The 144,179-nt window shown below is 38.5% G+C and overlaps 2 protein-coding genes and 1 long non-coding RNA gene across 6 annotated transcripts; 1 reads left to right on the top strand and 2 right to left on the bottom strand.

The window, feature by feature from the left end:
• Positions 1-31,091: 31,091 nt before the first annotated feature.
• On the bottom strand, positions 31,092-52,690 carry C2H5orf47 (chromosome 2 C5orf47 homolog). Of its 2 annotated transcripts, none has more exons than XM_057541237.1 (5): positions 52,396-52,687; positions 40,141-40,226; positions 38,276-38,375; positions 36,769-36,807; positions 31,092-31,174 (listed from the first exon to the last, which is right to left on the bottom strand). In XM_057541237.1, the coding sequence occupies exons 1-4, from the start codon at positions 52,685-52,687 to the stop codon at positions 36,788-36,790; spliced, it is 498 nt and encodes a 165-aa protein (XP_057397220.1). In that variant the 3' UTR covers positions 31,092-31,174; positions 36,769-36,787. The 2 variants fall into 2 exon arrangements, with proteins under 2 accessions (XP_057397220.1, XP_057397221.1); XM_057541238.1 differs by lacking the exon at positions 31,092-31,174 and adding an exon at positions 33,834-33,931 and having other exon boundaries at positions 52,396-52,690.
• A 352-nt stretch (positions 52,691-53,042) lies between these two features.
• LOC103008491 (uncharacterized) lies at positions 53,043-58,806 on the top strand. The gene is made up of 3 exons (XR_451763.2): positions 53,043-54,165; positions 55,523-55,617; positions 58,429-58,806. It is a non-coding gene; the product is annotated as an uncharacterized LOC103008491 (long non-coding RNA).
• Positions 58,807-71,828: 13,022 nt separating this feature from the next.
• Positions 71,829-135,886, bottom strand: CPEB4 (cytoplasmic polyadenylation element binding protein 4). 3 transcript variants are annotated; one of them, XM_007190319.2, is made up of 10 exons: positions 133,381-135,886; positions 116,291-116,372; positions 97,883-97,933; positions 88,866-88,889; positions 86,951-87,124; positions 82,437-82,526; positions 81,946-82,064; positions 80,451-80,565; positions 78,719-78,900; positions 71,829-76,250 (listed from the first exon to the last, which is right to left on the bottom strand). In XM_007190319.2, the coding sequence occupies exons 1-10, from the start codon at positions 134,503-134,505 to the stop codon at positions 76,023-76,025; spliced, it is 2,190 nt and encodes a 729-aa protein (XP_007190381.1). In that variant the 5' UTR covers positions 134,506-135,886; the 3' UTR covers positions 71,829-76,022. The 3 variants fall into 3 exon arrangements, with proteins under 3 accessions (XP_007190381.1, XP_007190382.1, XP_007190383.1); XM_007190320.2 differs by lacking the exon at positions 88,866-88,889; XM_007190321.2 differs by lacking the exons at positions 88,866-88,889; positions 97,883-97,933.
• Between the last annotated feature and the right edge of the window lie 8,293 nt (positions 135,887-144,179).

The following is a 144,179-nucleotide window of genomic DNA, read 5'->3' as shown; positions in this document are numbered from 1 at the left end:
TCTCTATCAAATCTAAATGAGATGCTTGATGGGTAGAGTAATCTTGGTTGTAGGTTCTTCCCTTTCATCACTTTAAATATATTGTGCAATTCCCTTCTGGCTTGCAGAGTTTCTGCTGAGAAATCAGCTGTTAACCTTATGGGAGTTTCTTTGTATGTTATTTGTCATTTTTCCCTTGTTGCTTTTAACAATTTTTCTTTACCTTCTATTTTTGTCAGTTTGATTACTATGTGTCTTGGCGTGTTTCTCTTTGGGTTTATCCTGCCTGGGACTCTCTGTGCTTCCTGGACTTGGGTGGCTATTTCCTTTCCCGTGTTAGGAAAGTTTTCAACTACAATCTCTTTAAGTATTTTCTCGGGTCTTTCTCTCTCTCTCTCTTCTTCTCGGACTCCTATAATGCAAATGTTAGTGCGTTTAATGTTGTCCCAGAGGTCTCTAATGCTGTGTTCATTTCTTTTCATTCTTTTTTCTTTGTTCTGTTCCACAGCAGCGAATTCCACCATTCTGTCTTCCAGGTCACTTATCCGTTCTTCTGCCTCAGTTATTCTGCTATTGATTCCTTCTAGTGTATTTTTCACTTCAGTTATTGTATTGTTCATCTCTGTTTGTTTGTTCTTTAATTCTTCTAGGTATTTGTTCTTTAATTCTTCTAGGTCTTTGTTAAACATTTTCTTGCATCTTCTCGATCTTTGCCTCCATTCTTTTTATGAGGTCCTGGATCATCTTCACTATCATTATTCTGAATTATTTTTCTGGAAGGTTGCCTATCTCCACTTCATTTAGTTGTTTTTCTGGGGTTTTATCTTGTTCCTTCATCTGGTACATAGTCCTCTGCCTTTTCATTTTGTCTATCTTTCTGTTGATGTGGTTTTTGTTCCACAGGCTGCAGGATTGTAGTTCTTCTTGCTTCTGCTGTTTGCCCTCTGGTGGATGAGGCTATCTAAGAGGCTTATGCAAGCTTCCTGATGGGAGGGACTGGTGGTGGGTAGAGCTGGGTGTTACTCTGGTGGGCAGTGCTCAGTAAAACTTTAATCCACTTGTTTGCTGATGAGTGGGGCTGAGTTCCCTTCCTGTTGGTTGTTACCCAGCACTGAAGGCTATAGGCTCTTTGGTGGTGCTAATGGTGGACTCTGGGAGGGCTCACGCCAAGGAGTACTTCCCAGAACTTCTGCTGTAAGTGTCCTTGTCTCTGCAGTGAACCATAGCCACCCCTCGCCTCTGCAGTAGAGTAGGTCTGGTTCAGTCTCCTATGGGGTCACTGCTCCTTCCCCCCGGGTCCTGATGTGCACACTACTTTGCCTGTGCCCTCCAAGAGTGGAGTCTATGTTTCCCCCAGTCCTGTCAAAGTCCTGCAGTCAAACCCCACTAGCCTTCATAGTCTGATTCTCTGGGAATTCTTCCTCCTGTTGCTGGACCCCCAGGTTTGGAAGCCTGACATGGGGCTCAGAACCTTCACTCCAGTGGGTGGACTTCTGTGGTATAATTGTTCTCCAGTTTGTCAGTCACCCACCCAGAGTTTATGGGATTTGATTTTATTGTGATTGCACCCCTCATACCATCTCATTGTGGCTTCTCCTTTGTTTTTGGATGTGGGGTATTTTTTTTTGGTGAGTTCCAGTGTCTTCCTGTCAATGATTGTTCAGCAGTTAGTTGTGATTCCAGTGCTCTCGCAAGAGTGAGTGAGCACATGTCCTTCTACTCCGCCACCTTGAACCAACCTCCCCACCATAGATTATTGTTTTAATTAAGTTTTATTGTCAATATTCATTTAGATTTACCCAGATGTTTATCCTTTATATCACTTTTTATTGCTGTCTGCATTTTGCACTTCCATCTAGGATCATTTTTATTACAAAATTTATTCTAAACGAGAATAGTCTTTAGTATTTACTTTAGTGTAGCTTTATTGTAATAAGATCCCTCATTTTTGCTTGACATTGGCTTTCTATTAAAAAGGATATTTTTGCTCGGTATAATGTTCTTAGTTGGCAGTTGATTTTATTTTTCAGCACTTTAAAAGGTGGTATCATATTGTTTTCATTTTTCTTGAAAAAGCAACTATCTTATTTTTTCTCCTTTGAAGATAATATTTCTTTTTTACTTTGTATCCTTTTAATATTTCTCATGGCTTAATTTTCAGAAGTTTTATTATGATGTACCAAAATGCGTTTTTAATTTATCTTGAATAGGGTTCATTGTACTTCTTGAGTCTGTGGTTTGATGTCTTTTGTCAGATTAGACAAATTTTCTTACCTCATTTTTTAAATAGATTTTATTTTTTTAGAGCAGAAAAACTGAATGGAAGGTACAGAGATTTGCCATGTGTCCTCTGCCCCTACACATTCATAACCTCCCCCATTCTTAACGTCCCCCACTTGAGTGGCACATTTGTTACAGTTGATGAATCTACATTGACACATCATTATCACCCAGAGTCCATGGTTTACATTAAGTTTCACTCTTGGTGTTGTACCTTCTATGGGTTTGCACAAATTTATAATGATATGCATCTACCACTAGACTATCATACAGAGTAGTTTCAGTGCCCTAAAAATTCTCTTTACTCCACCTATTCACCACCCTCCCCCCTAATCTTTGGCAACCACTCCGTCCATAGTTTTGCCTTTTCCCTAATGTCATAATTAGAATCCTACTGTATGTAGTCTCTTCAGATTGACTTCTTTCACTTAGTAATATGCATTTAAGTTTCCTCCATGTTTTTTTATGTCTTGATGGCTCATCTCTTTTCAGTGTGAATAATATTCCATTGTCTGCATGTACCACAGTTTATCCATTCACCTACTGAAGGACATGTTTGTTGCTTTCAAGTTTTCGCAGTTACAAATAAAGCTGCTATAAACATCTGTTTGCAGGTTTTGGTGTAGACATAAGTTCTCAATTAATTTGGGTAAATACCAAGGAGTTCGATTGCTGGATCAAATGATAAAAGTATGTTTACTTTTGTAAGAAATGGCCAAACTTCTTCCAAAGTGTCTGTACCATTTTGCATTCATATCAGCAATGAATGAGCGCTCCTGTTGCTCCACATTCTCATCAGCATTTGGTGCTGTCATATGCTTATTTGCCATCCATATATCTTGTTTGTGGAGGTGTCAGTTAAGGTCTTTGGCCCATTTTTTAATTGGGTTTTTTATTATTGTTTAATTTTAAGAATTCTTTGTATATTTTGGTTAACAGTCCTTGATTAGATACAACTTTTGCAAATATTTACTCCTAGTCTGTGACTTGTTTTTTCATTCTCTTGACAGTGTCTTCTGCAGAGCAGAAATTTTAATTTTGATGTAGTCCAGCTTATTACTTCTTTCTTCCATGAGCCATTTGTTTGCTGCTGTATCTTAAATGTCAACACCAAACTCAAGGTCATCTAGAATTTCCCCTATGTTATCTTCTAGGAGCTGTATATTTTGGCACTTTACATTTGGGTCTTTGGTCCATTTTGAAGTAATTTTTGTGACGGGTATAGGATCTGTGTCTAGATTCTTTTTCTTTTTTTCTTTTTTTGCATATGGATGCCCAATTGTTCCAGCATCATTTGTTGAAAGTACCCTTTTCTCCATTTTATTGCCTTTGCTCCTTTATCAAAAATCAGTTGTCTATATTTATGTAGGCCCTATTTCAGGGTTCTCTATTCTGCTACATTATTCTACTTGTCTATTCTTTCACCAATATCACACTGTCTTGATTACTGCAGCTTTACAGTAAGTCTTAAAGTCAGGTAGTTTCTGTCCTACAACTTTGTTCTTCTTCTGTATTGTGTTGGCTATTCTGGGTCTTTTGCCTCTCCACATAAACTTTAGAATCAGTTTGTTGATACCCATAAAATAACTTTTTCTGGGATTTCTATTGAGATTGCATTGAATCTATAGATCAAGTTAAGAAGAACCCACATCTTGACAAAATTGATTTGTTCTACCCATGAACATGGAAGGTTTCTCCATTTATTTAGTTCTTTGATTTCTTTCATCAGATTGTTGTTTTAATCAGATTTTTGTTATTTTCCTCATATAGATCTTGTACATATTTTGTTACACTTATACCTAAACATTTCATATTTTAGTGATACTGTAAATGGTATTGTGTTTTTAATTTCAAATTCTACTTGTTCATTGCTGGTATATAGGAAAGCAATTGACTTTTGCATATTAAATTTGTTTTCTGCAAGCCTAGATGTAATTGAGTATTAATTCCAAGAATTTTCTTGTTGATTCTTTTGGATTTTTTACATAGACAATCATATCATCTACAAACAACAACAGTTTTAATTTTTCCTTCCCTATCTTGTATACCATTCATTTCCTTTTCTTGTCTTAATGTATTATCTGGTACTCCCAGTATGATGTCAAAAAGCAGTGGTGAGAGGGGACATCCTTGCCTTGTTCCTGATCTTTGTAGGCAAGCTTCCAGTTTCTTACCATTAAGTATGATGTTAGCTGTAATTTTTTGCAGATAATCTTAATCAAGTTGAGGAAGTTCCCCTCTATTCCTAGCTTGCTGAGATCTTTTATCATAAATAGATGTTTGATCTTATCTAATGCTTTTTTTGCACCTATTGAAATGAACGTGTGATTTTTCCTTCTTCAGCCTATTGAGGTAATGGATTACATTAATTGATCTTCAAATGTTGAACCAGCCTTGCATACCTTGGATAAATCCCACTTGGTTGGGTGTATAATTCTTTTTATACATTATGGGATACAATTTGCTAATATTTTATTGAGGATTTTTGCATTTATGTTCAATAAAAGATATTGGTTTGTGGTTTTCTCTTTTTGGTAGTGTCTTTGTCTGGTTTTGGCGTTAGGATGATGCTAGACTAGGACTAGGATAATGAGTTTGGTAGTTTTTCCTCTGCTTCTATCTTCTGAAAGAGATTGTAGAGAATGGTATCATTTTTTCCTTAAGTATTTGGTAGAATTCACTGGTGAACCCATGTGGGCCTGGTGCTTTCTGTTATGGAAGGTTATTGATTATTGATTCAGGTTCTTTAATAGATATAAGCCTATTTTTTCTGTGTCTTTCAAGGAACTGGTCCATTTCATCTAGGTTATCAAATACGTGAGCAAAGAGTTGCTCATAGTATTCCTTTATAATCCTATTAATATCCATGAGATTGGCAGTGATGTACCCTCTTTTATTTCTGATATTAGTAATTTATTTCTTCCCTCTTTTTTTTTCTTTGTTACCTTGGTAAGAAGCTTATTAATTTTATTGATATTTTCAAAGAATCATCTTTCGGTTTCATTGATTTTCTCTGTTGATTTCCTGTTACTTTATTTCATCAGATATTTATTAGCCCCACTTTATCCTCTTTCTCTGGCTTGCTAATTACATATGTTTTAGATTTTGTCCAACATCTCTTATGGTATTTTCTGCATTGTCCATCTGTTTTTATTTTTCCTCTACATACTTTAAATATTTTCTATCTTCCACTTGACTAATCTTTTCATCTGTGTAATCTTTATGGGTTTTATTTTCTGTTTAATTTATCCAATTTACTGTTAAATCATCTACTGAGTTCTTGATTTTAGTTATTAAATTTTTTCTAAATAGTTTTTGTTGTTTTTTTAATCAAATTCAGGTCTTTGGTGACACTCTGCATCTTGTCATTTTTTGATGCTATTACTCACATATGTTTTTAAATCCATGGTTGATAACTTTAGTATCTGTATCTCATGTGAATCTCTATTATGTCTTTTTCTCTCCTGGCTTTTACTAATTAGACTCTGGCATACCTATTAATTTTTTATTGAATGTCTTACATTGTATATGAAAAAAATTATAGAGGAACTAGATACTATTTTCTTCTAATAAAGTTAAATTACTTTAATTCTCACAGGGAGTTAAATAGGAGCAATTCACCTTGGTCCACTTAGGGATTGAGATAGAGGCTGAGTTTCAGTTCTTGTAAGGTCTGGTCTATTTGAGGTTTCAACAGTCCCTTGGGGGTTTCAAACAGAAGCCTAGGTCATTTACCAAGATCCTCCTCCAAGGCAGACGTTGAACTCCAATTGTTGTCTCTTGTGGCACCAGGAGGCTTCAAATGTTCTGTTTAAGTTTCTTAACCTCTTCATATCCACTTTACATTTGGGCCATCAGTCTCAAGTACAGATTAGGAATCAGAAAACATCTTGAGGAAAAAAAATGGTAGGGAAGTTTGGGCTGACTGCTTAGCAGTTCCCTTTTCTCTGGGAACATGTCCCCTTCCAGTCCAGGATATCTTGGTAGCAATGAACCCCAATGTTTGATTTCCCAGTCCCAAGAGACGGCTGAAAGCTCTTGGCCACTGCTTTCTTCTCAGCTTCTAGGTCTGCCATCAAGAATTGGCAGTGTGAAGGAGGAAAGCAGTAGAGAATCTGAGACTTGCCCCAATCCATTATTAACTTCTCTCCAGAACCATAGCTCTTCAATTCCTTGCTTCATTGGTCCCTCTCTCAAACAGCTATTTTGGGCTTTGTTTTGTTTTGTTTTTAATTAATAGGATTTGTTTTTAAAAGCAGTTTTAGGTTTACAGAAAAATTGAGTGGAAAGTACAGAGTTTTCATATATCCTCTCTCCTGCCACCCCCCACCCCACACATGCACACACAGCAAAACACATACACAATTTCTCCTATTTTTAACATCTGACATTAGTGTGGTACCTTTGTTACAATTGATGAGCCAATATTTATACATTATTATTAACTAGAATCCATTGTTTACATTAGGGTTTACTTTGTGTTGTACATTCTATGAGTTTTGGCAAATGTATAATGTATCCACTAGTACAAGTATGTAATATACTCATTATTACAGTATCATACAGAAGAGTTCCACTACCTTAAAAATCCCTTGTGGCGTATGGAGGTTCCTTAAAAAACTACAAATAGAACTACCATACGACCCAGCAATCCCACTACTGGGCATATACCCTGAGAAAACCATAGGTCAAAAAGAGTCATGTACCAAAATGTTCATTGCAGCTCTATTTACAGTAGCCAGGACATGGAAGCAACCTAAATGTCCATCGACAGATGAATGGATAAAGAAGATGTGGCACATATATACAATGGAATATTACTCAGCCATCAAAAGAAATGAAATGGAGGTATTTGTAATGAGGTGGATGGAGTTAGAGTCTGTCATACAGAGTGAAGTAAGTCAGAAAGAGAAAAACAAATACAGTATGCTAACACATATATACGGAATCTAAGGGAAAAAAAAAAAAAAGGCCATGAAGAACCTAGTGGCAAGACGGGAATAAAGACACAGACCTACTAGAGAATGGACTTGAGGATATGGGGAGGGGGTGGGGTGAGATGTGACAGGGTAAGAGAGTGTCATGGACATATATACACTACCAAATGTAAAATAGATAACTAGTGGGAAGCAGCCGCATAGCACAGGGAGATCAGCTCGGTGCTTTGTGACCACCTAGAGGGGTGGGATGGGGAGGGTGGGAGGGAGGGAGATGCTAGAGGGAAGAGAAATGGGAACATATTGTATATGTATAACTGATTCACTTTGTTATAAAGCAGAAGCTAACACACTATTGTAAGGCAATTATACTTCAATAAAGATGTTAAAAAAAAATCCCTTGTGGCAACCACAGATTATAAATTCCACTTTTTCAAAATGACATAAAGTTGGAATCTTACAGTATGTTGCCCTTTCAGATTGGCTCCTTTCACTTAGCAATATACAGTTGAAGTTCCTCATGTCTTTTCATGATTTGACTGGTCATTTTTTACCACTGAATAGTATTCCATTGTCTGGATGTTCCACAGTTTATTTATCCAGTCACCTATTGAAAGACATCTTGGTTGCTTCCAAGTTTTGGCAATTATGAATAAAGCTACTTTAAACATGTATGTGCAGGGTTTTATGTAAACATAGTTTTCAATTCATTTGGATAAATACCAAAAACAGTACTATTGGATAGAACAGGAAGAGTATGTTTACTTTTGAAAGAAACTGCCAAACCATCTTCCAAAGTGTTTGAACTATTTTTCATTCCCACCAGCAATGAATGAGAGTCCCTGTTGCTCCACATTCTCACCAGCATTTGGTGCTGTCAGTGTTTTGAATTTTAACCAATCTAATAGGTATGTAGTGGTATCTCATTACTGTTTCAAACAGCTGGTTTTATTTTAAGCAAAATTTTAGTTGTTCTCAGCTGAAATATTGCTAAGATAATCTTCTCTTTCATACGAAAGAACAACATGAGACTTGTTCTCTCAGGTCCTAAGTTCAAAACTTCCAAAGAAGGACTCTGGTAGGCACAATTGAATCCAGTGCCCATTTCTGACAAGAGAAATGAGATCTGAAGATGACCCCCTACTCAAACCAGATGGTTGATGGGGACAAAGCCATTTCTTGGAAGAAAGGAAGGGTGTATTCAAAAAGTTGGAAGGAGTGTTGAGCACTCCAAAAAAAAAAAAAACAAAACAGATGTGTGTATACCACAATCCCCTGATGAACAGTTTAGTTTATCAACTTTACTTTTAAATTAATAATACACACTTAAGGTAGTGTATAGGCACTGGCTTGGATGAAACAAAGAAATAGTTATTCTTTTGAGCATTACCTGATAATTCCAGGTGACTGTTACCATATATTACTTTTAAAGAGTATGTTTAAATTACCCATGTTTTTAGCATAATATCATATGTCTTGTTTTCCCTTATAAATTTTTAAATTGCTATTTATTATTTCCATGAGTTTGTAACTATTTTCCTTCATAATTGTGAGTATAGTGTGAGAATTAAGGACATAGTCTTAGCAGCCAGACTATCTGGGGTCAAATCTCAGCTCTGTCACTTGCTAGATTTCTGATTTGGGGTAAAAGTTACTTAACCTCTGTGTGCCTCAATGTCCTCATTATAAATTGAGAGTATTAGTAATACTTCATAGGCTCATTATAAGGATTAGATGAGTATATATATATATATATATATATATATATATATATATATATTGCTTAGAACAACATCTATAAGTGAAAAATAAATATTTACTCTTATTATTCAATTATTAGATAAGCATTTTTTATAACTAGCTCAGGTTTTTTTTTAAATTTTATAACTTTTTAATTTATTTTTTAAATTATTTTCTTATTCTTCACTCCCTTGTTTGTATCCCATTTTTCTCTTTTGAACTTCCTGGAACAAATACCTAGTTTATTGATTTACTTTCTTCCTGTTTTATAATGAAAGAAATTAATGCTATTACTTTAATATATCTCTGATTAGTGCTGCTTTTTTATTACCCTCCTTCAAATACTGTATAACTGAAGATTTGCTTCTCTGACTCAAGAGTCATTCAGTAAAATAATTTTGTTTCATTTTAATTCCTAAATGCTTGGTTTTCATTGTTACTAATTTACATCTCTTGACACTAGTTTCTGGTTTCATTGCATGTAGTCCAAGAGTGTTTTCTGTTTATTTTCTGCTTTGGGGAATGTAGTAAATTTTCATTGTAGCCTAACATATGAACTATTTCTGTTAAAATTCTCTTAGCATAAGGAAAGAAGTCATATTCTATATAAATACAGATTTTTATACATAACTATTAAATTAAGTCTGTTCCTTAAGTTATTTAAATCTTCTATACCTTCACTGATTTTTTTTAAACATCTTTATTGAAGTATAATTGCTTCACAATGGTGTGTTAGTTTCTGCTTTATAACAAAGTGAATCAGCTACACATACACACACGTTCCCATATCTCCTCCCTCCTGCATCTCCCTCCCTCCCACCCTCCCCATCCCACCCCCCCAGGCGGTCACAAAGCACTGAGCTGATCTCCCTGTTCTTCATTGATTTTTTACTTGCTTGATCTGTCAAGAAATGAGAGAGGGGTGTTGCTGTTTTCCATTATTGTTGTGATGTTTCTCCTTGCATTAAAGCTACATTATTTGGCACATAGTTTCATGATGCCACATCTTCTTATGAGTTTTGCTTATAGATGTAAAATAACCTATTAGTCCTATTTAATATTTCATGATTTGGATCCCTATCTATGTAAAATATAATTGCAAACCCTTCCTTCTGTGGTTTGTATTTTTCTCTTACTAGTTTTTTATAATTGAACTTTATTTCTTGACTAGGTCACGTTAAGTAAACTTTTAAAAATATATTTATTTATTTATTTATTTATTTTATTTTATTTGGCTGCATTGGGTCCAAATTGCAGCACACAGGACCCTCGCTGTAGCATGCGAGATCTTTCGTTGTGGCGTTCAGACTCCTTGCTAGAGCTACAGTGGGTGGGCTTCTCTCTAGTTGTGGCTCAGACTCCAGAGCACATGGGCTCAGTAGTTGTGGCACACAGGCTCTCCAGTTGTGGCACGCAGGCTCTAGAGCATTCAGGCTTAGTTGCCCTAAGGCATGTGGGATCTTAGTTTCCTGACCAAGGGTGTTGGTCAGGAAACTAAAAGCACTAATAGCACTTTAGGGGCTTCCCTGGTGGCGCAGTGGTTAAGAATCTGCCTGCCAATGCAGGGGACACGGGTTACAGCCCTGATCCGGGAAGATCCCACATGCCGCAGAGCGACTAAGCCCGTGGGCCACAACTACTGAGCCCGCATGCCACAACTACTGAAGCCTGCGTGCCTAGAGCCTGTGCTCCACAACAAGAGAAGCCACCGCAATGAGAAGCCCGCACACCGCAACAAAGAGTAGCCCCTGCTCTCCACAACTAGAGAAAGCCCACGTGCAGCAAGAGACCCAATACAGCCATAAATTAATTAATTAATTAATTAAAAAAAAAAAAACTTTAGATGTCTCATTATAAATCTTGTTTTGGGGCTTCCCTGGTGGTGCAGTGGTTGAGAATCTGCCTGCCAATGCAGGGGACACGGGTTCGAGCCCTGGTCTGGGAAGATCCCACATGCCACGGAGCAACTGGGCCCGTGAGCCACAACTACTGAGCCTGCGCGTCTGGAGCCTGTGCTCCGCAACAAGAGAGGCCTCGATGGTGAGAGGCCCGCGCACCGCGATGAAGAGTGGCCCCCACTTGCCGCAACTGGGGAAAGCCCTCGCACAGAAACTAAGACCCAACACAGCCATAAATAAATAAATATATAAATAAATAAACCCAAAGTTAAAAAAAAAAAAAACTTGTTTAGTTGTCAGTTTAAGAATTTATTCCAAATTTAATGGTATGATAGGAATATAAGCTTTTTAGAAATCCGTCCTAAGACTCTCCCAGAGGCAAGCATAAAAGGAAGCTATGCTCATATTATTGCTAGGAGCTCTATATTTAAATTTCTAATAACAGCAGTCAGAAAGCTATGAAAAGCTTGAGATTCTCTTTCTTCTTAAAAAGGGAAGGGGACACTGCCTACTTTTGATTTAAAGGGAAAAAGGACAATAGAGAAGCAGAAAGGCAAGTGGCAGAAAATCCAGTGCAAATGTCTCCTCTGGTTGGCTAGAAATAGATGAAGAAGGAGACACTGTAAAGGAGGCAAGCCCTGGGGGTGAAAATTGACATCAGCTTAATACAGGATGGCTTACAAAGAACCATTCCAATTAAGGGCTGGGGATTCACTTAGAAAGAAATAAGCTGATAAGAATAAAGGCTTTTTGAGAAGTTTTTGAATTTTACCTGGAAATGTATGGTTTAAAAGGCATTCCAAGGGACTCTCTTCCTGTTAAATGATCGATCCACTCCTCTGTCTCGTCTAACAAAATGCTTCCCAGTCTATGCTGTAAAATAAGTCTCAACTGAGTGAAAAGTTCTGCTGTGGGACAGGTTTCTCCAAAAGCCAATTTTGAGAGTTTGAATGCAGAAAGTTTATTCAGGAGTGCTCTCAGGATAAAGAAGGGAAGGGAAGGAAGCAGAATTGGTTAGAGGGAGAACTTGAATGGTGATACAGTCTCAACAAAGCCCTCAGACAATCTCACAAGTACCTATAAAGCTGGGATGGCCCTTCATAGTTGCCCTGAGTTGAGATGCAAGTGAACGCCCTTCCCAAGAGGGCAAGACCTTGGCCAAAGTGTCACTCTTCAGCCAAGGGCAATTCCTGGAGGGGGTTAATAGCTAAGGCTGTCAGCCAACAGCCAAGGGACAAAAGACTTTCCATCCTGAAGGGGGCTCTATCTGGGAGCACAGCATCCACCACAAGCTCTATCCTAGGCTGCCCTCATGTCATACTCCTTCACTTGGCAATCACACCCTGAGACTTCAAATACCATTCATATATAAATAACTCCTAAATTCCAACAGATAGATTTCTTCTAGACTCCAGACCCCTATATACAACTCTTTCCTTGACATCTTCATTTGGATGGTTCATAGGCACCTGAATCTCAACATGTCCAAAACTGAACTCCTGGTCTCTCTCTCTCAAAACTGCTCCTCCTCCTGTGTTGTCTTTCAGTGAATTGCCCCATCATCCATCCATTGCTCCAATCAGAAAACTGAGAGGGACCCTTGACGTCTTCCTAACTCCTACATCCAATCACCAAGTCCTGATAATTCTCCCTCTCAAGTATCTCTCACACCAGTCCACCCCTCCCTATGTCCATGACTCCCCCTAACTGCACTCTATTTCCCTACCTAACAAGTCTCCTGACAACTGTGCTTTCCTCCCCACCAATCTATTCTTTAGACGATAGTCCAAGTAATTTCTATAAAATAAAATTCTGGTAGTGTTATTTCCTTGTTTAGAACTCTTGAGGCTTTTCTTCTTTATTTTTAAAAGATAAAGACCAGGAGGGATCTTCAAGATGGCAGAAGAGTAAGATGTGGAGATCACCTTCCTCCCCACAAATACATTAAAAATACATCTACATGTGGAACAACTCCTACAGAACACCTACTGAACGCTGGCAGAAGACCTCAGACTTCCCAAAAGGCAAGAAAATCCCCATGTACCTGGGTAGGGCAAAAGAAAAAAGAAAAAACAGAGACAAAAGGGACAGGACCTGCACCACTGGGAGGGAGCTGTGAAGGAGGAAAAGTTTCCACACACTAGGAAGCCCCTTCACTGGTGGAGACAGGGTATGGTTGCGGGAGCTTTGGAGCCACGGAGGAGAGCGCAGCCACAGGGGTGCAGAGGGCAAAGCGGAGAGATACGCACACAGAGGATCAGTGCCGACCAGCACTCACCAGCCCGAGAGGCTTGTCTGCTCACCCGCCGGGGCGGGCGGGGGCTGGGAGCTGAGGCTCGGGCTTCGGAGGTCAGATTCCAGGGATTCTAGCCTGAAGGGGGCTAGTGCGCCACAGCTAGCTGGGAGAGAGTCCAGGGAAAAGTCTGGACCTGCCTAAGAGGCAAGAGACCATTGTTTTGGGGTGCGCAAGGAGAGGGGATTCAGAGCACCGCCTAAACGAGCTCCAGAGATGGGCACGAGCTGCGGCAATCAGCTCAGACCCCAGAGACGGGAATGAAACGCCAACGCTGTTGCTGCAGCCACCAAGAATGCTGTGTGCAAGCACAGGTCACTATCCACACCACACACACACACACACCCCACCCCACCCCCACCCCTGGGGAGCCTGTGCAGCCCGCCACTGCCAGGGTCCGATGATCCAGGGACAATTTCCCCGGGAGAACACACGACGCGTCTCAGGCTATTTCAACGTCATGCTGGCCTCTGCCACCACAGGCTCACCCCGCATTCCAATTATAACTACCATACCCTTTCCTGCCCCAGCCTGAATGAGCAAGAGTCCCCTAGTTAGCCGCTGCTTTAATCCCCTCCTCTCTGGGTGGGGAACAGATGCCTGATGGTGACCTACATGCAGAGGCGGGGCCAAATCCAAAGCTGAACCCCAGGAGCTGTGCAAACAAAGAAGAGAAAGGGAAATCTCTCTCAGCAGCCTCAGGAGCAGCAGATTAAATCTCCACAATCAACTTGATGTACCCTGCATCTGTGGAATACCTGAATAGACAACGAATCATCCCAAAATTGAGGTGTTGGACTTTGGGAGCAAATGTAGACCTGGGGTTTGCTTTCTGCAACTAATTTTTTTCTGGTTTTATGTTTATCTTAGTTTAGTTTTTAGAGCTTGTTATCATTGGTGGATTTGTTTATTGATTTGGTTGCTCTCTTCCGTTTTTTATTATTTTATTTTTTAATTATTAAAAATATTTTTTTCTTTCTTTTCTTCTCCATTTTCTTCTGAGCCGTGGGGTTGACAAGGTCTTGGTGCTCCAGCCTGGGGTCAAGCCTGAGCCTCTGATGTGGGAGAGCCAAGTTCAGGATATTGGACCACCAGAAACCTCCCAGCCCCACATAATATCAATCGGCAAGAGCTCTCCCAGAGATCTCCATCTCAACACTAAGATCTCCATCTCAACACCATCTCACAACTCCACCCAACGGCCAGCAAACTCCATTGCTGGATGCCCAATGCCAAACAAATTGCAAGACAGGAACACAACCCCACCTATTAGCAGAGAAGTTGCCTAAAATCATACTAAGTTCACAGACACCGCAAAACACACCACCAGACGTGGCCCTACCCACCAGAAAGACAAGATCCAGCCCAACCCACCAGAACACATGCACCAGTCCCCTCCACCAGGAAGCCTACACAAGCCACTGAACCAACATCACGTACTGGGGATAGACACCAAAAACAACATGAACTACAAACCTGCAGCCTGCAAAAAGGAGACCCCAAACACAGTAATTAAAAAAAAAATGAGAATACAGAGAAATATGCAGCAGATGAAGGAGCAAGGTAAAAACCTACCAGACCAAACAAATGAAGAGGAAATATGCAGTCTACCTGAAAAAGAATTCAGAGTAATGATAGTAAAGATGATCCAAAATCTTGGACATAGAATGGAGAAAATACAAGAAACGTTTAACAAGGACCTAGAAGAACTAAAGAGCGAACAAACAATGATGAACACAAAACAAATGAAGTTAAAACTTCTCTAGAAGGAATCAATAGCAGAATAACTGAGGCAGAAGAATGGAAAAGAGACCTGGAAGATAAAATAGTGGAAATAACTACTGCAGAGCAGAATAAAGAAAAATAATGAAAAGAATTGAGGACAGTCTCAGACATCTCTGGGACAACATTAAACCTACCAACATTCGAATTATAGGGGTCCCAGAAGAAGAAGAGAAAAAGAAAGGGACTGAGAAAATATTTGAAGAGATTATAGTTGAAAATTTCCCTAACACGGGAAAGGAAATAGTCAATCAAGTCCAGGAAGTGAAGAAAGTCCCATACAGGATAAATCCAAGGAGAAACACACCAGGACACATATTAATCTAACTATCAAAAATTAAATACAAAGAAAGAATATTAAAAGCAGCAAGGGAAAAGCAACAAATAACATACAAGGGAATCCCCATAAGGTTAACAGCTGATCTTTCAGCAGAAACTCTGCAAGCCAGAAGGAACTGGCAGGACGTATTTAAAGTGATGAAAGGGAAAAACCTACAACCAAGATTACTCTACCCAGCAAGGATCTCACTCAGATTTGAGAGAGAAATTAAAACCTTTACATTCAAGCAAAAGTTAAGAGAATTCAGCACCACCAAACCAGCTTTACAACAAATGCTAAAGGAACTTCTCTAGGCAGGAAACACAGGAGAAGGAAAAGACCAACAAAACCAAACCCAAAACAATTAAGAAAATGGTAATAGGAACATGCATATTGATAATTACCTTAAATTTAAATGGATTAAATGCTCCAACTAAAAGACACAGACTGGCTGAATGGATACAAAAACAAGACCCGTATATATGCTGTCTATAAGAGACCCATTTCAGACCTAGGAACACATACAGACTGAAAGTGAGGGGGTGGAAAAAGATATTCCATGCAAATGAAAATCAAAAGAAAGCTAGAGTAGCAATTCTCACAAAATAGACTTTAAAATAAAAACTATTACAAGAGACAAAAAAGGACACTACATAATGATCAAGGGATCAATCCAAGAAGAAGATATAACAATTCTAAATATTTATGCACCAACATAGGAGCACCTCAATATATAAGGTAAATGCTAACAGCCATAAAAGGGGAAATTGACAGTAACACAATAATAGTAGGGGACTGTAACACCCCACTTTCACCAATGGACAGATCATACAAAATGAAAATAAATATGGAAACACAAGCTTTAAATGACACAATAGACAAGATAGATTTAACTGATATTTATAGGGCATTCCATCCAAAAACAACAAAATACACTTTATTCTCAAGTGCTCATGGAATATTCTCCAGGATAGATCGTATCTTGTGTCACAAATCAAGCCTTGGTAAATTTAACAAAATTGAAATTATATCAAGTATGATTTCTGACCATAACACTATGAGACTAGATATCAATTACAGGAAAAAGAACTGTAAAAAATACAAACATATGGAGGCTAAACAATATGCTACTAAATAACCAGGAGATCACTGAAGAAATCAGAGAGGAAATCAAAAAATACCTAGAAACAAATGTCAATGAAAACACGATGACCCAAAACATATGGGATGCAGCAAAAGCAGTTCTAAGAGGGAAGTTTATAGCAATACAATCCTACCTCAAGAAACGAGAAAAATCTCAAATAAAACACCTAACCTTACACCTAAAGCAATTAGAGAAAGAAGAACAAAAAAAAAAAAAACCCCGAAAATTAGCAGAAGGAAAGAAATCATAAAGATCACATCAGAAATAAATGAAAAAGAAATGAAGGAAACAATAACAAAGATCAATAAAACTAAACTCTGGTTCTTTGAGAAGATAAACAAAATTGATAAACCATTAGCCAGACTCATCAAGAAAAAGAGGGAGAGGACTCAAATCAATAAAATTAGAAATGAAAAAGGAGAAGTAACAACTGACACTGAAGAAATACAAAGGATCATGAGAGATTACTACAAGCAACTATATGCCAATAAAATGGACAACATGGAAGAAATGGACAAATTCTTAGAAATGCACAACCTTCTGAGACTGAACCAGGAAGAAATAGAAAATAATAAACTGACAATCACAAGCACTGAAATTGAAACTGTGATTAAAAATCTTCCAACAAACAAAAGCCCAGGACCCGATGGCTTCACAGGCGAATTCTATCAAACATTCAGACAAGAGCTAACACCTATCCTTCTCAAAATCTTCCAAAATATAGCATAGGGAAGAACACTCCCAAACTCATTCTACGAGGCCACCATCACCCTGATACCAAAACCAGACAAAGTTGTCACAAAGAAAGAAAACTACAGACCAATATCACTGATGAACATAGATGTAAAAATCTTCAACAAAATACTAGCAAACAGAACTCAACAGCACATTAAAAGGATCATACACCATGATCAAGTGGGGTTTATCCCAGGAATGCAAGGATTCTTCCACATACACAAATCAATCAATGTGATACACCATATTAACAAATTGAAGGATAACAAACATACAATAATCTCAATAGATGCAGAAAAATCTTTCAACAAAATTCAACACCCATTTATGATAAAAACCCTCCCAAAAGTAGGCATAGAGAGAACTTACTTCAATATAATGAAGGCCATATATGACAAACCCACAGCTAACATTGTTATAAATGGTGAAAAACTGAAACCATTTACTCTAAGATCAGGAACAAGACAAGGTTGCCCACTCTCACCACTAATATTCAACATAGTTTTGGATGTTTTAGCCACAGCAATCAGAGAAGAAAAAGAAATAAAAGGAATCCAAATCGGAAAAGAAGAAGTAAAACTGTCACTGTTTGCAGATGACATGATAGAATACATAGAGAATCCTAAAGATGCCACCAGAAAAATTTTAGAGCTAATCAATGAATTTGGTAAAGTAGCAGGATACAAAATTAATGCACAAAAATCTCTTGCATTCCTATACACTGATGATTAAAAATATGAAAGAGAAATTAAAGAAACACTCCCATTTAGCACTGCAACAAAAAGAATAAAATACCTAGGAATAAACCTACCTAAGGAGACAAAAGACCTGTATGCAGAAAACTATAAGACACTGATGAAAGAAATTAAAGATGATACAAAACAGATGGAGAGATATACCATGTTCTTGGATTAGAAGAATCAACATTGTGAAAATGACTATACTACCCAAAGAAATCCACAGATTCAGTGCAATCCCTATCAAAGTACCAATGGCATTTTTCACAGAACTAGAACAAAAAATTTCACAATTTTTATGGAAACACAAAAGACCCCAGGTAGCCAAAACAATCTTGAGAAAGAAAAACGGAGCCGGAGGAATCAAGCTCCCTGATTTCAGACTATGTTACAAAGCTACAGTAATCAAGACAGTATGGTACTGGCACAAAGACAGAAATATAGATCAATGGAACAGGATAGAAAGCCCACAGATAAACCCACGCACATATGGTCACCTTATCTTTGATAAAGGAGGCAAGAATATATGGTGGAGAAAAGACAGCCTCTTCAATAAGTGGTTCTGGGAAAACTGGACAGCTACATGTAAAAAAATGAAATTAGAACACTCCCTAACACCATACACAAAAATAAACTCAAAATGGATTAAAGACCTAAATGTGAGGCCAGACACTATAAAAGTCTTCAAGGAAAACATAAGCAGAACATTCTATAACATAAATCACAGCAAGATCTTTTTTGATCCACCTCCTAGAGAAATGGAAATAAAAACAAAAATAAACAAATGGGACCTAATGAAACTTAAAAGCTTTTGCACAGCAAAGGAAACCATAAACAAGACAAAAAGACAACCCTCAGAATGGGAGAAAATATTTGCAAACGTAGCAACTGACAAAGGATTAATCTCCAATATATACAAGCAGGTCATGCGGCTCAATGTCAAAAAAACAAACAACCAAATCCACAAATGGGCAGAAGCCCTAAATAGACGTTTCTCCAAAGAAGATATACAGATTGCCAACAAACACATGAAAGGATGCTCAATATCACTAATCATTAGAGAAATGCAAATCAAAACTGCAATCAGGTATCACCTCACACCAGTCAGAATGGCCACCATCAGAAAAATCTATAAACAATAAATGCTGGAGAGGGTGTGGAGAAAAGCGAACCTTCTTGCACTGTTGGTGGGAATGTAAATTGATACAGCCACTATGGAGAACAGTATGGAGGTTCCTTAAAAAACTAAAAATACAACTACCATATGACCCAGCAATCCCACTACTGGGCATATACCCTGAGAAAACCATAATTCAAAAGCAGTCATGTACCACAATGCTCATCACAGCTCTATTTACAATAGCCAGGACATGGAAGCAACCTAAGTGTCCATCGAGAGATGAATGGATAAAGAAGATGTGGCACATATATACAATGGAATATTACTCAGCCATAAAAAGAAATGAAATTGAGTTATTTGTAGTGAGGTGGTTGGACCTAGAGTCTGTCATACAGAGTGAAGTAAGTCAGAAAGAGAAAAACAAATACCATATGCTAACACATATATATGGAATCTAATAAAAAAAAAAGTTCTGAAGAACCTAGGGGCAGCACAGGAATAAAGACGCAGATGTAGAGAATGGACTTGAGGACACAGGGAGAGGGAAGGGTAAGCTAGGACGAAGTGAGAGAGTAGCATTGACATATATACACTGCCAAATGTAAAATAGATAGCTAATGGGAAGCAGCCACGTAGCACAGGGAGATCAGTGACCACCTAGAGGGGTGGGATAGGGAGGGTGGGAAGGAGGCTTAAGAGGGAGGGGATATATGTATACATATAGCTGATTCGCTTTGTCTTACAACAGAAACTAACACACAATTGTAAAGCAATTTTACTCCAATAAAGATGTTAAAAAAAAAAAAAAGATAAGGCCAACATCTCAAACCTAGCCTGTAAGGCTCTTTATGATTTCTCCTCTGACTGCTCCACAAGCTTCATCTGCTGTCACTCTTCCCCTTGCAACTACATTTCAGGTTTCCTCACCTTCCAAACACACACTTCTTCCCAACCCAGGTGACTTTCCATGTGATGTTTCCTTTATGATTCCCTCTTGAGGACGTGCTCTTTCCCACTCCTTTAATTAATGTCTTGTGACTCTTCAGAGTCATTTAAATATTACTTCGTCAGACAAGTCTCCTCTGAGACTCCAGACTATATTCAGCTTCTCTTGTACTCCCTTAGTACTCTGTTCCTCTATGCTGAAATAACTGTTCTTAAACAAGTTCTTAAATTATATGATTATCTATGTAACTGTGGTATAGTGAGAGTAGGGATTGAGTTCTTGCAACCTAAATATCAACAATCAGGGGGTGAATGGGTGAATTTTCGTTCATCCCATATGGTGAGATATTAGTCACTCTTTAAAAATGATGTAATAGAATATTGAATAACATGGGAAATGTTTATAATGTTGAGTAAAAAGAGGAATCAAAATTGTATAGACATTATCTCAACTATGTGAAAATATAAAGACTGAATACCAACTACTAAAAAGAAAAAATAATTATGTAACGTGATAGAGGTGCTAATTATTGCTACTATGGCAATCATATTACAATATATAAATGTATCAAGTTAACATGCTGTACACCTTAAATTTACACAGTGTCATACGTCAAATATATTTCAATTAAAAAAGGACTGTAAGAAATAAAAATGCTTATAGGCTTTTTTTCTGGATGATTTTATGGGTGATTTCATTCTTTTCCTAATACTTTTTGCTCATCTCCCCAAAGCATATTATTTATTTTTAAATCAATAGAAAAAAAATGAATAATTTCCTCCTAGAGAAAAAAACTACCGAGTTCTAGAAAACATAAACATTTTTTAGAACAGTGAATTTACAGAGAGACTAGTAAGTCAACATGGTGAAATCAACTAGTTGAATATAAGTTTACTGGGTGTTATGGAAGACCTATGGAAAATTCCTTTTATTCCTCTCTGATACACCAGAGAGAATTAATGGATTATAAATATCTATGTTTTTCTTCCAACTTTATTGAGATATATTTGACAAATAAACCATGTATGTATTTAAGGTGTACAATGTAATGTGTTACTATATGTATCCATTGTGAAATGATTACCATAATCAAGCTAATTAACACATGCATCACCTCATATATCACCTTTCCATATATCACCTTTCCATTATCACCTTTCCATATCACCTTTCCATTTGTGTGTGTGTGTGTGTGGTGAGGACATTTAGGATTTACTCCCTTAGCAAATTCAAGAATACAATACAGTATTATTGACTGTAGTCACCATGCTGTACACTAGATCTCCAAAATGCATTCATCCTGAATAACTGAACTTTGTACCCTTGGACCAACATATCCCTGTTTTTCCCTCTTGCCTCAGTCCCTGGCAACTACCATTCTACCCCTGCTTCTATGAGTTTGACTCTTTTAGGGTCACATATAAGTGAGATCAGACAGTATTTATCTTTCTGTGCCTGGTCTACTCACTTAGACACTTCTCTTTTTTTTTTTTTTTTTTTTTTTTTTTTTTTTTTTTTTAATGAGGATCTTGAATCAGATGCGTATGTTTGATTGATTGATTGATTGATTGATTTTGGCTGTGTTGGGTCTTCGTTTCTGTGCGAGGGCTTTCTCCAGTTGTGGCAAGCGGGGGCCACTCTTCATCGCGATGCGCGGGCCTCTCTCCTTGCGGAGCACAGGCTCCAGACGCGCAGGCTCAGCAGCTGTGGCTCACGGGCCCAGCCGCTCCGCGGCATGTGGGATCTTCCCAGGCCAGGGCTCGAACCCGTGTCCCCTGCATTAGCAGGCAGACCCCCAACCACTGCGCCACCAGGGAAGCCCGACACTTCTCTTTTTTAAAAGACATATATATATATATATATATATATATATATATATATATATATATATATATACACACACACAGACATATATGTATATATATCTGCAGTGAACATGGAAATGCAGATATCACTTCAAGATACTGATTTCATTTCCTTTGGATATATACCTAGAAATGGTATTGCTGGATCATATGGTAGTTCTATTTTTTATTTTTTTAGGTACCTCCATACTGTTTTCCATAGTGGTTGGACCCATTTACATTCCCATCAACCGTGCACAAGTGTTCCTAATTCTCCACTCACTTACCAATACTTTTCATCTTTTGTCTTTTTTTTTTTTTTATCTTTTGTCTTTTTGATAATAGCCATCCTAACAGGTGTGAAGTGATATCTCATTGTGGTTTTGATTTGTATTTCCTTGATGCTTAGTGATGTTTAGCATTTTTTCATATACCTGCTGTTCTTAAAGTGCAACCAGAATATGAGTGTTACTTCCCAGAAAATGGACTGTGTATCTCCACCAAGAAGTGAGAGCTTATAATATTTGCAAATTCCCTGTGAAAATTCCCTTTTTGTAGAGAAATTTTACTTCCTTGACTTTTTATGTTTATGTTAAAGAATGGGAGAAAAACTGCCCCCCACTGACTCATATAAGGTAAGAAAGGCCTGTCTCCTTTCAGTTCATTCTCAAAACAGTTGCCAAAGTAGTTCTGTTAAATGTTAGTCAGTTCATGTCAATCCCCTGCTCAAAACCTTCCAGTAGTTGTCCATCTAAGGAAAGTCCTCAAAATAGGACACCTCACTCTCTACCTTCTCACCTCATCTACTATTCTATCTGTCTTACTCCACCTGAGCTCTTCCTTCTTTTTTTTCTTTCCTGTTCTCCAGCCTCAGGATATTGGCCTCTACGCAGAATGTTCCTATGCTCTTTCTGCACATCTGGCTTCCAAACTTCAGGTTTTTATCTAAATGTCACCTTCTATGTGAGGCCTTCTCTTCACCTCCCTACTTAACACTGTATCCCTTGACATACCTGCATCTCCTTTATTTTTCTCCATAGTATTTTTTTTTATCATATTTCATTCACTTCTGTTGCCCCAGGCCTAGAACAGAATCAGGAGCATGATATAGACTCAATAAATATTACATAAATAAATGAGTGAGTAAATGAATGAATGTCCCACTGGAACCTGACTCACATAACTTAGGGCTGGATGTCACCACTCCTCCACAAGCTCTACCCTAGACCATTATATAATTGAAGACTCCCAACTTCAGGCAGGAGTGGGTAGCACATGTTTGGTAACTACCTAGTATTACCTTTTGTTGAGATAATTTCAGTTTTCAGTTGGTCTCTTTGTCTCTTGATGTCCGGAAGATTCCATTTCATGGTGATATTTTAAAAAGAAAATAAAAGTTCAGGCTCAGAGAGGATATTTCCTCTCTGAGATATACCAACTTACATAATTCATAGATTAAAATACTGGGACGAATGGAGTCACCCATAGTCAACTAGGCTATTTCCAGCTATTTGAAATATTTCTCTAAACTTCCCCAGATTCCTGAAATAATAAGGTACCATAAGGACACATTAGGGTCACGGAAAGACCAACATGAGAACTGACAACTAAATGGAGTCATTTGAGATCACATTGGAGCATGTCCTGAAATCTGAAAAAACTCCCTCATACTCAGATTCTTAGAAAGTAGAGAATAGGGTAAATGAGGATATTTCATGTCAGGTCTTTCAACTAGGAGTCTATATATTAATTTGATTTTATACTGTAACTTTTCTAGGAATATAAAATGTTTTTATACATGCAATCAGATTTCTAAAAGCATAGGAATCAGAGGTCTCTTTTAGGGTTATTATCATTTATTATCAATAGAAGTAAACAAATTAAGCAAGTGGTAAATGAGTTTATCATGCTCATGAGGAAAAGTGGGATAATCTGGGCTCAAACTGTGTTATTCCCAGGAATGTGGATATTTCCTCACACTTTACTTGACTTTTAGAAAGTTCTGAATAAAACAAATGAACCATGATGACAGTCAACAATATGCATAAATTTTACCAATGTAATATTAAAAAGTAGTATTAATGTAATATTAAAAATCTAAAAAGATTATATGTAACCTAATGTCCTTATTAGAAAATTATCATGCAGCTCAATAACAAAAAAACAAACAACCCAATCCACAAATGGGCAGAAGACCTAAATAGACATTTCTCCAAAGAAGATATACAGATTGCCAACAGACACATGAAAGAATGCTCAACATCATTAATCATTAGAGAAATGCAAATCAAAACTACAATGAGATATCATCTCACACCGGTCAGAATGGCCATCATCAAAAAATCTAGAAACAATAAATGCTGGAGAGGGTGTGGAGGAAAGGGAACACTCTTGCACTGTTGGTGGGAATGTAAATTGATACAGCCACTATGGAGAACAGTATGGAGGTTCCTTAAAAAACTAAAAATAGAACTACCATACGACCCAGCAATCCCACTACTGGGCATATACCCTGAGAAAACCATAATTCAAAAAGAGTCATGTACCAAAATGTTCATTGCAGCTCTATTTACAATAGCCAGGACATGGAAGCAACCTAAGTGTCCATCATCAGATGAATGGATAAAGAAGATGTGGCACATATATACAATGGAATATTACTCCGCCATAAAAGGAAATGAAATGGAGGTATTTGTAGTGAGGTGGCTGGACCTAGAGTCTGTCATACAGAGTGAAGTAAGTCAGAAAGAGAAAAACAAATACCATATGCTAACACATATATATGGAATCTAAAAAACAACAACAAAAAAAGGTCATGAAAAACCTAGCAGCAAGATGGGAATAAAGACGCAGACCTACTAGAGAATGGACTTGAGGATACGGGGAGGGGGAGGGGTGAGATGTGACAGGGTGAGAGAGTGGCATGGACATATATACACTACCAAATGTAAAATAGATAGCTAGTGGGAAGCAGCCGCATAGCACAGGGAGATCAGCTGGTGCTTTGTGACCACCTAGAGGGGTGGGATAGGGAGATGCAAGAGGGAAGAGATATGGGAACATATGTATAACTGATTCACTTTGTTATAAAGCAGAAACTAACACACCATTGTAAAACAATTATACTCCAATAAAGATGTTTAAAAAAAAAAAAGAAAATTAAACACCTAGATTTATAATGAAGTTTTAAAAAGACATATAATTGCAATAAAACTATATAAAAAGCAAAATAAAGAAATCATATACATGGATTCAGTATGATAGTTATCTTGAGTAGAAAAAGCAAGAAGAATGGGTTGGGAGGTATTGGGCAATATGATTAGTATGTTATTTTCAAGATATTATTTTGAGAGTAGGTTCACAATTGCTTCTTGCATTATTAAAAATAATTAAATTTATATAAATAAATAACAATTAAATATAATTAATATAATTAATTTAAAACTATAATTATATAAAATATATAAATGTATAATTATATAAATTATATGAATATATAAAATTATATCTATATAATATATAATTATATAAAATATAAATTAAATATAATTAATATTATAGTTAAATATAATTAAATATAACTATTAAAAATAACTAAATAAAAACAGACCATGCACTGATCAATTAGAATGCCATGAACCAAGGATTAGTGATTAATCCAATCTCTATTCTTGAGATCCATAAATTTGACAGGGGAGAGACAAAGTAGCTATAATGACATGACAGCATGAAATTAATCATAATCAATTAAGAGTAAATGGACCAGGGCTTCCCTGGTGGCGCAGTGGTTAGAAATCCGCCTGCCAATGCAGGGGACACGGGTTCGTGCCCCGGTCCGGGAAGATCCCACATGCCGCAGAGCGGCTAGGCCCGTGAGCCACAACTACTGAGCCTGCGCGTCTGGAGCCTGTGCTCCGCAACGGGAGAGGCCGCGACAGTGAGAGGCCCGCGCACCGCAATGAAGAGTGGGCCCCGCTTGCCGCAACTGGAGAAAGCCCTTGCACAGAAACTAAGACCCAACACATCCAGAAATAAATAAATAAATAAATTTATTAAAAAAAAAAAAAGAGTAAATGGACCAAATTTCTGAATTCAGCTTAGTATGTGCCAAACTGGAAAGAGCATCACTCCCACCCTAACAAAAAGAAAGCTGGATATCTGCAAAGTCACAGTTTTTCTTTAATCCATCAGATTGCTGAGGGAGCAGTGCAAACAATTTACTTGAAATTTAAGGAAAGACAGGCACCTCCAAGAAGAAACAAGGTGCTAGCATTTGCTTACCTAGGGTAAATGCCAGACATTGTACAAGTTGGTAAGAACAATTCAGTTTAAAATTTTGATGGATTGCTAAAAGCTTAATGTGAGCCAGTGTGAAAGTATAGAATAAATCCCCTGGAACCACAGACATGAGAATTTTCACCTATTCACAAGTCTTCTGCACATATCTTCCCAGGTGCTCACAAGAAAGACCTCAGACAGAACAGAGACCCCAGACAGCCTCCCTTATAGTGTAGAACTTGGATAGGAAAATAGCAGCACTGAAAGAAAGGCACAAAATCCTGTTCAGATCTTTCTTCCCTATCTCCCCTAAAAGCAAAAGAATTAAGTACTGATGATGTATCCAAAAATTAAGAGACACATGAGGAAGCAAGGACAAAAATTCAACACACAAAGCAAGCCAAAAAAAAGATTCATATGTGATGTTGATGTTGGAGTTAACAGACAGGGAATTTAAAATAAGTCTGATAAATATAACAAAGTCTCTAGTGGAAAAGATTGCCAATATGCATTGGCCAGATAAGGAATTTCATCAGAAAAATAAAAACTTCAAGTTTTTATTTCCATTTTCAAGTGGAAATGCTAGGAATAAAAAAATGCTGGAATTAAAAATTTGTAATGCTAGTAATGTAATGTAATGCTAGTAACAGAGATGAAGAATGCCTTCTGAAGGCTCATCAGCAGACTTGACACAGTGGTGGAAAGAATCAATGAACGTGAAAATAAATCAATAGAAATTGCCCAAACTGAAAAACAAAGATACAAAAGAATGAAAAAAAAATAGAACAGAGCATCCACAAGCTGTGAGACAATATCAAATGTCTAATATGTATAATTTGGATATCAAAAGAAGAAAGAAAGAATGGAATGGAAGAAATATTGAAGAGATAATGGCCAGAGTTGCCCAAAAGTAGTAACACCAAAAGAAATATCCAAAAAGAGGACACCAAGAAGGATAAAGAGAAAAAACAAACTACCACAACCTAGACACATCATATTCAAACCACTGAAAACCAAAAATAGAAGGAAACTCTTGATGGCAGCCAGAGATAAAAGAAACTTTACACACAAAGGAACAAAGACAGAAAAACAGCAGATTTCTCATCAGAAACTATGCAATCTAGAAAGTAATGGAGTGTCATCCATAAAATGCTTAAAAAGAAAAGTTAGCCCAGAGTTCTAAACAGGGAAAATATTCTCCAAAAATGAAAACAAAATAAAGAATTTTTTCAGAAAAACAAAAAATAAGAGTAATCATTACCATCAGACATGCACTACAAGAAGTGTTAAAGGAAGTTCTTCAGTCAGGATGAAAGCAGACAGAAATTTGAATAAAGATAAATAAATGAAAATCACTAGAAATGGCATGAGTGTAAATATATACTTCACATTTTCATTATTTTTAATTGCTCTAAAAGATTATTTGAAGGTAGGCTGAATAATTTAAGATGTATATTGAAAACCCTAAAGAGACCACTAAATCTTCTTAAGAGTTAATAAATAAAAAGCTGTGGTAGGTACACTTCTAAGGTGGTCACTAATGATCTCCACGTTTGGTATTCACATCCTCATGTAATTGCTTCCCCTTGAATACAGAAGAAACATAGTGACTTGCTTCAAACTAATATAACTTGATAAAAGTGATGGCAATACTTTCACTATTTTGAAGAGGCCCACATGGCAAAGAACTGAGGGTGGCCATAAGCTAACAGCTAGGAAACAAATGCTGTCAATAACCAATGAGTGAACTTGGAAGTAGGTCTTTCTCCAGTTGAGCCTTCAGATAAGACCACACATGCTGAGCTGATACTTTGCAGCCTTGAGAGAGACCATGAAGTGGAGCATTCAGTATAGCTGTGCCTGTATTCCTGGTTCATAGAAATTGTGAGATAATAAATGTGTGTCTTTTTAAGCCACTAAATTTGTGGATAATTTGCTGTGAAGCAACAAACACACAGAATGGATGCTTTCTGGTGAGTGTTAGTATGTAATACAAAAATCTTCATACTTTGTGCCCCTTCCCATATGTCTAACCATAAGCCTCTATCCCAGACCTTCTTGTCTCCAATCTTCCAGTCTTTCCTAAGAGGCCCCAGATCAGAGGGCCAGGCCCTTGCTTACAGCCCAGGAATTCATATAGATTCTCACTGTGAGTCACTTCTATAATAAGTGGATGATCAGGTGTGCTGCTTTCAACTCTGCTCTTTTCCCTTTCCAGTATCTTTCAGGGCCACTCTGGAACATGACTGTCATGCTGCCACCATATATATTGGCTTGCATCCATGATCAAGCCAATCCATCCAAAAACCAGAGCTCAGACTTTTCCTGCTCTTTCAACTGGTTGTATGAGACTGCCCATAAGTGCAAGCAGGGTGAGGGTAGCTAGTACAAATGATGCAGGTGATCTACCTGTTCATGTGGCTTATTTGTGTTCTCTAGTCCTGCTTAATCTTCCTTCCCAGATGTGCTATTTCCATTTTATGATAGTCTGCTGCAGGTACTCCAATTTCTTGACTAGATGGGTTCAACAGAATTCTTTTCATAAAGTGAAGTTTCAGATTCACAGTCACTTGGTACCTCATGACCAAGCAATCTGTCTCTACCAGAGCCCCAAAACATGTTGGAGCTGTTTTTCAAAAGGCATTTTATTTCTTGATGTAGACATAAATTTATAATTCTACTATGATTTATAATTCTATTATGGAGACTGTGTTAAGCTTCTCATAAGCTTCACACTACATCTTTTCCCACTACTGATATCTCCAACACCATAGGGTCTTCCAAATCTTATGCCAGGCAGCAGGACTGCTTACACCACAGCCTGGACCTATTGCAGATCTCTTTCCTGCACTGGGTCCCACTCAAAGGTGGCAACCTTCTATGTCACCTAATAAATGGACCAGTTCAATATTCCTAGGTGAGAAATGTATTCTTTTCTAGAATCAGAGATGTCCACCATGCATGTGCTTCAATTTCTGTGGTAAGGGAATCAGGATGCATGCTTTTTTTTTTTTTTTTTTTTTTTTTTACTTTGGAGGGGATATCCTGGCATATTCCTGACCACTGGACCCTAAAAACATCACTGAAGTTTTCTTCATTGGAATCCTAAAATTTCACTAAAAATTCAAGCAGGTCTTTGAAACTTTGCAGTTTATCTCTCACACCCTCTGGAGCACATGTGCATTATCGAGGCTTTCAGAGTACTAGCCATCTCTTGTTTGACTTACCTGATCAGCATTATTAATGTAATGGATCACTGTGATGTTCTGTGGGATGACCAAGCAGGCCAGATCTCTTTGGAATACACTATGATGAAAGGCAGGAGACTTAACATAGCCCTAAGGCAAAACTAAATGAACACTATCTTCCCTGCGTGAATGCAACTGTCTCTGACCTCTGATTGGGATGGAAAAGATTGCATTTGCCACATCAGTGGCTACACATCATGTTCCTGCTCTACCAATGATATTTGTCTAGCACAGAAGCTGCAAACAGGGCTACTGGTAAAGTCTGCTGTAGTCTACGATCATTCTCCGGGATCCATCTAGTTTCCTCAGGGATAAGAGTGGTATATTTAACAGAGGTATGATAGGAATCACCATCCTTGCATCCTTTAGATCTTTAATGGTGGTGCTAATCTCTGCCACTCTCCCCTCATCCCACAGAATGTGATCTTGTTTTTTTTAATTTAATATCTTGGTTGGGAAAAGGGGGAAGTTTCAGACATTTCCACCTGTCCTTCCCCACTATGAGAACCCTTACCCCAAATGACAAGTATCCAATGTGGAAATTACTCCAACTACCAGTTATATACCAGGTATATTCCTGGGGACTATGGAAATGACCACTGAGTAGTTTGTAGATCCAGTGGGCCCACTGTGAGCCAGACTTTAACCAGGATTCCATTTATCACCTGGTCCCAAGATGCCCCCACTCTAATTGGAGTGCCTTGAAGATGCTTTGGGGCTCCAGATATCCAAGTAAACTCAGAACCTGTGTCCAAGAATCCTGAGTATTCCCCTTTTCCCATGTATCCCAAGAAAGTTCCTCCATGTCTATGAATTCTTTATTATCTATAGTCTTACGTTTCAGCCCCTTTGATCAAGCACCTCAAAATCCAATCTCTGGGGTATGCTCCTTTCTCATGACACTGCATGCTAGCTAATTCTTAAGAGTTCTTTCTGTGTATAATCTCTTTCCTGCCTTATCTGGCCTAGCACTTTTCCAGTTGGGTTACCCTAGGATTTAACCTTAGTTATGGCCTAGTAGCTAGGAGAGGCGATAAGGGCAGCTCCTGAGGAGGGCACCTATTGCCTTGAAGGGGAGGGGCTTCTGCAACACCTTCCAGCACAGGGGAAGGGTGGACTACCTTGCAAATTCCTAGGGTTCAGGGGAACCTGCAGAGCCAACACCTTCAGGGAAATCTATCCAGATAGTGCCATTACACATTCCAGGGCCTCAGATTTCCCCAACCTGTGCCTTGACTTTGTCATAGCAGACCTGCCTTAACTGATCATTTATTCATCTCTGGAGCTCTTCAACTTTAGCTCTTAGACCCTCTAACTGCCACTTAACAAGGTCCGCTCTTCCACTGCAACAGATGAAGACCTTTCAATAAACTACCAGAGACACACTCTGGTCCTCACATTTATTCTTTAACTGCTTGTTAATGGGCATACAGTTTCTTACTATCCTCTCTGTAGAGTGTTAATACAACATAGCTGTAACCAGACAACTAAACTATGTTTGAAGGCATTACTTGCCCCATATCTTTCAAATGCTTGGATCATCATACCTGTAAAGATATTCCACTCCACTGTGAAGTTTTTCCAAGTGACCTCAGTTGAGATCTTTAAGATTAGGACCACCACCGTGTGCCAGGGACTATCCACATTGCACATACCACTCAAAAAGCGTCTTGTTGCCATCCGGATGGTGAATACACCATCCCAGTGCCCCATCTTGCTGCTTACTTTATCAGACCACTCCTGACATCACTTGCATTAATTTGAGTCCTCTCAGAAACAGATGCCAAGGTGGAATTAGATGTGCAAGTACTTACTGGAGAAACGTCTGTGAGGGAAAAGAGACAGAGCCAGGGGAGCCTAGGAGAGCCATCCCAGCATGACGAAGGACTGATCTCTGCAGGGGAGAGAGAGAAGGAAAGATGGTTGGGTAGGAAAAGTCTTAGACTCTCTCTCTCGGCTGTGGTTCTAAGAAAGTTTCAGCAAAGCAAATGGGGAGTCTTTGAGGCTCATCTCACAGAAATGTATCTGCCTTAATATCCCTGCCATGCTTAATCAGTGGCTATGAGCAACTAGTTGGGAAGCAGGGCCTCATACAAATGTAATAGTCAATGCACAATGCAGTACAGGTGGGCCATCAGTCAATTATGTCCCCCGTGGTAGGAAATCTGAGAAGCGTATTTACATAGCTGCCATAGATATATGGTCCCTGACTTAGGAACTTGTGATGCTACTCCAGTGGCATACCACTTCCCAGCCAAGCATTCTCCCTTTAATTAATGATGTACTAGTGTGTTTCCACCTCCACTCCCACAGGGCTGGCTCCCAAATTCAAGACTGGTCTCTCATCATTGTATTATAAGCCGACTCTCAAAGACTCCTAGGTTACCCAAAACTTTCCCCAAATTTTAACCTTTCTTCAGCTTATACTAGATGGGAAAATATGTTGAATATTAGTTAGCTCCTTTGCTAAAAGATCCCATTCGTTTTTCCTAATAATTCCAAAGCTCACCTATAATCTTCCAGATGACTGGAATAAATGGCTGAATAACACTTTGAAGTACTGACATGTTTCTCCTCTATTCTGTACTCACCCAAATGCTTAATTTGAACCACTAAAATATCTTTCCTCCCCACCCTGCACAGTTAAGCATGAAACACTCACTGCAGACTCCAAAACAGAAGTTGCAAATACTAGACTATTGGGCGAAAATAAAATGCCTTTGGTCTAAGCAGAAGAAAGGAAGAGTCAGGTATACATTTGGCAAGTGAGTGCGCCTACTCCTGGAGACCAGACAAAAGATACTCTGCGCTGGAGATGAAGAGAAGGCAGGACCTCAGAGTAGTGTGAGGTCATTTAATGTAGGCATCATTAACCCCTTCTGGAATTACAGACCAAAAATAAATCACAACATCATAGGTGATATTCAGTGATGTGTCAGCAAAGAAAAGCTTTGTTATATTTATTATATCCTATTTAACAGAACAGAGATTTAATATATTTACCAGAAATTATTAAATGAAAATTTAAAGATTTAGAGGAAACATCTAGAACATTCATTTTAGTAAGAGTCTTCATTACTCCACAGTTCTAGAACAGTGAGACAAAGCTTGTATCCAGCATTAGACTCATTTTTAAAATCTAATAAATATTGACACACTTGATAAATTAAAACAGACTACTTCACTATGTCAAGTACTATAACTCACATAAATATAAACTTACATTGAAGCGAACCTAACATCCTCATTCATGTTCATCACAACACTTTATGCAGCATAAATTGCAGTGTAAACAAGTAAATGTCTCATTTTACAATGATTTAAATTGTATAAGCTAAACTTTGAAGCTTTACCCAAGAATTTAGCAGCCTGAAAATTTGCCCAGTGCATTCCAAAGAAGTTGCATGACCCTCGCTGCCAGGGGACCTTTGGACACTGCATGGCAAGCAGGGCCCATTCACTCAGGCAATGTGTCCTTCAACTGGAAACAGATGGATTTGGTAAACAGTCACAAGAACATGTTACCACAAACCCTATTCTGTTCTAGGCTCATGAAGTAGTTAACTTATAACTAGAAGAAGAAACAAAATTATGAATTATTTTACAATCCTTACATCTTGTACCATTTCATGAGAATTCTGTATTATTGCCACTCTGTAATGCCATTGTAAGAGAAACGAGGAGGCTCACCTTCTCAGTACCCTCAAAAATAATGGATGTCACTGTTATCATCCTGGATAAAAAAGGAGGACCTTTACCTCAAGGAAAGAAGCAAGGAGTGCACGTGGAGCTTGATTAAGGGAAAACCTTTTGTCTCCTCCCTCCCACACTTTCAGTTCCAGCCTTTGATACAATTTAGGGAGAGAGACTGCATCAGCAAAAAGCAGAAGAACTTATGGAGGTACTAGATGATTACTGCTAATATTGAGGAGAAAATAAAGGAACTTCACTGAAAAACACTTCTAAATTATTTTCAGAGTTCTGAATCTCGCATTTACTGATATAAAAATAATGTATCTAATTAAAGGCCTGGAAAGGAGAATGTCTCCTCTGATCTTTATCCAGAAATTTCCCTAAAATACTCCACATTATAATATAGACTGCATAAATTTACTAACTTTCCCTAGGATAAAAAGATGGCTTAAATAACTATTAAACACCCAAAATAATTGTTGCTATGTAAATGGTAGGTCTTTATCATAATTGAGAAATTTAGAAAAAGTGAGGAAGCCAAAAATAATTTAAATGAATCCAAATTTAACTTAAAACAATTAAATCTATATGAAGGGATGAATAAAGCAGTGGATGCAGACTCATTAATAAAAGGGAAAAGTTGGCAATTTTAAATGCATGCAATTATACTGATATGCTAATTTAAATTTTATGTAAAATATTAATTTGAATGAGTATGGAATAAGTATTCATTCTAAAAATAACACTTGTAAGCATATAATAACAATATTTAACTAAAATTTTTATTAATTTGCAAAGAAACACTACTAATTGATAAAGAACATAGTTTTTTCTATTCAACTATTAAAGTTCCAACAAAACACATCAAAATTAACATATAATTATGATTCAATTTAAAGTTCCATCTTTAAACTCTTCATAATCTTCTTTGGTAAACAGATCCAAAAATAGGTTAACCCTAAATAAAAGATGACAAAATTGAATCTTGTCAATACAAAATGTCATAATCAGTAGTCACTGAAAAATTTTAACATTTCTAAAACTGCAAAGCAACAGTTAGCCACTCTGCCTTTACTGTTTTGATTTTTACTTTCTCTAGTTGACCATAAAAAGCTTCTGATGGACTCAGTGTGTAACTCATATTTTCTTCTCCACTCCAACTCCTGCCAATACCCTTGGTGACTTCAACAGCCCCAATTACAAGAACTGTGCCACAAGAAAGACTATATCACAGGCCTTCACCTCCAGGCCGCTTCAGCCACTCACAAGCAAAGTCATTGCTTAGATGGTCACTGTCATCACTTGGAACTTCTACTTTACTTCTAAGTGCCGGAACTCCTAAAATGTTCCCAGCTGATATACATATACTTCTATACCCCTACTTTTTTGTACCCCTATACTCTCACTGAACAAGTTCACTGTCCTCCTTTAAACTGTTGATCCCTTGATCTCCCACAAGCTTCATTTGTATCCCCCCAAACCCACAATCATTTCTCTCATTACTCCTAATTAAGCCCCTAGAATCCCTCTTCGAGGGACTGAGACTTCCTCTTCATCCTAGACGTTGCCTGACATTCTGTTCTCAGTCCTCTCCTCTCCCTCCACCCCCGCATTGAGGTTTCATCTGCATCTACTGCTAGAACTACATATGACCTTTAAGCAGTATAGATATCACACTGGATCTGATATGACACTTCCAATTGCTTACAATTTTCAGCTGAATACCTATTGTCTAAAATTGTACGTGCCAAAATAAAACTCAGTAGCTTCACAAAACCAGTTCTTTCTCTTGACTTCCTTATTTCTTATCTGCTCATTCTCAAACCTTAGTATCATCTCTCATATTGCCCTATATCTAGTCATTTGTATCCTCTCCACTCTCATTAAGTGCATTTCACTTTTCCCTTGGACTGCTGTTGCAATCCCTAGATTTTCTTGTTCACCTCTTGTCTTGCCTCTATTCCAAACCTTTTTATAAAATGACACTGGATTCTTTCTAAAATGCAGATCTGATCAACCCACTGCTTTAAAATGTTCTATACTGATGATATAAAAGATATTTGTGTAGTTTCTAATTATCTTTCCATAAAATACTTATTAATTACAAAAGGAAAAATAGTAACTATATACAGTGGAGAAATGGACATCTTAACCAATAGATCAAAGTTAACATCCTCAATAAGGGATAAATGAAAATCACATGACTCCAGACATGATGTTCTGAGAAGGAAGTAACATTACTTATATAATGTTCCAGCCAAAAATGCAAAATATGAATCAAATCATGGGAGGTATCAGCAAGTCCAGAGGGATAGTCTGAAAAATAATTGGCCTGCATTCTTCAAAAATGTCAATGTCATAAAAGACAAAGAAAGGTTGAAGAACTGTTACAGATTAAAGAAGACTAAAGAGACATGACAATTAAATATGATACATGACACTGGACCAGACCTGCTATCAGGAAATAAATCCCATTAAAGACATTATTGGCACAAGAAAAAACAGGAATATAAACTATAGATTACATAAAAGTTTTATACCAATGTTAAATTTCCTGAATTTGATAACTGTAGTGTAGTTATAAAAAAGATATCCTGGTTCTTAGGATATACACACTAAAGTATTAAGGGGCAATACTTGATACACATAACACACAGAGAAAGAGAGAGAGGGAGTAGGATAATGATAAAGCAGAGTGGCAAGATGTAAAAATCGGTGAACCCAGGTAACGGGTATTCTGGAGGTCTTTGTATTCTTCTTGTGATTTTTATGTACATTTGAAATCATTTGGAATAAAGGGTTAAGAAAATGTTCCATGTTTCTTCATTGCCTACTAAACTGAGTACATATCCTTGGCCAAGTATCCATGTGAGACCATTTGAAATACGGTCTCAGTACATTGTATACCTTTCTTCACTATGACTACCTTAAACAAGTTTTAATCAAGCTGTATATTCCTAAACATTTTCTGTGACTCCATGAATTTTCTCATGTCCATGTCTTAAAGTATACTCCCTTCCCCCACATTCCCACTTATAAAAGTCTAATTTCTCTTTTCCAAAGCCCATCTTACTTACCTTTTCTACTACTTTCCAAACCCCACCAAACTGGGTGTAACCTATTCCTAAGAATTGAATGAGCCCAGATGATGAGTAAATCAGGGCACAATTGAAAAAAAAAAAGTGGGGGGATGACATGCTCAGTTTAAACCATGTGGCATTTAAAAGTAACTGTAGAACAGCCTAAAGAAATTCAGAGGCACATGACCAGAGGTCAGAAGTAGGATAGAGATTTAAGGGTCATACACCCAGAAAGAGTAACTGAAGTTATAAAATGGGTGAGTTATCTCAGAATAAATATGTAAAGAGACAGCAGGACCAACAATTACTCCTAGGGAAGCATTTGTTATTAGATGGTAGCAAAAGGGACAAATAAAAAATACATAGAAAATATGGTCAGAAAGGTAGAAAGAGAACCATGACATAGTCTTCAGGATAATAAGAAGAAAAATTTGAACAAGTAGTAGTAAAACAATATTAAATGTGGCAGCATGTTCAAAAAGAAAAGAGAACTAAGCAGAGATATGAAAAAGAAAAAACACAAAGCTTGGACCATAGAGAGAGTAGTTTCAATAGCATTGTGAATATGAGGTCCAAATGAAGCTTATTAAATTTCAACAAATATTTCAACAGGCTAGAATTAGCAATGGGTATACACTAAAGGTTGGAGATGGTAGGATGTAAAGGGGAAGGAAAAAGTCTGTACCTTTTAATTGTTATCTAAGTGGATTCTTACCAGAAGATGACAAGAAGATTCATCTTGTGTAATTTGAATCTAGGAACAACATAAAATATAAAGAAAATTCAAGTTGGTCTCTGGCATTGGCTTTCCCATTAATAAATATATAATAAGGAACAAGAATTATAGTACATTTTTAAAATATAATTATTAGTTTCTATAATCAGTTTTAAAATTGTAATAAAAATAATGAATTACAAGGATACCTTTCATTTATAAGAGGCTATTTCTGGAAAACACAGCACATTATTTTAAATTGCTAAATAATCCTTACAAGATCACCTGATATTTAATAGAAGGCCTATTGCTGAGGCACAAAAGAACCCGACAAGTTCAAGGTAATGGCCAGAGCAAAATTAGATGTGATCTAGTATGTTTATTAGAGTAATTGGATCTGGATTAACACTCAGAACAATGTCCAGGGTTTTTGCACATTTCTCTGCCTGTTCAAACATCTTTGTCACCTAAGAAACCACTGACAACTTTTTTCCTCTTAATGCCCTCTGCCTCATTCTCCTTCTTAATTGGATAAGAAAAATAAAAGAGTATCACTAATGTGAACATTAGTTCATATGCCATTATTGCAAACAATTTATGCTATTATGGATGCAATATTACAATAACAGTAATGAGTTTCCAGTGTTACACTGCTTACAAAATGGCATTGTTTTAATTATCTTACAAAAATATTCTTCACAAAATCAAATTCTGCAGATTTACTGACTGTCAAAATAAAAGTTGTCCTTGAGTGACTGTACTAAAAACTTATAGAAGCATTCAGCATGGTAATATATGTATTAGGACATGCATGTAAAGTAAAGAAAATGCCTTATGATTTAGCAATTCATGTTAATAAATTTTATCCAACTTAATTGTTTGAGAATCCAGAACTTCCAATTACTTTAATAAAATACTAGATCACATCTAATTTTGCTCTGGCCACAATATCAACTCACTGATGCAGCTTAAAACATGGTTTAATTTACGAATTGTTTTCCAGGAATGAAATAATGACATCAAGGCCATAACTCAAGGGCAGATTTTGCTAAATGCATTAAATTGGACTGAAGCATCATGAAAAGGAAGTGACTGTATGAAGCAAAACAGAATTTATACTTTTATAATACAATTAAAATGTTTTTCTTCATCAATATGGATGAGTTTTGTAATCTGTATTAAAAATTTGGCATTTAAAACAAAAGTTGGCATTAAAATTCAAATTTAATAGACAAGCGTGTTCCCTTGGCTCAGTCAGTTCCAGTAAACATTCACCTTCTGCACTCTTCCACTCACACATACACCTGTGGTCTACTCTACACTTAATGCTTTACAACGCTTTGACTTTTCATTACAATGAACAGTGATAATACGGTAGCCTTTTTTCTATAGCTCTATACATTGAATGTGACAATTCGGAAAACTACTGGTCTAATGAAATCCAAAGGTAACTAAACTATTAGAGAAGCCAGTTCTCTTTAATACAATGAAAATTGTGTTAACTTACTTTCACTAGGTAATTGTTGGCATTTCAGCCTAAGTCTGTATTTTTCATTTTCTTCAAGCATTTTAGAAATGACTTTGTACACTCCATTCCATACTGAAACCTTAAAAAGGTAAGCACAGTTAAGGAACACTGGGCAGAGAATCTGGACTATATTGTGATGTAGGCAATTGGGAGTAAGCCAACTGTGTTGCATGCCAGTTTGATATTATCATTATAAAGCAATATTATACTTAGAGATCTAAAAATTAAACATGATTGTTTTCCCATATTCAGTGAATTCTCTGATATCTTTTCCCAACTTCCTAGCATTTCCTCTCTGCAGTATTTAAATTAACTGTCCTGGACGAAGGCAATGTCTTTCAAAGGCAATATCTAGTAAGTCCTATGGTTTCAACATACTCAATTTTGTTTTGAAAAGTAGTAAAAATAGTGAATTTCTATTCCTATGTCTATGTCTAAACCACTGGACAATGATATGATTCTTAATGTATTTTATTCTAGTTAATAATTAAACATTTCTCCTAGGACATACCAAAGCAAACTTACTAGAGAACATGAATATACTAGAATAGGAAGAATGGAGACTATAGAAGCAAACAGATAGATCTAGGCTCAAATTCTGGCTTCACCACTTAACCAGTTGCTTGACATTGGGCAAGTGTTTTAATCTCATCTAGGAATAACTTCAAATATTGGATTATTAGAATTAATGAAAAATATAGGTAAAGCACTTACCCCAGTGTCTGGCACAAAGTAGTTACAGGTAAATATTGGCTATTGCCCAAGAGGAATTGGCTCTTAGAAGAAAAATTTCTTAGTATAGTGGGAAGATTAAATGCTCACTCAAAATACACTTGCTGCAAGGATTAGTCACTTTGAATGCTATTTTATACTATACATGTATTAGAAATCAAACTCAAAGCTCAGAAATAATATAATTTTATGTGTCATTATCAACTAACAATTTCTTTAAACGGAAGTGTAAAATATATAGTGGTAAACAAAGATTAGTAGAGTAACTGATCTTGAATATGTTTAATTAATTTTATTTATTTATTTATTTTTGGCTGAGTTGGGTCTTCATTGCTGCGCGCGGTCTTTCTCTAATTGCCGCGAGTGGGGGCTACTCTTTGTTGCGGTGCGCAGGCTTCTCATTGCGGTGGCTTCTCTTGTTGCAAAGCATGGGCTCTAGGCACACGGGCTTCAGTAGCTGTGGCTCGCGGGCTCTAGAGCGCAGGCTCAGTAGTTGTGACGCACGGGCTTAGTTGCTCCGCGGCATGTGGGATCTTCCTGGACCAGGGCTGGAACCCGTGTCCCCTGCATTGCAGGCGGATTCTTAGCCACTGAGCCACCAGGGAAATCCCTTGAATATGTTTAAAACACTCAAAGTTACCATGACATTTGGACAGCCAGACATGAAAATGGTTCAGCATAAAGTTTCATGCTTGTCAGCTTTCCTGCTAGAAACTTGTACACCCCTTGCCTTTAAAAGAGCAATGTGACACCAATATAGATACCTTTTTCTTTTCTGTGAAATCCATGATTTTCTTATGTAACACTATCTGAGTTTGTTATATTCTATGGAACATATATTTTCATGCTTTGAAAAAGCTCACAGTCAGCTACATTTTGATTAAAATGTGTTTTATATCTTCAAACACTGGAAGGACTATTCTTTATGGTTAATAAATATTTCCAAACCTAGTTTCATTACTGCTAAATTAATTCTATTTTCTCATCTCAGTAAATTAAATTTTTCAAAAGATGGCACTATTTTTAATGTCTTGAGTATCTTCACACGTTTGTATTTAGACAGGTTAATCTAAAATTCAAAATATCACTCATTCCCCTTTACAATAATATACATTTTTCTTTTTCTTCATTATTTTGGAAGCTTCATTCAAAGGTATGGGGAAGTCAAACTTTTTAGCTAAATTCTTCTGGGTCAAACCTAATTAAAAAAAAAAAAAAAAAAAAGAGCCACAAGGTAAAATATCAAGGTCAGCACAGACTTTAAAGGATTCACTATCCTGAGAATTGACAATTATAAATGTCTCTTGAGCTCTCTTTGGGGATTTTTACACTTGTTGGTATATTTCAGATCACTAGATAATACCAGTTTACCAATTAGCTAATACTATATTGGAAAAAAATAAAACAAGAAAACTAAGGATAAACTACCTTGGCGGTGCCTAGGAGATCTCCCTTTTCTGATTTGAAAGGTGAGCCCCCAAAAGGTCAGCAACAGATCTTGTTCTTTACCCCTCCCAGTCTTTGCACATGCTACACACCTGCCAGGCAAATGTCTACCTGCTCTTCAAGACTCAGCCCACACATCACCTCCTCTCTACAGCCTTCCCTCAATCACCCACAGCCCCACAAACAGCACTGGTTCCAGGAACAGGTTCCAGGGACACTTTGTTCACAGAACTCAGCACACTTTTATAGCATGTGTTTATACTGTTTCTTCCACTAGGCTGTGACCTCCTGGAGGGGCAGTGTCACTGTGTGCCTTATTCATCTTTCTATCTATGCTACCAGACACAGAGTAGGTACTAATAAAGGTTTGTCAGAGTGATAAGCTTCCTGACTCTACTCACTAAACCATGCTGCCTTCCCAAATATTAACTGTGAGAAGAAAACCTAAGGGATTGTGTGTCCAAAGACAAACCCGTACAACAATGAGCATGTGTTCCCTGAAAGCCTTTATATTTGGTCTCCTTTCGTCTCTAACACTCCATACGTACCCCAACCCTTCCCCACCTCATTCCTGCCCTACCACCACTCTATACCTGGCTTTCTTCTACTCCTCTAATATTTAGCTTTCCAGGGGTGAAGGGCCTTCTCTGATTTCACAAAGCACCCTATGCTCAGTTATCACAGGAATTATCACATTGTTTACTTGAGGAATATGTTCTATTCTTCATTAGAGGTCCAGTACTGTATAAATTAGATACACAGTAAATATGCTGTTTGCTGAGTGAAATAGAGTATGTTCTAAAACGGCATGTCCCTATTTAAAGTGATGAAGCAGAAAAAGCTACAACCAAGATTACTCTACCCAGCAAGGATCTCATTCAGATTTGATGGAGAAATTAAAATCTTTACAGACAAGCAAAAGCTAAGAGAATTCAGCACCACCAAACCAGCTTTACAACAAATGCTAAAGGAACTTCTCTAGGCAGGAAACACAAGAGAAGGAATAGACCTACAATAACAAACCCAAAACAATTAAGAAAATGGTAATAGGAACATACATATCAATAACTACTTTAAATGTAAATGGATTAAATGCTCCCACCAAAAGACACAGACTGGCTGAATGGATACAAAAACAAGACCCATATATATGCTGTCTACAAGAGACCCACAGCAGACCTAGGGACACATACAGACTGAAAGTGAGGGGATGGAAAAAGATATTCCATGAAAATGGAAATCAAAAGAAAGTTGGAGTAGCAATTCTCGTATCAGACAAAATAGACTTTAAAACAAAGACTATTACAAGAGACAAAGAAGGACACTACATAATGATCAAGGGATCAATCCAAGAAGAAGATATAACATTGTAAATATTTATGCACCCAACATAGGAGCACCTCAATACATAAGGCAAATACTAACAGCCATAAAAGGGGAAATCGACAGTAACACAATCATAGTAGGGGACTTTAACACCCCACTTTCACCAATGGACAGATCATCCAAAATGAAAATAAATAAGGAAACACAAGTTTTAAATGATACATTAAACAAGATGGACTTAATTGATATTTATAGGACATTCCATCCAAAAACAACAGAATACACTTTCTTCTCAAGTGCTCATGGAACATTCTCCAGGATAGATCATATCTTGGGTCACAAATCAAGCCTTGGTAAATTTAAGAAAACTGAAATCGTATCAAGTATCTTTCCCGACCACAATGCTATGAGACTAGATATCAGTTACAGGAAAAAATCTGTAAAAAATACAAACACATGGAGGCTAAATCATACACTACTTAATAACCAAGAGATCACTGAAGAAATCAAAGAGGAAATCAAAAAATACCTAGAAACAAATGTCAATGAAAACACGACGACCCAAAACCTATGGGATGCAGCAAAAGCAGTTCTAAGAGGGAAGCTTATAGCAGTACAATCCTACCTTAAGAAATAAGAAACATCTCAAATAAACAACCTAACCTTACACCTAAAGCAATTAGAGAAAGAAGAACAAAAAAACCCCAAATTAGCAGAAGGAAAGAAATCATAAAGATCAGATCAGAAATAAATGAAAAAGAAATGAAGGAAATGATAGCAAAGATCAATAAAACTAAAAGCTGGTTCTTTGAGAAGATAAACTAAATTGATAAACCATTAGCCAGACTCATCAAGAAAAAAAAGGAGAAGACTCAAATCAATAGAATTAGAAATGAAAAAGGAGAAGTAACAACTGACACTGCAAAACTACAAAGGATCATGAGAGATTACTACAAGCAGCTATATGCCAATAAAATGGACAACCTGGAAGAAATGGACAAATTCTTAGAAATGCACAACCTTCTGAGACTGAACCAGGAAGAAACAGAAAATATGAACAGACCAATCACAAGCACTGAAATTGAAACTGTGATTAAAAATCTTCCAACAAACAAAAGCCAAGGACCACATGGCTTCACAGGTGAATTCTATCAAACATTTAGAGAAGAGCTAACACCTATCCTTCTCAAACTCTTCCAAAATATAGCAGAGGGAGGAACACTCCCAAACTCATTCTACGAGGCCACCATCACCCTGATACCAAAACCAGACAAAGATGTCACAAAGAAAGAAAACTACAGGCCAATATCACTGATGAACATAGATGCAAAAATCCTCCACAAAATACTAGCAAACAGAATCCAACAGCACATTAAAAGGATCATACACCATGATCAACTGGGGTTTATCCCAGAAATGCAAGGATTCTTCAATATACGCAAATCAGTCAACGTGATACACATTAACAAATTGAAGGAGAAAAACCATATTATCATCTCAATAGATGCAGAGAAAGCTTTCGACAAAATTCAACACCCATTTATGATAAAAGCCCTGCAGAAAGTAGGCACAGAGGGAACTTACCTCAACATAATAAAGGCCATATACGACAAACCCTCAGCCAACATCATTCTCAATGGTGAAAAACTGAAACCATTTCCACTAAGATCAGGAACAAGACAAGGTTGCCCACTCTCACCACTGTTATTCAACATAGTTTTGGAAGTGTTAGCCACAGCAATCAGAGAAGAAAAAGAAATAAAAGGAACACAAATCAGAAAAGAAGAAGTAAAGCTATCACTATTTGCAGATGACATGATACTATACATAGAGAATCCTAAAGATGCTACCAGAAAACTACTAGAGCTAATCAGTGAATTTGGTAAAGTAGCAGGATACAAAATTAATGCACAGAAATCTCTTGCATTCCTATACACTAACAATGAAAGATCTGAAAGTGAAATTAAGAAAACACTCCCATTTACCATTGCAACAAAAAGAATAAAATATCTAGGAATAAACCTACCTAAGGAGACAAAAGACCTGTATGCAGAAAATTATAAGACACTGATGAAAGAAATTAAAGATGATACAAACAGATGGAGAGATATACCATGTTTTTGGATTGGAAGAATCAACATTGTGAAAATGACTCTACTACCCAAAGCAATCTACAGATTCAACGCAACCCCTGTCAAACTACCACTGGCATTTTTCACAGAACTAGAACAAAAAATTTCACAATTTGTATGGAAACACAAAAGACCCCGAATAGCCAAAGCAATCTTGAGAAAGAAAAACGGAGCTGGAGGAATCAGGCTCCCTGACTTCAGACTATACTACAAAGCTACAGTAATCAAGACAGTATGGTACTGGCACAAAAGCAGAAATATAGATCAATGGAACAGGGTAGAAAGCCCAGAGATAAACCAACACACATATGGTCACCTTATCTTTGATAAAGGAGGCAAGAATATACAATGGAGAAAAGACAGCCTCTTCAATAAGTGGTGCTGGGAAAACTGGACAGCTACATGTAAACGAATGAAATTAGAACACTCCCTAATGCCATACACAAAAATAAACTCAAAATGGATTAAAGACCTAAATGTTAAGGCCAGACACTATCAAACTCTTAGAGGAAAACATAGGCAGAACACTCTATGACATAAATCACAGCAAGATCTTTTTTGATCCACCTCCTAGAGAAATGGAAATAAAAACAAAAATAAACAAATGGGACCTAATGAAACTTAAAAGCTTTTGCACAGCAAAGGAAACCATAAACAAGATGAAAAGACAACCCTCAGAATGGGAGAAAATATGTGCAAATGAAGCAACTGACAAAGGATTAATCTCCAAAATTTACAAGCAGCTCATGCAGCTCAATATCAAAAAAACAAACAACCCAATCCAACAATGGGCAGAAGACCTAAATAGACATTTCTCCAAAGAAGATATACAGATTACCAACAAACACATTAAAGAATGCTCAACATCTTTAATCATTAGAGAAATGCAAATCAAAACTACAATGAGATATCTCACACCAGTCAGAATGGCCATCATCAAAAAACCTACAAACAATAAATGCTGGAGAGGGTGTGGAGAAAAGGGAACCCTCTTGCACTGTTGGTGGGAATGTAAATTGATACAGCCACTCTGGAGAACAGTATGGAGGTTCCTTAAAAAACTAAAAATAGAACTACCATACGACCCAGCAATCTCCCTACTGGGCATATACCCTGAGAAAACCATAATTCAAAAAGAGTCATGTACCAAAATGTTCATTGCAGCTCTATTTACAATAGCCAGGACATGGGAGCAGCCTAAGTGTCCATCATCGGATGAATGGATAAAGAAGATGTGGCACATATATACAATGGAATATTACTCAGCCATAAAAAGAAACGAAATTGAGTTATTTGTAGTGAGATGGATGGACCTAGAGTCTGTCATACAGAGTGAAGTAAGTCAGAAAGAGAAAAACAAATACCATATGCTAACACATATATATGGAATCTAAAAAACAAAAACAAAAAAAGGTCACGAATAACCTAGGGGCAAGACGGGAATAAAGACGCAGACCTACTAGAGAATGGACTTGAGGATATGGGGAGGGGGAAGGGTAAGCTGGGACAAAGTGAGAGAGTGGCATGGACATATATACACTACCAAACATAAAATAGATAGCTAGTGGGAAGCAGCCGCGTAGCACAGTAAGATCAGCTCGGTGCTTTGTGACCACCTAGAGGGGTGGGATAGGGAGGGTGTGAGGGAGGGAGATACAAGAGGGAAGAGATATGGGGATATGTGTATATGTATAACTGATTCACTTTGTTATAAAGCAGAAACTAACACACCGTTGTAAAGGAATTATACTCCAATAGAGATGATAAAAAAATTAAAAATTTTTTAAAAATAAATAAAATGGCATGTCCCAATTTGTGAGAAACATGCCACTGATTCTGAGTGGGGCACAGACATAGCACTAAAGAATATTAACTCGCATGGTGAGAAACTCATTCCCTTTCAAATTCTTTTTCAATCTTCTGATTACAGCTAGGAGAAAGTCTGAGTTTGGAACTAGTGTGTCATTAAGACTTTTCTAAGACTTGCTAATTTCTCTTTATGACTGCAGCAACCTCCAGCAGACAACCTATTTGGCTAGAATTTAATAATATTGCTTTACCTTTATTAGATTGTTTTTAATTAATTTCTATTTGTGGAAAATGATACATGTTTTCCACTGAGGTAATGATGTAAAGTGTTCTAAAAAGAAAATTAGTTGGAAGGAAAAAATGCACCTATTTAAATAAATACATTAAGTAAATGATAGTGCAGATGATGTGCAGATATAACATAGGAAAATAATTTAAGTTTGGGAAACTCTGCTCTTCATATACCCATATGTATCCTTCCCTCTAAGTACCTACAACCTTTGGAATACTATACCTGCATCACCTCCAAATGTTTTCTGTTTGTTAGTCTTACATAACCTAGACATATACTCCTTGAGGTCAAGATAGGAGCCATCACGTCTCTCTGTATTAGTTGGGAATATAAAATATGTCAAGGAGTATAGCAGATGGGAAAAAGAAAAAAGGCAAAATTATTTCTTCCACTTATTTTGTGTACTTTACTGAGGCTATGGCTCCAGTGTATACCATAGATTTTTGTCCCAGCTTATGCTTCAAATCTGTCTCTCCTCCTCTTTCCACACACTCTGACCCAGTCAAAATATACTTCTTCTTCCCAAATCACTATCCATCCTTGATCCATACTCAGTGCTTCACTAACATGTTTTTCCTACCTGTAATCCCCTCCTATCTCAGGAACATGTGTAAATCTCATGGAGCTACTTCCACCACCATGAAGCCTTCCTTGATTCCTTCATCCCCAAATTATTCACCACCTCCAAAGCATTTATTTGTACCTCCACAACAGCATTCATCATCCTCTACTATATATAAATTATGGGGATGTCTCTCAAGTTCTGTGAGAACAGGGAACCAGCTTGATATATTAGTCTTATTTGAAACATTAGAAGAGTTACCTGACTTGGTTGCCCCTGGATTTCTAAACTATAAGACATCCCACAAACGGCTTAAAAGCTTATCTTCCAGAAGTGTCTGTATCTCTGATAACTCGACTCCACCATTCAAAAATCTGCAGTGACTATAAAATTAGAGTCCCCGAGGCATTCCACAATGTGGTCCAAAACTAATTTTTCATTCATTCAATAAATATTTAGTGTATGCACTATGCGCTAGACACTGGGCTGATCACCTCCTCTTCCCTTAAGCCATTTCTGCTGAGTGTGCCAACATATACTGGGCACCAACTCTACACCAAACACTGTGCTAGGCATTCTGCATGCATTACTTCATTTAATCTTCACAGTAACTCATTAAGGTAGGAACTATTATCCGCATCTTACAGAAAGGGAAACTGCACATCAGAATAGTTAACTAACTTGGCCAATATTACACTGCTAGTAAATGAGAAAGCCAAGATTATGACTTTCTGACTTCAAAGCCAATGCTCTTGATAATATCCACTGTCCCACTAGCAATTTCTCCATTCATTACCTTGATTTCTTCCTTCTATGTCTCCCTTTTCCTGAACTACCAAAGCCCTTCTAAATTGTCTCTCTTACAGCACTGATGCCTACTAGCTTATACTTCCATTATTCACATTATTCATGTATAAGTCCCTTGAGAATAAAATATTTGTCTGATCTATCTGTGTCACTAGCACCTGACCTAGTGTCTACAGTATGGTAGGTGTTAAATAAATGTTACTGAATGGATAAATAATTCACCTTTGTTTCCAACAGAGAGCCAGACAAAAGCATGCAATGAATGTCCACTTAATGTTAATACTAAATACATCCAAGAATGAGTAAAATCATTAAGCACTTAGTGGTTTTACTCATTTTACTTAATGAGTAAAATCATTAAGCACTTAAGCACTTTCTGGCTTGATTGAAATGTAAGTCTACCTCAGGACCTCCTTCCCTTGACTCTGTTCTTGGTTCCACAAGCACAGCAGAGTGGTCACCAAAGTTAATGGCTCCATCATCCACCCAGCTGCCCAGCACATAAACTTCAGACTTGGCCTCAACCCATCCTTCTCCCTCTTCCAGCCAGTCATCAATCCTGTCCATTCTGCCTCCATTGCCACTGTCTTACTTCAGGCCTTCTATCTTTCCACTTTATTACTGCCTCAAAACTGGTCTCTGGCCTCCAATCTCTCCCAGTCCCACTCCCTCCTCGTTATCCTCCCTCCAGCTCTGATCATGTCACCCCTGCCACAAAGGAATGGCAAAAAATTCCAAAATTTCAAGACCAAACTTCAAAACAAACTGCATTATTTTTTGTTTCCCAGAAGAGAAGCCAACTAGAGGAAAGCCATTCTAGGTCAGCACAAACCAGTTACAAGAGCAGAAAGCTGGTTTCACAATCTACGCTCTTTGCCGTCCTGTTATTTCTACCTGACTTATGTGGGGATCTCCAGCACTAATTCATGCATCCTTTCCCTTCCCCCATGAGCTTCTTCATCTGTTTTTCAATGTTCTTCATTTCCAATCCACTATCTTAGTGCTGGACTATTATTTGTCTCTTTGATCTGTTGGTGCTAATGCAATACCAGTTCCATTTTATTCTTTCCTCACTTCCTGCTCTCCCCCCTTTAAAGGTGAAGAGCTCACCACCACCACCACCATACTCTCTCCAATTCCCAGAGTAAATCTTTTAACTGTCTTTATTATTCAAAGGAGCTGGAAACCTAGTGCTAAAGTGTGTTATACTACCCCTAAATTTTTTAATCACCAGCACAGGGGTCAAAAAAACCTGAGTGCCTTTTAGCAATGGGACCTTTGGAGGAGCATGAAGTCTAAAATAGTGCCCCTGATGAAGGATCTCTGAAAAGCTTATTCTCAGGAGTCAATCAAGTTACACAGAGTACAGTTTTATACTTCCAAATTATCAAAGTAAGTTTAAGTAAGTTAAATTATCAAAGTAAAATTAAGTAAGTTCTGAAAGGATACCAAAAAAAATATTTATGTATTTTTCAACTTGAGCTTCAGTCTTGCCTGCCTCCAATGCGATCTCCCCTATACAGCATGAACTAAGTAAATCTGACCCTATTACTTCTCTTGTTCAAAACCTTTCAAGGCAGAACTTCTGGGTAGCTCTAGACCATGTGACGGGGTCGGGGTGGGGAGAAGCAGGGTATAGTAATCAACTTCCCAAAATTTCTCCCCAAACAACTTTACATTACAAAAATTCTACATAAAACCACACCCTCAGCATTACTTGAAGACAGAGAATGCTGAAAATGCAAAATAAATGTAAGTACAATGAGAAAAGTCATTACATCGTGGCACTATGATCCCATTTGCTCCAACCTCACCCTAAGCAGGGCTTTGTGGCCAGCAAGGAAGAGAAAGGAGGGACTCTAGAAAAGGTGGCTTCGGGAGAGCTGGAGCAACCAACAGCAAGATGAAATCCACCCTAACTCTGAAAATACTAGAAGATAACCAGGCAGATCACAGCACAGACTACAGGAAATAATTTCAATGTACGATTTAAAGGGCCAGACACCAAAAACGTGCACTTTAATGGGACTGATTTGGTTAAAGGGGCAAGTATGATTTAAAGGGATAAAAACAACTTAAAGGGACAGTCTTCCAATCTCTTGGCTTATGGAGGAGAAAAAGAACCAAAAGGAAAGCTCATAAATTAGGTCACAAAGAAAACATCAGTAACATCCATAAAGTGGAGACATTACAAACAACACTCTGATCACATGCAATAAAACTAGAGTTTACTAGGAAAAAAAAAAAGAAAAAGTCCTGGAAATTTTTGAAAAATTAAATCTATCAAGCAACTCTAGAGTGAAAGTGATAATACAAACTTAAATTACAAAAAAATATATTTTTAAATAGTGACAATAAAACCACTATATATTAGAATCAATGGGATTTAAAGTAGTGGTTAGAAGAAAACTCATTGCAGTAAACACATTTATCAATAAAAAGGAAGAAAAAAATTAATTAAATTTCTTGCTCAAAATAAAAGCACAGAAAGAACAAAGTAAACCAAAAGAAAGTACACATAAGGAAATAATGAAGTTTTATCTTTTATTATTTACCTTTATTATTGAGGAAGAGACTAGAAAAACAAAATACCTAATTAACAAATCAAAATCCTGTGTTTTTAAAAAAATTAACAAAACACTGGTGAACCTGATCAAGGACAAGGAAGAAAGCACATACATCAAAAAAAAAAAAAAATGAAAAGGGGGAAATAACCATTGAAACACAAGGAATTTTGAAAAATCATAAGACACTACTTTGCAGACCTCTATGCAAATAAATTTGGAAACCTAGATGAAATGGATAATTTCCTAGGAAAATACAGATTACCAAAATTGACCCATTAGAGTTGGAAAGTGTAAAGAGACCAATTTCCATAGAAGATACAGAAAAAGTTATTAAGGAAGTATCCCACAAAAAGCACTAGACCTAGATGGTTTCACAGAAGAATTCTACCAAATCTTCAAACACCAGACAGTCTCAATGTTCTATAAATTATTCCAGAGCACTGAAAAGGAAGGAAAAGTTCCTAATTCCTTTTATGAACTAAGTATAACCTGATACCTAAACCAGATGAAGTACAAAGAAAGAAAAACTACCCTGTCTCAAATTCCAATGCAAAAATCCTAAACAAATTATTAGCAAAGAGAGTCTAACATTATATTAAGAAAAAAGTACATCATAACCAAGTGGGATTTATTTCAGGAATGCAAAGTTGGTTCAGTCTTAGGAAATCCATTTGTATCATACACCATGTTAATAAATCTAAGGAAAAAATATTATCTCCATAGATTTAGGAAAGCCTTTGACAAAATTCAACACCCATTCTTAGTAAAAGCATTGAATAAAATTAAAATTGAAGAATACATTTTAATGTTTTAAACATACACCCCCTTAGTCTTAAAGCCAATACCTTATTTAATGGGGAAATACTAGAGGGATTTCCCCTAAGATCAGGAACAAGGCAAGAATGCTCACTATCTCCACTATTATTCAACATTCTATTCATGGTATTAACCAGTGCAATTAGACAAAAAAAAAAAAAAAAAAAAATCAATTTGCAGGCATAAAAATGGGTTAAAAAGAAATAAAATTATCTCTATTTACAAATAATATGATAGTATACCTGGAAAATCATGAGCATTAATGACAAAACTAACTCAAATAATAAATGAATTCAGTGAAGTACTAGGATCAAAAATTAACGTACAAAAATCAACAGGCTAAGTGAAAGAAGCCAGTCACAAAAGCGCCAATATTGTGTGATTCCATTTATATGAAATAGGCAGAATAGGCAAATCCAGAAATTTGCAAATTTGCAAATTTGGTATTTTCCAAATTTGCCTATTGTCCAGGATAGGCAAATCTATGGCGACAGAAAGTAGTTTAGTGCTTGTTTAGGGCTGGGGTTGGGGGCAGTGAGGGGGCATGGTGACTGACTAGTCGCTAATGGGTACAGGGTTTGTTTGAGGGGGTAATAAAAATGTTCTAAATTGATTTTGATGATGGTTGCACAACACTGTAAAAAAAACATTGAATTGCCCGTTTTAAATGGGTAAACTGAGCGGATTGTAAATTACGTCTCAATAAACTTTTTTTTTTTTTTTTTTAAGCATAGGTAGAGGGATGGGCCCTCAAAAAGAGGTAGGACTTTTCCAGGTGATGGAAATGTTCTAGATCCTGATTCTGGTGGTGTATTACCAGGTGTATAACTTTGTCAAATCTCCTGAAAGTTGTTGGGTTTGTTTGTTTGTTTGTTTTAATCAAGAGGCTTTATATACACAAACAATGAACATCTGGAGGACATTACGGAAGAGGAAACCCCATTTACAACACAGAGAAGATCAAATACCTAGGAATAAATTTAACAAGATACATGAAAAACCGATAGAAGGAAAAATTTTAAATATAAAACATTCCTGAAAGACACAAAAGTAGAGTGAAAATGGAAAGACATCCTCCCCCCTCTTTTCAAAGAGGAAGTGACATCATTAAAGATGTCGGTTCTCCTCAGGCTAACTTATAAATTCAATGAGTCCTGAAAGGAATATGGACACACACGCCAAGGCCCCCATCATTCTGAGGGACTTCAGTGGCTCCGTCCAAGAGCCTCCCCTCTCCGATTCGGATCTCGGGCTGAACTCAAATGACCTTCGCTTGCACTTCAGCGCCCTCTCGGGGCAACACCGAAGCGCAGGTCGGGCTTGTCTCTCAGGCCCCCGGACGGACAGGAGGGCCGCCCACTGCCCGCGGCCAGGCGGGGGCTGGGCGCGGCGGCCGCTGAGCGACACTACGAGCCCGGAGCGGCCCACCGGGAGGGAGGCTGACCGGAAGCTGACAGGGAGGCCGCGAGCTGAGAAGCCGACCGCCCTGAGACTCGGACCTCAGGCAGGACGGCTGCCGAGGAGGACGGAAAGGCGGGCTGACCAGTCGGCACCCTCCACAGGCCGGGGGCCCCCTCCCGAATCCCCGCCCGCCAGGCCCTTCGCGCCACCTGCTTGTGCCTCCTGCCGAGGCCGGCTCCGCGAGCTCGACGCCCGCGCCGGAGAGGAGGCCGCGGGGGCCCTGGGCGGGGAGCCGGGGCACAGCTCCCCGCCGCCCGCGGCCCCCGGCACAGCCGCCCGCGGCTCCTCCCGGCTGCGGCCGGCCCCGAGCCCGGGGCTACACGGACCCTGAGCCCGGCGGCCGCCCAGCTGAAGGACGGCGCCGCACTGGTGCGAGCCGAAGCGAGCCACGTAGACGAAGCGCACCCGGTCCCGCCTCTGCTCCCGGCCCGCCGCCACCATCGCTGCCTTCTAAGCGCAACCGCCGCGCGGTGCCCTCAGTGGCCAGCCCAGCGCGACTGGGGGCGGACGACGCGCGGAGGAGGGGGGGGCCTGGGGGCCAGACCACTGTGTGTGTGAAGGGGGGACGGGTAGAGCTGAGGGGCTGGACCACTGTGCACTGTGTAGGGGGTGAGGGGCGAGCTGTGGAGCAGGACCCCTGGGGGCGTGGGGGGCGGAAGGTGGGTTGGGGAGAGATGAGGGATGAGGGAACAAGTAGGGGAGTGAGAGAGGCTACAGAGACCGGTTATCCCGTGGGCAGCGGGAAGAGGGGAGTTTGGACCACTCTGCACGGAGGGGGGAGCAAGAAGGTGTTTGGTTGGGGGGTGGATGATGGACCACTCATCTGAAAGGTGGTGTTAGAGTTTGGAGACCAGATCACTTGGGGGTGGGGAGCAGACCATGAGGGGCAGATCTCTCTGAGGAAATGAACTGAACCAAGAACAGGGTGAGGGAAAGGGAAGAGACCAGGTCAAGTAGCTTTACCATGGACCATCTCTTTAAATCCATACAGCATTTTACAGCAGAGGATCTGGGGCTCCAAAATGTAGAGTGACTTCCCCAAAGTAATACACAGTGACAGAGACATACTCTCTTAAACGTCAAGAAATTGGATTATAAATATGTGCAGAAAAGTGCACGAATCATCAGTATACATATGGATAGATTTTCACGCAGTGAACAAACCCACGTAGTATCCGCTGAGGTTAAGAAATGGTGCACTGCAGAAGCACATCAGGTCCTTGCCCAGTCCCAATCCCTTTCCCTTCTTTCCTGATTATAAACAGCATCAATTAGTTTTGCCCATTGTGTTTGCCTTCTTTTACTCGTTACGTTAATACAAGATATTGCATAAGTTTATACATCATTTGAATATACTACCATTTATTCATTCATTCCACTGTGGGTGGAAATTTGGTTGTTTCCAATTTAGGGTAATCATCAATCAATAGTGCTGCTGGGAACAACTATATATATATAGTTGAATATATGTTATAGGATATGTACCTTAGTGTGGAATTGCTTAGGGTATTCATATGTTTAGCTTTAGCAGCTACTGACAGACAGGAATCTGAATTGGTTGTACCAGTTTTCACTCCCACCAGCAAAGTATGAGAATTCCAGTTGCTCCACATGTTCACCACTCTTTGGTGTTGTCAATCTTTTTCATTTCAGCCATTCTAATGGGTGCATACATTAGGACTCTCGAGAAAAAGAACCAGTAGGGTGTGTGTGTGTGTGTGTGTGTGTCTGTGTAGACAAGTCCATAATCTTCAGGATAGGTCAGCAGGCTGGAGACCCAGGAAAGAGCTGATGCTGCAGTTCAAGTCTGAAGGCCTTCCGCTAACAGAATCCACCCTTCTTCATGAGACTTCATTCTTTTTCTGTTTTTCCTATTAAGGCCTTCAACTGAGACCATAATGAGGTCCACCCACATTATGGTGAGTAATCTGTTCTACTCCAAATCTACTGGTTTAAATGTTAATCTTCTCTAAAGAATACCTTCACAGACACACCTAGCATGTTTGACCAAATATCTGGGTACTGTGGCCTAGGCAAGTTGACACGTAAAATTAACCATCACAATGTGGTATTGCTTTCTTATAATTTGCATTTTCCTGATGATGTGTGAAGCTGAGCTCATTGGCCATTTGGATATTATCTTTTGCATTTTAATCTCTTGCCTATTTCTCTTTGTTTTTTTGGCTGCACTGGGTCTTTGTTGCTGTGCGCGGGCTTTTCTCTAGTTGCGGTGCACGGGCTTCTCATTGCGGTGGCTTCTTTTGCAGAGCACGGGCTCTAGGCGCACAGGCTTCAGTAGTTGTGGCATGCAGGCTCAGTAGTTGTGGCTCTCGGGCTCTAGAGCACAGGCTCAGTAGTTGTGGCACTCAGGCTTAGTTGTTCCACGGCATGTGGGATCTTCCCGGACCAGGGCTCGAACCCGTGTCCCCTGAATTGGCAGGTGGATTCTTAACCACTGCACCACCAGGGAAGTCCCTCTTGTCTATTTCTATATGGGGTTCTCATAATGTTCGCATTCATTAAGAGGAGTTCCTTACATATTCTATATATTTGCTATATGTTAGTTGTATGTATTGCAAATTTTCTTCTCAATTGTGCTTCACCTTTTTATTCTCTTTATAAACTCAATAAATAAAAAAGTTTAACTGTAACGTAGTCCAATATATCAATGTTTTTCTTTAGTACTATACTTCTTGTGTTTGGTTAAATAAACCTTTGACTATTCCAAGATGTTCTCCTCTGTTATCTTCTAGGAGCTTTACTGTTTTATCTGCACATTTAAATACTCAATCCACCTGGAATTGATTTTTATGAATAGTATGATGTAGAGGGACAAGATTAATTATTTGTCCGTATGTATATCCAGTTGATTCAGGCTAAAACTTCCAATATAATATTGAATACAAATGATGATAATGAACATCCTTGTCTTGTTTCTGATCTTAAAGGAGAGTTTCAATGTTTCACTGTTAAGTATAACATTTGCTGTTTGTTTTTTGTCATATCATTTAACAGATTAAGGAAGTTCCCTTCTACTTTTAACTTGCCAAGAGTTTTTGGTAATAAATTGGTGTTAAATTTTATCTGATGCTTTTGCTAAAATCTATTGAGACAATTATTTTATTTCTTTATTCTGAAAATGTGATGTATTACATTGATTGATTTCTAATGTTAAACCAAACATGCATTTTGGAATACGTCCAACTTGTTTGTAACATATCATCAATTAATATGTTTGACATACCTCTAAATTTGATTTGTTCATGTTTTGTTTAGATTTTTTACTTCTATGTTCATGAGAGAGAATGGCTTCTTTCTTACGTATTTCATAGAATTCATCATTGAAGACATCTAGTCATGGAGTTTTCTTTGTGAGTAAGGTTTCTGGTAATCATAAGATTATTCAGATTTTCTATTTCTTTTTGGGTTGGTTTCAATAAATTGTGTTCTATGAATTTGTTCATTCCTCCTATCCTTTAAAACTTGATGGCAAAAAACATGTTCAAATATGTTTTCATTATCTTCTTAATGTCTCTAGGAGCATTGTGATGTCCCCTTTTCATTCCTGATACTGTTAATTTATGCTCTCTTTTTTTAAAATTTGATCTCGACAGTAAGTTATCAATTTTATTAATCTTTTCAAGGAATCAACTTTGACTTTGTTGATTCCTTCTATTGTTTTCTAATTATTTTTATAATATCCTGTGATGGATACCTAAATCATTGATGTTAAGGCTTTCTTCTTTTCTAACGCAAGCATGTAACGCTGTACATTTTCCTCTGAACATAGCTTTAGCTGCATCCCACAAGTTTTGTATGTCATATTTTCATTACTAGTCAGTTCAAAATATTTTTTTATAATTTTTATAAGACCTATGGGTTATGATAAATATATTGTTTCACTTTCAAGCATTTAGGAACTCTCTACTTTTTGTTATTTATTTTTATTTTAATTCCATAGTGGTTAGTGACCATACTCTGAATGATTTCAGTCCTTTGAAATTTTCTGAGACTTGCTTTAGGACCCAGCATGTGGTCCACTTTTGGGAAATATCTGTATGCATTTGTAAAGTATGTGTATTCTGTAGTTATTGTGTCTAGTGTTATATATATACAAAATTAGATCATATTTGTGAAGTGTCTTATCTGGGTTTCCTATTCCAAGTATACTTGTTGATCTTTCTTTGATCTATTTGCCCTATCAATAGATCAGATTGTTCTATCAGTTACTGAGAGGGGTATGCTAAAAATTTTCCTCTACGGCTCTGAATTTGTTTGTCATTTTGGTTTTATCAATATTTAATTTATATGTCTTTAACTGTTGTTAGGTGCCTACACATTTAGAATTGTTTTGGTAGTTTGACTCTCTTATCTTTAGGAACCGTTTCTTTTTCTCTAACGCTGCTTCTTGTCATATATTCTTGTGGTTAGTGTATCATGGTGTTATTGCTTTCATTCTTTTATTTCAACCTTTTTTCATTCTTACGTTTATAATGTGTATTGTAAGCAGCATATAGATTTTTTAAAATTCTAGAATATATTTTAAACACCATGAGACATTAAAATTATTATTGTTTTATATAGTCAATACTCATTTTGATTTTCTGATATATTTACACTTTTCATTGTTTTTTATTCATTCTTACCTATCCATTCTTCCAAATGGGGTTATTTTCCCTCTACCTAAAGAACAACCTTTACACATTACACTAGTATAGTTCCACTGGAGATGAAGTCACTTAGTTTTTGTTTACTTGATATGTCTTTTTTTATAACTGTATTTTTAAACAATATCATTGCTGGGTATAAAATTCAAGGTTGCCAGCTATTTTCTTTCAGCACTTTGATACATTCTGTCTTATGGCTTCTACTATTTCTATCGAGAAGTCAGCTGTCCGTCATATTACTGCCCCACTTGAAAGTAATACATTCTTTTTCCATCTGCCTGTTTTTCAGATTTTCTTTTTGTCTTTGCTTTTCAGACATTTTACTATGATACAACTGAGCATGATTTTCTTTGCATCTATCTTACTTAGACTTCATAGTGCTTCTTGAATATGTGATTTGTTATCATTTATCAGTTTTGGTGACTTCTACTCTAGTCTTTCCCTTCTTTTCTGAGACTCCACTACACATGTTAAATCTTTGTACTCAGTTCCATTTATCTCTTTTGCTCTCGTCTGTAGTCTCTGTCCTTGTTTCTCTTGAACCTTCTGTCTAGTTATTTTCTACTGATCAGTATAGCAGTTCACTAATCCTCTCTTCAGTACCATCTAATCTGCCATTAAACTCCCTTATTGAGTTCTAAATTTCAATTATTATATTTTTCATTTCTAGAATTTCCATTTCCATTCTGCTGAATTTTCTTCTGCTGAATTTCTTCAGAATATTTTCTAGAAATGTTGATCAGAGTTATTTTCAATACCATTATGATAAATGTAACAACTTTTTTCTCTCTTGTGTTTTGGTTATCTGATCTTTTTTTAATCCTGGTGTGATGGGGAATTTTTTTTAACTAAATGCCAGATATTGTATAATTAAAATTGTAGAGTTTATTGGAGGGTTGGGATGATATTATCTTTTATAATTTACTTTTGTTTCTGGCAGGCAGTTAAGGTAGGGGGAGTTCATCTTAATCCTATCAGAAAGTGAGTTGTTTATAGCTTGGCTTCAGTCTTTACATAGGCGAGTGTATATCTTGTTTGGTCTTACTCTTTAGTGCTTAGATCTTCAGGTCTCCCAACTTAAAGTCTAGGGCATTTACTAGGACCTTCCTTGGCTGGCGCTGGACTCCAGGGTTTGTTCATTTAGCCCATAAGTCTGCCTGTAGTTCTTCTCAACTTCTCAGACTCTAGGCTGCCACTCATAAAGCAGCAATGTCTGGTGGGGGAAAGCTATGCTGAATATTGAGTCATTGCAGTGCTTTTCTTGTCCCTGGAACCTTGGCCCCTCAAGGTCTTACCACCTCAGTAGCTTTCCAATTCTTTTGAACAGATTTCATTTCCTTTTTCATTCAGAATTTGATCTTTTGCTTGGTGGGAGAGTCAACAGATCTGACACAAACTAGTTCCCCCGGCCAGAACAGGGATGGGACAAATGTAGGGAAGTCTGAAGCCACTGCCTCATGAGCCTACTCATGTGGAACAATCACAGAGCTCACTGTCACTGTTCCTGTCACTCAGGGCCTTCGCAGCACTCCACCCGAGATCAGCATGGATGGGTACTGATGGGACGACCAGCAGGATGACAAGAGAGCCTGGTGGGTGAAAGGGGTTCACATAGCCGGAACCTTCTCACCGTTCAGTTCTCAGCCTATAAGCCCCTCCTGAGAGCGCCCACCCTGGGACCCTCTGTCCAAAGCAGCCCCTGTCCACAGTCCCTCCCTCATACATGGTCTCCACCATGGCCTGAAACTGTCTTTCTCATTTAGTGGTTTACTTGTTTATTGAGTGCCACCCTCTCCCCACAACCCCACAATTGCTACATGAAAGTGAGGACCTTGGCCCTTTTGTTCCCACAGCATGTACCCAGGTGCCTAACACAGTGCCTGACACACACAGGCCTTCCACTTTCATTTGTTGTATTAATAAAGAAGTACAGGCAGACCCCAGGGATATTGTGGGTTCAGTTCCAGACCACCGCAATAAAGCGAATACCGCAATAAAGCAAGTCGCACGAATTTTTTGGTTTCCCAGCTCATATAAAAGTTATGTTTACACTATACTGTAGTCCATTAAGTGTGCAATAGCCTTGTGTCTAAAAAATGTACATACTTTATTGGTCAAAATTGCTAATCATCTGAAGCCTTCAGCGAGTTGTAGTAGTAACATCAAAGATCACTGATCACTATAACAGATATAATCATCATGAAAAAGTTTGAAATATGGTGAGAATTACCAAAATGTGACAGAGATAGGAAATGAGCAAATGCTGTTGGAAAAAAAGGGAGTGGATGGACTTGTCCAAGCAAGGTTGCCACAAACCTTCAATTTGTAAAAAAAGCAATATCTGTGAAGCGCAATGAAATGAAGTGCAATAGAATGAGGTCTGCCTGTAACTAAATGAATGGCCAAGTTACAAAAGGGCAAGAGTAGAAGGAATGAAGGGCAAAAATCCCACAAGAACCATCTCTTCCACACAAGACCTTTGCAAAGAGCAAGTTTCCTCCTTTCCTGGGTCTTGCTCTCTTCCAGCCCCACCCCTCCCTGCATGCAGCCTCCTGCATACCTCCCAGAACTCACCTTCTCCCTCAGAAAACTTCACCCTGCCCAGGAGGAGCTTATCCCTCGGTCCCTTCTCGTGTCTTGGAATCCCAAGCAATGCCTTTGGTGTCCACCAGGCAGGCGGTGGCCTTCTCCGCTCTGTCCTACCTGATGGGGAGGATGGTGGTCGGACTTGAGTCCTAAGAACGAGGGTGGATGGGAGTGTCCCGGTCCCAGTTGGGTCTCTCTGTCAGCGCAGCTGTTTCTCTTTATGAAGTCACTTAGCAAAGATAAACATTCATTTTCCGTGGTTACATACGGGTCAAAACTCTATGGAGGAAGAGCTGTTTATTTCCCCTGCTAGCATTAGAGGCCAGATCTCTGATTCTCTCCTGTTCTCCACCTCACCTTGCTGGCAAGCCACCCCCGTCGTTAAGTGTGTTTCCAAGGGATGGTACCAGCTTCCCCACATCAGCTCCACCAGCTTCCTTGGACTTTAGTCTTCTGGTGACAGGGGGAGAGAGTGTGCCCGTTCATTCCACCATTTACCTAGCCAACATTTCCTCCTGCATAATCAACCCTTTGTACCAGGGTGTCCCACCTCTGCCATTCCACTGACGTGACAAGGTCATTCTCCACTTCTGACCTTGCTCTCCCGACTTAACCTCACCATGGCTCCCCGTTGCTCTGAAGACAAAATGCAAAATCCCCTTCATGGGCCTCGTAGGGCCCTTGCGGAGCTGGCCCCTGCCTGCATCTTCATCCTCATCCCAGCTCTCCCTTGGCCTCCAGCCCTACCCAACCTCTGTCAGTTCCTCAAAGGCACTGAGTCTGATTTCACTGTGAGCCATTGCAAGCAGTATTTTAACTCTGCTCGAACCCTCTTCTCCTTGCCTCCGTTGGCTACTCCTTCTCATCCTTCGGAACTCAGCTTACAGCCTCCTTCTTCACAAGGCATGCCCCTCCCCAGATGGGTTAGTTGCTCCTTATGTGCTCCTAGGGCACTGAGGACCATCCTGGAATAAAGTTATTACAAATTATAATCACCCGTTTACAGGTCTAACTCCCCAGCTAGAACCTGGGGGTAAGGACCATGTCTATTTTGCTCTTCGTGTGGTTATTTGCTTGCTTGTGCCTGAATCCCTCCAGACAATGAACTTGATGAGATCAGGGCAATGTTTCTGCTCACCATCATATCCCCAATGCACCACAGCATGCCCAGCACATAGTAGGTCCAAAGGTGCCCACAGCCCCATGTTTTTCTCCACACCATACCACCAACTAACTTTAACTGAATGCTTTCTGTGCACCAGATTTGTGCTAACCATTTGCATGGAGTGTGTAGTTTATGTCTCACAATCGCCCTATGAGATAGGAAGTGTTAGCCCCACTTCACAGATGAGGAAGTAGAGGCACAGAAGAGGTTTAGCAGCTCAGCCAAAGCCACAACAGAAAAGTCTTAGAGGAGGGAATCAAACCTGGGCAGTGTGCCTCCAGCACTCACGCCCTTAACCCCTACTCAGGACTGTCCCTATCACAACATCTATCCCACTGCGCGGTGGCCAGCCCTCTCCTCCCCTCCACCGAGCTTCTCCGCATGAAAACAATCAGCAGCCCTTTTAGTTGCTCAGTCAGCATCAGCCACCAGGTGGCAGTCGCACCTCCCAGATAAAATCATCTCTCCCTTTATTTCCCCCCATTTCCAGAACGAAAGAACTCAATTTTTGTATTTACCAAGGAATGAATAGTCTGAATTCAAACCTCGACTCTTTTCGGTTGAGCTTTTTGAAAATGGTGCTTGGAGAAAGTGCGTTTCTAATCCCTAGGCTGCTCCGCCGGGCTGGTGGAGAAGTTCAGCGCCTGCCTGGGGCGTGCCCTGCATAGAAAGACCGGGAGCAACTGTGCAAGACGTCTTTTCAGCCAGCAAAAGAGATGATTTGCTCCTCCCTCCCCCCACCCCTCATCAAACTGCTGCAGGAGCAGAAAAGCAAAAGATGCATATTCCTAGTCTTGAATTCCATTTGGCCAGCAGCAGGCATGGGGACATATGGTCCCCTGAGGAGATAGCCACAGATGACTGTCAGAAAAGGGCCTTCCCACCTCATCTGCGCCTGAAATGTTGTTCCTTCCTTCTCCACTGGCTCTGCCACACGCTTCTGGCAGCTTCCACCGTGTTCCTGAGAGTGGAATGGGTTTGGGGGCTGAAATGGTTCTTGCTGCCAAGCCCACCCTGACTTTCCAAAAGCTAACCCCAGGACTTCGAGAAAGAAAGAAGCCCAGGCCCATTCCATAGCAGGAGGAGGGAAGCAAGGGAAAAGGTATACTTTATTTTTAAATGAAGAAATTGTGATGTTTTAAATGCTTACATCAAACAAATAAATGCTGTTAACCCCCAAAATACAATGTAACAGAATTATGCTTTTCTCCAAGAAATCCCAGGAGTTACTTTTAAGACTGGACTCTTTGTGTTACAAGCAGAGGAATGGCCCTGAGCTTAAAGGTGTGTGATGGCTCGATTCTGTTCTCCTACTTGTCACTGGATCTCTATGGCCGTTGTTTAATGTCAACTGTCTCCATTTTTGGCCCTTTGTGAATGAGAGGATCTTGGGTCCCAGGGGACCTAGCCTAACACTGAGTTTGTTGGGACCAAATGGATGGGAGGACTCCACCCTATGGGGAATTGAGAGAGAATCCTCTAGACCTGGTAGCAGGGAAACTGAGCCCTTTCCCCCTCCCCTGCTGCCTCACCACCACTAAACCAACACACACACACACACACACACACACACACACACACACACATGCCTCAGCTCTTGGTTTTTGAGCCTGATATCTAAGATTAGTTATCTATGTCCTCCATCTATCTTGTCTTCCTTTCATATACCCTCTCCGAATCAGAATAACGCTTAATCAGAATTAGAGCCTGTTCAATGCCACTAAGTGCCACTCGTTACTTGTTAAAGCAGGATCTCTAGTGCCCTTTCATACAAGCCAAGCATTTCAATTAGACTTCAGAGGACAGGGAGGGGACTGGGGTAAAGATTGCCCTTTGTAATCAATACCCTCCTTTCTGAAGCTTCTGTGTATCTGGGTAGGATTAGGATGGGCCTTGTTTCCTCCTGCTTTCACAAAGGTTTTGCCTTTGCCGAAGTGTTCCAAGGGAGTGGAGTTAGTACTGCATGGTAAATTGTATCTCCTCCAAAAATAGTGCAGCATGTGGGATTTTGCCGAAATCCAAGTCATTCTCAGATATCTTTCTCAATCCCCACATTTCCTCAAGCCAGTGTCATCCACTGACATCCACTGACATTCACCGTCATCCACAACCATCACTCACGGAGACCACTGCCATCCCCTTCTAAATGGTTCTTCTCCCACTCTTGCTCCCCTACAATCTATTCTCCATGCAATTGCCAGAGTGATCACTGATCACTTCCCGTCCCTCTGCTGCAGCAACTCTTCAGTGGCTCTCCATCTAATTTAAAATAAAATCCAAAGTTTTTACCCTGGCTAACAAGGCCCTGCCTTATCTGGCCCCTTGACCTCTCTGAGCTCATCTCATGACCCCTCCCTCTTGTCACAGCCTTGATATATCAAGCTCAGTCTTGCCTCAGTACCTTTGCCTATGCTGTTCTCCCTGCCCAGAATACTTTTTCCTCAGATTTTGGCATGGCTAGTTTTTCTCGTATTATTCATATCTCAGCTTAAATCTCACCTGTCAGAGATGCCTTCTCTAATCTCCCCAGTTCAAGTAGCCCCTTCCCAGTCTCCACCATATTATCCAGTTTCGTTTTTCTCATAACACTAACAGTAATAACATTTTCTTGTTCATATATGTCCTTACTTGGCGATTGTCTGATTTCCTCTTCTGAATATAAATGCCAACAAGATAGGGACTTTCATGGCTTTGCCCCCATAATATCGCCAGAGTATAGAACAGGGCAAAACAGGGCAAACACTTGGATGAATGATTGAATGAATAAGAAAACTTCTTAATATGATTCTCCTTTGCAGATTGCCACCTTTGGCTAACAGAGAGCAAGTTCAAAATTCAGATTAGTGGTTCTGTGAATAATTATAATACCTTATCTTTGTAAGGCATTTTCTCCTGAGATCCACCCAACAACTCCCAATGCTGGGTGTGGGCATCACATTTCACTAGGGCTCAGATTACTGAAATGACTCACCAAAATCACATAGACACACACACACACACACACACACACACACACACACACACAGCTGAGGGCTCAAATCCAGGTCTTTGTCCCCAGAATGTAAATGCCAAGAGGACAGAGACTTTATGTGTCTCATCCCCACAGTATCCTCAGAATAATGTGCAAATATTTGTTGATGAAATGAATGAATAAATGAATGAGCAAACTCCTGGACAGAATTCTCTCTCTGGGACTGAGGCAAATTCTAAAACATAGCAGCTCCCAGCCTCTCGCTGTATCTGGCTGGTCTGTTCTAGCCTCAGGAGAGACCAGCTCTTTGCTCCTCCCCCTACCTCCCCCCGGGGGCCTGGGTCCCCCAGTCTCCTGTCCAGAAGCTGCCTCCATAACCCAGCCAGACTCTCTTCTCTCAGCACCCACACTATCCCTGTCCTTGTTACTCCAAGGCTTCCACAGGGACTTGCTTCTTTCTCCAGCCTCCAGCGCGGTCTGAGGAGCTTGTTAGAAGTGCAGAGTCTCAGGCTCCCAGGGGGGCTGAACCAGAACCCACATTTGAGCAATATCCCCAGGTGAACTTGGCGCCCATTAGCATTTGAGGACTCTGAGCTGCCTTTATCGAGCATTCCGATCTCTATTTTGCTTGGGAAATACCTTAGGCTTGGGGCCCCATTGCAGCACAGCCATCCTCTTAGTGGCAGTTTTGAGAGCCGGCCTGGGAAAGAGAACCAACGTCAGGATCCTGTGCGTCACCCACTCAGCAAACATTTATTAAGCACTTATGATGTGCAAGGTGCGTGACAAGTCCTAAGGACACAATATGATTAAGACAGCGTTTGTCTCCCCTACCCAAAAACGCAGGTACACAAATTATATAGCGTGATAATTAGTGTAATAAATGCTAGTCAGAAGGAGCGCTTCTGATAACAAATCAAGTGTGATGATGGTGAGTCGGGGCGGGGGGACTATTTAGAAAGAGTGATTCAGGAAGTTCTCTCGGAGGTGATGTTTAATCTAAGTCCCAAAGGGTGAATGAGGACCCTGGTCTGTTCTGAGTTGAGTTGAAGCGCGGAAGGAGGCAGAGCAGGGCAGGTGGATAATTTCTCACAGGAGGAAAAAAACGACCGCGAAGACCCTGCCCGAGGAAAGGGGGCTTGCGTTGGAGGAAGGAGAGAGGTTCGTCCGCTGCGTGGCTGGAGGGCATGATGGAGACGGAGAGAAAAAGGAGAGGAGGTTGAGGTGGCAGCCGGGGCTAGATCACGCTAGGCGCCCGGGCCTGGGGAAGAGTGCGGATTTTATCTCCAGGGCCAAGGGAAGCTGTTGGAGGGTTTTAGCAAAGCCTGGCAAAGCCAGATTTCTGTTCCACTCTAGCTGCAGGGGGAGAATTGCAGCAGGGTGAGTGTGGCAGCGGGGAGGGGCCGCCAGGAGGCGCTGCTGCAGCCCGCGGGGCACTGGGCGTTCACATCTCTTGTTCCTCACCATCCCCTCCGTACAGAGATGGGTGGGGTAGGGTGTAATATCGCAGAGGGGAAGGGACCTTCCCGAGGTAGTTGCTGCCAGCAATGGCCAGATGTGGGGCAATAATGGTGATGATAATGAGAGTCTCTAATGTTTATAGTTGGGGTGTGTGTGTGTTTATGATTGCCTCATTTAATCCTCACCTCAACCCGATGATGGAAGTATTATTATTTGTCCTTTCTGATGAATGAGACCACAGATACTCAGAGGTTACCTGCTGTGGCCAACGTCACTCAGCCAGCGGTGGCAAAGGGACAGAAATCCTGGGCGTCTCACCCCAGAGCCACGTCCTTAACCCTGGTGGCTCCTGTCTTTGGGGTTTGAGCCCAGCTTTGCCTGACTTCAAAACCTATGTGGTCTCTACTATCCCACTCTGTGCCTGGGTCACTTTGCCTACAGTTTGCCGTTCATTAGGGCAAAGGGGAAATAATCAAGGAACTGAAAATCGTATTTTCTCAAAAGCAGTATAATGGAGCTGTCAGCTGAGAGACCCAAGTCCTCCTTTCCAGCTCGCACTCCTCTTTTCCTGCTTCTTTCCCTAAAGAGAAAGATTCCAGACAACCAGGGTCCCAAGACATAGGCCCTTGGAGTTCATGCTCATGTTGGTAGCACAGACTCAGCCCCTCTTTTGCAGAGTGTGGTCGCCCCATGGGAGGATCCCTGTTCCTAAGATGGGAAGGAAGATAGCAGGAACTGAGCACTGCAGCAGTGGGCACTGGGCCTGGAGTCTCTGCTTTCTCCATCACCATGGCAACTCTGCCAGGCTGGATCTGGTTGAACCGTGAGAATAAGCAGGAGGTGGGAAAGCAGCATCAGAGGGTCCCACCTGCTGCCAGTGACCCTGCGGCCCACTCCTGCCCCCCACCTAGTACAGGGACTGGCAATTTGTAAGGGTGTAGATAATAATAATAGCACAACAACTGTCATTATGATGCTACTAATAACAGGTAAACGGATTGAGTACTTACTCTGTGATAACACGGCACTAACTCCTATCAAAAAAAGACGTGGCTAGAACCCAACTTTCGAGAATTATGGAGCTCCACTCTCCATATGTAATTCAGAAAAGAAACTATTATGATATAAAACAAGTATAAGGAAAGCCAAAAACGATTCCAATTCCCCCCCTCCCTTTATGGGGGACTACAGCGTCACTACAAAATTGCCTCGCCCTGGGAGAGAGAGAGATGAGATTGCGATCAGGAGTGGGGGACGCTGTGTCCTGGCTATGGGGTGTATGGGGGTGGAGGGAGGTGCCAGTGGCTTCTGGACGCTAAGTTGCACCTGACAGCTGCATTCCACTGCCCTTCTCCTCCCATCCTTCCCATTCCCTCCACGCCCCCCTTCACCTACCCTCCTCCCCGCCACCTTCTGACACCCCTCTAGGAGGGCTGCTGATCCGGATTTAAGTCGGACTCTTTAGGGCACTAAATCTGAGTCCCCACTTGCATCCCTTCCAAGTTTTAGAATTTTGCATTTGGTCCTTGATTTGAATTCTTTGGGTGGCAAATAAAAAGGAAGTTACTGATGACTGTATTTGGCTATGGCCTTAGTATCTCCCTCAGAAGGACCGTTGTGCTGCAAATCTATGTTCCAGAATTCTAAGTTGGTTCTTCCAGGCTCCACAGTGTCACATCTGCTCAGGAACAGCTGTTCAGGCTACACAATGATCAAAGCTCTACATTCCAGAGCTCCGGTGCTCTAAAAACGGCAAACACTTCTTCTTTCTTTCTACATATATATAAAAATCAGGAACATAAATTCTCTGTAGAAATCTATTTTAACGATTCTGACATCTCAGCCCAGAAGCAAAATATTCAAGTGCTGTTCTGAAATTCAACAGGGCACACCAGTAAGAAAGCCTCTCCCCCGCTCCTTTGGGTTTTCAGGACTATTTTTGTTCTGATTACAGAGACGGTGCAGAGTCTCAAAGGATGAGATTCATGAAGAGGCTTGATTTCTATATAGAATGTGTTGTTCAATTATAGTTCTATAGAAAGAAGTAAAACCCTTTCTCTTTGGTGGGATTTTCCTTGAATCTAAAAGAAAATCTGATGTATAGTTGTATACATGTATACCTTATCTGCATCTATCTGTCTGTCTGCCTACTTACCTACCTACCTATCCGCATAACCATCCATTCTCCATCCGTTCATCCAACCATCTGCCTATCCATCCATCCAGCTAACTAGAGATCCTTCCTTGGCACCCGTGTGATGATGATTGGTTGGACCACTTCTTCGTCACCTGACAATTTAGCGGATGACATAACAACCACAAAGAATAGCCGTCACCTTATCGTTAAAGACATCCTTGTCAAACAAAATAAAGGAAAATAATTTTTTGATGGGTTTCTAAAATGGTATGTATCCTTTCAGTATAACGTCTTGGTGATTTCTTAGTCAATGCGGGGCGGGGAATAAAATTTTACTAAAATTTCTTTCTTGTTGGAAACTTACAAGGGGTGAGGAGAAACAGCACCTGGGTGTGAACCCTGATTTTGAAAACTGGTTAACCTTTCTGAATCTTGACCATGTTTAAAAGGGGCATGCTAACAGTACCTGCCTCATAGGACTGTGGGCAGAGGCAGAGAGGCACGATGCCTGCACCTGGTAAGCACTCCATCGATGCTAGTAGATGTTATCATTTTCATGATTCTTCTTCTCACTCCCAGAGCTGCTTGTGTTTCTGGGATCTGGGGGTTCACAGTACTAGAGAAAAGGCCCTTCCTTTTTCCTTGTTTCCTGCTCCCCAAACTGATACGTGTCTTTTCCTGGTGGTGAAGTCAAAGAGAAAGGATATGCACTAAGGAGTCTGTAGTTCCTTGAAGTGAATAGAAATGACATTTCAACTCCCTTGCCCCTACTCCTGGAAATGTATACCCCAGTCTAGCTGCTGAATCACAGACACACATTTAAGGGAGGCCAGTGGGGCAGACAAGAATTGTAGAGGTAAACGGGAGCTCCCCTTGGCCTCACAGAGGGAAGAGCTTTGGCCTCCTTACCTGGCCTCCCCTACCCACCTATATGACCTTGAGCAAAATCCTTTAACCAAGAACCAGTTCTTGGGGAGCAAGTGACCTCATGTGTGGACTCCAGTCAAAACTCACCTTCTCTCTAGTGAATTGCTTCATCACCCTATCTCTATACTTTCAAATACGAGAGCTTGCACCCAGGTTAGGTTTAGGAATGAAATTTTTTGTTTTGAAAACAAACCTAACTTAAAAAAAAAAAAAATCCTGTCCATTGCTATTCCAGGGGCAGTGAGGTTTATAGGGGAAGAAGGGATGTGGTAGGTGGGGATTGGAGTCCAGGCTTCACCACATACTAGCTGTGTAAGCTTCCAGGTCACCCAACTGCTCTGGGACAGGACACAGTTCTGTATTCTGTTCAGTGCCTCGCGGGGGGAGGGGGGGAATGGGGGTTAACCTGCCAAAGTACGTAAGTGCCTGATGCACCGCAGTCCATCAGCAGTCGCTAGCTTCCTCTTCCAGAACCAAACCATCGATCGCCCTCGCGGTCATGAAGCCATTCCACATCCCCTCCCCCACCCCCCGAAGTTAAACACACAAGGGGCCACTTGTCTTTTCCCTCCAACATGAGAGGTGAATTATGCCTCCATTCGTTCAAATAAGGAGGCTCAAGGCTCAGGTCTTTTCTGGATTCTGTCTAAAACCTTTTATGGTTTCACAGACTCAGGTTACTGCCAGTTCCCTTCTTGCTAACAAGTTTTAAATGCCCTCTTGTGTTTAGTGGGGATCCTTCCTGGATATGTTTGGTTCTTCTCTCTTTTGGTGCTGGGAGTAGGGTCGGAGAAGCGTTGAAAATAGTCTCTTTAAAAATGGTGACATCTGCTTTGATCGCAGTGACATTTTGATGGTGTCAAAGCCCTGCTTACTGAAATAGAACTGCAATGAAAAGGATGAAGAAAGCGCAGGCTGAGCTTCTGGCATTGTATTCACTGATTCACCACCCTCCGCCTCCCACCTACCCACAAGCAGGTTTTTACCGACGCTTAATCAGATTATCTGCAATAGAAAACACTGCGGGTTTGGGCACACATTGGATTTTGACGCTGCTGTTCATTTTTAACTTCCTTGAAACAAACTGTACTTTGCCAACTCTGGTCACCACAGTGAATCACAGTAAGACAAAACAATGACACCCAATTTGACTAGAAAAAGATTCCAAGTTAAAATACACCAAGACTCAGGCAAGCTAAAACAAAACGTTCTCTAATAAAAGAGACTGAATGGGTACTGCTAGATAAGGGGCTCATAGTAGGGTAGAAATATTCGTTTTCTGAATTCTTAGTTTATTTGAAGCCTGTGGTCCCTATTCTCAGAGCATGGGGTGTGGGGTGTGTGCTGGGGGAGGTTAGCAAAGGAAATTTTTGAAGGAGGGAAACGATATGCGTTATCGGAAAGGTAGACAGTGCACCGCAGAAGGCAGATTCAGAGCACAGGTTGCTTGGGTGACGTGGTATTTGTGGCACTCGTGAGAAATAAGGGCCGATCTGAGTCAGCGAGGCGCATAATCAAAACAGCATTGCAAGGTGATAGTTTCTGCTGCAGAGTAAACGCCTCTTTTTCTCCTGGGGTGGGAGCAGAGAGAGGAGGGAAGAAAGGAGGTGAACTGGAAATGGGACAGGGGTTAGAGGCTAGGCAAGTATGTCAAACCCAAGTTCAATGCAGACCATGGCAACAACCCAGGATATGACTCAGGCGGGGCAGGAACAGGAGCCCTTGCAGAATACAATCCAAAGTGGGGCTCTAAGGCTGACACCAGCAAACGTACTAACAAGTAGAGCAGTGCACCCCAGAAGTATGTACCATTAGGGATCCTGCATTACCTGGAAACAGAGTCTACGGTCAAAGCAACTCAGGGGGAAAACACTTGAAACAAAGCAAATAGGTTTCTTCACTGTAGAACTTCTCAAAGCCTTAATAAGCCAATTGCCTATTTTCCAAGAAACAGGATGCTTTATTTTTCGATGCTAATTTAATGACAGAACTTTTTATTTTTTATTTTTTGTCCTTTTCTCGTGGTAAGGACTATCTTAGTGCTCTGAAGATGAGAATCTGGGAAACAAATATTAAGAGTTTCTTGTTTATTATTCTGTCATTACATACTTCAGAAAAATAATTACCCTTTCAATGTGTTTAACTCACTTCATTGACACCTTCAATGTTCCTTAATTTTTAAAATCAGGAACTTATTTTCCCAATGACTTTCTTTCTCTCTGACTTTAAGTATTTCTCCAACTTAAAAAAAAAAAAAAGACTTATTTTCCTTCTGAACTGTGTATGAATACAAACCCATTACCAAAAGAAGTTATGAAATAACTTCATTGTTAAGGACCGTTAAGAATGGAGTAAAGAGCTTTCCTTGTTGGGTGGGTTTAGGTAAGCTACCAGTGAATAAAATAAGAAAATGCAGCCCTTATAACCTCACACAACCTTTCCAGATTCACCATTCCATGACTTAAGACACCAGAAGTACTGCACCTACATATTATTTCAAGATACCATTGTTACATCACTTATAGTTGATATATCACTTGCCTAAAATAAATATTTCCTCAAATAAAGAAACTAAATCTACTCATGTTTTTTTTTTTTTTTTTTTCCCCCTCTCCTACAGTGCTGAAACCATGCCAGCATGCCCAGGGATATAGCAGAGGTGGCAACCAAATGTCACCCACATCTCCTATGTCCTTGGGGCTTTCTCAGGGGCCCTTCACTGAACTCTGAACTTAAGTTTTGGCTACTGCCAGCCAAAGCTTCTGTGACCTGTTACTCCTGGGGGGTCCTATGCACTGCTGGTTCAGCCTGAACTCTCAGAAACCCCTACAGTTGGAAGAGTTGTATATTGGGAATATTTAGACAACTTAGAAGCAAAAGACCTCCAGAGTCCGTTTGTCTCAGGACAAAAACTGTTTCTTCTAGTCTTAGGAATACTATACCCAAGGTAGGAAAGAGCAGAAATTAAATTTGACAAAACAGGATATACTCAGTGTTATGTTTTATGCTATAATAAACCCTTAAAAACTTGAAAATGCACTCTAAAATACAAATGACTAACACATCACAGTATTCAGTAGTCCACATGATTTATGGACCAACCCAAAGATAATACTTTCAATTCACATGCTCTACTGATTATAATCCCAGAGGCCACATCCTGTGATGTCAGGATCTAGGGAGGAACCGGGTGGTTAAAATTCCAGAGAGACTTGTTAACAACCCAGATCCTCTTGTTAGAGTGGCCAGAAATCAAGGTTCTTCACTGACAAAGACCCAAAACCAAACCTCTCAAATACTGACCTTTCCTATTAAGTAAACATGTGTTCCCTTACTTTCATTGGACATTTGGCCTTAAAGCAGATGACCAAACGCTCGGATCCTGGGCTTAGGCCTCACACACATGCTGAAGGCTACAAATGAAAAGATCTCTGCAGGGCAGCGTGTGAACTAACAGTGCAGGCCAAAGACGACCACCACTGACATTTATGGGTTTACATAAGCAAGGCACACTTGCCAGGAGTACTTATATGACCGGACATCTTTTCATTTCAGTTTCTTCTGCTTTGGCCAAAGAATACATTCCTCATATTTTTTAAATGTTATATCCCCAACCATGGAAGCATAATCTACTTATGTTGAAAATAAATAAGTATATTAAAAGAAAGCTGAGTTAAAAGTTTTATTCATTCAACATCTCACATTACAAATATTTAAAAATTATATGCATACTGGTATAAATAGTCATTTGCAAACTATTTAATAACATTAATTTTCCACTAGCACTTCAACAAATGAACTCTTTTAAAAAAGGAACTGTGTTATATAACTTAAGAGTAGAACATACAAAAATAGGAACTTAACGTGAAAATGACTTTAATAAAAAATGAATTACCCTTATTTAAAATGCTATAATAAATACTACAACCTCCCCATACACAGTAAAAACTATATGGAAATTCAGCCAAGTAGTACAATTAACTGACATACTTAAATAACTTTTCCTTCTGATAATATGAGCAATACACTGGAAAAAAAAAAATTAGGGATTAGTAAAAACTAGACACCCACTTGCTAAAAGTTTCACTTCCAAAAAATATAACAAAAATCTGATGAAAATTATAAAAACTAATTATACTTTAAATTTTAAAAATATAAAAAATAAAACAGTTGAATACAATATTGTCCCAATTCTTACAATGCTATCAATCACAGTAGCTTTAAAATAAGATAATAAAATAAAGCAAATGACCAAAACCTCTTTTATTCCATTTTTAAAAATAATCTCAAATTTACATTAGTAGAAAGATTGAGTTCTGATTCTTTTCTTTAGAAACACCAGCAAGAAAGAGGATTACTCTTAACAGTAGAAAATGACATTTTTAAATGTCTGTAATTAAAAACAAAGAATTACACTGCAAAGATCTTTCAAAAGTTTGAAATAAGTATTGCACATAACTTGAAGTTAACTTGCCACAATTCATCACATTCAAGTTTTAAGTCACCTTTTAACAGAAGATTCAACTCTTCAAAACAAAAAGGGTGAATTATCAAGTCTTTCCAACAGCACTCTCATAAAATGCTAAATTCATTCATTCACTGCAAGTTTTATTTTGCATTCTGCAGAGGTCTGTGTATGGAGAAGTATATATATTTTACCAAAGCTTGCGGACCAGAAGGGGAAGGGAGAGGGTTCCTTTACATAGAAAATAATCAGAAACACTTTATTTTACATTGCAAAACTAACCATGTCATTACTCTGTAACTACGTTGTAAGTACATGGCTGGTGCCACGCTAGTGCGCTAGAACTACATGCTTTTGGTACATTGAAGTGATACCCTAAAATCTGTCAACTAACTACATGTTAATTATGTTTTGAGTTACACGGTAACTCCCAACTACAATCCCATGTAATCTGAAGGACACGTAATCAATAAAGTCCAGAGTAATAGATAGTAATTGTTTATGCCCTGTAAATTGAAGTGTAACCAAATAATCTGTAAACACGCTTGTCACACAATCACAAGTAAATATTAGTAGAATAACAATTCCTTACATTAGTCATGCATACTAACATTACACACCTGTCCCACGGCAGGCTGTTTTTTTTTTCTTTATATATAATTTAAAAGAGCAGACATCTCTGAATCAAACACTTAACACCAATTTATTAATATTAAAAATGGCTAAAACATTCACCAAAAATGTCTGCGTTATGAATAATTTTAAAAACTTAGTAAGAAGCTGTAGACAATTTTGTTATTTTAAATTTCTACCCTATGCTTATGCATTTAAATTTTTTTTTTTTTTTAGGAACTACAGTGTTATCTGTCATTTTCATGCGAATTTTTTTTCATTAATTTGTGACTTTACATAGACTATTTCTTAAATTATAGGTACACCAATAGCTGGTGCTGGGGAAGGATGTTTAAGCAACATGCTTTCTCTTCTCTGCAGACTCTAAAATAGCATTGCCAGTGCACAACATTCATAATTTAAAATGTATGCAGAGCACTGAAATGTATAAAAAGCAGAATATAAGAAAATAAAATTTATTAAAATTATTTATATTAAAAAATGAAGTATATGAAGATCTCTCAGTAATAAAAGTACAAAAAGCTACTCTTTGCAATATGAAAAATTGAGGTATTGCATAAAGAGATATCCCGTCAGTGAAAAGTGTGCCTAAAAATGTTCACTGTTGGAAAAACAAGATATACAAAAGTAGTGCATAACAAATATACATTATGTGCATGACAAAATAAGTTAGCTACAAAAACACTGTACCGAAATTCAGCAGGTCATGTACAAAGGGAAAAATTATTATTCAAAGCTAGTTCTTATTTCTTGTTAGCTCATCACACCTGTTTACTGGGTAGGAACAGCACGATAGCACACCCCAAGCCACCTACAAGCACTGAAAAGAATAAAAAGAGGCAAATGAACATTCCAATTAGAATTATGTCATTCAGGAGAAAAGAAAACAAAGTCCCTGACCAGCTACGCAAGAGCACCCTCCATTCACATGACCGCTTTCAATATTTGCAGGGGATTCTTTAGAAGCAGCTCCCTTTCTGTATCTATTAGACAGCAAATGCCTCCATTTTGACCTTTGGAACTTAACAGGTATATAGTTCATTAAAGCCTGGATTAAAAATAAAGGACTGCTTTTCCTAAAGGTGATCAGTAGGGGTCATCAGCCAGGTGGTTCCACCGCACTGCTGGGGCAAGTCTTTGGTTTTGAAGGATCCAAGATGGTACTGTTAGGTAGCACAACTAGCAAGATTGCCATTAGATTTTTTTTTTTTTTAATGTTTTGCACACTGATGATAATCCTTTTCATGGTGGATAGGGCATTTCATAAGAGAATGTCCATTAAAATAAAAGTTACTTCCATGACCAGGGCTTCAAGAGACTATTTTCAATTTGCCCCTGAAGCATACTGTTCAACACATCATAACGCCTTTCAAAAGCTAGTTTTATTTATAATAAAGCATGCATTACTTGATGAAGTTGGCACTTCAAACACTGACTATGTCCCATGCTAAGTTCTGAAACTGTAATGTTATTTTATTTTATAGGAAGAGTAAGATAAACATACGTACCTTTGCACAGATTTACACAGTTACTTAGTTCAACAGTGCAAAACACTTTGCAACTACTTAACTTTTTTTTTAACTTTTTTTTTTTCATTTTCTATGTTACAACTAAATTACAGGATACCCAAAGTAACTTTAAATCTAAAAGTAAAGCCAATCAGCAGCCAATTTGAATATTGGTTTTGTCTTCCAGTTTTGGCTACACATGGTAGTCTAACACAAAATCAAAAATGATATCCTTGAGGTATCTCTAGATCTGTTTTTTTTTAACGTCAAAATGGAGAGCAAAGGCTGACACCTGATGAGTGTTAGTAAATTAGGATATAGAGTTTATATATAACATCAAAAATAAAATTTATATATTTGTTCTTTAGGAGAGGAAATGCTAGTTTTCCCACCAGTTGTCATTAACTCTAGCTTTGGTAGGTTTCCTGGGGCTGTGACCAGATAAGTAAAAGTTTAAAAATAAATAAGCGCACTCCCCTCAGAAGTAAATGTACCCAATTTTTATATTCTAAATTTAAAAACCTGTTTAAAAGAAAATAAACCTAGCTCTGCCTACTTTACTATTTTTTTTTTCTGATGTGGTAGTAACTTTGCGGCATAATGAAATTACATTCCGCCTCTAAACCCTTAAAATTAGTTATAATGCTGCTTCAATCTTGCTCATGCATTTGTGTTTGCTTTAACACGCTCTTTCCTGTTAATAATTGTTAACTTCTTCCACTGCTGTTAAAAGAATAAAAAGGGGACGGAAAAAAAGAGAGAGGCAAAAAATATGAAAGAAAAGAAAGAGAAAGGCAAAAGCACTTCCCTGGGGGAAACCCCGCGTCAGGAGAGATTGATAGTGTTATTGTTATGCGGTTATTTTAATAAAAGTATTCTTATCTGTTACATTATTAACAATAATTTAATTAAAAACCCAAAATACTCTATTGTTTCATTTCTCTTTTAATATTTCTCTCTCTCCTCTAAGAAAATGTTGCGGGAAGTTTGGATCCTCTTGGTCTCCAGCAAAACAAGAGAATGAAACTTCCACGCAACATGATGGCAATACGAAAAAGGAGTTCATACATATTGTTTTCAGTGACACAAGAATCTACAAAACGCCTATATTATAGGTCATTCTTTCCGTTAGACTTATTGTTAAGTTACAGACTGCACAAAAGGACATGCCAGCATGAAGAGGTTGAGGAAGGGGGCAGAATTAACAGAAGAGTGCACTTATTCTGAGGCCTGAAAATGAGCACTGTAGTTATCCTTTAGTTCCAGCGGAATGAAATATGTCGAGGACGGTCACCGCCTTCCTTCACCAGGGGCTTGTGGAATTCCCTGCCAGCGCGAGAATGAATAGCAGCCCAGCAATATTCACAGTAATACTGCAGACAGGTAACATTAGCACAGAAAAATGGAGCAAATTTTCCCCCACAACGGGCCCCCTGACATTCATCACACAGCTGATCGTCCAAGACATATGGCTTAACTTCCACCTGCAATCAAAAATAAAACAAGGGTGTTTACATTTCTCAGTGAATGGACCAGGCAACTCTTACACCGTGTATGTACGTTTCCATCCACTGTCTGAATGAGTCTGTGCCAAGGCACCCCAAAGGAAGGGTCAATAACTCTTTTACTGAAATTAGCTATCATCTTTTAAGAAACTGCTAAGGCTTTTATGCCCATTGTTTTACATTTTTGTCTTATTAAATGAACAGTTTTCAAATGAAAAGCAAGATCCCAGCAGAAAGTTAAGAGTGAAGCTAACTTAACGTTTAAGAACATTATGAGGTTAAACCCACAGGAGAGTTTTCACAGACACAAACCGTCACTTTAATTAGTGGATCTGGATTCTTGTCATATGTGGAATTATAATTTACACAAGACCAACTAAGAGATTCCCAGTGCCACAAAATAGCACTTCAATGTACAAATCAGAGGGAAGCTGCCTGACTTCTGCATCACAAGCCTCTGAGCTGTAATAAGGTTTGGGTCATGGTTTCTATTTACAGTGTACACATCTTGGGTTATAATCACAAACCTTGAACTCCAGGAAAACAAGATGCAGCCAGAGTACTCATGATCTAAAACCTTGCTTTGTTCTTTGTCAGGAAGAATGGCTTACTTCAGTCTAAAAGTCAGAGGTGAATTTATAAAACTGGGTCTGTTCCAGTGTTCAATAGGCCAATGTCATTTGAGCATTAAAAATAACCTGGCTATTAATTCTCCAGTGAGAAAAGAGTTGGTTATTTTTGGTCTTGGAGAGACTCATGATTGAAACTCCCTTACACCAGGCTATGACTACCACTGGTGCCATCCACTTGTGACAAGGAATCCTGAACAAAGGTTAGCTGTGAACAAAAAGAGAAGAGTGATACGGAAGGCAGGAAGAGCAGACGTAATCAGAGGATTAGGCTTCTGGCCCCGAGGCCATTCCATAACATCTACAGAACGGCAGGAACACCGGTCAAAGAACTGGATCGTAGAGGAAAACAAATTAAGTCTGAATTCCTAATGGCTAACCTTACAACTCTGAAACCGATATGATGGAATGAAGTGATGAGGCAGGAGTGTCCGTTTACCCAGATGTACATATTTTTTCGTGTGAATAAAAAAACAAGGAGGCGTGTTAACATATACTGCAACTAATCCTGCCCCTTTCCTCCATGTTTACAGTAGAATCTACACCTTTCTCCTTAATATATTCACAGTATGATGACCACTACCATGGGAAATTTTCAGCTGCCACTGATGTGGAATATACATGAAATGGAACATAAGCAGTAAGTGTAAACCACTAGTGACCTGATAGTTTCTACGTACTGAATTGAGAAAGGCACAATACAGTCAATCAACAAAGACTTTTCTGAGCACAATGCCTTGGAGTGTTGGATATCTAAGTCAGCCCTAATGAAAGTGCCAGTCTGCCATGAAATGAGGAGCTGACACCAGAATGTAAATCAACACATTGCTTTCTTCATCAAGAAGGTCTTTCTATGAAAAAATCTCAACTGAACTATAAACACTGTGCTTACTAATGCAGCAGATTCACATTCTGGTGTAAATTCCTATCTCACCACAAACTCCTAACAAACCATTTACCAACTGGCAGTCAGTTCACAAGCCACATTTTGAGTAGTACTGGTGTAGGATAGAGTTCCATCCACCAGAACATAAATCCATGAGGACAGGGATTTCTTGCCCTAGGCACTAAAATGTTTGTTGAATGCATGAAACACAAAGATAAGAAATTCGTGAATGCAAAGAAAAAAGACATATAATGGAACACACAGTCTCAAATACAGTACATTAAAAAACAGAAGAGTTAACTTTGAGGGTTTTTTTCCAGCCTTTTGATTCAGAGGATAAACACAACAAAGAGGAATATAAAGTGTGAAAATAATGTTAATCAACTACTACCTAATTTCAGGCAGTAAAATAGATTACAGATGAAAGGATTCTGAGTTCTTCTACTTAATCTGTTACAATGAAATATTTCTTAGACATGCCGTCCTAGAAATGAATTTACTCAATCATTTGTTACATAGGAAAATAGGGCTTGCTGAGGTATTTTTGATATCCCAGGTTTAAGAAAAAACCGTGAGGAGATCTCAAGGGTGTTCATGTTTGTATAGCTGATATAACATAGTACAAAGGATTTGGTAAATATGCATTGAATGACTAACTGAATAAGCGAATGGATGGAGGTGATACCTTAGCAACGATTAAATGGACTCAAGCAAAGTGACTGTAATGTTCTGGTTAGGCTATCCAGAAAACTAAGAGACAGAAGAAATTCATTTGAAGCTCTTAGATGTATTCTAGAGCATGCATCTAATGGGTCCTACAGGAATAACTATCAGCTGTCAATTTATTGTCACATAAAATTCCCCCACTCCAAGCTTGGTAATGACATAGACGGCCATTTCTAGAACTTCCCAGAATGTAGTCCAGGACTTACCCGTTTATCTATCTCTCCATGCTGCAGCTGCACGAAGCGGGCACTGATAGCAGCTATGTAACTCTGTTGATTAGAGAATGCGACTCGCCCAGCTCCTTTTGGGTATTTCAGCTCAGGGTCGGTATCAATCCCAGCATAGCACACGCCTCCATACAGCCGGTCCATTATCATGGCAAGCTCCACTACATACGGAAGGAGCAAATAGGACATTTGAAATCAGGAAAATTCATCTGGCTCACCAAATCAGGAAAATTCATCTGGCTCTTACATCAAAAGCAGTTCATCTGTCTGTCATTACAATAATTATTAAAATGAAACTAGTTATTATAACCAATTGTCCATGTGTTCGTCTTTAATCTACTGTAACTAAGGGCAGGGACTCTGCTGAGTATTTCACATATGTTCACTTTTAATCTACACAACAACCCTATGAAGTAGGTAGTAATTTTCTGGGGAAACTGAGGCACAGAGAGGATGATTAATCTGTGCAAGGTCATGGGTAGTTAAGTGATTGTGCTGCACTTGGCACCCTGGTCTATCTGCTCTACGCCACGATGTACCATATATTTACCAGTTAACAATGTACTGCTTAATATAAATAATCATTTGAACACTAGAAAGCTGATTGGCCGGCTCTTTGGGGGTCCTTCGAGCATATTTCCAACAAAATCCTTTTTACCTTTCCTTACCGTGTAGCTATTTGCCAATTTTTCACATAGAAGCTTCAAGTAGGGCTTCCCTGGTAGCGCAGTGGTTAACAATCTGCCTGCCAATGCAGGGGACACGGGTTCGAGCCCTGGTCCTGGAAGGTCCCACATGCCACAGAGCAACTAAGCCCGTGTACCACAACTACTGAGCCCGCGCTCTAGAGCCCGCGAGCCACAACTACCAAGCCTGCGTACCACAACTACTGACGCCCATGCGCCTAGAGCCCGTGCTCCACAACAAGAAAAGCCACTGCAGTGAGAAGCCCATGCACCACAGCGAAGAGTAGCCCCCCCTCGCTGCAACTAGAGAAAGCCCGCGTGCAGCAACAGAGACCCAACGCGGTCAAAAATAAATAAATAAAAAATAAATCAATTAAAAAAAAAAAGAAACTTGAAGTAATAAATGTATCCTCTTCTCCATGAAATGTTACAATTCTGAAACTGCATTCATGTTCATTTTATGTTCTTTATGTCACTTATACTATTAAACCTCAAATTATTTGAAGTTGGGGATGAAATTTCTTCTGTAAGCACTGCTCTGAAAACACAATGCACTGCTGAGAACGCTGCTGTATTTCAGAGCTCAGTAAGCAGCCGTTGAGCACATGGGGACGTGGGAAACAAACAGCGAACATCTCGATACCTAACCCATCCCTGAAGGGTTTTTTTCTCTCAGACGATGATGAGAGTGATGAGCATTCGCATTACGAGACTGTGCACTAAGCACTAGGCATCCACAATCTCATCTAATCCTCAAAACAACTCTCCATAAAGGACACACTTATAACTCCACTTGACAGATGAGGAAATGGAGAATTAGAGAAATTAATTTGAGCAGGGTTACTCAGCTATTAACTGGAAGCAGAGCACATGAATTCAAGCCCAGACACTTGGATTCCAGAACTCTCACTCCTAGACATGAACTCAAATGCTTATGGAGAATCTATCCTGAAAAATCTGTATATTTCTTATGCTAACGGATAAATAGGGTTTTTTTGTTTGTTTGTTTCTTTGTTTAATCATACCAGCTCGCAATGGTCGGGGAACACCACCAACAAATATAGTTTTTCGTGGGTCAAGAGGCTGTGAACCATCCATCACAAAGTCACTGTCACTGAGATTCCAAGGCCGAATCTGTACCTAGAGAGTGTGCAAACCAAAATGTCTCATTCTCAACACAGACAATTTATGGAGAAAGGAAGTTTAAAATTATTGCAGAGTATTTTACTTTTAAAAGCAATAATCCATGTCATTACAAATCAAGAGAACTTACAAGTAGCATATTCCAACCTTTCATTTCATATTTAAGAGTAAACTAACCAAGGTGGAAAGTTCAATTTAATTGCCTATTGTAACCCAAATCACTTAACATTAACATGCCCTTAATTATCTGTAAGTTAATTAACTATTTTACAGCTTATTTGGGCCTCTCTCCTACGCAATATCCCAGTAGCCATATAATTTAAATTTAGCACGGTATTGGATGTTGATTAGTATTCAGTGCTATGTGAACTAGGACTGTGTGTCCAATCCTATGTCCAGGAAATGCAAACTACTCCTGATACTAACAAATCTGTTACATTGTTTCAAAAAGCATTTCAAAATAAAAATATTGATGATATCTGCAGTAAGCTTTTTATGATAAAACACATCAGTGTGTCCATTACAACAACCAAGGATCAAGTACCTCAATCCAATTGTTTGCGTGTATTAACTGTTACCAATGCCCACACCAAAGGCTAAGGGGTTGATAGTGGGGTATTCCCAACAGGTACACCAAACCAAGTCCCAAGGCCAGAATGTCCCAAATTTAAATACCTAAATTTAGGGACTGGCAGGGAACAAGCAAGTCAAATAGAGACTAGCCACATAAGAATTCTGGGACAACCCTAAGACACTAAGAGGAACTCTGCAAATCACTGTTTGAGCTGAGCCCACTGGCACCTCCATTCTGAACTGGACCCCATCACTAGGTACTGGCTGAGCGATAACAGATTGTTGGTTTGCCAGATTTGTCAAAACAGGCTAGTTGCTACTATTCCTAAAGACTAAATTTTATAATAAAGAAAAACTTCTTCAGAATGAAACAATATGCAATGTACATTTATGTATATACATAATTCATTTTACTTGGCGAGTACCATATGCAAAAAGTTAAGGATAGTATTGGGTAAAATCTTGATCAAAGAGAGGAAAGAGAAAGACAGACCTATTTGTGATTTGAGTTCTATTATTCAGAGGAAATTCAGCTACTTTATATTTATCAAATGCATTACCAGGTAAAGTCTTTTAATAGAAAGATTCATCAATATTTTAACTAACCAAAAATTCAATGTCAAAATAATGTGCACAAATATACAGAATGTCAATGTTAGGAACCTGACAGAAACAAAACTTTTTCATTTCGACTCTACTTACAAACGTGTCAATTAACAGAAACATTAAGATGTCTGTGGGTTTTTCAGAGCTAACAAACAGAGGCAAAAATGAGAAGCTATTTTCATGCTAGACTGCACTTACTGGCTTGTCTTTGATAGTGGGACTTGATACACACAGGTAGAGTTTTCCATCTTCTTCAATACATGCATCAATGAGAGCCTGAACAGAGCTTTCATCTTGAAAGAGCAGGAATGCATAGCCTAATAAAAAAAATTTTGAAAGGCTTATATTTTTCCTATTTTTAAAATAATTCTTCGAGGGAAAGGAAGCATAAAACTAAGGAAGGGAAAAGGTGTAGAAAAAAATGAAAACAAACAAACAAACAGAAACCTCTAAAACTTAAACCTCACCCTAAATCTGATAATATCAACATTAAGTTCAGTTTGGTATTCTCTTGAAACCTCTTTTAGAGTAAAATTAAATCTGAATTGAAAGTACATACTAAATACAAATTTTAAAGACATATTTGGGAAAATGTAAGTTTAACAATGAAAAATTGTACAGTGAAGGGAAACATTTATGAAAAGAACATAAGGATAAACTATGCACGTATATTGAATATTGAAAATTACCTTTAGGAGGAAAATAGGATTTGCTCTCTGCTTTATGAGGCCAATCCACAATCAAAGGGCCAAAGCGACGAAAACTAGCTGTGATCTCATCTAATGAACAACAAACCAAAAAAGTAGATTTAAATATTTTTATGTTCATTTTTGGGAAACAGTTTAGAAAAAAGTTTCCAATCTACTACTTACAAGAATAGTACACCAAGATCTCCCACATCTCCTTCATCTGGATTCCCCTTACTGTTAACATTTTGTGCGTTTGTCTTCCGCCTCTTCCCCTTCTATCTATGCACGAATCTATCTATCTATCTATCTATCTATCTATCTATCTATCTATCTATCTATCATATTTTTCTGACATGATGCTCTATTACCCCCAAACACAACTACTGGTACCTGCTCAAAGCAAGGTCACTCCCTTATGTACCACCAAACAACGCCGCTTCCAATCAGGAAATCAACATTGATACAACACTCTTTCCCAATTCACAGACTCCATCCCAATTTTAAACTATCACAATATATCTCTTTTTTCCTTCCTGATCCAGAATCCTATCCAGAACCATGCTACATTTAGATGTCATGTCCCAGGTCATCAGTCTTTTTCAGTTTACAATAGTTCCTCATTCTTTCCTGTCTTTTACATGCTTAGTAGCTTTAAAATATACAGACCATTCATTCTGCAGGATGGCTCTCAACCTGGGTCGGTACTGTTTCCGCATGACCTATGCATTCCAAACAGGAAAACCACCATAATGATGCTGTCATCCTGTCCTTTCACTAGGTATGTTAATCTTGATCAGCTGGTCAAATTGATACCTGCCTAGTTTCTCCACCAAAAAGAAACCATTTTCCCCTCTGAATTTGATTAGTATTTTGTGGGGGAATATTGTGTTATCCATCAATATCCTGTTCCCTCATTAGACTTGGCATCCATTGAAGACTCCTACCTATATCAGCTACCACAATGATTACTGCCAAATGCTGATTACCTATTTCTATCAATCTTTCTACATTTACTAGTTAGTATTATACAATAAGGAAGAGTTTTCCCTTCTCCCCCATTTATTTAGTCATGTATTTATTTATATCAGTATGGACCTATTTTATTCAATGGGTTGTAATCTGATTCTCTCCTCATTTATTTTGATGTTCAATTTGTCCTCAAAATTGTCCCTGATTTGGCCAGAGGGGGTTCCTATGTCCTTTTGACCTATCCCCCCATCATCCTTCAAGGGCTTCCATACTTCCTGGCCCAAGAAGATACTCCAGGCTTTCATCTTGTTCTTTCTCTGCCCTACCCTTAGAATTAGCCGTTTCTCACCCCCCGCCCACCGCCCCCGCCCAAGAAATCCTCATTCCTTTCAGTGACAAACGGTATTTAGAAACTAAGATTTAGGTATTCCATATAGTCATTGCTAGTGGATATTTATTATTTCTAAGTCTTCTCAGAGGACAAAGCTAGGAAATATATGAATATGCACATAGATATATTTATAACTGTTTCTATATCTGTGTACATTTATAAAAATGAGTTCATACTGGTAACTGCAAGTCCACTCCAACATCTCATGTTTTTTTCTAGCCTTCCCCCCTTCCCATGTTTGTAAATTCCCTTCTCGCTATGAGAAACCAAGTTCTCATTATCCTCAATATGTTGGCTTCCTTGCTCAACGTAACCCATCTTTCAGCTAGCTGCCCTGGCAGTCTCCTCTACCTTCCACCTCTGCACCCTAGCCCTTATTGCCCTGATTTACTGGGCAGCGTGCACACTGCTGCCGAGGCCTCTGAGCAGGCCCCTTCCGTGTGTATACCTACACACGCCCTCCACTTGGCACCCTCTTCCCCCTCACCAACCATCTTCCTTGGACACCAATATCTCTGAGGCTTATGAAGAAGGTAAAGGAAGCGCACATGGGATGGACAAGGAAGACTTGATCGTATTTTCCTATTAATGTAAACGATACCAGTTATGCTATATTATATATTTGGAGAACTACTGAGTAGACTATAGGAAAATAAATTTCCAGGGAACTTCTAGAAAGAGTAGGTAAGCATATGTAGATAAGACCTGGGAGTAGGGCAGGAACAGAAAAGAGAGATGAGAAACATGTTCAAATTTCAGTCTGGTAGAACTGTTCTCATCTCCTCCAGATTGTGAAACAGTAGTCTGTTCGAACAGCTATGATGCCTGTTGCTACGGTACCGTTTAGCTCGTGTGAGATTGATAAATAGGGGAATGATGTCAGTGTAACCTAGACATTATGCTGGTTCACAAATGACTTTTCCTAAGCAAGGTGAGCTAGCATAGTGGGAGAACCACAACCTCTGGCAGGAAAGGAAAAAGCCCCCAGCTTGTGTGATGTGCGGGCAGGAGCCCCCTCAGCTCTATTATAAGAAAATTAAAAATGAGCACAGCAACCAAGCCTCTCTGGTCAGAGAGGTGTCCCCCCAACCTTGCAGGGCTCTTATCTCCTGAGAGTTTGCATTCCTCAGCTGCTCAGAGGTCCACTTTCATCTGCATTGCCTCCAAGCTAGCAAGCCAGAATTTCTGCTCTATTGGTTTTGTGCATTTTCAATATTCCTTGAGGCAGTCTCTAACCATACTGAGCTGCTTGCCTGAATTGTCCACGTTATTTCCAAGGTACTAATTCTCTTTTTGTTAGTGCTTCTGGTACAAAATTCATTAGGTTCTAAGTGATCTGCCTCTAGCCCCTTTTGCCCCATAAACCCTGTGATTCTTAGTGCACAATTCCGCAGAACACAGTATTCTTCAGGAATACATATTTCACATTTTAATAGAAAGGGCTGCCTGCCTAAATTGCTACCGACTTATCATCATACGTGGTCTTGAGGATAAAGCAAGATGACTAACACAATTCCCATTAATTTTGCTCAGTGTAAACCACCTCCTTTGCCAACTTGGTCAAATTTACCTGTGCCTCTAAGAATTTTAGGAACGATACATTTAAGATTGCTTAGTAATTTTCCTAAAAGATACAGACTAACTAGGCCAGAGAAGGAACTTATCCCAAGCAAGGTCAGATAAAATTCAGTCTTCTCTGTATATAAGCATATAATTTCCTCATTGAAGTCCATCCAGGGCTCAGGAGTGTTAAAGATTTGACCTCTAAAGGCTCATAAAACCTAGAATCCATAATGCTAAGGAAAGTGAGGATTCCAGCTAGAGAAAAGAAAAGGTCACACCCAGGAGCTTACTGGAGTGAACAACATCATGCTGAGGTGTTTAGCCCAGGATGAACACTTTGAGCAGAAGCTATGCCTTCTGACGACAGAACGGAGATTGAGCCAGTCTGGCCTGAAATTTCAGCACAGCTTCCTCCGGGACGTTTTATCATAGACAAAAAAAAAAAAAAAAAAAAAACAACCCTGTGTTTATTTCAATCTTTGGCTGTTTTGAAGCCATTTTTGTCTCAACCTTCCAAAAGACTGATCATCTTAAGGAAAATGTAGTGGCTCAGTAAGTTTAATCTCAATCTAAATGGGAAGTTATTAAACCTCATTATTAGACCTTATAGATTTTTAGAGAAAACTCTTCTATCCTCCGTAACATTTCTTTCCATTTCCATTCAGGAAACCAAGACAAAATAGATTAGGAAAAAAAAGCAAGCAAGGATATGTGGTTGCTATATGGTCGCTACTTTGATTTTTGTCAGGGTCACTTAGACCCACAGGTGAATAAAATACTTCTGGACAATAGTCCTCTATGTCTTTTTGCATGACTGGCTCCTTATTCAGGTCTCAGCTCAAATATCACGTCCTCAAAGAGGATTTCTTTAACCACCTAATCTCACAAGTCTCCCTTCTGAGACTTCACTCTATCACATCAACCTGTTTTCTTTTCAGTACTTATTCTCTAATATTTTCACACATTTTTTATCTCCCTTCCCCCACTAGAATATCAACTCTATGCGAGCAGGGGCTTTCTATCTTGTTTACTACTCTAAACAATCCTAAGAACAGTTTATAACGTTCAGAAAGCATGTAAATATTTGACAAGTGAAAAAATACTGAGAAAATGATATAACTCTTAAGATTCCCTAAGACTCTAGGCTATATTTTTCAAAAGTTCAGGCTTATTCTAAGATTTTAAACTTTTAAACAATTAACTGTACATTTACAGAGCACTCATAAAAGGTAGAAAATAGGAAAATGAATAATTGAATTTGGCCAAGGAAGGACACACAGACAAAAATGCAGTTAGCGTCTGTGTTTGCCCACAACAGAATCCTTGAGAAGTTTTCCCAATGATGTTTAACTCTTTTTGATTTAGTCCAGCCACTTGCTTCAGCTGGTTCCCAAAGTCCCGCTCCCTTTCCTTCTGTGAACTAACCTTACATGCTGTGTTAGGAAGACAGGACAAGAGAACAATGCAATCACAACTGAACACTTGGAGCCAGATAAGACTGTTATTATAATGACAGCAACCATTACCTATGCATTACCTACTATGCGCCACAGTCTGGGCACCATTTATAAACGGCTCTTTCTAAATATACCTTCATCGATGTCAGGAGGTAATCCGCCCACAAACACCTTGCGAGAATATCGTTCTACTCTTTCTCCATTCTGGTGAGTGAAGCAGTGAGGTGAACCCAGGCCACTATGAAGAGGTTGATCCCCACGGCCATCATCCAAGAATCCATCTTCCATTGGAAACAGTGAAGACTGACCTGGAACAGAAAGCAGGAAAAAAAAAGCTAACAGAAAATGTTCCTTGCCACTGATTATCTTACACGAGAAACAAGGAAAACAGCAGATCCAATAAAACTGCTGCTTTTATTTTTCTCACTGAACAACAAATCACTTAGATATGCTCTTGAATTTCCATCACCTTAAGGTCCCAATTGAGTCAGGGAGAAAGTACATGGTTAAATAGAGGGCTGCTCAACCATCCCACTGGGATCCAGAAACTTGAGCGAGGTGAAAGCACAATAGGAGGGAGCACTCTTTTGAAAGCAGTTGGCAGCAGATTGCACCACCTTGGCAGGGCCCCATGGCCACTGGCAACCTACACATGTACACTAAGTATTAAATTTGACTATCAGATGCTAGATCACTTAAATTTCTGTAAAACATCATATAATACAGCCTGCCCAATTTCCTCTAAGAATGTCCCTAAAATGAACAAGTTGATTTTTAAAGTGAGCATTCAGTTTACCTTAACTAACGGGATGCCATCAAAATCCACTTGATGCTGTTATCCAATTTTGTTGGCTAGTCTTACAGAATTTAAGATTTTTAGGCATGCTAAAGATAAATTTTCTTTTAGTTGAGTAATTATCAGCTGGTACAGGTAGTGTCTAATTCTAAAAACTAGTCATTACGTTTGCTGTTAAAAAATCCTATCATTCAGAATATAAAAACAGAAAAGACCAGAGATGCCAATGTGGTTAATATTCTTCCCATACTTACCTGCCAGTAAAATATGAACTTATAAATCATAAACAAAGCAAAGAGCTACAAAGAACTGTAGAATCTCTCAAGCACTGTTTTGTCACTTTTCAGGCTGCCAATTTACTTCTAGGTACTACATAAGGAATTCGTTAATGGATTCTGCAGAAACATATCTTAAGTGCTCTTCCTTTACTGAAACATTCCAATATCCTTTTGTCACCACACTTGTCTTCCTTTCAACTTTCATTATTAAACACAATTGACAGTATATTTGTTATGAATTTACCCTATAAAACTACAGTTCAAAAGAGTTATATAATGAAGATAAAAAATGACTCTAAAATTGGAGGTTATTTCTGGATCTTCAAAAGTCACTTATATTTTAAAGCTACGTTATTTAACTGTCTAACTTACTTTCTTATAAAAAGGCAAAACTATAGTACAGGAGGCAAAAATAAAGTTTATTCAGGCAGACACTCTAGGAAATGATTCTTTGAAATTCTCTAAACTGTGTAGAGCTTTACCCCCCCCCCCAATGTTTGAAATTTATAGGATTAGTCATCTATTTAGTCTCATTTTAAACAAAATGCAGTATTATGCTCAGTAATAAATAGACAAATATATAAAAATTTTTGAAAGTAGATTTAAGCTATTCAAGCATAACTGAACCTCCAATATAATCAGGTATTTTGGGACCAGTCATACTATATTTTCCTTTTTAAAGATTCTTAATTTTGTTCTCCTAAGAAATTCCTTTCACAAAGGAAAAAAGGGAAACAAATCTTCAGATATAAATAAGGTGAGTTTGAAATTATTTCAATTCAAATCCAAATCCTACCATTCTGACTCCTTCAAATTAGAATGTCTATAATGTTAACTATAACACATAAAGTATGTATTGATCACAGCTATGTTTCATTCCCCCTACCCGCTTCCCAACAAGGGTTAGAAATTGAGCAACTTGGGTCCTCTCCAAATACAACTGATACATTCAAAAGTTAGAAACAATAATGTTACCTCTCCTTCGCCCATATGTCCTTGCTGCATGTCAAATGAGAAAACAAAAAAAACAAAAAAACAACCTTTCAAACATTGTCAAAAGAATCAACTGTGATTTCATCTACCAGCTTTAGAAACTGAAAAAAATTGGCTATATTCCTCATTTCCTGGTAAGCATCTCAAAAAAATATGGAATTTGGATGGTGAGAGGTCAATTTAATGCATTATTTTTTTTTTTAAGTTCTTCAAGGACACTGTAAAAAGTGTATTGAGCCTTACTTGTTTTAAGGGAAGCTTCCTGCTCTGTCACCCAAGGTCCAAACTAGTATGAAACTAAGGGATATGTAACATGATCTAAACCAGCTCCTACCATATTGATCTTAATTTCTCCCAGAATTCCCTGCTAACTAGCCATTCAGTAGATATTTCAATATTTAATTCATGACTTTTTTGCCACTACAGGATAAACAGCAGTTTTATACTATTTCTCAATTATTCCCTAATAAAGAAACTCATAACAAATGAAGTCTTTAGGAAATTTATAAACTTCCTTTTAGCCAGTTTCTTGTCCCTAATCAAATCTTCCACCGTGGCCCAAATGTTGAAAAGTAAAAAGTTTGGCATTTTATCACAAAGTAGGTTCCAACCAAGAAGAGAAGAAAAACAATATAATATAATATAATATAGTATAATACAATATAATATAGACTTATATAATTATTATATGTATATACTTGAATACTCAGAAAATGGCAGTATAAATTTCAAATCAGAAAACTTTTGAGAAAATGCCTTCCCTCAAACAAACTGGAACTTGTATGTGCAGTTTGGCCAAATACCCTAATTCTATTCAACAAACATTTCTTGAGTGCATGCCTGATCTTGCTAAGCACATGTGCTTGCTAAATAAGCACATGGGTCTGACTACATGGAACTTAAAGGCCAGGTGGCCACATAAGCAAGTAACGGTAATGTAACCATTACAGCAATAGGCATGTTAAGTGTTAGGTGCAACAGAAGCCGAGGAGGAGGAGAAACTCGTTCTGATTAAAGAGACAGAGAGGGGAGGGGATGGCTCTGAGATGGACCTTAAAAAGAAAACAGAGAAAAGGCACTGCAAGACCTGGCAATGGCATGAATAGGGGTGCTGTAATGCTCAAGGAAAGATGCTGAGAACAGCAACATATGCAACAAGTGAGGTCTCTTGACTGGAGAGGAAGTTTAAACAGGAAGCTGGGATAGGTTTTCCAGTTAGAAATTATAGCACATTTTAAGAGATCACTACACGAACTGGTCAGGGTTTTCACTCTTAGCCTTCTCGATAAATGCTAAGTAAGTACAGCTCAGTTATAACTGAGTTACAAATATAACTTAGAAGTACCATGTACCTATTTTCCAAAATAAAATTATGTCTCATACCAAAATAATGTCTATCATTACTAGATAACATTGAATTTCACCAAAGTACTTAGGCAAATGGATTAAAACCAGTAAAATCTCCCTCAGCTGTTAGATTTTCACTTTAGTAGTTCTTAAATTTGGGGTGGGGGTGGACGTATTTTCTCACTTAGTGAACCTGACAGAGGTTAGAAAGACAAAGATGTCACAGAAGTAGTTGTTTAAGAACATTCTATTCATACAACTGCTTCAAAGACAAGGGAGTTTGGGGAAATTAATGATTTGAATATCTTGGTTCTGTCAATCTTAAAAAGTTGATTGATGCTGCTTGGATTTCTGAGAAAACAGATATTTGAAAAGAGTGGGCTTTTAAAAGCTACAAAATTAACATTAAAAAATCTCATAGCTTCCGCTATTTCAATAGTAAGTACAGTTTCAGGAACAGTAAAGGCTATAGATCAAAAGCAAAAATCAAATACTCTCAAAGTCTTCAAACATGTACTTTCAAACTTTGATTCTGTACCACAAAATTAAGCTGGTTAATATAAAAGAATTCATGATCAAATTCCACGATTAAATTCTAAAAACTGTATTTAGAAACATTTTCCCACATTTAGGGAAAACAGGTTACAGCTGTACAATGCTTATAGCTACAAAAACTGCCTAATCAAATAGGCAAATTAATATAAAGTAGTACCAAAAAATAAAAACAAGGACATTCTGGAGCACAGAAAATGAGAATGTTTAAATTTGTTATTTCCACTTATTATGATGCTATACATTATTTTAATATAGATTTTGACATATGACATATATACAGGAAAGTAGACAAATCATAAGTGTACAGTTCAATGACCTTTCCATAACATGAACACACCTATGTAACCAGAACCCAGATATTAACAGAATGGTAAGTGGTGCCACTTCATCTCTGTACGAAAGAGGTACTTAAGCACAATTCTCTCACCTATTTCAAGTTATACTTGGGGAAGCATATTATGATGAAATAGTTATAATACAGAGCTTCACCACTTCCCTGAGGAAAATGTCAGATTTCCAATCTCATGATTATCAAGTGTTGCACATGATTTGATGTTTTTCAAATACTGGAGGAAGCGGCAGTTAAAAAAAAAATCACTTTAAATATGTTTAAAGAAATCTATATTTTGAAAAACTTCTGGCTAAGTCAGCTGAAATAAACCCTGCTTAGAATTTTTCTTGAATTACCAAAGAGTATACACTGTTAAAAGTTTTCAAACATGCATACTATTATTGAATAAAAATCTTCTAGTTCCCATCAGAGTTAAGATTACTACTATTTATATGTTTATCTTTTATATTTATTACTTAGTTTTGATTTATATAATTTAATGGTCAGTATTAAAATGATTCAAGAATTTTTTAAATGGGCTGGAAACATTATGGCTATAAATTTTTATAACTTCTGGATGCATGTTGTTATTAGATCTATGAGAAATACTTTATTTCCAAAGTGTCTTTACAAGATTGCTTAAAAATGCCCTATATTCATCAGTAAATTCCCTCTAGTAAAATGCCAGTAGTCTGGCATTCTAGACTTGCAAAAAGGTACAGAAAGACTGACCGGGTCTTTTTCAATACACATTATATATATATATATTTCATTATAAAAATGAAAATATCATTTATTTATCTCTTTAAAAGTATCTTTTTCTCATGTTATAACATTTGTTAGTCACAAAAGGAACAAATTATCCATCATAGTGATATATTCATAACAAAACATGCAGCCATTTAAAAAATAAGGCACATATGCATGTGTTCATATTCAAGCTCTCTAAAATGCAGTTTGCATGAGGTGCCAAAGTGTGTATTGTATGATTCTTATTACGTGACCTTAAAAATAAAGGAAACATAAACAGATATGTGGGAATATACACAAACGTTTTTTCTAGAAACAACCACAAAAACCTTTGAGGATAGGGACTGGGATGGGGAAAGAAGGAATGATTCCACTTCTTGTTTTATCCTTTTCTGCACTATTTAAATTTATTACTACTGTGTACACTGTATTACTACTGTGTACACTATATTACTATATTTGCTAATGGACCCTTTTGGGTTTTCTTCTTGGTACTTACATTAAAAACAAATGATATATTAAAGAAAAGCATCCTTTCCTACACGAGGGCATCTAATCAACTCTGTAAATAATAGGACTTTAGGCCATAAGGAGTTAACATATGACTAGCTTTTAGTGGGCAATGAAAGACTGATCCTATTCACACTACCTCTGGCCTACCTCAGGCTCTCCACCTACCTCTCACTGCCCCCATGTTGAGAAGGCAGATAGCAATGCTACTTGGAAAAACAAGGGGAGAGGGCTCAGATTAAAAGATGTTATCAAATAACTGATTTTTCCAGTGGAACCAAAAAAAAAAAAGTATGTGGGGGAATCAAATTAGTAAGTCAGTTAAAAAGATATAAATCAAAGGCTGGAAGCTAAAAGGAGTTGATCTGTTAACAAAAGAATAAAGGTGGTAGAACCCAAAAGCAGACAATCATTACAAAGACCAAAGCATACAATTCAACAAAGATGCGAAGAATCATTTTAAATGATTTTATAAATCACCTCCTAATTTACTAATGGGCTCATGGTCACAACATTACTTTAGATATATGCTTAAGAGAATTTCCTATGTCACATTGGCTTCTGTTTATACTAGCCTGCTGGCATTAACAATATTCGAAGAATGTTGATAAGGTATAATAAAGATACGAGAGGATTATTTATAAAGAGCTATCTTACAGAAGGGCAGAGTATGAATGTAATTCTAGTTTCTGTATATCCCTAATCCTCAGTTTCTTATTTATAAAAATGGAGAAATGAAGAGAGAATCACAAAAGATACCACATGTATATATGATGGTCAGACAGTCAGACAGATGCTCAGTAAATAATAATTTTCTTCCTCAAAAGTAAACTCATATGTATAAATTCTTAGATTAGTGTTCAACAGTTACTTTCAGCTTTCCATTACTATTCCAAGGCTAACAACTGTAGAGCACTTTAGAGTTTACAGTATGTTTTCATATTGTCTTTTTCAAGAAGGGATCTCTCAACATGCTCCTTACTGTAGCAACTAGAACCATATTATATACATTTTCAGCAAGTGACTATAATCTACATTTCTCCTGGGTAAATTTTCCCCTCCCTTTTCATAGATTTCTGTCCCCCGTCCCCTTTAAGCAAACAATCTTCTCCCTTTCCTTCCAAAGAACTATAATTAAGAGGTGTTGTTCTACGCTAACCTTTACTAATCTTCTCTTCTGGGACGAGCAAATATTTTAGCTGATGCTTCTAAGGGAGAGACATCCACAGAGGCTAGGAAATACATACATACATGCATCTGTTCGAAACTAATTCACTGGCTTGGCCAAAAAGTTCGTTCAGTTTTAAGTAAAAATGAAAGATGCATTTTTCATTTTCACGAAGAACTTTATTGAACAACGTGTTCACTGACTGAATGAACTTTTTGGCCAACCCAATATTTTGCTGTTCTATAACTTTCCCTGCCACAAGGTTCATTTTTGAAGCAGCTAATCCTAAGGGCTAAAGCAGTGAAATGGGAGGTTAGGGAAAAAAGTACCATGCACGAGCACTTTTATACAGAGGTAGTGGTGGTTAAATGTTAGTTTTCTTGGACAAAATAAAGCTTCAGGTTGGGTAAAAAGAATATTAATCATTTAATCTGATATCTATCTCAGAGCTAAACCAAGACACACCAGAGGAATATAGGGTGAGTCTGGCCTATGCTTAGCACTCCTTTCGGACTTAGCTGAGAAACTGAGTAAGTTTCAGCCTTGCTTATCATAACATAAAATGGATATTCTAACTATCTTCCTACTATGTATAAGATTAACTAGGAAACGGCATCTGTTACGGGATGAATAGTGTTCCCTCCTCAAAATTCATACGCTGAAGTCCTGAACCCCAGAACCTCAGAATGTGACTGTACTTAAAACAGGGCCTTTAAAGAGGTGGTTAAGGTTAAATGAGGTCACCGGGGTTGGCCCTGATCCAATATGACTGGTGTCCTTACAAGAGATTAGGACTTGCACACAGGGGAAAATCATGTAAAGACAAGGAAAAGACAGCTATCCTACAAGCCAAGGAGAGAGGCCTCAGAAGAAATCAACCTTGCTGACACTTTGATCTCAGACTTCCAGCCTCCAAGACTGGAAATAAATTTCTGTCTAAGCCACTCAGTCTGTGGTACTTGTTAACGGCAGTCCTAGCAAACTAATACCATATCCAAAAAGCAGCTAGAAAATTGCTTTTTTTTTTTTTTAATACATTTAAAATCCAAGGATTTTCCCCAAGAATGCCCCTCAAAAATATCTCTATGACTAATAGCAACAATAATAATTCCCTAGAACATGCAATTATTATTTGTTGAATTATACTGGCAGTGTCTTTTAAAAGTCATGAGTGGTAATATGAAGGTAACTGCATAATCTGAAAACTGATGACTGAGCATAGCCAAGGGGAAAAAAGAAAGCAATCTGAATCTGATCCACTGGATAAGTAAGCTCTTTTTATCTTTGTACATGCAAATTCCAATATTATTCCAATATAAACTGCTGAAGCTAGTAGACTAACTACTCTGAATCCTTTTTTCTTTTAATTTATTTAGGATTTAAACCCCACTTCTTTCCAAAAAGCTTTGTGATTGCTTGAAATTTTCAAAACAAGTTATACAATAAAAATCATGTCAAAATTCAAATGTGCATGTGAGAAAGAGAAGAAACAGCTCTTTCACATTTTTATTCAAACAAAGCAAGAAATGGTTCTCAACTCAACAGAGGCTTGGAAGAAAAAGCTCTGAAACTTATAGTTGAAGCAAAGTAGAGTATAGCTATATAATCACCTTTCTAAAGGTTTTTAAAAGCCTGAGTAGACTATTTAGGTGGACAGGAAAGAACAGCTCCTGATGGTTCCTTAAAGTCTTAAAATGGAATAATGAATATAAAGCAACACAACATATTAGGCTTTTATTTTCAGTTTTAAGAAAAAGCTGAATGGATGTAAGATGCAAAGGGACTGTATTTAAAAGTAAATAAAGTTTCAGGTTATCGCTCTTAATAATAGACAAAGAAAGCATGTTCATTCATAGACAATCATAATCCCTTGTTTTGTGTTTTTTTCCCTTGTAAATTTTTAGCACTAATATTCCCAATCCCCCCAAAATGACATTCTAATTATTTAATTTGACTACATGCCAGGTGCTATGCTAAATGATTGTACATGCACTTAAATCTCCACCACAGTCCTATGAAATGGGTAGCATTTGTGATTTTTGAGTTTATCTTCATTAAACACAATTAATGGATCACACTAGATTTTCAATATGGGGACCCTCAAAACCTGAGCTATACTGAGAACAAAGCTACTAAGAATCAACATATGAATGAGATCAATTTATCTATAGAAGCAATCCACCATAGAAGATGGTTCATAAATTTGACTGAAGAGAATGGGCAATGCCTAAGCCTAAATCAAGGTGACTAAAGAATTGTCTTAACATCCCTCCACCCCCACCTTGCTTTAATTTCAAGATTTTTAAGCAGTCTTCCAAAACCTGGACTTTGCTATCAGAGAATGGGTCTATCAGTAAATTCTAGCATCTGGTCTACCCAGAAGTTGTACTCCTCATTATGAATGCATAAATTGGCATCCGGTCCTAATTGGCTTGTTATTAAGAACTAGCACTTGATCAAATCTGACAAAATCAAGTTCCGGGACCTTGCAAAGCTGAATACTGGATCTGAGAGCATGGCAGCCATAACCCCATATTCTGGGTCTTGCCTGAGGAGCCAGCAAGTTTCCCCTCTTTGACATCTTTTTGTTCTTTATCATCCTATCTTTCAGTCTGAGGTAATGTTAACCTGAGTCAGTATACTTCTATAACAAAATTTCCATGTCTACAACAGTAAAAACCATCTAGTCTCCTTCTAGAATCTATGGGCCAATAAAATTTCAAAACATAAACATTCAGAGGGGAAAGTTATCTTTCTTTTTTCTTTGCCAAGTAAGGGTTGTTAAAAAATAATCTATTCTTAAAAGAAAGGATATTAATGGGGGTGGGGGGGGAGGTAAAAGGAAAGAATCTCATAAAAGACTCAAAAAAAATTAAGTGAATTGGGCTTTAAGGAAAACCCACTAGAGAGTGTTTCTTTTTCTCATCTCAACAAAGATGACCCGAGGGGCAACTGGTCTAATTTAGCGACTTCATGAAGCAATTGGGACAACAAAGAGTTGATCACTTTGCCTAAGATCACACAACAGTATCTCAAATCTTGGTTTGCTGCAATTTCCAGCACTTGACTCTGGAACTCGTTCCACAGGAAAAGATGAAACCATGCTACAATGGCAAGCCTTATATTACTCCCCCTTATCCTGATGTCACTGTCACCACTGTATTTGGTTTTCGGTCTACACACATTTATGCTGAAATATTATATTTTGGCATTATTTCTGGCAAATGTAGCATGAAAAGACGAAAGACTAATGAACAAGTGAGGTTTTTACAAACCATATAGTCTCCAGAGGATCTAATGCACCCAGTAACTCTCATAAATCAAATCTCCTTCTAACATTTCTTGGCTCAACAGTCTTACATTCTACAGAACACTGATTTTAAACACTAACCAAAAAGAAATCCAGTCATAAAAGCAATTTTTAATTCCTCATTCATACTATAGCATGGACAAGGAGTAGGATTTTTTGGTTTTGCTTTGTTTTGGGAATGAGCAGAATATAGTTATTTGGTCAAGAATAATTCATAGAAGTGGTGGGACTTAAAATGAGTTTTGGCAAATGGAAGGCATTATGAACACACAAATTTGAAATCCATATTCAACAGTAAAAGAGTGGAAAAGAAGTAAACAAGACTTCTGTATTCCACCCAATTATTTTAAACTATAGTACTACAAAAAAGACAATTTTTAATTCTTTAATTCCTTCTGTGAGTAGATGGCCCCTCCTTCCGTGTGAAATTTAGTTTGTTTCAGAATACGCACATAAAAAGAGAATTCAACAGCGCAGTGGTAATATTTAGAATAGGCAAGGAGAATTTACAGAAGGCACTGCAAAGGCTAATAAAACTTCATTTTTCTTGTTGTCATTAGACAGCAAACAGTGAATGACCTTGTCCTTTGCAGTGTCAAGCCCTGTGGTCTCAGGCTGTTTTGTCTGACTTTCGATCTCTGATTACCTTCCCTTTCTCCTGGAACACTATTCCAGCTACATGGAAATGGTTTTTATGTTGACATTTCAAAGGTCACTCTACAGAAGCTAACATTGGATTAAGCCATTCTTTATGTGTCATTATGGGAGTCTCATTTATTCTCATTGTCACCAGTTTCAAGACAGCAAATTAGCTGGCTCTCAAAGTTTAAAAAAAGTTCCTGCTCTAATTTGCAGGAATAATAATTATTCATAAAATAGGTGATAGATTAATAGCAACTTGCATATTCATTACAGAGCAAACTAATGTCATTTCTCCACCTGCTGAAGCTTAACTACTGTATTTTCTACCCAGTACTAACTTGTTACAGTTCTATGAACTTCACTAAGGTGAATCAATTATCACTTACCATTAATAAGCAGAGAGCTATCGGATCCTGGATATGAATAGTTTAGACGACCTGAGGGTAAAAGAAGGCTGTTACTAAATTTACTTTTTTTCATAGATGGTTTAAATGTATTCAACAACAAAGCTGAATTAATTGCTTAATAGGTATTTAAAAAGCCATAGTATGAAATAAAACTTAGCTGTGCTAATAAACACAAAGAGTCAGTTGACATATCAAACAGCATGTTCACAAACATTCAAAAAGGGAAAGTTTCAAAGTGGGAAAATAAAATATCCCTTATATTTTTAACTATTCGGTTATTCTAATTTCCAAATCCCCATCCAAAGGAAATTTTTTATACCATTATGTTCTAATACCAACTCATAATAACAATCTTCATATTTTTTCCCCATAAATGTGCAATTTTTCTTTCATGTGTAGTTTTTCATAGCTTTTTAGAAGTATGTAGTTAGCAGTAGCATTTTTTTTTATAATTCATAACAAAAGTGCCAGTCTTATGCCTACATGTACAGACACACTAATGGGTTTAAATTCAAATTTCGGGGAATAAGTACAGAAGGTAAAGAGACACATTTCACTGTACTTACACATGAAGAAAATATCAAAGCACATAGCACAATGCCCAGAGGCACAGTAGCATTCAATAAATGCTGGGTTAATTTCCTTCGAATTTTGAACCTAAAATGGGCACCCAAGATACCCTCGAAAAAAGGGTTTGTGAAAGTCTAAAATTTTGGGAGGATGCTCCACCTTCCAAATTGGTAGCCACAAATAAAGGGGGGGAAATGCATTTCTGTTTTGGAAGAGTTTCTACATGCAAGTTGAGGTAGCTAGACCACACACCATGTAACTAGTTCTATGCTATAAGTTACAAAACTCACTATGACAACATTTTCATGTCTCCATATTCCCCATGCCCTTCATAAGAATGGTGGAGAACCCTCAAGTCTTATTCATCTAAGGAATGGACAGGGGAACTTCACTGTTAATTACCCACCACTGTCTAGCACTCTACACATCAGGAGTAGTGTGAGAATTTAAAATTGACTCAGAATTACAAACATTCCAATTAGGAAACAGCAGTCTAAACTCTGACCCCACAGAACCACAACAGACTCTGTAAGATAATGAAAAGGTGGGTAAGCAGAGGCTCTCCCAGGCCTGGAGGCTGGGGCAAGCCTTTCAAGATGCCAGGAAGACTCCACCTAGTTCCAGTGAACACTGCAGGAGCCAGAGCTAATACGTGGTCCTATCAATCCACCAGCCACACATTTATAACTCTTTAAAAAGGAACTTTAGACCACAACTATCCTGCAGTCTCTCAAAATCCTACTTCTTTGAAATAGTCTCCACAGAAATAAACTCATGCCATGAAAAGAGAAAACTGTTCTCTGTTGCTAACAGCTTTAATTAATCTACATGCAAACCTTGGAGTCTCATGTGAAACAAAATCTGAACCTCATTTTTCTACCATTTAAAACCAAATACAAGGATTTAAAAAATTAAGTTGTTAATTGCTCCACTTAAAATTTCACCATGTTCCTATTTAGGGAGGAGAGGTAGGGACGAAGACGGGCAAGGAGGAGGTGAAAATTAATTTTGATATTTCAATTTCTTCCTAAAAATTGGCTTCATTATTTAATGCTCATATACACACAGTCAAGTATCCAAATCCAGTGAATTCCAGCTGAACTGCTTTAACTACAAGCCCAGATCATATGACCTGTCACAAGTATTATCTTTAAAAAAGCATAGACTTGAGTTGCTGGAACAAGAACATGACCTTAACTGTTAAAAACTTGGGAGGGAGGGAGGGAGTGCTGTTTCTGAATCACTTAACTCAAAGTAGCAGCTGATTTTCCATGATGGAACATTTGCATTAATTTTGTAGCTGTAAAACCCTCTGGTAAATGAATTAACAGCTATCACTCATACCATTTTTATTTATCATAAAACATTTTTTAAAAAGACGATATAAATCAACACAGAAACAAAAATATTTAACAATATTAACTGAAGTTAAGAAAATGTTTTGCTATTTCTAAGAAGATACTCTAATTGAGTATCTAATTGAAGATACTCTAACATTCCAATTGAAACCAGGGCTGTTCCATATGAACTATAATGCTTCTTACTTGATACTAAGGAAGGATAATTTACGATGAGGATCCAGAAAACAAAATTCCCAAACTAGCTGGCCCAGTTTAACAAATCAAATTCCACCTTATCAGAAACTCACCTTTGGGGTACCTTTTAAGGAGAGAGAGATAAGAATATTTCAACTTGACAGGCACAAAAATATCCCTTAACTCAGTTCTCTCAGAGTCTGCCTCAACACACACCTCCTAAAGAGATGCCACCCTCCACCCGCAAGGTAGGTAACCTTTGAGACTTTTTCTGATCCTTAGACTTCTAAATACAGTAGTTCTAGCCTTCAGCTAAGACAATAGAGCACTGAAGAATCAGTGGCAAAATTCACAGCTTAACTCTCAAAGTGATACTTGTTTTTATTTTTCGACCTGTTCTTATGAGTCCTGTTCAGGCTGGAATCAGTTCTGGCCTCTGAGTAGTAAAGATACCTATAATATTTTGTTAAACCAGCAGCAATGCTTTCTACTTCAATTTTAAAATATTAGCAGTGACATTAAAAAACCTTTGAAAAAAACTTTCATAATGCTTCCCATCCTACCTGCCCTTTCCTTCTATAAATTTTTTCTGTAATTAAAATATCTAGAGTCATCCACTCATGACATCTATTATGGAGAACATATATCACTTCCTTTCTGGAAATTCTCTGAAAGCTCCCATTTATAAGTGCCATGGGACAAGTGCCTTGTCTTCTACAAGCCTTTCACCTTCTCCTTGTACCCCTTTTATTTCTGCTCTAATATTCTCTCTGCTCTACGGATGCTAATTTTCACCGGCATTTTTGCATTTTCTATTCCATGGCTAGATTACTGACAATCCCCTCCCTCCCTCTGAGACAGTGGTCCTCTTTCTTTGTTTCCAATGGAGGATATTTTCAAATCTTTTTTTGTTTGCTTGTTTGTTTTTCAAATTTTTTTCCAGGGTGCCTTTCCCCCAAAGGAAACCCCCTTGTTATATTAACTCACCAGATTTTATTTCTATCTATATTGCAACAGCCAACCTTCTCACGTAATCATTTCAGCTACTGGCTAACTTTCTTATCTCTTTTAAGTAATAACCCCCTTTAGGAACTAGAGCTTTTTTTTTTTTTCCCGGCCACGCAGCTTGTGGGATCTCAGTTCCCCAACCAGGGATTGAACCTGGGCCACGGCAGTAAAAGCCCAGAATCCTAACCACTAGGCCACCAGGGAACTCCCAAGAGCTTTTTTTTTTTTTTTAAATGTAGGTACTTCGAGTTTCCTGTTTGGGCAGCAGGTAAGCATTCAATTAGTTCATTCTCCTGAACTTAAAACACCAGCACTTCACAAATGAATAAAGTGAAGTAAAATAAAAATCCCTGAGATATCTAAATATGAATATAACCCAGTGTTTGTGGGTTTTATTTCATTGGTTTTTTTGATAACTCATCTATCTATAAACGTAACTCAGGTTTGGGCACATTTAGAATTGAATTCCTCAAGGGAGAAGGGAGGCATTAGGATTTCAGGCAAGTGAACCTATTTAGTGGATAAAATTCAATCTTTGGAGGCTCTTGGTATTGATTGTGTTATAAATGCAAAGAAATACTGCCAGATCAGCAGTCCTAACCTTAAGGGACGCAATGACAGGAAAAGCAGTCATCTCTGGAGGCCAGCTGTGGCATTTGGAGCCAGAAGCCTGGCATACATCATGCAGAAGGCATAGACTATATTTGGTGACATGACTCAACCTAGCCAAATATAGGCAACTGATACAGTGTGACTCTGGGGAACTACACTACCAAATTCTACAGCCTAGAAAAGATTCAGACTCGAACTAGGCAATTCTATGCTAAGTATTTGCGAGTTGGAAAGAACCAATATTTATCAACCAGAATGACTAAGAATTGCTGGGGGGAGGAGGTGCTCAAAAGAACAGTGTGTATTATCATATTCTTTTAAGACACTAATGAAAGTAACCGAGTTAATGAGATGAAAGGAGAAAAGACTAGAAGGAAATACTCTAATATGTTTCCATAATTTTCAAAATTAGGTAAAGTAAGTTGTTTTCTAAAAATTAACCCAGATACTATTGCTACTGATGATTCAGCAGGAAATGATACAATAAATGTTGCCATTTCAAACACACAAGCAATGAAAAATATCAAATGGACTATAGTGCTATTAGATTTCATGCTATGGCCTTCTCTTTTTCAGTCATGCCAGCATTGTTGGGGTCATGGTACAGGCCAAGGAATGATAACAGGGGATAACTGCAAGGTTGTCTAAAATAGAGCCATGCAGTCCAAAGAAGTGACAAGAAGCATGAAATTCTGGGTTAGTATTTTTATTGACTCACAGTATAAAAACCTAGATACTCCAACAAAAAAGGAGAGGTTTTCAGTGGACATCGTTAAAAATTTCTCATAGGGAAAGGATAGGCATGGACTTAGGTCCATTTCTAAAACAGATTAAAAGGTTTATGCACATGACACAACACACACACACACACGTACATACATACACACATATACATTATTTGTTATTGTTTAACTAGAGATGCTTCTCCTGATTCTGCTCCTGCTAATTTTATTTAGTTCATATCTAAGTAAGCCAAAGCTATACTGCCATAAATAATTTTTTAAAGGAGGTGCTGTAACTGCCTTTCTGCATCTGCTGTTTTTACCAACACTGCCTGAGACTTGCAGCAAGATGGCGCTGTGGGGGCCTGGATGACGCAAGCAAGGTACAAGAAATGTGGAATAAATTCAATTTCTGAATACCAGCTTTATACTTACACAAACGCAGAACATGTATCAATATGAACGAATAAAAATGTGTTCGTTATGTTCTATCATTTAATGATACAAGGATAATCGTTTTCAATAATTTCTTCCAATGACCTAAAAGTAACTCCCCAAATCATAATCAGTAACCTTATTCTACCCCCTGACCTATCTGTGATACAACCGACTTCCAGTAAAGACGTTTCCACTCAAAATTATGAAGGAGACACTGGCTGGGACTGACATCAACTGGATGCAGAGTCTTGTCCCCTCCAAAAGAGCCATTTAAATTACACACACACACAGTTTAGGCTACACAAAAGCCCTCTCCAGGACAGATTTGGCTTTCAGTTTAAAGACCGGGGCTTGTAAAAAAAATACTTGAATTCTCTTGCCTACCTCTCTAGGTTCATCTCTCACACTGCCATTTCCCTTCCCACATGAGGTACTCTGCACATTCAGAACTACTAGCCCATTAACTTTTACTTCTGGGTCCCTCCCTCCGTCTGAAATGCCTTCCTTTCTCTCTGCCCCCAGTGTTTCACCACTCAAGCCTCCGCCCTTCTGTCCAGGTAGCTTCAATCTTAGGCCTCACATCCTACGGAAAGTCCCTGCCTCAAGCCACCTGCTCCCCGGTTCAGACAGCCTTATGGGCTCCACACAACACGCTTTACACTTATTATACTATATTTAAATCACCTATCTCTAAACTCTCCTCCTAGTCTAGAGCAACAAAATCTTTGAGGATAGAGTTTGCGTCTTGCATCCCAGAACTTAGAGCAGAGAAAGGTACTCAATAAATAGCTGTTGAATAAGTGAATAAAACAAAGCTAGCAGCTGGTGGTCTCTCTGCCATGAAACACCCAGTGAAAAGTGTAGAGTTGGACCAATCCCATCTTGTAAGCTAGGTCAAATTACTTAGTTTCTCTGAAGTAAAACAGAGATATTTCTATTTACATGTGACAAATTCATGAGATAATTTTTGCAGAATGCCCAGAAAACTCTCCCAGTATAGAGTATGTGCTCAATTAATATTAATTCCTTTTCCCTCACTAACTTATAAGCCACAGATAACCAACAGTTTTCTATTTGTGAGAGAAAGAAAGAGGAAGGATTCCTCTTAGCCAAATAAGACCCAAACTGGAACCTTGGAGAAGGGAGTGGCTATCTGTGGGATTTTTGGCTTCAGAGAAATGAGAGTTTGCTAATGTTCTGAGTTACAAACAAGGATATCATTCTTCTCTGGGGGAGAGAAGAGAAAAAACCTAACTCTTTACTTTTATGATAGCCAAACAGGCAAAGTAGCAGAAGTATTTTAGGAAATGAAAACTTTGAAAATTCAAAGGAACTTAAAAGTGTTCCTTTTAACAAAAGCCAAGGAGGATCTCTCTTCTGTACCAATAGCTTAGATCTAATTTTTCAATTGTGATATGATAGCTGAAAACCAGAATGTATAGTGGCCAAAAAAAAAAAGAAAAGAACTTCTATCTTTAAGGTAAGTAAAGTCAATGGGATATGTTTCTACAGGTTGAGGAAGGGTTCGTAATAAAAGAAGGTTTCATAATAAAAGAAGGTTTGCTTTGACTATAACTCAGGGCAGGTGCAAAGATGGAAGATCTAAAAGCATCTAAGAATTTCAGGCAGAGGGGAATGTCTAGAGAGACACTAGCAAAGAGCTGACCGAATTAAGGAATTTGAAAGATTTCCTACTGCCAGTAAATCTAACAACAAACCAGCAAGCAGGAAGGCTATTTTTATCCCTGCCAGAGGCCTTCTGACTCTGGATGCTACATTTAGAGGACAGAGCAACAAGATAACTTGCCTTAAGAGGATGTTATGATACCAGTGATTAATGGCAATATTTTAAGCTTTAAAAAATTAGGCATAGTTTTTATCCACAGTAAACCAGCCAAAGCCAGTTAAAAAAAAAAGAAAGATAATATAATGGAAAGAAAAGTGGAAAAACAGACCAATGGATAGCAGAAACGCTTTAAGTAATCCAGAAACAAAGCCAAGGCAGTAAATTAAAATTCTACCTTGCAAAAAGTTTGATCAAAAGAAGCATGTGTGGGCTTCCCTGGTGGCGCAGTGGTTGAGAGTCTGCCTGCCAATGCAGGGGACACGGGTTCGAGCCCTGGTCTGGGAGGATCCCACATGCCGCAGAGCGACTGGGCCCGTGAGCCACAATTACTGAGCCTGCGCGTCTGGAGCCTGTGCTCCGCAACAGGAGAGGCCGCGATAGTGAGAGGCCTGCGCACTGTGATGAAGAGTGGCCCCCGCTTGCCACAACTAGAGAAAGCCCTTGCGTGGAAACGAAGACCCAACACAGCCATAAATAAATAAAAATAAATAAATTTAAAAAAAAAAGAAGCATGTGTTATAAGAGACATATTTTAAAAGAACCAGTGAATAAAAATAAATAATTGTAGAACTGGCCAGAAGGTAAAGATGATGTTGAGAAATGGCTCTCTGTACTGACATGAAGAAGACCAAGACGAACTTAAGAAATCCTTAGGTACTATAAACTAAGTTGCTTGCAAATCATTGAGAACTTTAGAGATGAGATAAGCCATTCTTAACGCTGGTTACTTAAGTCCAAACCCCTAAAAGCAATCAGCAAAGTCAGTAGTTGGCTTTCTGCATACATACCTATCATCAACCCTAATCACTTACTTAATATAAATTCTGATGATTTTATTGAACCTTCATGAAGAATGCACTTGGATTTCATACCTAATCTGATTTCATCTTTTGTTGTCTCAAAAGGCCAGTTCTTATTTTCCTTTATCAATACTAAAGGCACTGAGTCTTCCTCTTATTAATTAGCCCTCAAAACTAAAAAACAGGCTGTTCAAAGATATCTGCAAATTATTTGGAGGATAAGTTGCATGAGGCCAAGAGTCTTAGTTTTTATTTCCTGATATATCCCAACAGCCTAAAATAGTGCTTGATATTTATTTGTTTTAAGAACAACCTCCCACAGCTTCAGACTTTACATATGTATCTAAAGTGGTTCTCAAAGTAGAGTGAGGCTAGGGGTGAGGAGGGAGAGAGTCTATCTGAATCACTTCCAGAATACATATGCTTAAGTCTCATGACAGACCTGGTGAATCAGAATCAGCGAAAAGAATAAGCCAGCTTGGAAAAGTTCCCTCAGTGATTCTATTTTGACCTCCACCCGCCAAAAGGCACTCTTCAATAAGAAATCAGCAGGTGTGAGATCTGAATCTTTTACAGAAGATTATGATAAAATACAGATTTTAAATTCTGTCCCCAGTCTCCTACAGAGAAATTAAGAAACCTGAATGCCTGCTCTCTGTCTAAAGTATACTAAGACAAACTTTTTTAATGTTTGTTTCCCTCACAAATGCTACACAATAAATACCTAAGCTATTGAACCAGAAGCCAGAGGCTATGTGTTCCTATCTTGATTCTCTAGGCACCAGTTAGTCGAGTGACTTTACAAAAGCGGTTGTATCTCTCTGAACTGCAGTTTCTGCAGCCGTAAATTGGAGATCACAAAACTCACATGGAAGGTTATTATAAGGATTTAAATTAGAGATAATTCTCAGAAGGGGCAAAGAATAAAAGCCAGAGAAATGGTATCAGAAGTAACTGCCCTTTCACTTGAAACTGGTTGTTAACACTGCTTCCTATACAGAATGTCCAGGTCCACCTCAAAAAAGAAATATGTAGCTCAGCATCAAATGTGTCCTGTGGTCTACTACTACTCGGGACATGGAATACACTCAAATGTGTGTGGAGCTGGAAGATAAGCAGAAGCTAAAATGTAAGGTACTTCCAAGCCATGTGGCTTGAAGAAAGCCATCTCCCCCTCCTAACAAGGGCTACCATGTTACCCCACTCCAGGGTGCACCCCTCCTGTCACAGGGCTCCCCCTGCCCCCTGGCACTGTGCCAGATGTAGCCTGACAAGTCCACACTCCTAGACATGCCTCAAAAGGCAAAAAGATGGCTTCAGATGCCAGAGACAACATTCCAAAATGCTATTTGGTGGAGATGATAATCTAGGATGGGGTAAGTGACTCCTCCTCACTCCTCTCTGTCCTCGTCCTCACTATTTCCTCTATTAAATTCCTTTTTTTGTTATGTTCTTTTTTGGTAATGGGGAACATTCTAATGGTAGGAGTTTAAAGCGGAACAATTAGAGAAGTTCTCTACAGCAGTGTTTCATAACCTTCCGTGATTATTAAGACCTACTTCAATCAAAATATTTCAGAGAGGCTCCCCACCATAACACCTGAAGCCCTCAAGCCCCACGCCAGTGGATACTACAAGTAAAACAACCACAACAAAAACCCTTAATAATGAAAGGCTACTATGAATTCAGCAACACCTTTAAATATATTTTCATTGTATTACATCAGCATCCACGTGCTTCTGGAAGATAATCATGCAACACATACATGACAAATCTATCATCTAACTAGAATGCTTGGTTCTAATAGGTTCCTAGACCCCATCAAATAATTCCCATGGCTGAAGAGGCCCGTAGTCCACAAACTGAGAACAGAAACATTACATCAAGCCAAGTTTAAACAACTGCTTCCTTGACATAGTATTTTTAGGCCTATCTCAAAAAGAAAAAATGCAGTCTAGAAACAAAGCCTTCACTCAACTGAATAAATTTGATTGATTTCTGGTTATATCCCTTCTTACAAGCTACTCAATATTAAATGCTGCCACACCCCAACTCACACGAAATCCATATGTTACTTTCAGTCATTCAACTATAAAAACCTTCAACTTTGTCACTGAGAAATACCATGCCAGAGAGACTGCGTGGAATTGCTGACAGCAACTTAAAGATCACTAAGTTCAATCCCTCCATTTCCTCCTGCAGGTAGAGAAACCAGGATCTAGAGGGAAGTGACTGACTTAAGCCATGTAACTGTTAATGGCAAAACCAGGTCTTAATACACTCCTAAATGCTTCTCTTTATTTCTAACAATTTGGGAAAGTCTATTATAAGCTAACAACTTCTGATCTTTTACAATAAAGAGACCAAGTGGCTGATTTAAATATCTCCATTTAATTAACCATGCCAGACATTTATTATTTGGAATACTATAGCCAGTAGAAGTTAGATTTTTTTTTTCTTTTTTAGATTCTTTATACTAATTAACACTAATTAATCATGGCTGCTCTTCAGAATGAAGATCTGCACTTTAGTGCTGGTTTCTCAAGAATTAAAAAAGGGTCCTCTAATTGGTTGATTCCTCCTTCTCTTACCCAATGTATAACAACTGGCATCAGCCCAATTGGATTCCAAAGAGATTATGGAACTGCTTTCCCTTCAGAGTTCCACTAATGTTCTTAATTGAGTGGTTACCAGGTAATACCCAGAATAAAACAAAGCCTTGCTTTTAGAACAGAGTGTGCTAGTGTGGGACTGAATTCAGACTCAGTCTATCAGACAAGATAATGAAGCCCAGAGGCAGCCTAGTCATCTCCATATCTGATTCAAAAAGTAGTAACTAGTTTAAAACTAGCTAAAAGGTATTCCTTTTGCAAATTTTTACTGCTGAACAGCAACAAATTCATCAAGTTTTTTCTCTTTTCCCTCCTGTAACTTAGGTAATGAGGATAGTGGCAACATGAGGGGAAAAAAATAAGGAGTAGTGAATAAAGAAATTCACAAATCAGGTATACACAGCTGCTAAGTGAATCAACTGCCTACAATATTCAGGTAGAAATTCCATGCCTGTCAGGAAGAAATAATTTTGTGGCACAATTGTGCAACTATTCTGCTTCCTGTTGCTAAATTGAATGCAAAGAGAATCCTGCATATTTTTATGACAGCTATGAATCAGGTGGCATTGCTTCAACTCCCTTAAAGTCAGCAAATAACATATTCCAGGATTATATAACAGGATTAAAGAAAGTCTTAAGACCTTCACAGACAACTCACCATTGTATTACTCCATAATCAAAAGGGCTTTCATTATGCAGATTATTAGCATACAGGGCTGTTCTAGTAGCTGTCAGGAAATGAAACAGCAAGTCACCTCTCTACAGAATTTTATAATATAGAAGGAAAAAACAGAAAAATAATAAGTGACACTCTCAAAAGGTACAATATATTATTAATTTGGACATGGTGCATGAACAAAACGGATCTCTATAAATGTTCTGGACCTCCTTCTACTTTTTTACACAGTAGGGAGGGCCCTAATATTTGACACTGACAAACTGTTGACAGAATCTGAAAACCTTACTACTTAAATTTATTCAGATTTCACTTCTGAATGGAAAATAATATTATTATTGTCTGTCCACATGGTAATATCTATACTTACTAAGTTGTACACAGTACTTAGTGTGAAAATGTACAAGATTACAGAAAAGCACTCACTAATTTGCTACCTGACTGCTGCTTGTTTTTTGATTTGGTATTTCTAAGTGTTAACTGTCACATATAGTTTATTCCTTTCCCAATCCCTGCCCTGAATGTGAGTCTAACAAAATCAAGTTACAACAGCCATAAAGTACGTGAGCCTTAATACAGTTGTAAAGGAAACAAAAAAAGTTAATGAGTTAAAAGCATCTTTGAAAGAAATGGTTAGGCTCTTCAACCTTCTAATAGCATAAAAAGTTTACTGTCACTTTCCCCTCTGCCCCCCTGTACCCTCATCTCTCACCCAGGTACAAGCAGAGTTGCAACAATGTTTTAAGATGCCTACTCAATTTTCCTGGGCTCAAGACTCTGTGCTCAATGTTCAGGATTAAGATAAGGGACTGCTTGAGTAATTATGGGCCCACATCACGGATGACAAAAGACAAATTCCCCCTTTGTGACAACTGCTCGTGTGATTTTTGGAACAAATAAGAATAAGGGTCAATATTCTATCACAAACACATGGAGGGCAGAGGACAGAGGGTCACTACTTTGTACTTACCGGTACATATTATATAAAAAATCGGGCAGATGAGGATCTGGCCAAGGCACAGGAGCATTTAGTATCAACCAAGTTGGTTTCACTTCAGAGCCTAGAGTAAGGAAGACTTCAATCCAAGGCTACGAGCACATCCGTGTTCACAAACATCACATTTTGTCCTCCCAGGCATTTCCCTTTCCCCTCCTCCCCTTGAAAAATTTAAAACAAAATAAAACAAAACCAAAAACAACAGCAATCCTCAACGTGGAAAAGTAGTCACACAGTTTGAAACCGACACCTCTGTAAACTCTGCCTACACTGTGCTGTGAGGAATCAGAAAAATCCTGACCAACAGTAAACCAGAAAGGAGACAGTGGGTCCGAATTACGAATACACCCTGCACCAGTAATACACAGAAAATCATGCCCCACCACTTTGCCCCCTTCTTCCTCACAAAGGAAGTTACCTCAGCACAGAAGCCCAGATCCCATCCTACGGCACAACTAAGCCAAGCAAAAGAGAAAGACTGTTTAGGATGTTCCATTTCAGAAGTCAGGAAAGGGAGAGTGCGGAAGGAGAGGAAACCACTTCACTTCTAATAGCCACACACGAAGTTCAACTGTAGCCAAGTTTATGAACTGTATTCTTTGCTGTGTGCCTTACTCCATTACTCATGAAGCTTCTAGAAGTAAGGCAATTTTCTGCTCCCCAGAGACCTCAGCCACTCCCCTGCTATGCTGCTTTGAATTACTTGGTATCATCCAAGCAGAGCAAGAAAGAACCAGCCGAGTTCAGGAAGGCTCCAGCCAGGTTTGCAGGGCAGCTGCCTGGAAGACTCGGAATCTTCAACACTTGTAATATTTAAAGATCCCCCAATTCACCAGAAGACATTTGATACCACATAATGGTAATTTGCTAGGAAGGAGAAATTTGATTATGAATCCAAGTAAAATTAAGCCGTTTTGCTTTATCCGTGTCTTCTTTATGGTACTTTGTATCATGGCCCATTAAATATCCCTTGAAGAAAAACGTCCATCTAATCCTTTAAAAAGGTGACTGAGGAGTGGGGTGCAGAGCAGTGCATAGTTGTCTCTCCTCAAATTGCCACAGGCAAACTGATTTAAATAGAAAAAGGTTAAATACTGTAAGAGATTACATCTCCCCACAACTATTTCAAATAAATCATTTAAATAATATTATAGCAACAGAACTTACTCGGTAAAAGTCCCTTTCATTTTTTAAAACTGTATTTACTCTGAAACTCAAATTTATAACTGAATGATATTAAATTTAGTCCTATTGTCAGCAACTCTCATGGAAGGTTTCCAGAGCTATCTCGGTGTACACAAAGTCAGTATACAATATCTGTTCAAAACATCTGTATCGGTATACAACATCTGTTCTTGAAAATACTGAGCTAAGTGACTGCAATTTGGAGTATAGGAATATTAAAAGAATTGTGGCTCGAAGGAAAATTTAAGGTTTTCTGCTTATTATTTATGATGTCTTTTTAAAGCAGCACTAACTTTATTCCTTCCCCCTACTGTAAAGATACAGAATTTAAATAATTATCCCAACAGTCACTCTCTCCCACAGTGACATAAAAAATCTTACAGAAAATTAACAAAACTGGCTTTGTGTACTAAACTTTCAACTGAGTTTCATGATTTTCTTCTAGAGAGATTATAATAAATGGTTCTGCTTAGCAGCAAAGAAAAGAGGCACAGATGGAATCATCACTTGCCCACTCGCTGAAGCATTTGTTTCAAACAAATTCACAGCCATGAAAAATAGTTTGGGGAGGGCCCCTAATTTAATGTGTAGATAAGGAAAGAAAAATCTCAGAAGTATTTTAAAATGCAAGGTCACAGTACCTTCAGCAGTCTGGAATTAAATGCATAGCATTTTTGGAGTAGGTCCAGCTCTTAAAATAAGTTCTTATTAAATTAATGCATGAGGCAAGTGAGGCACTTGCCACTACTTACTTGACTGACATATGCAATAGGTTTCTCGGGCACCACGGGAATATGTAAAAGACTGGCACTTTAAACAACTTGCATTTCTGAATGCAATCATAATTGCCCACATGCAAATTAAGTATTTAAAATGCCTGAAACTCAGAGGGACTGGGGTAGATATGCTGAGCTTCCCCTTCCAAAAACTGGAAGCAAGATACTTCCTATAACAATATGAAGAATGGAAGACTCTAATTTCACAGTATTCTGAGGAAAAATAAAATGATATTCTGATTCATAACTTAGTTAATTAATATCTGAAGAACAACTATATAATGTTTTGACAATTTACAGATTGCCTTTGTTCTCTCAATAATTTTGCTGTCTCATTTGGCTTTCTAGTGAAATGAAGCAAACTGGATATTAAATTGTTTTCATATATAGGATTTAAAACACTCAACCACTACTATGAAACTGTGAATTGTTCTACTCTGACATCTGATAATTTTCAAATACTAGCTTTTGTCTCTTTATTCCAGTGCTGTCTCCCTCTGCTTCCATTCAATGAACTACTGCTTCTTGGTTTATACATATATTCCTTTATTCCCTTCACATACAGGAAAGAAAATTTAAAAAGTCTCCTTAATTTTTAGAGGTCTCTCCTGCTGTACACTGAATGTAATACCACTTCATGAATCTTTATCTCACTGTGTCCAAACTATGCTTCATAAGGGCTGAAAACAGATGCACTCGCACGTGTTTTTAATCTATTTCATGCTGCTCCATTTCTAAACAATAAGTACCAATTTCACAGGCAGGAAAAAACATAAATAACAGTAAGATACAATACTTCCCAAATAATCATCTCAGCATCTACAATAGTAAAAGATTTTCCTGTCCAGGTGAAGAAAATACTTGATAAGCCTAACAATTATAGTAGCAATGCACAAGCTGCCGTCTCAGAGATCAAAATTCAAAAATTGGTCTACAGAGCAGGCTCTTAGCTTGTAAGACCGGGTGTGCAGTGAGGAAAATGAAATCGTTCTCTGGGGAAGAAGTGCTACAGACTGTCACTGGTGTTAGTTATGGAGAAGGCAATACATAATTTCGTGGATAAAAATACTACATACAGACATGCCAGCTCATCAGTGAAAGGACATGGAGATAAGGCAGAGGGAGGACCCTTTTCTTCTCAAAGAGGTAAACCTCTGTACATGGAGAAAATGACAGTAGCCTTAAAATTCTTAGAAAAACTATTTTTAAATGAACTGTAAAAAAATATATATATAAATTATGAAATGAAGGCTAGCTATCCTGTTTGCACATTTCTTTAAAAAAAAAAAAAGGTCGCTAAACAAGCCAACTGGAATCAACAGCACATTCATAAAAAATAAACTCAAAAATTATATTTGGAAGTTCCTAGGCATATTAACATCTTGTCTGTTGATGGCAAAAATAAAATAAAATTTTAAACCCACTTCATTAAGGGAGATTTTTTTTTTCCCAAAAGGAAAAGGCAAATTCAATTTTGGGTTTTTTTTTTTAATTTAAATAAATAATACAGCCTTAACGACTTCATTCAATTGACAGGTCTTGTATCAATTTTAGGCTTCATTATTTAAACACATACACACAAACCACATATCTATGAGGAATTGCAAATGAAAATAAAAATAAATGAAGTCATTCATAATATATTTTATAAAGTTATTTTTAAGATAAAATGAACCCAAATATAAAATCTGCCTCCATATGATAGTTTTTTAAAAACAATTTTCAAATTAATTTTTTGAAAGGCATGTTATTCTATACTAGTCTCATAGAAATAATGCCCATTTTCTGTTTTATCTGTTTCTAAGGAAGCAGAGCACATGAAGAGGCTATTTATTCATTTTCAAAATGGACAGGCAGTTTCATATACTTACTTTAAAAGGACAATGTGTTAGACTTTTTAAAGATATTCAGCTTTTATTATCACCTTTAAACAAAATTTCACAATAGAACCACTGTTAAAATCAAACATAGTTTTCCTAAAATAGCTATCTAAATCAGAGGAGAGTTTGACAAGAAATAAAGTATTCCCCTGAGCAAAACTGCATTGCGATAGACTACAATGGTATAAAGTTCATCATCTTGGTTTAAAAAAAAAAAATCAAGCATAACTGCAGTCTGGCATTTTAGGACCATGAACTCATCTGTGAATTCCTTACTTCTCTTAGAAGGAAAAAAATACACAAAGTTCATTTAATATGCTTAAGTCACCTTGGCAGTCATATTGAAACCGGTTTTCTCATTTGATAAGCAAGAAAACAGACTTAATAGATGTTTAGTAATACTCGTTACCATTTATTGAGTGTCTTCTCAATGAACTGGCATTATGCTGGATTTTATAGACACATGATATCATTTAATCCTCATAAACTACCACAAAACTGAAGTGGCAGAATGGCAATTTAAATCCAGGTCTATGTGACTCCAAAACCCATGGTCTTTCCATCCTGCCACACTTCCTCTTATATGTTACAATTTCACAAAACATTTGTGTTCCCACGTTAGGTCAATCAGAGTTAATTTTTTCTGTCACCAGACTCAACTTTTAATTATCTCTACAGAATCAGCCTAAAGAAACCTAATTTAGGTAAAAATTGGTAAGAAGAAATTTAAAAGGGAATACAGAATAAAGGCAGAAGTTTACACAATGAGCCACTTAGCAAACTAGAAGAGAAAAAATAAACCTGAGTTGTCCTCACTGTATCTGATAAACCAAGGAAATGTTGTTAATCCTATTAGAATAATGTGTGCAAACTCTTACATAAATACTAGCTAGAAGCTTACTTCTTAGAAGCATCACATAATAAAGTGTTTATACTGCTGCCACTTGTAAACTGTTTTCTCTGATAAAAGACATAGGCACTTATCATGAAAATGAGTTCTAATTATTATCCCTATTATCTAGTACATAAGAGAAGAGGCTCTCAAAAAAAAAAAAAGTTGCTGAGGAAATCAATTAAGGAAAAAAAATGTCCTTTAGAAACTTTTTCTGTACTTAACTTTTAATTCTGAAACAATCATAGATTCACATCAAGTTACAAAGAGTAGTACAGAGAGATTCTGTGTACCCTTTTTCCAGTGTCCTCAACTGGGAACATCTTACATAACTATAGTACAAAACCAGGAAAGTGAGACTGTATAATTCACAGACTTTATTCAGATTTCTCCTTTAGCTACTTTATTTTAAAGTGTGCAGTTTTTCTGGTGCTAGAAAGGGCCTTAAACTCTCCTAATTTTTCTGATGGGAAAACAAAGGTTCGAAGAGGCTGAAGGACTAGCCAAAGTCAGAGTGCTAAGAAGTGACCAAAAAAATAAAAGCCAATTCTGAGAGATCCTCTTTCCTCAGAAACAAAGTATGCAATCAGATTAGAGGCCATCAGAATTCCCCAAGGAATTCAGTAAAGACCTTCAAAATAATCCCACTTCAAAGTTAGTTCATCAGATGGACACATATTTTTTCACATATTATTTTTCATCTCCCCAGACCTCAAAAAAATTCCTCATAAAAATATTTATTGTTATAGGTTTGCTGAAAAATAGTTTTACTGCATCAGTAATATGATAAACCAAACTCAAAGGAAAACTAGGCCAAGCTGGTTACCACTTGAAGTCACAGGCTCTTTGCCACCTTTGATCCCAGCGCAAAGCTGTGTTGGCACAAAGCAGGCTCAGAAACATTGGATGAATGAATGAATGAACAAACGAACAAACAACTTGTGACAGGACCAAATATACCAAACAACCCAAATGTCTTTAAAAAAAAAAACAAAAAAACTCTTCGGTCTAGTAAAACGAGATTTTTTGCAGAAAAATATTTTATTTTGTGGGGTAGTTTTCACAAAATCAGAGCTAGAATGGCCCTTCGAGAACATCTAATCTGTTCATTCTCAACTCTGGCTACACATGAACATCACGTGAGACACTAAAAAATATCATAAGCCCCACCCCACACCTGGGATGGGGCCCAAGCACCTGTATTTTTAAAGCTTCCCATTATTAAGTCCCTTATCATAAGAGTGGTTCTAAGTCCCCTATTAAAGATGAAGAAATTGAGGCCTAGTCAAACTGCAATATCTTATTCAGGGTAAAAGAATTGAGACCAGAATCCAAGTGGGAATAGCACTATTTTTTTTTAACATAATACAGAAAAAGTATTTCAAGAACTACAAAGCTTCATTTTAACTTTGAAACTGTTGGCCATTTTAAAAAACATGAAACTAGGCCAAAAAATCTATCAACATTTGAACTCTTCCTAGTGTACAGGCACTGTCATTGGTGAACAGACATGAAGGTTCTGCGGCATTAGCAGGTTTTGCCTGAGAGATAAAAAAAAATTAGGAGTATGGGTCCCATCTTTCCAGTTAACTGCCCTCCCTTAGCAATTAGTAACTCTTGTAGGTAGTTCCCTTAATTGGTATTGTGAAGGCCTTACAGTGGATGCACATAAAATATGTCTGTTTTTGAACAAAAAGAGGTACATGTATAAAATTGATGGAACTGACTGGATATAAAATATGAATCTATAATATTTGCCATATTGCTCATCATGTTACATAGATAATACACATTTTAAACTATTTACTAAAATCAAATAGTTACATTTGGAAAATTACCTTTAATCGAATCATTTTCAGCTCTCATTATGTCAATGAGTGAACTCTCCAGTGAGTGCATGTCAAAAGTCCTGGGGCGATCCTGTAAACACAAACAGCCACAAACCACTTTTAAAACAGCATTTAATTATAAAAGAGGATAATAAGTTGTATTTGATGGGACACATCAAAAAGTGGCAATTTTCCTCCCTCTCTGTATAAGGCACGTTATTACTACATTTTATTTTTAACACTTACAAAACACCAAAACCACAAAAGTTAGGTACCCAGGGCTCAGCAAAGATTGATTTGATTTCTAATAATAATTTCAATAAAAGCATAACTTTCATGAACAAAGCAAAAACAAACTAATTTTCATATGGTTAAGAATATTAAATAAATGTAAAAATAGAATTCATAATCTTTCTCTGTCACTTAAGATTGCAGTCATGTGGCAAAGCTTCCCAAACTTGTTCCAGCAGTAATCTACTAAGGTGGCATCTACATGTGCTATTCAGAATAGCTATATTTACTTATAAGCCAAGATCTGAAAATAGTCATCAAATGTCTGTAAGACCACTAAGTGGCAAAGTATTCTTGATTTTTCTGCCATTAAAGGAAAGACAGGGTGTGGAGAACACTGCTGGTCTAAACCCCGGCTTAACGAAATGCACTTCATGAGTGGGTGAGGAATCTGAAAATATAAAACCACCCCAACTGCTGGGACATTCTTCAGGATAAAAAGTACTAGAGATAACTAAAATTAAAGTTTAGCTTGATAGTGAAAAGTAGATGAAAAAGTTTTCAAATTAAATACCGAAGGGGAAGAAGTAATACATGTTTCTGACCCACCTTAAGAATAAACAAACACATAACACATATAAAGATCACAGCAAGGGTATTAAAGAAAAGGGGGCTTCCAAAGCCCTCTTTATTATATTTTCTCTCTCATTACTTTTTAACTCAAAGCTTTGGCTTTGTAAAAGGATTCGCCTCATTTTATCCCTTATTTTTTTTTGCCACACTTGTTGGGATCTCATTTTTCCACCTTCCAGCTTCTCCAGCACTTTAAGGTTGATAGGGCATGTCCTCTATCTTTCGATCATCCTGACATTTCTCCTTTGTCCTTCCATAACACAACTCACCCTGTACTATTATTATCCTTCCATGAAATAGGGACCACTCCTCCTGACCCCACCCACCACACAGATATCCAGTAATATTCACTGAATTGTTTTAGGATACAAACTTTTTTTTACTTCTGCAACCTGAGGGGTCCAAGGGCAGTTACACTGGGATACAATCCACATTTAAAGTAGAGAGTATTAGAGGTTTTTTTCCCCCGGGGTGATGGGGGATGAAGATGGGAGGGGAGTAGATGCCTTAACACGCTCTTCGGCTCCAAACTGGTATGGCTCTTCCAGAATATCTTTCCCACTTTTCCTCCTGATCCTTTCCTCATTGTCCTCATCTTCTCAATACGGTCCATAGAGAGGCAGGAGGACAGGTGGCCAGAATGAGAATTTCTAAGGTTAGTGTTCACAAAAAGGAAAAACTCTTCTGTTTTTATCCTTCCTCATCTCAAGCCCTGAATTAAATCAAAACTTTATTGCACATTCTTTCGGAAGCCACGTGGATTTGAGGCATAACCGGAGAAACAAGTTAAGACAAAATTCCGCTATCTCATTCTGCAGTAGCTGGATTTGTCGTCCCCCCAACAATCTATGCACCACACTCAAAATCAGGCCAGCCACTATCTCTTCTCCACAACAAAACCAGTCTTGGAGACACTAATGCTCAGTGTCTGTTCCCTTGCCTATGTTCTCTGTCAGTTTCCCAAGGGTAGGAAGTATGTCTTACATCAAAAGTTCCCAATGTTTATAACTCCCAAAGGGTGATGGTGTGCCAAGATATCATCTCCTCAACCCACAGGACTGCCCAGAGGGCCTGATGTAGCAGGAACTCCCTGGCAGATGATTTCTATTTCTATATTATCATTTTCTATGCGTGCCATGATGTGAAACAGGTTGAGAAGCCTTGTCCCACATATCTGTTATCACTGTGCCTCACACAGGGCCTGGCAGCTTAGAAAGCCTGCATATGTTTCCTCAATTGAGGAATGAATGAATTCCTTCAAGTAATTTATTTTAAATGTTGAAAATATTTCTTTTCTCCTATTTCCTTATCTTGAGGTTTGTTTTTATACATTCCCTTTCCGGCTATAAAGTTGTAGGGGGTTTTTTGGGTCAAAATAACTGTAATGGTGGTGGGGAGAGATGGAAGAGGAGACCTCAGCCTTTTTTTTTTTTTTTTTTTTTTAATGCAACTAAAGTAGTAAGCAACCTGTGAACTTCCAGAACTTGCATTTTGCCAATCACTGAATGACAAGAGCACCCAAGAGAATCAGTCGATAAAGAATATTATACAGTGTTTTGTTTGTTTTATGACAGCTGTTTCCAGTAAGAAGCCTCCTTTTCACCTATAATTTAGCAAAGCCACTTCATACTGCCCCCCCAGCCTATTGCCTAGAATATAAAGATTTTTGCTAAAATAACCACTGACTTCTAATTGGTACAGTACATTAAAACTAAAATCCTAAATGAATATTTAAATTTTCAGTAATGCTTTGTGGGATTAAAAAGCAAACAAACAAAAAACCCTCTATCCTTTTTACACTTATACTAGCTTTCCTTTCATTTGTCACGATTTAATACAAGGATGATAAATAAATACCAATATACAAACTCTGATCAACTGGTACTGACTCTCAGATGCAATGTGTTGAGAAGAATTTTCAGGCTCTGAATGGAATTAGAAGAAAACAGTGTCTCAACAGACATTTGTAAGTGCAAGATACAGACCCAATGGCACAAGCACCACATTTTTGCCAACCCTGGTCTAATATGTACTCCTCCACACGATCCAACCTTATTCGCAATTACAATTATTATAAACTACTTTACATTTGTATAACACTTTGTTTCTTATGATGCTATGGTAATTCAGAGTTCCAAGCCACATATTTTGTCAAGTAAACATTCTGTTCTCAGAGAGGGTCCAAAGTTTATTATTCTTGATTACTCCCTCACTGACTTTTTTCTGTCTATTTTAAGTATCTAATTTTACAAAAAGGACCAAAATGTAAATGTCTGTGTCATTAAGAAGTAGGTGGAGGGGTACAGACACAAATAAACCCAAGGAATAAGAACAGCACAAACAATGTTGGTTTTCCTGCCCAAGAACCAAAGTGTCAAGTCAAAAGTGCTTTGATTTCTATATTTCATTCTTCGATTTTTCCTTTTTGGCTTGCTAATTGGGCCAAATATCATAACCACTTACCTATTTTCTAGAATCCATTTCCCAGAAAGTAAACTAACTATAAAATAGAAACCTTGTTAAGTGACAGCTCTTCTTGATTGAACTTGAGCTGATGATCAAAATATGAGCATCAGCCTAAATCAGTGGAACCGAGCATTAGGCACTAGGAAGCCTGGAGTGTCATGTGAGCTTGACATTTTCATCCTCTAGACCCTTTTCCTGATCCGAAAAAGGAAAGAGTTTGATTAGATCTCTAATATTCCTTTCCCAGAAACAAAATACACTTGTATTCTAGCTTTCCGATATCCTAAGATAGTCTGTGCTCTTTCAAGATTTGCATTTTAAATTATGATGAGTATGGAAGGAATCAAAGATGTGAACAAGAATGACTGATCAAAGTTTATGACTTCTTGCCCACAAAAAGGTGGGGGGTCAATGACTGATTAATAAGAAAACGAACTCTTATAGAGTCTTAAAAGGACAGTCACTGCGTTTTCATTATGCTAAACATAATGCAAAATAACAAGCATTTTCCAAAAAACTTACTTAAAACAATTTGTTGAAGGGGGATGTCCTGATTTCCAATAAAAGTTCAAAGACTCTATTATAAAACAAAAAAACACTCCATCTGCTTCAACCCACTGCTGCCAGTTTCTCTTGGAAGACTACAGAGATAAAAAGCAGAAAAGCAGAGCTACCCTTTATTGAGCATCTACTGAGTACCTGACATTATTCTAGGTACTGTTTAAATACTGTCTTAATTAATGTTCAAACCTCCTTTTAAGTTAGATTGTATCATTCTCATTTTAATGACAAAAACTAAGACTAGAGAAAATCCACAGTTTACTGCACAGACAGGTTACTGCCTAGTTCAGCAGCTTAGTCAGGATGCAAGCCCAAGTTTCACTCCAAAGCAAATGGGCTGCCTTGGGTAAAGTAATGGTCATGGCAGTCAAAAGACCACACTAATTAAGATATATATTAGAATAAATGAGATACTCTGCCATAAGGGTCCTAGGGGCAGGAATGTGCTGGCTAGTACCTGGCAAACAGTAGGCACTCAAATATAACTCAATAAATGAAAGAAAGAACAAAATGTATGTATAAGAGTAATATAGGATAATATCGGAGATACTAAAAACATAAGAAGAGATAAAGAAGCCTTATCTTCCTTCTTCCTGTTGAGATGACAGATAGATGTGGCCCACAAATTAAAGACCTAACACAAATGCATCTCTAGGTTAACTACGGCCAACCACAGGAGCAGAAGTGGTAGTAATAGCAATAATAATAGTACCAGCAGCTAACGTTTAACAAGCTCTAATGCTTTACATGCATAATCTCATTTATTCCTCACAAAAATCCTATACAATTAAGTGTTAAGTTATTATTCCATTTCACAGATGAAAAAAGTGAACCTTAGCATGATTAAGTAACTTTACCAACGTCAGGTAATGGAGAAGGCAGAATTTGAACCCAGGCCTTCTGACTCTAGAACATGTGAGCTTAATAATCATGAATGAAAATAAAAGACCACCAATTATTTTCAAGGCTCAGCAAAGCAAACTTGATTACAATGTGCAGACCTCTTTTTATTTTGTAAAAATTAATTGTATTTAATATATTGAGTTGTAACTTGTTGGTTTCAGTTTCTATCATCTCTACTTCACAGGACAATTTCTAAAGGAAAAACCCCGCTATGAAAATCAAAGTTGATAAAAATAACCTTCTGACAAAACAAATTAGTATTTCAAAGAGCAGGACCTGTCCTTTTAATATACACCTGAATAATCCTGACTGCCACAGCAAAATAGGAAGACCTACATCAGCAAAGAACTGATGACACGTCTTTTTATAACATCCCAGAGTAGCCACAAGAAGCACGTGAACCTGTTGGTCTATTACAATCAGGATGAACAACCAGATTGCAATTATGCCACAAACCAAAATTATCATTTTGTAGCTTTTTAAAAAAAATCCAGATGGATAATGTAAGCCAGTGTTTCTCATACTTAAGAGTGTATCAGAATCATCTGGAGGTCCTGTCAAAACATAGACTACTGGGTCAACCTGCCAAGTTTCTCATTCAGTAGATTTGGGTAGGGTCCAAGAATTCACATTTCTAACAAGTTTCCAAGTGAAGACAGGGACCACACTTTGAGAACCACTGAGTTAAGCAATTCCATTCCACAGGTTAACTTCATTAGATACTTGGGGGTGTGAGTTGTAGCTTACATCCTGTTGACAGCTGTGATGCAGTCCAGCTTAAACATTCTACATCAACCATTTTAAGGTTTCCTTATGAAGAGAAGGGCTTTGCTCTCAAAACCCAAATCAAAGCCCTCTCTTCCAAGCTCTAAGATGCATAAATTGGAAAAAAGATCAGTTCAATTTCAACAGAACCACCACCTTGACCACTCCATTAATTGTTCCTGTCTTCTTATACTTGAGTTAGTATGTTTTAGCATTACTAGACCTGGTCTAAAACACAAAATGTACTAAATTGAACATGCCCACATTATTAAGAACCAAAGCCAAAATTCAGCTACTCCCTTTACTCATTGTCTTCCTATAAAGACATACATTACTGTGAGCATCACTTCTCAGACTGCTAGGTATCTGTATCAGCTTATGGAAGTTTCTCTTTCCGGCATAAACTTTCCCTGGTGAAGAAGGGAAAGGAAAATATTTTGGTTTGAAAGGCAAAGTCTATGCCAGTGTATCAGCTGCCAAAATAAACAGGAAGTTTGAGATGCCAGCAGAGCCCATAATTAATCAAAGGTAACTCTGGGAGTTTTAATCCAAAATTTGCCAAAATGGAAATATTTTTCTTGGATTAAGTATTTAAGGCCACAGATATCAAAAGCTGGCAATATAGTCAGCTTTCAAGATTCCACTACCAGATGACCCTTCCATCCCTGTGCAGGCGCAAGTCCCTTTTTCCCCATATCCCCCTAGCACGCTGACAGCCCATATGATACTGACAAGTTCTGTTACAGCTACCCACCCCCTCCGCCACTGGACTGCGAGCTCCACTCATCTCCACAGCCACAGACTGTAGCAACTGTGCAGCGTACACTAAGTCCCTCATCATCGTTACCATCATCATTAAAGTGGCTAACATGTCCCTCCTGGCTCTGTGTTGTGTCTCAGATGAATGATGTATGATTTATGTACATTAGTTCCTCACAACCATCGTGTAAAGTGGATACAATTATCACCCCCATTTTAGGCAAATGAGTTCTGAGAAGTTAACTACTTGCCCTCAAAGTCACCAAGTAAGTGGTCGAGTCTGACTTCAGAGCAGAAGCTCAGAAAAGTGGTCCATTTAAATGAGCTTTGTCATGACCTAGAAATTCCAATCTATCAACACTTGCAAGGTATGAAATCCTTCACTGTATACAGGGTCTGAATGCAGAGAACAAGTGTCAGAGGTTAAAGTGAAAGAGGTAATTACCTGAAGTGGGAGAAACCACATTTAATAGCATCTCATATTTCTTAGCAGGATCCCTCTTCAGTCAGTGCTTTCTCATTATGACTGCTTTATAATGAGGCAAAGAGTCTTCCAGATCTTGGGCTACCAAGTGCTTCCTAATAGAATAATAAACTATAACAAAATGAATCAATGTCTTTGGGGTATTACCCTGACTAGATCAATAGCCCCATTTTCTTCCACATGAACTGATGAATCTGATCTCTCCAGAAAGCCTTTGAGAAAATTTTCTTTTATCCCACCTTCACTAAATAAACCACATTCATGTTCACCATTAGCAATCCTTAAAGTGGTAAATATTTTTTGTCACCACTTGCCTGTATTAAAAACACAACTTGGCATTCTAGACTTGATTAGTCAGTTCCTAAATCAATAGACCCCTTCCTCTTGTTAACTATGTGTTCATTTTCACCTTGCCTGGCAGAGGGAAATAATTAAAATCTAGTCCAAGACCTGCATTTAAATCACCACTTAGGAGACAACTGATCTTGACACTGCATTGTCTCTGAACCTTGATTTCATCATGGAAATAAGGATCGCACCTCCCTTATAAAACTGGGGTGAGGAGAAATGAGACAAGGTACGCACCACGCCCGCCAGTTAGGAGATCCTCTCAGTAAACATTCCCTCTGCCCTTTCTCTCTCTGGTGAAATGGCAAAAGAACCCAAAACTAACATATTAAATTAGGTATTGTTTGTATCTGAATAATTCAGCTGTTCTGTGCTATTTCCTGTAGCTCATTTTCATAGAGAAACAAAAAAGGGGAAAAAAAAGATATTTCCTACCTAATAAGCTATTCGGGGCAAGAGGTCATTAGTTCAGGAAAGTGGGAAGAGCTACTAAAACTAGGCCCTAAGGAATGAAGTCATTTAGACCCTCTGGCCATTCCTCTATCTTTGGCTGCTTACTGGCAGTCAGCAGTCCTCTGCTATACGTCTGCTGGGCCTGATCAGGGTCTGGAGTCAGCAGAGAGAACGGTCACCCAAATACACAATCTTTATTCTTAAACTGAGGCTTGTATCCTGTAACCCATAACATCCATAATGTCTCTTCTCTTTCATGAGCCTTGACAGCAACATCAAAAGGCAGCCTGTGCCCAGTGTCAGCCTCTGGGCCCTCACAGCTCCCCCCCCCCACCCCCACATCCTTAGCTCTCCAGAGTCTCCAGTGCAGAAGGCACTTCTCAACACGCAGGTACAGAGCAAGAGGTCACCGGACTGTACAGTTCACCAGGAGCAGCATGTCTGCCTTAGTCATGTACTCCTAACACACGGTCCATTGAAAGCATCAAACATTTGTGGGTTGAAAAAGAGCAAGAGATGAAAAAAAGTGTGATGCAGCCCAAAGGCCTGCAAAAGACCCCAAACCTTTAAATTCCCCTTCGGAAAAACAAAAACACATTAACAAACAAAAATACAACCAAACCCTCTCAGTCCTGTCCTGTTCTCTCTCCTTTTGGAGATCCTTCCCCCAAGTCCACAGAAGCCTGAACCCAGGAGAAGGCTGAAATGAAGAGAGGAAAACTGAACAATCTCCTCCCAAATTTGTGGTCATCAGCTGATGTTTTGGTGTCTCGTTGGATCTCTTTTTTTTTTTTTTTTTTTTTTGACGGCCATGTGACCACCAGCACCCTTCTTGACCTAGAAGGGAGATGCGGCCAATAGTGGTTTCTTTAGAGATTAGCACCAGGTTGAGTGGTGAAACAGGCTGAGCAGGTACAACAGAAATGTGGGCCTTGCTTCAATTTCTATCTTTCTTTAAAAAACAACTAGAAGATATTTTTGTATGTTTTTAAGGGGGAAAAAAGACTATCTTTTAGAGACACATACTAAACCATTTACAGATGAAATGATACAATACCTGGGAAATGCTTCAAAATAACATGAAAGCAGGAAGAGACATTAGGAAGATAGATGAAAGAGGACTGTCCAGAAGCAGATCATTGTTAGAAGCCAGGTGACGTGTATGTACATGGAAGTTTGCTATACACTACTCTATTATTGAATATGTTTAAATTTTTCCATAATAAGAAATGAAAAAGACCTGGGGGGAAAAACTTTATCCAAAGAGGAAACAAACAAACAAACAAAAAAACCAGTTGGTCACTAAATTTTCCAGCAATGTTCAAGAAAATGGGAGCATCATCTAGGCTGATTCCCACTATTAAGTACACTGAGTTTTTTTTTTTTTTTTAAATTAATAGCTACTTTATTTATTTATTTATTTTTAGCTGTGTTGGGTCTTCGTTTCGTGCGAGGGCTTTCTCTAGTTGCGGCAAGCGGGGGCCACTCTTCATCGCGGTGCGCGGGCCTCTCACTATCGCGGCCCCTCCCGTTGTGGGGGCACAGGCTCCAGACGCGCAGGCTCAGCAGTTGTGGCTCACGGGCCCAGTTGCTCCGCGGCATGTGGGATCTTCCCAGCCCAGGGCTCGAACCCGCGTCCCCTGCATTAGCAGGCAGATTCTCAACCACTGCGCCACCAGGGAAGCCCCAAGTACACTGAGTTTATTAAACAAAATTATAGTTGAGCTTATAAAATTCCTCTTTAGAGTTAAACTCAAATTACCATACACCAGTTACACAATGGTTTGCACCTTTTAAGAATCTGTGCTATTTGCAAAATTTTGAATTAATATTTCTATTTGATGACTTTCTTATACCAACAGAATCTTTTGGAAGCCAAATATTAGGCATATTTCATTTTACTTCAAAAACACTGGACAAAAGAAATGTGAAAATGAAGGATTAGGAAAGTTGAGGAGCTTGCCTTAGGTCACACAGCTAGTAAGTGGCAGAGCCATCGCTGAAACTCAGATCAACTCAGATCTGACTTCCATATGATAATTAGGAGGTTTTTCTGAGTAGCAACTGTTCTTACATTGTTTGGTTCTTTTTAAGGTTCTTACAGACAGTAAGGCTACAGCAGTTATTTTACTGACTAGCACCAGATACATTCCTCAAAAACACCTGGGAAAACTATTATTAAAAGTATGTTGCATAACACTTAAATATAAATATGGCTTTAAAATGTATAATACTGAGGAATTAACTATAACTTATTTTAGAGCTAAAAGAAAGCAATGACTGGGATATATCTGGTAAATATGCAGCAAATAGAAATTGCCCAATTTAAATACTCTATAATATGAGAAGTACTTCTTTAGCTTAAGGCTTTAAACTTTAAAAATTCAGTTTGCAAACATGAGGGAGGACCTGTAAGCGACTGATGGAGTTTTTTTCCTTGACATGTAATGAGACCTAAATTCTGCGACCCACAGGCTAAAGTTTGCCTTTTGTAGTACCATTTTGTCACAGAACTTAAAAAAGCACATGTTGTGTACAGGTGTATATTTATAAATGTGACCATTAATAAAATATTTGGAACTGTCATTTACACACTGTTTCTGTTATACCTAAAGTTGAACCTGTTAGTTTGCCTTGAAGTTTAAACAGCTCATGGATTAAAATGAAATATAACTATTGGGCTAGTTGCTAATTTGTTTACAATGATGAAAAATGCATGTTCAGTATCATTCAAAGATTAGCACAGGTCAGAAATACATTATGAATCAAATCAAAACAATTTTTATGAGATATCTACCTATGCCTAGTCCATAACATAGCAGGTGCTCAATAAATATATGCTAAATAACTTAATTAAAATATAAAAAACAGAACTTAATTCCAGGATAAAAGCTAAAATATATTCAATGCAAATCTATGGTACCTTTTCCTGTCTTTTAACCAACAAAATCATAAATTCTTCATTAAAGTACAGTCTCTTTCTAAGTGTCCATCGACAGATGAATGGATAAAGAAGATGTGGCACATATATACAATGGAATATTACTCAGCCATAAAAAGAAATGAAATGGAGCTATTTGTAGTGAGGTGGATGGACCTAGAGTCTGTCATACAGAGTGAAGTAAGTCAGAAAGAGAAAAACAAATACCGTATGCTAACACATATATATGGAATCTAAAACAAAAAACAAAAAAAAATGGTTCTGAAGAACCTAGGGGCAGGACAGGAATAAAGACGCAGACGTAGAGAATGGACTTGAGGACACAGGGAGGGGGAAGGGTAAGCTGGGACGAAGTGAGAGAGTGGCATGGACATATATACACTACCAAATGTAAAACAGATAACTAGAGGGAAGCAGCCGCATAGCACAGGGAGATCAGCTCAGTGCTTTGTGACCACCTAGAGGGGTGGGATAGGGAGGGTGGGAGGGAGACGCAAGAGAGAGGAGATATGGGGATATATGTATATGTATAGCTGATTCACTTTGTTATAAAGCAGAAACTAACACACCATTGTAAAGCAATTATACTCCAATAAAGATGTTAAAAAAAAAAGTACAGTCTCCTTTAATGTATACAAAAACAATCAAATGTTCTAAATTTCTTAAAAATAGGCAAAATCTTTCAAACTACTGAAAGATGCAGGCTGCCAATGCTAATAAAAGTTTAGGTAAATAAACAATTATAAAACTTCTCTTCAAGAAAACTGATAATTCTGCTAAATGTTTTATCTGTCCTGGGTTGCATCTAGCTTATTTAAAAGTAGTACTCTGAGAAGTGGAGCATATATGATAAGATAAGCAAAACTAAGGACTGCTCAAAATCTTTCATAGATACCCAAGCTTTTTGTAGTTATTTTAATTTCCTGATTTTACTCAATATTAGAGATTTTAATTTTATTTTAAATTAAACAAAAAAATGTAAGCTACCTAATACGGCCACATACTTAAAGTACCTTACAATAACCCTTCACTGCTAGGTCTGTGTTCTCAAATTTAAGTGACTTGCTCAAGGTCACACAGCTAACTAGAGTTCAGATCAAACTTAAGTCTGTTTGGATCCAGGGCCTGTGCTTCAGTCTACTATATTTTTGGCCTCACACAATAATAGCCTTTCTCAGTAATTATCCAAGTGTCAGCTTCAGAAACTGATTAAAAACAGGATCTATAGATCCTTTATCTTTCTATTGAGAATTTTCTGAAAACCTGAAAGTGTAACTCCTTCTGTTTCATATTATACAATATGATGAGAATCTACGCTAACTTTGAAGTAAAAAATTCTATACTGCTATAAATTTATCATGGTAAAAATATACTTTAATTTCCGCAAGAACAATTTTCTTCGAACAATTAAGTACAAAATGACTTTTGTCAGGAAAAATTAAAATGAATGCTCATGTTACAAGCTCCCTGCCTTAAAGAGAAATGCATTATATACATTATCTCATCTGTGATGGGACCAAAAACTGAAGTAAACTATAGTGCTGAAAAAATGTGATAATGGAACCTCAAGCTTATTTTCCTTAATAGAAAGAGCAGGAAAGTCGTAAGGAAAATAGATTTAGACTGTAAAATTCAAAATAGGCATATGTTAACTTTAAGACTACTTTTCCATTTCTTTCTCATGAACACCAACAAAAATTATTCTCAAAAGCATAAACTCATGAACCAAACAGCATCTCTCTAGTTGCAACTAGCAACAAGCACATTCACTAGGCTTGCAATAACCAGGTTTTTCCTGAAAGATGTTGGAACAGTGTGTTGATCATATTCCATGGCTTCCCTGAAGACACATCAAAAAATAATCAAAAAACTACCCTGCCCAAGTTTCAATTCCATCAGAAAAGCAATTAAACCTAGTTAAAAGGCTTTCTACAAAAAGGTGTAAAATGGTATCTGGTAGCCTTTTCCCAAACTTTTCCAATATTTCAATTCTGCTGGAGCCAGAACCATCCAACCCATACTTTACAGTTAAAAAAAATTAGTTTCCCGTCTTCTAACATAGATTAATACAAAGTCAAAGAAAATGTTTCCTATATCCCTCTTGGGACTATATGAAAAAAACAAAAAATGTAATAACGTTGCACTTTAGATAATTTTAATATTGATAATTCACCATTACTTTCAGACCTGAAGCCATGCAGTAACTTTCTGTTTTCAGATATAAGATGCCATATATAATTTTGAGGATCAATAAACTGAAAACACAAGGAGAGTTATTAAAGTAACAAATTATTTGCCTGGTTAAGACAACTTAGCAAATCCATGGTGACCAAGTAAGAGCAAATGGGCTCCAAATCCTAAAATGTCTCCCTATCAATCAAGTTTTAGGATCATCTTTGTAACAGATTTTGTCTCCCCCCTTTCCTTTTTCTTTTCTTTTTTTTTTTCTTTTTGGTCTACTTCTTGGTTCTTAGCTAATGGAGATGGGGGCGTAACTGAGCTGAATATATGAGAGTACTAGGATATATAGCATACAATTCTCCTTTACATTCCTGTAAGGACAGAAGATCTAGGCACCCCTCCAAAGAAATGCTATATTCAAATTAATTATTGGCAGGTGCCCCAATATATTATTTGGTTTGGACATCAGGATTCCAGGATGTGTTTGGCAGGATGGGTAGGATTTTTCTCCCCTTAATGTAAGGGTCAAATCATGCCTTTAGTCACATAAACGTGGCCCTTGTTTCTTCATTTTGAAATTAAGACAATAAAACTAAGCCTCATAGGGTTGAGAAATCCTATACACCAAGTGAGATAACATATGTGAAAGCACCTAGCTCACTACCTAGTATATAGTACGTACTAAAATAAAACAAAAAAATATTGATTTGAATATTATTTGTTTAATATTTTAAAGTTGATAAATATATTCTATTAGTTTCCACCTTTAAAACTTTATAATCAGCTTTTGATCATCAGGTATCAATGATTCACTGTAAAAATTTTTCTCTCATCTTACATGCTTCCAGAAGGCATTTACCACCCCCCATCTGTAACATGTCTATGTGAAAAGACACTGTAGTATAACGGTTAAAAGCCAAATCTCATGTGTGAATAGTAATAATAACAATAATAATAATAATTTCTACTTCATAGGATTGTTGAATGAATTAAATGAGTTAATACATGTAAAACACTTAGACTATCATAGGCATGTTAGCTATTATTAAATACATATTAGTTTAGTTGTATCTGAAAACTGGATTTCAGGCATGTTATCTGCATTCACATAATGAAAACTTCAAGCTAAGCAAAAATAATTTAAAAACAAATTTTAATACAAAGAAAATCCCAAAATATAATGCCTGTCATATCAGTTATTTAGAGGATTATTCACATATTTGGAATCTTTGCTCCTGCTCCATAAACATGGATAAAAGAGAAGGTTAACATTGGCCCCCAAAATTAATTTAAAATGTCATCATGAATTTTAATTCACTGTATGTACCCAAACCTGTATTAAACAAATGTAAAAACCATTCTGATTCATTTCAAATTAAAATAAACACTGCCCAGTATTAGTTACATTTCAGGTAAATTATTTCCTTTTAATATAATAATTCCATGCTAGCCTTTGATTTAATACCAATATTATAATATAGCCATGTAAATTCTATCCTGTAATTTCTGTGGTAAATTTTAAGATCCCTCTATAACAACTAAGGAATTCTTTCTAAAAGCAAGGGAAATTGAATTACTAATCTATAAAATGTCTTTCCTAAAATTAATAGTGTTTAAGGTAATAAATTTAAATAAGATAGCAGTGTTTAGAAAAAAGTATGGACTGTGATTGCAGCAGTTTAAATTTCACAGTAGCTTGCTTTAGAATCATAAGGAATTTAGGAATCACCTAGGTCACCACCACCCCCAATTTTATGAAGAAACTGAGGTCCCCAAATGCTATGACACTGATAGAGCCAAGCCCACAACCTAGGTGTCTGGGCTCCCAGTCAAATAAATGTTTCTTCAAATCTTTTCATATCAGATTTAACCAAGTAATTCATATCAACTCAAAACAGTATTTTTGCCAAAAAATTATTCAAAAGAATAAGTCTCTAAAACACACACACACCACACACAGAGAGAGAACTGCATTCATTTAAGTAAGCACCATGATACTCAGTTTACTAACTTCTTATATTTTCAAAACCCTATTAGGAATTTCTTGTCATAAAGATTATTTTCAAATCACTTATTTTTATTGTGACTTTCAACTCAACCCAGTGCTTGCTCTCAGCTCCCTACCTCCCAACCTCTCTTTTTCTCTCTCTTCACTCTCTCACACACAGAAATATACACACTCTCCTAAAAATGGTGGGGATGGTGAACAGAAATCAACAACTTAGTTTCTAATCCTACCAAATTTGAGCCAGGTATATTGACTCATCCATTTTCCATCCTCAGCGTAATAGACAACAATTCTAAGGGAAGAGTTAGTTTCTAACAGTATCTTTTAGTATCAACCTTAGTCTACTATTATTTCATACACCAGCTTATTCTCTAAGAAACCATCTGGTCAAAAAAATTTCACATGTTAAACACATCCCATTAGCTCCATAAAAATATTAATAATGTGCATATACATATAGTTTATTCATTTTCTGAAATTTTTATTTTTCCCAAAGCAAACCTTTATCAAAAGTCAGTAAACTGAGAATGGAAAACAAACTATGAGGTCACATAAATTCATTCTGTCACTTTATAAGTAGCAAAATAAAAAAGAAAAGTATTTTTAATTCTGAGCCAATCTTAACCCAGTTAAAATGTTGAGAATGCCGTCTTAGATTTTTTCAATTAGGAATATATAAATAATTCATAAAAGTTACCTTTGCATTAAATTTCCCTTAAATTTATGTTCAAAGGAATATCAAAACCAACTTTTTAAAACTAGACTTCATGGGATTGCCAATGTCTCCAACAGCCTTTCACCTGACCACTAAAGCATGATAACTGCTCTCTTCAGTTTGAGTAGAAACCTTTTCTAAAAACAAAAGCCAACAGCTTTTTTTATACCTGGGCAAAAAAGTTATTCAAAAAAAATTTTTTTAACTAGATTTCACCAAATATTTTAAGATACATCCTAATCATTATACCTGAATCCTTAGAGAAGGGATATTTAATTCCTTGGAATGACACAGGGTTCTCTTAGCAAACTTCCCCTCCCTCTGAGCAAATTATTAATTAAAACAGATAATTCTACTTATGTTGACATCATATATGGAGACATTGCACTTATTTTGAAATCTGTTTGAGCCTTTGCCGAAAGATCTCTAAAATAATCCTCTAGATATAGCACATGTGTATGTGTACACATGTATGTAGCATTTTTTAATCCTTGCTTTTTAACCTAGAGTTTGTACTCTTACCAGCTGTGTGCTCTTGGGCAAGTTATTGTATCTTGCTGATACTCAATTTTCTCATCTGTAAAATGGGGATAATAATATAACTTATCTTGTGGGGTTTGTTCTAAGGACTGATTCAATGTTAGCTTATAACCCATATAAATTTCCTAAACACATATAAATGATCATACCCCCAAAGTATACAAATTTAGTGGGGCATCTGATGTTCAATTAACTATGAAATTCCCTTTATCCTACATCTATCAACTAGACTGGCTGCTCATTAATTAAAAAACATGAAACAATGTGACTCTTGCAAAATAAGGATACACTGGTGGCAAGAAAGACAAGTGATCTTTCCCTGGATCTATTTTTAGGAATGGTTTAATTATCTACACCCCCAGTGTTAACACTGGAAAATAAACAAATGGGTGAAAGGCATCATAAAAGAGTCACTCTGAGATCAACAGTTTCATAGTATTCAAAAATAATTGGGGATGAAGAAAATATTTAGATCATTTCTCTAGCAGTCCTTACTGACACAAGGCAGGCCAGAATTTGCAAAAAGGTTTAACAGAAATTGCCGAATTGATGAATTCAAACTGTTCAGGCCGCAGGGTTCAGAGAGGTTTCAGGTTTAAAATGTAACCAGTGAGAAAACTATAATTCAATAGCTGGTTTTCAGTGAATCACTACCTTACAGTGGAGAAAAATTAATTTGCGAGGTTATATAGTTATGCAAACAGGTAGAAAATGCTCATCAGTTTCCACAATGAAATATATTTATATCTACATTATTTATTCTCACTTAAATAAGTAGGGAAAAACCAACCACGATTCTCTTGGCAGGCTGGAAAGGTATTATGGTTAATAATCATGACATCACTAGCTACCTGGTATTCATAATTATGCTAATTTATACGATTATCTAAGGGAAGATAACAATTAGAAATTTACCAAAAAAAAAAAAAAAAAAAAAAGCTGAATATTTTGTTCCAAATTATACTCCTCTCCTGCCAAAATAATGTCTGGCAATTTTCTAAGAAGAGCTCTGATATGAATACAGACAATTCAAACTCTCTTCGTTACATAGATATTTACACCCTGCTGTTTCCTTATTTCATTTTAATCTATTAATGGAACATAATCTTACCGGAAAAGGAAAAATGTTGTCAGCCCTGTTCAAGCTATCTTCCATCCAGGATTTAGGAGCAAAGGCAGAGCTGGGGCGAGCGTACTTCTGGAGCTGAATATGATTGCTTGCAAAATTTTTCTTCAAAGGCGAGATGGAGTTCAGGGGCGTTATTCCTCCATTCAGCCCTCTGCGGTGATCTCGGCCTTGGGAACCTCCCCAGCCACCATATCCACCACCTCCTGGGCTCCAGGAAGAAGACGGTGTAGGAGAGGGACTCTGGTAGCTGCTCCATGGAGAGGGGGGCTTGTTAAGATTATTCGCCAAATGAGGCAGCTGGTTAAAAGCAGCATTTCTATGTGTGAAAGGTGGGGGATGGGGACTGGCAGGAGACCTCCTTTGCTGCTGATGCTGGCTGTGATGATGCTGGAAATGAGGGTGATGAGGATGGTGCTGTGAGAGAGGCCCGATCTGAGGGGAGAAACTGCCTCCAAAGCCAGGGCTGACATGATGGGGAAAATTTTGAAACAACAGAGCACCGTTATTAGCCGAAGCAGCCGGGACCCCTCCCTGGTGAAAGAAACTTGCATCTTCATTGATGATTGTAGAGGAAGAAGGCGCTATCGCTGCTGACCAGTTACTGAAACCAGTAAGAGACGATGCGCTAGATGTCAAGGGTTGGGTTGAAGTACCTAGCCCCGTGGCTTCTTGATAATCAAACCCTGTCAACACTGGTGACTCGATTCTTATTTTCTCCTTCCCGTTGCCATTTTCTGAAGAATTGTCCCCTTGATTTTCTTCAGATTTTGCCTTCTCAGTTTCAGGCAGTATTCCAGCTTCCTGACCTGGACTGGGGGAGAGCTGCTGCTTTTCTAAAGGGTCTTGCTGTTCCTGTTGCTGACTTTTTGCCTTTTCTGATCCCAAGATCTCATCCTGAATGTTATGGGTAGCCGGAGCAGGAAAGAGCCAAGCTGACCCGGCACTGCTGCCATTGGCAGCTGTGTTATTATTTATAAAAGCAGCGGGGCTGGGGGTGGCATTTTGGTGATGGTGTGGAGGCTGCAGATGTGGATGGAATCTGACTGGAAAAGCAGATTTATTCCCAGTATTGCTTTGCACTAGCACTCCAAACCCGTAATCCCCCATTTATTATTTTTAGGCCCAGAATCTTATGATAAAAAAAAACCAACAACCTGATGTCTCACGCCTTTGTATCCTCTACCCCAAATTTAAGTTGTTTGTTTGAAATGTCTTATTTTTAGCTAGCTCAAAGATCGCAGCTTATCACCCTAAATAGTTCAGATTTGGAATTCTGGTCTCTGAAAGAAAAAAGAAAAAAACTAAAAAAAAGAGAAAAATGTCTTAAAACATTGACATGAATCCAACTTATTCTAGGAGGGAATAAAAACGAAGAGGGTAAAAATCAAGTCTTTGGTTAGTAAAATAGGCGCTTTCTTTTTCCAAAGGAAAACGTACATGAATGACAAAAACACAGCTTCTCAAGCATCTATGGATGTAGAAGAATAAGCATTGCGCGGAGTAAAAATATATATATATATATAATTTAACAATCACATATGGTCTTCTTCAGCAGTTTAGATTCACTCACATAAAAATTAGAATAGGGCTAAGGGGAGAATACGTTCTTTTCTTGGCAGCTTGGTTAAAAAAAATCAGGAATAATTTAAGAACATTATATATTATATATTTATATATATAGATTATATTAGGTTATTTGGAGTGGGAGGCGAATTCCTGGTTGCGGGAGAGGAAATCAGCATTGACTAATGGAAAGATGATTGCAGGGAAGTTTCTGCTGTTCCTGGTCCTGTTTCTGATCTTTCACGGGGTGCAGTTTTGGCCTCTGGGGCTGTTCCTGAAGCTCTGGGTGCAGATCTTGCTGCGGTCGCTGTTCCTGGGGCTCCCCCCGGCCTCCTCTCCCCCATGAAATGGGTTGGAAACACCCGTTTCTCCCTCTTGGGGGTTGTCGCGATCAGGACGGATTAGCGAGACTCGACGAGGACAAGCTGGCGGCCCCGGGGTGCGGGGACCAAGGGGGCGACCTGGAAGGTCCTGCGGTTTCGGCCTCTACCCCTCTCTGCGGCTCCGGGGTTTTTTTCCCTCATGGGACCCAGGGGCGGTTTGTTCAGTTCTCTCAGTTCGATTCTCCGCAGGGGGGAAAAAAGAGGAAAAATAGGAAAACCCCACCAGCGTAGTTACTCTAAAAGAGAAGGGCCTTTCCCCCTTTGCTCGCTCTCTCTCTTTTTTCCCCAGATTTTTTTAAAAACTGTAATTTAGAAGGCTTTTGTTTCTCCTCACGGTTGCTGGGCCGTCGTCGCCGCCGCCGTCGCTTTACCCCGGTCCCGCAGTCCCCGCTGTCGTAGTTGCGGACTCCGCCTGGCTCTTCTTCTCTCCTCCTTCCTCCTCTGCTGTCGCCGCTGCCGCCGCCGCCGCCGCCGCTGCCACCGCCTCCCGGTGCCCGGGTTCAGCAGCCGCGGCTGAGTCCTTCTCCTCAGGACCGAGCCGAGTGAAATGACAACCAGCTGGAAAGACCGAGAGACACTTCCGGTTCGAAGAGGGAGGGGTGGGTTAGGGCAGACACCCCGCCCACCTGCCGAAAGGCCAATCAGATGCTAGAATTCAGATGAGGCCACGCCCCTCGGCTCAGGCGCCCTCCCAGGAAGGTCGAAAAGGTATCTCGAGAGACGCCCCTTCCGTCTGCGCCTCGCCCAGTGAGGCCTGGCGCCTGGAACCCGCTCCCCCGACCCAGAGTGAGCGCAACTGGTCGCCATCTTTAGTGTGGGCAAAGGACTCCTGCGCTGTTTATCTCACCTAACCACGCTCTGCAGGAGGAGTATAGCGGGACGCGTGGAAGAGAACGGATTCCTCTAGCACTGCGGTAAAGAGTCCAGGTGTGGGAGATCGGTGGGGCAACCCCTGAAACCGCTGATGAACGGGAGGACTGCCCATAGTAAACGTGGTTCCCCAGGCATCACGTGCTTTGACCGGAGCTCCTCCCCAGAGGGATCTGGAAGAGGAGGCGGGTTTTCCCGGCAGCTGTGCGGTGCCTCGATTTGCGTATGTCCTTGTCCTGAATGTAGACCTCACGCGGGACTCTGCCTTCACCTTCCACTCCCCCACCCCCACTCCTCCTGCTTGGTTTAGGCTCTCATCTGGTGCAGTCTCAGGCACAAAGATACAGCTGCTGTAAACGTCCGTGGTTGAGCCCTCATCCCCATCCGGCTCTAGTGCACCCTTCCCGCTTACTAGAGGAACATTTCCAAAACGAAAAGCTTGTCAGGGTCCTCACCTGCTCAGATCTCTCTGCGATTGCCCACTACCTCCTTAAAAAAGACCAAACTTTTTAGTCTGGTGTTCAAGGCTTTTCCACTCTGGGGGCAGTATATCTTAACACCTCGTCTCCCTCCAACCGCCACACACCAAGGTGCTCCAGATATAATCTCAGCGCCTTTTTACCTTCCCTTTCCTCTCTTCTCCACCTGGTAAACTCCTATTTAGTTTTAGGAATCGGTTCAAAAGCTACCAACTCTGTCTTCCGAGTTCCCTCTTGCGAACATCCATGGCCCAGTGTACGTCTCATGCTTCTTTATCACCCTCTATTGTAATGGTTGCTTATGTCTCCTGGACCTGTTGTCAACTGTGGGCTCTTTGAGGAGAGAACCTTGTAGATAGGAGTCATCAGTGAATGAATGCTGAAGAAATGAGTGAACAAACCAACTACAATGAAATCTTTCCTGAATGACAGTCCCTTTTCCAAATCTGCATAATTTCATTCCTTATGCCATTTGGTTTGGGACTCACATCTCTCAAACTTTAATCATTTAGGTTATTCATTTGCTGCTCAAGGGCTCCATGTCTTGTTCATATTTGTACGTTCTCACCACTAAGACCACCATCAGGACCTAGATTAATGCCTTGCTCTCAGCACTCGCTCTAAAGATGTTGAATAAGTGAGTGTTTTCCTTTAGTAGAAAATGAGAAATGAAAAGAAATCAGAGGAGAGCCACAAGTGACTATGGCAAGAGTAGGGAATAAAAAAGGGAGAGATCAAAGACTTTTAAGAAGAATCTCATGAAAAAAGGTGGCTTCCATTTCATTTCCCTAGCCTTTCCTCAATGCCCCAACTTCTGCTGCCTGAGTTTATCAATCCTCCCATACTTCCATGTAGAACACCTGTTTGGGACCTTAATCGATGATTTTTTGGTCTTTCGTTGTGTCATGAACATGAGTCTTGTCTCTGTAACTCTACTTTGAGCTCCTTAAGTGTTAGGGATTGGGTCTGATTCTGCTGTTTATTCCCCACAACTGGACATACCTTGAGACTTAGCTGGTTCAGTTAGGTGTCACTTCCTCCAAAATGATTTCCCTGACTGCTCCTTTTCGTAGCATCTTATAGATTCCTCTCATTTACTCACTGCTGGTTGTCAGTGAGTTAGTTTTTTTGCAAGCAGAGCTTGTGTCTGATTTAGCTGTGCGTCCCCAGTGGCCATCAGAGGGTCTGGCACAGAGCAGACTCGGGACATGTTTACTGAATAAATGAATGAATGAATCTTCAATGCACAGTAGATGGTTGAGAGTCTTTTGGGGCTGCCAATTCTTAGTGACTAAAATGGCTGCCATATTTGAAGGAAAGAGGGCTATCTTTAGAACCAAACAGGTAATTTGAATCCCAGATCTGCTACTTCCTAGTTGTAGAGCTCTGGGCATCACCTCTACAAGCCCCTGGTTCCTCACAGATAAAATGTGAATGATATTCCTCCCTGGCTAGGAGGTGGTAAATCACATGAGATACAAGTGAAGTGCTGGGCTCATAAGAGGTTTTCAAAAATGTCAGTTCCTTATTAATATATGAAGCGCAGAGAAGCACTTCTCAAGTGTCTTTTGCCTAGAAGCTGCATGCATGAGTGAATCCAGGAACCTATGCTGGTTTGTAGAGCGAGGAGACACACCAGAGCCATAGTCAGGGTGCTGCTAGGTCAGCCTGATCTTTTAAGGCTAAATCAAGCATGGGCAGTAGGTTTGGGCTGGGCTGAAGCTAAAATGATCTCTGCAGACATCAGGTTCCTGGCTAGGGATTAGGAGCATGGGAGAAGGGAGCGGGAAGCAATTCTCTTGAGTCAGTTGCCTACTCAGAAACCCAGGATACCCAGCTCAGGGCTGCCCTCCTTGAAAACATTCTGGCCTCAGAAACTGTCCCAGGTAACCATGACAACAATTCAGCAGCTCTATTTAGGATTTCCAAAGAGATCAACAGTTGCAGATGAGTGCTGGCTTGAACACTTTGCTGGCAGAAGAGAGCGCCTCCCATGAAACATGCTCACTGGGAAGCTTTCAGGTTGCAGAGAAAGCAAGCTCTCCCTGAACGTTAAGGTGCTACCAGATTTTTTTTTAATTAAAAAGATTTTTTTAAAAACCCTCCCTCCCTGTCCATTAAGGGCTGACACACCTTCAGAAAAGTTGTAGGCTAGTGAATGGACCCTGCTGGCTACAGCCCAGCCCCCTCTGGGGTTTGAGGTCAACCACACCCCAAAGTCGGAGCCTCCCAGGAAGCAGGGCCCTAATATTTCCTTCATCAGCCTCTCTTAAAGCTTGGCAGGCGATATAAATCTCACCCCATAATCACACAGAATGAACTCTTCCCCACGCTAGCTAATGTCCTCCACCACTGCCCTTGAAGCACACTCTCTTCTCCCAACAGCACACACCCAAGCTCCCCAGGGGCCTGTCTAATGACGTTAGCAATCAGGGCCACCACCCAACGTTGCCCAGGTTGTACACTGTGCAACTCCATAAGGCACCACAGACTATGATGTGAATGCCCATCCCCCTGTTGCACAATGCAGTGGCCCTGCTTTGGTTCATTTCCATGAGACACCGAGGCACATTATGGAAATATGACACTCATACACAAAGCCACCAGGTACTACCATAAATTACATGAACACATGCTCATCACATGGAGAAATATGTAAAGCAGTTGGTCTTTTTAGATTTGGTGGCCCAGGAGCTTTCTGTAATGGAACTGAAGGACACCGTGTCCTTGGTGTTGTTTTGGGTGGGGAGCTGTAGTGAGAAGACAAGTCCGGGCAAGTACATGGTCCAGTCCCCTAAGAGATTAACACCCAGCAGTTATTTTGCTTAGCAGCGTTAATAAGAATTCTAACATAGTAGAGGAATATATATGTTACTGAAACGAAAAAAATATAATATTAATATTCAAAAGCAGGTCTTGTGAAGGTAGGGGAAGAGAGAAAGATGGAATTACTTTTGGAATATCCTCTTTTCCAAAACTACCCGAAAGCTCACTACCAGAAGGCAAGACAGACAGAAACAGAACCACGTCCTGAAGGCAGGTTTCATTAAACCCACCTCTGATCTTCACCCTGTTTCAGTGTTGGAAAGCAGGCACATTTACTTAGGAAGCACCATTGGGTTTTTTTTACAGTTAATTGCTGGGTTACATTTTCTCCTTTTGTTTGTTGTTTTATAACCTGCACAGGCCCTCTGCATTTCAAATACTGTTTTCTTCCTGCTTTCCCACTTAAGGTGTTGTCATTAACATGGAGTCCATAGTTAACAACCCATTTTGGTGGGGAGGGGTGAAGTCAGTTCTTCCAAGGCAATGTCACTGAACAAAAGGTCTGGAAAGGTCCAGGACAGAGACGTGCTTCACTTGATTTCGCCATATCCCGGCAAAGATTTAGGTGAGCTGGAAAGGAGGGTTGACCTTCCAAACTGTGACATGTATCACATGGGATGACTTGGATTCTTTTGTGGTTCCAGCCACATATGTGGATGGGCTGTTGACCTAGATTACCCCTGGCTGTTTTGATTGGACACACTGCACTTCCCTGTATCAAAGCCATGGCCAGGCTGCCAAACAGCCGCCATCTCACACTCTGTGGCTAGACTAGAGGATCTTCACCTGCGATGCTGGAAAAAGAAGAGCTTTTTGGAGCTCACAGGGAAGCTGCAGAGTCCAGAGATCAGAGATCTGGGAGTCAGAGACCAAAATCAAAATTTTAGCCCCAACATAGCCTTGAACTCACAGGCACTGGTCCAGTTTGTCCGATGATTTCCTTTCAGCCAGAATTTTTACTGACAAAGGAGTTTCACTTTGGAACCCGTAAGCAATAAAGTTTCAAAGAAAGTCATCTATATAAAAAAACACTAAAGATGGTCCTTTCCTTTTATGTCCAAATTTCTTGCTCCCCTATTCTTGGAGTATATATATATATATATAAAAAACTAAAGAACAATTATAAGAGTTGATTCGTAAGCATCCAACCTCAAACTTTAGCATGCAGTCCCCATGGGACCCCATCAAACGCAAATTCCCAGACCCTGCCCCCATGATATTCTGATTGTTTTCTCATGGTATTTTCTCATAAAGTTATAAGGTACTAAAGATTTTCTCATAATAATGCAAAAGCACAGAAAATCCAAATGAAAGATGCCTAAAAAACTGCCTTTCTCACATGAAAGAAGTTTGCAAGAGTCCAAATAGCGCTGGTGGGGTAGTTTCAAGAAGTCATCAGAAACCAAGGTTCCTTTTATTTCATTGCTTTTCCCTCCTCAGAATTCAACTTCTACCTAGGATCTAAGATAGTTGATCTAGCTCCAGCTATCACGTCTGTATTCCAGACCACAGGAAATAGAAAAAGATGAAGAAGGACACAACCATTCTTTGAGGGAACTTCAGAAGACATACACGTCACTTTCGTTCTCTTCTCATTGGCCAGAATTTGGCCATATGGGCACACCTAATGGCAAAAGAAGTTGGGAAGTATAGTCTTTATTTCATGCTTTATGTATTAAGCTAAAAATGGATATTCTATTATCAAAGAAGCAAAGGGAGGTGGATATTGGGGGTGGGGCACGTAGACCAGAGAGGTTTCATGACTACCTGAGGTCTAATAGCCAAGTCAATGCCCTCATTTTGCAGTTGAGGAAACTGAGGCCCAGGGAAGGGCCTTGTCTAAAATAACTCAGTTATTTTGCCCAGGTATCTTGACTCAAAACTCTTCCCTCTACTCGGTGGTCCTCAAATTTTAGCAAGCATCAGAATCACCTGGAAGACTATTTAAACCAGAATTTCTGATTGAATAGGTATGGGGTAGAGCCAAGAATTTTCCTTTCTTTCTTTTTTTTTTTTTTTCTTTCATTGCCCTATTACTTTTATTTTTTTTAATTTTTATTGGGGTATAGTTGCTTTATCATATTGTGTTAGTTTCTACTGTACAGCAAAGTGAATCAGCTATTCAGCTATATGTATACATATCCCTCTTTTTTGGATTTCCTTCCTAGACTTACTCACTGAATTTTTTTAAATAGAGAATCTAAAGACCTTACTCCATTGCTTAAATACTTTCAAGTGGCTTCCTTATGTATTCAACTCTATTTTTCAAACTTGAGTGATTTTCATTCCAGCATCCCAGTTTTTGCCATATAGATGTAGTTCCTGCATTGTCATTCCTTTAACATTTTTTATAAACTGGTTTATCTATAAAAAACAAACAAATAAATATGCAGTCAAGACAACTTGATTAGCCACCTGAAATGCTATAACCAAAAGGTAATTATCGCATTTAAAATAATGAAAACAAAATAATGGTATTGAATTGCTCCTGGATCCTGTAAGTATATCACAGGCCCTAAGTCTGAGGCTTTCTTTCTCTTTGTTAAAAAGGAAGATTAATAAGGTTAGAGAGAGGTGCTAAAGACACTAGCCCAACCTGGAAAGGTCATCCTTACATAATGAGAAGGCCTGAAAAAGAATGGAAAAGGAGCGAAATTTCTCATTGTGTGATTCAAGATTATATACTGTCTTGTCTGTGTACCACCTACAACTATCTCATATACCCCACTGGGAAGGGACCCATTGTCTGGAAAGCACTGCCAGACTCCTGAATGTGGTACCCCATGCACCTGATGAACTGGCACTTGCCTAACGTTTTAGCATCATCTCCTGCCACTCTCTGACAGCACTGTTCCGACCATTCTGAAAAACTTAAGGTTCCAAGAACTTACAATGTCATGAATGCTATTTGCTGGAAGTAACAGGATGCATGAGTAAGAGTGACAAACAGTAAGTGGTGATTTTTCTCACACATCAAGAAGTCTAGAGGTGAGCAGTTGCTGATGCTGGCCGGTCAAGTACGACAGGGCTGTGGGTTGGAATATCTGGATGTTCTTGGCCTCACCTTCAGGGTCTTAAGATGTCTGCCACAGCCCCAGTCATCACACCATGACATTCAGAAGCAAGACACAGAGGGCTTCAAAGAGCTGAGAGTTTCTGGTCACGAGCTTTCCTCTGATCAGGGAGGAAAGGTCTTCCTCAAGGACCCTCCAAGCACACTTCCTGTTATATCTTTTTGCTCAGGATGGGGTCACATGCCTTGATCTAGACGAGACCTGGGCCCACCTTCCCTGAGACCAAAGGACCCCAATGTGAAACAAGCAGAATCAGAATTCTGCTAGCGAAGGAGCAGGAAAGTCTTTGGAGGAATCAACAAGTGTGTCCTATGCTCACCACACAACTTTCTTAGGCCTTTCAGTGTATGTCTGCCTGCCAAGAACAGCTATCTCGTTTGCCAGGGGAGCTCGGACTCAAGCACCCTCACTGCCTTCTCTGACCCCCCAGCAGAGGTGGGCATCTTCTCCCAGGTTGGCACAGACACTTGGCCACATAACTGACTATTTATGTAATTGGCTATTTAGATCCACCCACTGGAGTTGCTCCTCCGGGTCAGGCACTTTTCTGTTGTGTATCCCCTAAGCCCAGCACTATGCCCAGCACACAGTAGGCCTTTAATGAGTGTTTGTTGAATTAAGGGTGAATTAATCAGTTTTCTTTCCTCTTGATATACAAGTCATAAGGAAGTCGAAGTAATAAATGGTAGGTTGACTTTAACAACAAGCCTTGGAAAATTTGGGGAATCTCCTAATAGCGTACATCAAGTTTCTATTGGCATAGCATAAAACTTCTACCACACTGCTGATCTTTTGGCAAATCAGTCACTGTAAATCCTGGCAAGTGGCTTTATAAACTTAGTAAACCATTTCAGTCTTGTGTAAAACACACTGTACAGAGTAATAGCTTCATTTGGCCAAGTCATCTTAGGTGCAGTTCCACGATTGCATAAAGCTAGTCTTTATTGATATACCCTCAATGTTAAACAGCCTGTTAATGAAGTGGATTGCCTTGAAGCCATTGAATAGTGCACATACACACACGTACACACACACACACACACACAAAGTTATCACCACCTGAAAACAATGGCAGAGGCAGTAATTATATAATATTAACGAGCAATATCACATACAATTGAATGTGCCAGTTTCTAACATAGCTGAGTTGATTCTCAGTAATGGGTTTCTTGAAATGACCTGGCCCCCACAGAAGTACCTTCAGGTTCAACAGCCCATGTAAAATATAATAAATGCATAAATAATTTAGCAAGGGAAATAGGTAGCATTATGGCCGCACTTCTGTGCTGCTCTTATTTAAAAGCCTGGCAGCTTGGTAGTTAGAAACCACTATGTCCAGGGGTGTTGTAATTCACCATTTGCTTGGAGTTGAAATGAGGCAGAGGAGAGCTCCAGGCCCCTAGCTCATTTCTTATTTAGAGGCAGGTTTTTTTTTTTTGTTTTTTTTTGTTTGAAATCCATTTGGCTATTTAAATTCCAAAAATAGAAAGAGGAAGAAGAAACACGCTTCAGATTTAGAAGTTTAGAGGCTAGTTGGAGTCCTCTTAGGCATGCTCTGGGATGTGTTTTTTTAAGCAAGTGAGTTT

This window comes from Balaenoptera acutorostrata, chromosome 2, assembly GCF_949987535.1.
Source record: "Balaenoptera acutorostrata chromosome 2, mBalAcu1.1, whole genome shotgun sequence".
Taxonomy (NCBI): Eukaryota; Metazoa; Chordata; class Mammalia; order Artiodactyla; family Balaenopteridae; genus Balaenoptera; species Balaenoptera acutorostrata.
The sequence above is the reverse complement of the archived record's forward strand: the minus strand, read 5'-3'. Positions and strand labels throughout refer to the sequence as shown.

Coding starts and splice junctions, on each gene's coding strand:
- C2H5orf47 (XM_057541238.1), bottom strand. CDS start 52,687: ATGGTGGCGGCGGGCCGGGAGCAGAGGCGGGACCGGGTGCGCTTCGTC. Junction 40,227..52,395: donor TCGGCAGGAGGCACAAGCAG/GTGGCGCGAAGG, acceptor TTTTTTAATTAG/GTTTGACCCAGAAGAATTTA. Junction 36,808..38,275: donor CCAACAATTACCTAGTGAAA/GTAAGTTAACAC, acceptor TGTTGTTCCTAG/ATTCAAATTACACAAGATGA.
- CPEB4 (XM_007190319.2), bottom strand. CDS start 134,505: ATGGGGGATTACGGGTTTGGAGTGCTAGTGCAAAGCAATACTGGGAAT. Junction 97,934..116,290: donor TGAAAATGATTCGATTAAAG/GTAATTTTCCAA, acceptor TTTTACCCTCAG/GTCGTCTAAACTATTCATAT. Junction 78,901..80,450: donor TCCCCGACCATTGCGAGCTG/GTATGATTAAAC, acceptor TTCCGTATGTAG/TGGAGCTTGCCATGATAATG.